The sequence below is a fragment of the Cryptomeria japonica genome, chromosome 9 (genome assembly GCF_030272615.1).
Source record: "Cryptomeria japonica chromosome 9, Sugi_1.0, whole genome shotgun sequence".
Classification (NCBI taxonomy): domain Eukaryota; kingdom Viridiplantae; phylum Streptophyta; class Pinopsida; order Cupressales; family Cupressaceae; genus Cryptomeria; species Cryptomeria japonica.
Genome location: NC_081413.1, coordinates 751,116,422 through 751,260,600, shown reverse-complemented (window position 1 = coordinate 751,260,600; position 144,179 = coordinate 751,116,422). Strand labels below are relative to the sequence as shown.

The 144,179-nt window shown below is 36.1% G+C and overlaps 1 protein-coding gene across 3 annotated transcripts; it reads right to left on the bottom strand.

Moving 5' to 3' along the window:
• Positions 1-57,518: 57,518 nt before the first annotated feature.
• Positions 57,519-142,791, bottom strand: LOC131064643 (uncharacterized). Of its 3 annotated transcripts, none has more exons than XM_057998860.2 (12): positions 142,579-142,791; positions 142,163-142,321; positions 142,008-142,070; positions 135,681-135,815; positions 116,871-116,973; positions 94,001-94,071; positions 93,817-93,921; positions 92,753-92,786; positions 80,287-80,387; positions 58,349-58,408; positions 58,020-58,229; positions 57,519-57,935 (listed from the first exon to the last, which is right to left on the bottom strand). In XM_057998860.2, exons 2-12 carry the CDS (start codon positions 142,295-142,297, stop codon positions 57,846-57,848), a joined length of 1,107 nt encoding a protein of 368 aa, XP_057854843.2. In that variant the 5' UTR covers positions 142,298-142,321; positions 142,579-142,791; the 3' UTR covers positions 57,519-57,845. The 3 variants fall into 3 exon arrangements, with proteins under 3 accessions (XP_057854843.2, XP_057854842.2, XP_057854844.2); XM_057998859.2 differs by having other exon boundaries at positions 142,639-142,791; XM_057998861.2 differs by lacking the exon at positions 135,681-135,815 and having other exon boundaries at positions 142,639-142,791.
• Between the last annotated feature and the right edge of the window lie 1,388 nt (positions 142,792-144,179).

Below are 144,179 nucleotides of genomic sequence, written 5' to 3'. Positions count from 1 at the left end.
CTATAAAGTTCTCAGAGCCTTAGCCTAGACTGACAATATTCCACTTCTAAGAGGCATTTCTATCAATTCACATCCTACTCTTTATGCTCCACCAAAACACAGGAATTAAGGTCGTCCCCTAGAGTAATCATTTTTCTAAGTGGGCCCTCTAAAAATGGAAACAAGATCACCCATTTTTATCACTCAAGGTCGCCACTAAGATGCGAGAGGACAACATACACAAGTAGGTCTTGGGGATTAAAAGATAATTGTTTATTTTAAGTCTAAATCTAAATATAAAAGATTGATTTAATATCGATTTGAAAATGTGAGGAAATCACATCAAACATATTGTCTAATAAAAATATGGATAGAAAAAATGAATGTCTTATGATTTTCTAATAAATTTTTCAAAAAATCACTGAAAAATAATTTCATACAACCAAATTATGTGCATTTAAAGTTTAGAAAGAAAGTATGACTTTAAACATGTGCACCTGAGTTTTGAAGTAGAATCTAGAAAATTCATTTATATATTTTTATGCACACTCATCTTTTTCACTTTTTCTTCTATTATTATCATTTTTATTATCATTATTATTATTATTATTATTTTCTATTTTACTTTTTATTTGTATATGTATGTATATATACACAATATATGCACACATATAAACAATCTCACACACACTCACACAATTATAGACATATATATAGGTGTGTGTGTGTATCATTATTAAGGGTTAATATTGTTTCTCAATTTATTTTAAGTTGTATTTGGTTTTTTAATTATTTTAATTTTTTGTTTTATAGGTCTTTTTTAGTATTTTATTTCCTCTCTCCTTGAACTGTGTGCCCCCCTATCCCTCCTCTCTCCTTTGGTCTTTTTATTTAGTCTTTGTCTACAATCTATCATTTCTTTCTCTCAATTGTTCTTCTCATCCCGATGATGGTTCACAGAGTGTGACCCAAAACGTTGATGCAAAAGTTTTAACACAGTTTAATCCAAAAATCTTGCACAATATCAACATGGACTATGGAAATACAATGAATTTGAGCCAAAAAATCATAAAATCCAAAAACAAAAATCATAAAACTAAAAAAGCAAAAAAAAAAAAAAAAAACTCAAAAAGACAAAAAATAAAATAAAAATCTTTTTTCTTGAACATCAATCATTCCTAAGCCATTTGACCAAATTGCCATCCTAGACATCCTTAAATGTCTATCCCCATCACCCTAAGGTCTATGCCTCCCACCTCCACATCTAAAAATATCCTCTTTCAAGAAGTAATTCGCCAAGACCCCTTGGAAAACCCATTCCAATTTTCCTCCCATGTCCCTCTAGAATCTGATTATGATGAGTCTTCCCTCAAGTAATTTTCCCAAGACCCACAAACTATGGACTTAATACATCGATACCTTTAGAATAACCATGAGAAATACCCCCTCATGCTTACTAATTAGGTGCTAAACTTCCCCATGGATTTGATGTGTCTAAGATCATCAAACCAAGTTCGTCCACACCCCCACCATCTAATCCTCAAAATCCAACACATATAACATCCATCTCTAGTCAATCTTTAAGTCCCAAAACCTCCATAACCACCTCTATTAAAACTATCACCTCCCAAACCACTAATTCTAATCCAACCTCACACTTACATATTAAAATTTCATCCCATATCAACCATATTAACACCTAACCCATTTCATCCCAAATAGCACAAACACAAGTTTTTATCCCCTCACCTCATGTCCCTACTTCCATCCCAGTAATCACCACACATGGTTCTCAAAATTCTATTCCTAAAGCTTCCACCCATCAAAACATTAACACATCCCAACCTCCTAATACCCATTATCAACCACTTACATCTCATAACCCCACAAGTTCATTAACCCAAGATGTCCAAAAAATCAAAGACACCCTTAAGGAATTTCAACTAAGACATTCAAAGAAGACCCATACCTTTCAACTAGGGAACACCTTAGGGAATTTTATATCACATGTCAAGAGGTATCTTATCTTGATGCAGGTATCTTTTGAGAATCTCACTTAGGAGCTTTGGTGGATAAGCTCTTTATTGGTTTACACACCTTCCACATGGGACCATGGGTACCTTTTCCAAACTAGTTGAATGATTTGTCACCCACCTTTTCTACAACATAGAGCATTGAATCACCATGATGGACTTATGTAATACAAATCAAAATAATGGTGAAATCTTTGTCTCTTTCTTGCAAAAGTGGAGACACCTTGCTAGTATATTTCCTTGGCCTATTACGAAAAAAAACTAGTAACCATCCTTGTCCAAATCTAAATCAAGAAATGGGCTTCCACTTACGTATCCACTGTGTCAACTCCTTTGATGAGATTACTAAAAAAAGAGTTGTTATCGAAAAAGGCCTACTCAAAATCTACAAAGAGAACAAACATGAAGACAACAACTACTCTAGTGATATATCTCATTTTAAAATATGAACAAAATTGTTGTTTGTGATGGTGTCATCGATGTAAAACATATCCAAAATCTCACACCATCTTCATACCAAAACAATCAAGTATCCACACAACATATAATTATCCCCAAGGGACAACATAAATGATCATTTAGATGTATATTTACCCCCTTGGGTGAGCCCATCGAAGCAATCTTATCAAACTACTTCATGATGACATTCCTAGACCCCCTTGTTTTTACGAGAATGATTATTGGGACTATAAGAGAACCAAGGGACATAATACCTCCACATCCATGAGACAAAAACATAGTTTAATACCTTATTGATCAAGGACAAATTTCTACTGAAGACCAGAAGTCTCATAATGATGACTTGGGTGTGTATGAGAACCCTTTCCTAAACATAACTATGATGATTCTTTTATATCTTATGCTAGATTTCCATATAACTACAAGAACAACGATTCCTGATCCATTGATTTTATTATATATCATATTGAAGAAAGTTCTAGTTAAGTAGCTACCATAACCGTTAAATCAACTACATGTGTTTTTACTACTCGTAGTGGTCATGTTACTGTCCAAGGAGCCCCATCATCATATAAAACTACAAGTAAATGCAATCTCCTTAACCACTTAGGAAAAACTCCCACACCCATGTCCATTTTGGAGTTACTTCATACCTCTCCCATGCATAAGGACATCTTAGAAAAATCCTTACAAGAATTCCATGTTCTTACTGATATTAATGTAAATCAATTTAAAGTCATCGGGATACTTTGATGATGTTGTAGATCTTAGGAAGAAGACTATTAAAGGGTAAGTGCACCAAGGTGGTGTGCAAGAAAGTGGACACACCCCTTAAAAAAGTTGAAAAAACATATAGCGCGCATGAGCTATTTCAAATTAAAAAAACCCCGTACACAATTAGGCTCATTTTATCGAGCCTAAACGAATCAAAACAGCGTACGGGGTTTATGGTTTTAAAAATCACGTACGCAATTTAGTTTAAAAAATTGCGTACGCGTTTTACTGTCAATAATTTTTTTTTTTACTGCGGTCGCCTAGGTCATTTTCACCCACGGCCGCACAAAAGCATTTTGGAGGGTTTTAAAACAAGCGATACACGAACGAGGTTTTTGATAGCAAACACATCCACAATGAAAGGGCAACCAAGACATATGAGATTGATTTTTTTTCATCTATTTTATCTATTTGATAAATTATATTCAGATTTTGAATGTAAATTCATTGTTTTTTATTATATTTATTTATTTATTGTTATGAATGCATGTCAGATTATGAAAATATTTCTCCTCAACATGACACAACTCCTGATAACTTAGGGGAAAACCCATAGGAGAACCCACAAAAAGACTCTCAAGATAAAAACCCTCCAAACCCTCCAATAGACCATTCACAAGCTACACAGGAGGATTTGATAAACCAATTAACACAAAACATTACCAAAATAACTAGAATGGTGAATAGACTGAAGACATCCGAGCATGAGCATCGTGCATCTCTTGCCACAACCCTAGAATCATTGGCTAGTAGTGCAATAGACCATTCACAAGCTACACAGGAGGATTTGATAAACCAATTAACACAAAACACTGTCAAAATAACTAGATTGGTAAATAGACTGAAGGCATCCGAGCCTGAGCATCATGCATCCCTTGCCACAACCCTAGAATCATTGGATAGTAGTGCCAATGAAGTTTCCAAACAAGTTACATAATAGGGAAGCAATAGGGATCAATGTCATTCTTTTTATGCTAGTGGTATTACAAGCTAGGGTTGTTGTTGCACCAAAAGATTGACCTATCAATGCCCGATACAACCACTAGACTTATAGAATCCATAGGACGATGTTAAACATGTCATGAATCCTTGCAAGGGACATTGGCTCACTGCTAAAAATCCCCCTCCCAGCATCACTCATCGCGACCTACGTGATTCGAACCTATGACCAAGCTCTAATACCACTTGTTAAAAGCTAGGGTTGTCGTTGCACCAAAGATCGACCTATCAATGCCCGATACAACCACTATACTTATAAAATCCACAGGAGGTTGTTAAACCATGTCGCGAATCCTTGAGAGGGACGTTGGCCCACTGCCAACAAGTGGGTTGTCCTATAATGAAGTGAAAATAAAAATGTAAGTAAAGCACAAATATGTGCTCTTTTTACTGATCCCAAAACTGCCGAGACCTTACCTCTTAATTCAAAGAGGTTTGATATACACTAGTGTAACCATTTGTCGATGAAAAATACTTTTTGGAATAGGTGGTGGATGGTCTTTAACCAACCACCTTGTAATAATTTTGAGGTTCCATTATATTTTTTTAGGAAACTATATTGTGAGTTTATCCTCAATGAGCGGCCGAACTATTTTGATATGAGAGAGTTATAGGATAGAGGTGGAGGCTTTTCTCAAGATAGACCCAGAGCACAGAGGATACTAAAACTCAAAATTCACATCCCCCTAGCACCAAAACCTATGGTCCATATCATGGTCCTAGTAGCCTTAAAAGAGTCGATGGAGCTACAGACTCTTCAGGTGGCCACTGCATTGATTGATGCCATCATTCAACATGGCACACATTAAATCACACCCTCTCAGTAGCTAAACCATCTGGACTTGGTGATCCCATTCAACATGAGTATCCCAATTATTCAGGTATATGCTCTGGGATGGATGTTGAGGCTAGTGCAGATGGTTCCACGTTGTTAGATATTGATGCTATTAGGATATGTTGTTGTCATTGATGTCAACATATTCTTGTGTTTTGGTGTTCCAGTGATTGTAGAGAGTTGATCTAGTTGGTTTATTTGTTTTCAACTAGATATACTTGTTTTAGTGTTGGTTTCATGATTCTATGCGGTGATGTGATCGAGTTATGGATTCCGGTATGAGGATTGGTTTTTCAATGTTGCAGTGTTCTGGTGTTTGATCTGTTGTGCTCCGAAATGATTATATCTTGAGTTGCAGTTTTGGGAGAGTGTTTTGGATGTTCATGTGTATCTTCAATTTAGATGGTTCATGATTTGGTGCCCCGCAAGTTATCTTTCTAGTCTTAGTTGATGTTGTTTAAGTGTTCTTGAGTATTAGTGGGTTGATCGATGAAGATTTTTTTAAGTGGTGTTGGTGCAACTATTGCGGATGGCTCTAACATTCTTGTTGGTATTCCCTAATCATGTCCTATTTGTTTATATGGTCCACATTGATCATTGTGCATGTCATTGAGGATCTTATGGGTCTAGTGATGTTCTTCATGTTATGCAACATTTTCGGTGGTGTAGTGTGTTGTGGATGATCTTGGCGAGATTTCTGGTGGCGTTACATGTTCGAGGATTTTTTTTGGGTCCATGCTATGTCATCTTGGCATTGTATTGGTCTGGTAGTTGACTTATGTATCGTGTGATGTAATTTTGTAATTAGGTCTTAAGGTTTGAGCCGAACTTGTGGTCAAGGTTTATGATTTGTATAAATGGGTGTTATATTCATGTAGTTTGGAGATCGGTGGTGGTTAGATGTTGTTTCTACATCATTAGAGAGTGATGTATGTGCAAATAAGTGAATTCATCTTTCGGTGAGAAGTGTTGAGTAGAGAGTTTTGCAGGGCAGACAAATGTGCTTAATCGGAACTGTCATCGGGCATTGGGAGATGCTATTATTCCAATTCATGTAAACCGGATTGTTGTATGAATGTTCTTGTAAGGTAGTGAACCTTCCCTAAGGGTTGTAGCCTTTTGGGTTATCATATTTTGAGCAGTGTGTCTGAATGCATGTGCATTCCCCATTGTAATATTTACACATACTACTACAGAGTATCATCTTATTGTGGGTAGGTTCCCACCGTGGTTTTTCCCTTAACCATATTTTCCACATCAAAATCTTAGTGTTATGTGTGTTGTTGTTATTGTGTTTAGCTTTGTTCTTACTATAGTTGATCAGATCTAAAATTGTGCTTAAATTGATTAATCTAGTGAAAACTGATTCACCCCCCCCCCCAATTTTTCCTTCATTGTTGTTTCCAACAATTGGTATCAGAGCTAGATGCTCCAGAAAAGCCTTGACCGCTTGAGGAGATTCAGGATGGCAATCTATGTTTTCAAGAAAGAGAGTCTAATATTTGATTAATTACATTGTATGGAAGGACCAGATGGAGTTTCAATTGAAGTGTCTTGGTCATGACTATTGGAAGATTACAAAGAATACCTACAATGTTCCTTAGAACGGACTGGTTACTGCAAGTGAGATCAAGGATGTTGAACATAACGTAAGAGCTAAAGAAGCATTGCCGACTACCCTGACCGATTTAGAGATGACTAATGTGATGGGATTGCAAACTGCACATGAGATCTGGGAAAAGTTGGAGATTTTGTATAAAGGAGATAAACATGTCAAAGTTTCTAAATTGCAGAGTTTGAAAGGAAAGTATGAGATGTTGAAGATGGGATAAGATGAGAACATATCATCCTTTATGGCTAAAGTGAATGAACTTGTCATGAACATCAGATGTGTCAGTGGAACTCTTGAAGAAGATGAGATTTTTGCTAAAGTGCTGAGATCTTTGCCTCCTGCTTACAAATCTAAAGTTGCTGGTATTGATGAGATTTGGACTATGACCACTGTGACAAGAGACATGTTGGTTGGTAAACTTGCTGCATTTGAGCTGAGTGAATTTGGAAAAACACATGGTAAATCTGAAACTACATTTAGGGCCTCTATCTCTGGGAAGCAGAAATATGATCCGGGAGAAAGTTCATCTAGGGTTTCCAGATATAAAAGAGAAATGAGAGAGATGGAAGAACAAGAAAGAGACTTGGATGAGCTTGAAGCACTTATTTCTCAGAGATTGCCTAAAGAAGCCAGTAAGCATGATGGAAAGTTACCTCTGAAATGTTTTTCTTGTAATAAGATAGGACATTTTGCTTCTAGGTGTCCTAAAAGGATGTAAAAGTATGATAGGCATGATAAATTTGATAAGCATGATAGATATGAGAAGCAAGATAGATATGATAAGCCCTATAATCCTAACTGGAAGTTCAGATATCAAAAGAAATGTTATTATGCTACTGATGAAGGTGTGACAGACAAAGAGTCTGAGAATGGGAATTTAGAAGATGAATTTGTATTTATTGCTATCAAGGAAGGTAATCTGGTACCAATGAATTCTACAAGCTACATTGTTGAGGAGAAAGCTTTGGCTGCTAAGATTGAAGAGAAAGAAGAATGGGTAATTGACAGTGGTTGTTCACATCATATGACAAGTGATAAAAGAAAATTTGTGAATATGGAGAGGTATTATGGTGGTATAGTAATATTTGGAGATGACAAAGCTTGTGTAATTCATGGTAGAGGTGCTATTTCTCTTGATGGTAAGCATAATAATGATGATGTATTAAATGTTGAAGGTTTGAAGCATAACCTTTTGATTCTTGACCATATGGTTGATAAGGAATATGATTTGCAATTCAAGAATGGTAAATGCAAGATTCTGAATGCCTTCGATATAGAGATTGCATCAAGAACTAAGACTAAAGTTAATATCTTTCATTTGAATGTTGATGAGAAAATTTGTTTGATTGCTTAGATAGATGAAAGCTGGTTATGTCATAGAAGAATGTGTAATGTTAATTTTGACTGTATGATAAGGATAAGTTCTCCTCAAGTTGTTAGAGATTTGCCTAGGATTGTGAAACCTTCTAATCCGGTATGTAAAGAATGTCAATTGGGAAAGCAAATAATAATTTCATTCAAAAGTAAGTTGTATACATCTAATGGAATATTAGATCTAGTGCATACTGATTTGTGTGGTCCTACAAGAGTGAGAAGCATACCGAGTGATAGGTATTTCATGTTGTTGATTGATGATTATTCTAGAATAATGCAGGTTACCTTTCTAAGGGAGAAATCAAAAGCACTGGAGAAATTCAAGATATTCAAAGCTAAGGTGGAGACAAAGATAGGATTGAAGCTGAATTTCATGTTGTTGATTGATGATTATTCTAGAATAATGCGGGTTACCTTTCTAAGGGAGAAATCAAAAGCACTGGAGAAATTCAAGATATTCAAAGCTAAGGTGGAGACAAAGATAGGATTGAAGCTGAAACATTTGAGATCTGACAAAGGAGGAGAATTCACATCTGGTGAGTTTGATTCATTTTCTGATAAGCATGGAATTAGAAGACAGTTAAGTGCTCCTAAAACCCCTCAACAAAATGGAGTTGTTGAAAGGAAGAAAATAACTATTTTGGATGCTGTTAAGATTATGTTGATTGAAGGAAATGTTCCACAAACCTTTTTGAGAGAATTTGTTAGCATCGTTGTATACACATTCAACCAGGTGCATATAAAAGGTAATTTTGGTAAGATTCCTTATGAGCTATGGTTTGGTCATGTTCCTACAGTTAGATATTTCAAAGTTTTTGGAAGCAAATGTTATATCAAAATAGATGAGGATATAGGAAATTTTGATGCAAGATGTGATAAAGGACTCTTCTTGGATTATTCTACTAAGAGCAAGGCCTACTGGTGTTACAATAAGAGGTTGAGAAAGATAGTGGAAAGTACAAATGTGAAGGTTGATAAATGTCATGAGAAGCATATCAGAGTATACGGATATGAGTTTGATGATCAGGATGTTATTTCAAAGCAAGTACATACTGAGAGCCTAAAGCAGAATGATCCGGTAGAGACAGTTAATCTAGATATTGTTGTTGCCAGTGAAGAAGTTCAAGAACCAGAGAATTAGAATAATAAGAAGACTCTGGGGTATGTAAGATTAAATCATTCAGAAAATCATATTATTGGTGACAAAAATAAGGGTGTGATGACTAGGAGAAGGATTACTATTGAAGAGATATGTTTGATTTCCAAGATTGAGCCTAAAGATGCTGTTGAAGCTTGTAAAGATGAGAAGTGGATAAAAGCAATGGAAGAAGAGCTAAATCATATTGAAAATAACAATACATGGGAACTTGTTTCGAGACCTAAAGATAAGAATGTGATTGGTACAAAATGAGTGTTCCAGAATAAATTGAATGAAGTCTGTGAAGTTGTAAGAAACAAAGCAAGATTGGTATCAAGGGATATTCACAGATGGAAGGAATTGGTTATGAGGAAACTTTTGCTCTAGTAGCTATAATTGAAGCTTTTAGGTTATTTCTTGCATATGCTACTTATAAGAATTTCAAGGTATATCAGATGTGTAATACCCTAAAAATGATCATCTAAACCATGGGCCCCTAATCTCGACAACATCACCAAGGTCTTAACCAAAGGCAATTAAATCAATCTTGAGCACATAATTAATTCTCCAATTATTAAATGTCACATGTCAAGTGAATTATTCTATATTATTTATTTATTTAATTAATTAAATCATTCCAAGAATATCATTTTGATCAATTATCCTATTTTAATTTATTAAATATTCTAGCATATTTAATTAATTAATAAATTTGCCATTTAATCATGCAAAAAAGGAATTAATCTATTACAAAAGAGGAATTAATCACATAGCAAGAGTTAAATTGAAAATAAAACAAAAGAATTGAATTGAGAGAGAAATCAAACTTGAGATATTATTTCTTTTTCTAAATTTAGAACTTGAAATCAGAAAAGCAATTAATTGAATTATTGATTATTCTCTAAAATTGGAACTCAAAGCTTTTCAGAAAAAGAAGTTCAGTTGCATTGAAAAGACTCTTTCTTGAATAAATCAAAGAATTATCTATTTTTATCACAAGTGCATGAAATTAATTAATTATTATTTCCAATGCAAATTTGAACTTCTTATTTAAATGCATTTCAATTAAACTATAATTGAAATCTATCTCAAGGTTAATTGAATCTGATTTCTCAATTATTTCAATTAATCCTAATTTGAGCTTTTTCTTCATCTCTCTTGTGAATCATCTATAAATTCAGCCTTCAGCTCTCATTCAAAACACCCTAGAGATTTTTGAGAACATGCTTGGAGATTTATTATTATTATGTTGATTTTGCTCTGGAGTCATTGAATATATTATGCTTTTTTAGATTATTTGCATCCATATTTAGTTTACTCATTACTGCTTGAATCCATATTGCTTGAATTCATTATTGCTTGAATTATTCATCCATCTTGCATCCATTTTATCTTATTATCATGCTCATATAGATTAAATCCTTCGTCTTGGTGTAGTCTAGTCACTGGTATTGCTTATACAAATCTGAGAGCAATCTTATACTCGCATCTTTTAGAAGGCAATTGGTCGATTTGTTATGGTTTTATTATTCATGCTTATATCGGACTAACCATACATGTAATGACTTAATTGAAGTGTTGTGTCTTGCAGATACAGATTCTTATTCCACTTTTCACACACACAAGATGGATGTAAAGTCAACCTTTTTGAATGGTGATTTGGAAGAGGAAATCTATATTGAGCAACAAGATGGGTTTTCATTATCAGATGAAGGAGACATGGTATGCAGATTGAAGAAGGCATTGTATGGACTTAAACAAGGCCCTAGAGCTTGGTATGCTAGATTGGACAAGTATTTCATTAAGTTGGGAATCTGTAAAGGTACCGATGATAGTAATTTATACTTTAAGATTGATAATGATAACATATTGATTGTTGAAGTCTTTGTTGATGACATTATTCTTAGAGGAGATGATGATATGAGTAAGAAGTTTGTCGATGATATACAAAAAGAGTTTGAGATGTCTATGATAGAAGTGATGAAATTCTTCTTAGGATTGCAGATTACATAGATTTTTTTATTTCTCAATCTAAGTATGTGAAGGAATTGTTGAAGAATTTTGGGTTAGCTGATTCCAAACCTGTTGGAACTCCTATGGTGACTAGATGCAAGTTGTCTAAGCACGATGAATCTTAGAAATTTAATTAGATCTTGTATAGATCTATGGTTGGTGGACTAATATACCTAACTCAGACTAGACCAGATATTATGCATGTTGTTTATTTTTGTGCACGATTTCATGCTGATCCTAAAGAAAGTCATGTTGCTATTGTGAAGAGGATTTTTAAATACTTGAAGGGGACAATTGACTGTGGTTTGTGGTATCTAAAGAATGATGATTTCATGTTATATGCTTATATTGATGTTGATTGGACAGGTGATGTTGATGATCAAAAGATCACTACCGGTGGAGCATTCTTCTTGGGAAATAAGTTAGTTTCATGGGCAAGTAAGAAGCAAGATGTTATTTCTCTATCTACTGCAGAAGTTGAATACATTGCTACTGCTAGCAATTGTACTCAATTATTTTCAATGGAGCAGATGTTGAAGGACAATAGAGTCATTTATGATGAGCCTACTATTATATATTGTGATAATTTAAGTGCTATTAATATTTCCAAGAATCTGGTACTGCATTCTAAAACAAAGCATATATCAATTTCAAGTATCATTTCTTGAGGGAGAAAGTCAGAGAGGAAGAAGTCAAATTAGAGTATTTATCCATAAAAGATCAGATTGTAGATATTTTTACTAAGCCTTTGTCTGCATATACATTTGTAGATCTGAGAGATGAGTTAAGGGTCTCTACCCCTCCTAATGAGAACTAGATGCATTGAGATGCATCAATCTAGTGGACCTCATAATCTTATCTTCTTATCTATATTGATCAATGGGTGTTGTTGCTTCGGGGGAGTAGTTAGTAAGTGAGTCAGTTGTTTAGATTTGTGAGTTTATGTTTGGGGGAGAGAATCATAATTTGCGTATTCAAAGGGGGGGAGAATAATGATCTGTATGTGTCTTTGGCATTGTTGTCAAAGGGGGAGAGAAGCATGTGAAAAACAACCTTATCTTGGAAGCCTTGTGTGTGTGATCTTAGGAGGAGATTGTTGGAGATTGTTGGTGTTGATTTCTTTCTTTCCATTGATTTCTTTTCACATTCATATATTGCCATCAATGCCAAAAGGGGAGATTGTTGGATATTGTTGCTGCTAGGATATGTTGTTGTCATTGATGTCAACATATTCCCGTGTTTTGGTGTTTTGGTGATTGTAGAGAGTTGATCTAGTTGGTTTATCTATTTTCAACTAGAGATACTTGTTTTAGTGTTGGTTTCATGATGCTATGTGGTGATTTGATCGAGTTATGGATTCTGGTATGAGGATTGGTTTTCCAGTGTTCAGCGTTGTAGTGTTTTGGTGTTTGATCCATTATTCTTTGGAATGATTATATCTTGAGTTGCGGATTTGGGAGAGTGTTTTGGATGTTCATGTGTATCTTCAATTCATATGGTTCGTGATTTGGTGCTTTGCAAGTTATTTTTCTAGTCCCAGTTGTTGTTGTTGAAGTGTTATTGAGTATTAGCGGGTTGATCGATGAAGATTTTTTTAAGTGGTGTTGGTGTAGCTATTGCGGATGGCTCTAATGTTCTTGTTGGTGTTTCCTAATTGTGTCCTATTTTCTTTTATGGTATGTATTGATCATTGTGCGCATTATTGAGGATCTTATGGGTTCAATGATGATCTTCATGTTATGCGACATTGTTCGATGGTGTAGCATGTTGTGGATGATCTTGGCGAGATTTCAGGTGGCGTTGCGTGTTCAAGGATTTTATTTGGGTCCATTTTATGTCGTCTTGGAATTGTATTGGTTCGGTAGTTAATTTATGTATCATGTGATGTAATTTTGTAATTAGGTCTTAAGGGTTGATCTGACCTTGTAGTAAAGGTTGATGATTTGTATAAATATGTGTTATATTCATGTAATTTGGAGATTGGTGGTGGTTAGGTATTGTGTCTGCATTATCAGAGAGTGTTGTATGTGTGAATAAGAAAATTCATCTTTCGATGAGAAGTGTTGAGCAGAGAGTGTTGCAGGGCAGATAAATGTGCTTAACCAAAACTGCCATCACTCATTGGGAGATGATATTCTTTCAGTTCATGTAAACCGGATTGTTGTCTGAATGTTCTTGTAAGGTAGCGAACCTTCTCTAAGGGTTGTAGCCTTTCAGGTTATCATATTTTGAGAAGTGAGCTCTAGGCAATGTGCCTAAATGCATTTGCATTCCCTATTGTAATATTTACACATACTACTGTAGAGTATCATCTTATTGTGGGTAGGTTTCCACTGTGGTTTTTCCCTTAACCGAGTTTTCCAAGTCAAAATATTGGTGCTATGTGTGTTGTTGTTATTGTGTTTATCTTTGTTCTTACTGTAATTGATCAAATTTGAAACTGTGCTTAAATTGATTAATTCGATGAAAACTGATTCACCCCCCCTCTCAATTTTCCATCATTGTTGTTTCCAACACACGTCCCATTTGTGTACATGTTGCAGGGGTAGATTTCATACTATCACTATAGAGGATGTGACGTTGACTGATGATTTGATGGATATCATGTTAGGTGGTATGATGCAGACACATATGTGTTGATTTGAATTGATAACATTTTATTTATCAATCACTTAATACTTGTAAATGTAAATAATTTTTCATTTATAAATCAATTTAAATTGATACAAACAATATGTATTTCAGGATGTAGTAGTAGTTGTTAATACACCGTCTCATATTTCTCCCGTAGTTATTGCAGTTGCAGCAACAATGCTTAAGGTATAAATTTGTAACACGTTAAAATACAATGGTACCTTGAATTCAATTTTTTTTTATAAGATATAATAACTCTCTTTAATTTATATTTATTTTATGTTTTACAGGTGTTGTCAGGGGATCAAATGTCCTAGATTGATAATGTCACGCTCTTAGCCATTGATTTTAGCCTAGAAAGCTACGCGATATCATATTTTGCACACCTCTTGTTTATGTATTATTTTGATTGAATATGCAACATATTTAATCCTCGAGGACACCTCTTGGGAAAAAGAAATCCTCGAGGATGCCTAAACTTCAAAAGGTAATTGAACACATTTTTAATTGACACAATTGCTTGAGAAGATTGAAATTGGAACTTGTAGATTGATTAGTCCTTTTTGTCTCTTTTATATACAACGACAATTGGACTTTGTAGAATTGATGAATGCACCTAATACGCCAGAGGATCAAGAGAGGGAAGAGGTATGTATCTCTACTTTATTTTCTTGATTTGATGATTATATGCACATGTATATGTGATCTTTAGATAAATTATAATATTATCATTTTTCATATAGGAAATAGCCATAATTGTTTCGCCAATGGCGAGCACTCCTAAGTCAATAGGAGAAGCATCTTAGGCTTCAATACACTTTTGTTCTATATATTGTATATTTTTAGTGTTTTTGATCTACATATTTTATTACGTTGTATTAATTGTATTTAACCTACAATAGGCCCCATTCACGGTTTGGTCATAACATGGATCTTCTCAAGTTCCATTTTAAGAGGACTCCTAAGTCTGACAACACAACGAGAGAAAAGATGATAGATCTCAAATTGATAGATGAGGTAATCTACAATTCAATTGCAAAGAAATTATAGTTGAATGTATAGTTATGTTGATAATTGTTAACTATTTTCTACAAAAGGATTCTAACTTGGCTTTTGAATTGTGGTTGTGCAGCCATCTACAGAGCCACGTACTACATCAAAGAGGCTCGATTTTGATGATCCACCACAACTATAGGATTATATAGTGTTAGTTGTGGTCATTGAAGGACCATTACATCTAGATATATTCTGCATTTTTATTGTATATCAATCTGGACATGGCATATGCAATATTTTTGTAAAAATTTTATTGACTTGGCATATATGTCATTTTTGTATACATACATAATTATTGTGCATATATATATATATATATATATATATATATATATATCTGTGTGTGTGTGTGTGTTGATATTCGATCCAATAAATGTGCATTGTGTTCATTATTGTGCATTTTGATATATATAAATGTTGATTTATAATTGATATAGTTAATTTTTGCTCAAACAAAGACATACAATTCATTATGTGAGCAATATATCCAAAGTGCTCAACGAAATAAGTCTGAATGACAACAAACAAGCTTACAAAATTGTAATAAAAGAGCCTTCAACACACAATCATTAAAATTTGTCTCTACCTAAAATAGTAGTTGCAAGCTAGGTATTGCCAAAACCAATGACTTGCTAATCAATTACTTCAACTAAACAAATGCCTTTTGTTGAATTCTACCCCATATAAAAGAAAACACTTGCCATCAGGGAATGTGAAGCATTGCAACAATGGAATATGATTTGATAAGCTTTCTTAGATATTGAACTAACCCTAGAAAACTCCATGTCTCAATCAAAATGAAAGTCTTGGATCACTTCAAAATAGCTTCCAATTTTACTAAATTCCTAACAATAGCTAGATCTTTGTCTAATAAATTTTGATCTCAGCTACTCCATAGACTTGGCTAATCTTTGATCTTAGACTTAGACAACTCTAAGTGTATTTGGTGACTACCCTCTTATAAAGTTAAATGAATATTTGCCTATGTAATCAAAAATATGAATATAAACAACAAAATCTATTTTCTACAATCATGGGTTAAACTTATTTTTTTCTTTACTCTATACATCTCTATGCTGATTTTTTTTAAATCTTGTACTTTTGGTTTGCTGTTTTTTTTCCCAAATGATTTTTGTTGCTATGATATAAAGCATTGTAATTGTGGAATATGATTATATAAGCGTTCTAAAATATTGAATTAACCCTACAAAACTCCTTGCCTCAATCACAATGAAATTCAATGGTAATGATCACATTTGATTCATGGTAATGATCACTAGATGATTTTAATTCCTTTCCTTTATATCTGTCAATGTGAGTGGTGCGGGAGCACCCTCATGCTCGCAATGGTTAAATTTGGGTTTTTGTCTTGTTTTATGTTGTTTCATCTAAATAAGATCATTTGGGACCATTAATGATCATTTGGAGTCACTTATGAAAGTTTGGGGTCATTTGGATAAAAGATGTAAAAGTTGCTCAGTTGTTGTCAAAGTTGTCAAAGATTGGGGTTGGATGATGAATACCACTTGTGTGGTCATAAATAGGAATCTTCAACATGACCCAAGGGTTGAAACGCTTTGTATTGAAGTTTTGAATAAAGTAGGAATCAATTTGGAGACTATTTCTATGTGTTTTCTTGCAATATTGTTGTTGTTTCAAATTGTGTGGATTGTACGGATCAAATAAATACTTAATACTTGTTAGAAATGTTAGATATGTGAATCTAGTTTGATTTGCAGTTGGTTTCATCAATTTTCACCCAATACTTTAGGAGATATTGTAATTTCTTTAAAAATTGTGCTAAAACCGTCAAATGCATGTCGCAAGATAGGCTAAATTTGATTTTGTTCGTCATGGGCATGAATGAGCAACACGAGCACATTCGGGTGGGCAATTTTACATTAGGCATGCTCCTCTTGTGCCTCCTAGCTCACAGGAATGTCTAGAGCCATACCCTACTGACGTGATCTCTCAAGTGCCCTAAGTCCAAAACATTGTGAATCTTTGACGAACTATTTAACGCAATCCAACATGCATACGATTGATCTGTTTGAACTTATAAGGTCATGTGAGGCCCATCTACAATGGCCTATCTCGATTTTTGAAGACTCAGAGCCACTTTCACATGGTAGCATTTTTTCAATGGGTGCAAAAACCGTCAGATGCATGCAATGCAAGATTGCAAGATAGGCTAAATTTGATTTCATTCGTCGTGGGCACGAATGAGCAACACGAGCACATTTGGGTGAGCGGTTTTATGGTAGGCATGCTCATATTGTTCCTCCCAGCTCGCTGGAACATCTAGAGCCATACCCTACCGACACAATCTCTCAAGTGCCCTAAGTCCAAAAAATTGTCAAACTTTGATGAATTGTTTCTCGCAATCCAAGACACATACGATTGATCTGTTTGAACCTATAGGGTCATGCAAGGCCCGTCTATAATGACCTATCTTAGTTTTTGAAGACTTAAAGTCATTTTTATATGGTATCATTTTTTTAGTTGGTGCGAAAACTGTCAGATGCATGCAATGCAAGGTTGCAAGATAGGCTAAATTTGATTCCGTTCGTCGTGGGCACAAATAAGCAACGCGAGCGCGTCCGGATGGGAAAGTTTACGATAGGCATGCTCCTGATGTGCCTCCCAACTCATTGGAACGTCTAGAGCCATACCCTACCGATGTGATCTCTCAAGTTCCCTAAGTCCAAAAAATTGTCAATAGCCAATGACCATAACCATCATTTGAATTTCATCTAACACTAAACCACCCTTAATGCACTTTTTGCAATAAAATTGCATTGACAACTTTTAATCAACTTGACTCCAAACCCAAAATAGGACCTCTATTGATAGTTCTGATACTAAATGTAAGTACAGATCAATAGCCAACAAGACGAGAGGGGGGGGGGGTGAATCATACAAACTTAATCTTCCATAAAAACATCAGATTCAACCTCGGTAACATATACTTTAGTAATATAACCCAAAACTGTTAAACATGCAAACTCAAAAGCATATAAACATCATAAACCTCATAACACCAGATTTAACGTGGAAACCCAAATAGGGAAAAACCACTGTGGGATTTCGGGCCCACTAAGAAATATACTCTTCTAGAGTATGCTCGGTTAAAAGCAAATCCTGTTAAAGATTACAAACACATTGCTAGATGTGACCCGGTTAAGGGATTTCCCTCAGATTTGTTAGGATCTTCACCTTGTTAGAAGTGACCTTGTTAAAGGATTTCAAACACTCAATCAAAATGTCACCTTGCTAGAGGGTTTTACAAATAAGACTGTTAAGTCCACTTGGTTAAGAGATTTTCTATCACTTTCACAAAATAACAGTAATAAAAATCTATCTGCAAATTCACATCTAAAATGCTAAAGCAGATTCTTATTTGTTCAATACAATCTAGACATAGAACTAATCTTGTCCATCTACTGGGCTTCTATACTCTGTTATTCAAACAGGTCTTCAAGCTTCTGTGCTTGGTAATCACTATGTAGTATCCCTATGCATACACTTGCCCGCCTACATTGTTTATCAACAGTTCCCTATTTATAAACAATTAGCTAACCGCTTAATCTCCTTGATCACATTTCCCATGATCAATCATAGCCATCAGATCTTCAAACTTGTCCAGGTTCAATGCATCTTTCGATCTGAAAACGTTTTACCCTGCCTAAGAACTTGCATATATTTCTTGGAACTTGTGCCAGGGTATTGCGGTTTAATCTGAACTGTAGATCTTTATGCCGACTTTCCTTTGCCATAGATTCATTAACAAACTATATTTACGGCATACCAATCATTTAATCAATTCCAGCTCATCAGCTTCCTTCATTAAATAGTGCATGTAAACATTTAATGCATTCTGTTATAGCTCGGTTACAACTCGGTAAATACTAAACTTCACTCGATATGCATTCCGCCTTCATTAACCGATAGCAATAACCTTAGGGTTTACCGACGAGGTTCCTTAGGGTTTACCGACTAGGTTCTTTGCTTGGTAACACAATATAGTATTAACCTTACAATTTACAACATATGTATGATGTTAAAACAATCTAAACATCATGATCTCATCATTTTCTGACTCGGTAATGGTTGCCCCATTGAATACCTTATTCATCCCCTTATTCATCATATTTTTTCTGTGTCTTTTACCAACATCTTTATATTCTTCAAATCATACTTCTCAAGATATGGCAACATCATACTAAGTTAGAAAATCAGTTTCTTGACATCAATGACAAAATAATAATATCAAGACAGTAAACATCCTTAATCAGTTATATCCATAATCATCAACAACCTTCTCAATATCCTTATTGAAATGTCAACAATCTCCCATTGTCTGTTATAATGCTATATTGCCAACATCTATGACTTTAAAACATTATGAACACATTCAAATAGGCCAAAATACCCTTCATACATGATGAAATACCCCATTTGATGCCTTTGACACACTTCCACCCCATGATGACAATTTTGACAACAATGAGACAATCTTGACTACAAATTGGACTCAAACATTACAAATTGGTCTCAAGGACCTTATTACATGAAGAATGGTCATTCATGACCTTATTACATCTTGACATAATATAAAACTTGAGAAAAACTCATAATGGCCAAAAAGAAGCATATGGCCACCTAGGTGCTCCTGCACCACATACTCATGTATGGTCATGTACAGTAGGCATACACATGTACTCATAAATAGTCATAAATTAGGTCAAGTACTCATAAATAGTCATACAAAATTTCAAGTATAATAAAAAATACAAAATGCATGACAAAATTCCATTTATGCACAAATTTACATATACAAAAATTTGCAATACAAAAATTTACATATATTCAAAATTTTGCCTCTAAATATGGACAAATCAGCTCTTGGCTATTTAAATATATAAAAAAATTATTTACAAATCAGCTCATGGGCATTTACATATAATTTGGCATTTAAATATGCAAAATCCAACTTATGGCCATCTAAATATACAAAATTTGGCATTCAAATATGTACAAATCAGCTCATGACCATTTAAATATACAAAATTTTGCCTCTAAATATGCACAAATTAGCTCATGGGCATTTATATATACAAAAAATGAATATAGAACAATTTGCTGACAATATAGACAAAATTCTCAAAATCATTCTACCCTGAACCGTAGAATCATTGTAATACTCCAACAATTAAACACTTGTAGATGACCCAAAATTAATAAAGTGAGCCTTCTAGATCGGCTCTAACTCGTATTGTGTCAAGTATTGCCTCGTGGTTAGATTCATGAACTTTTCATAAATTTTTGTTATGAGGTCTACCACAATACTTAATCAATTGAATATTTGTTGCAACAACAAGGTTAGAAAAATGAAGAATATGTCTGTGTGTTTCAAAGTCCTCAAACAACCAAACATCAAAATTATTGATAGGGTATCTCCTAAGCCATGTTCTTGTCATGACAATAGATCCTATTGGGTACTCAATACCCTCTCCGTCAATGATTGTGGTTGTCAATTTTCTTTTAGGCTCAATACAACGACACAAATACTAATCTGTTCCTTCTTCATTGTTCTCTTTTGCAACAACTGCGTACACATGACATGCATTTTATAGAATGATTATTAATACCAAAAATAATGTGTGACATAACAAAAAGAGCCAAAAAAATTGCTTGGTTCCACTAGGTCAGATACTTGGTCAAAATCCACTGATGCTTCCATCTAGTTCAATTGCAGTGCTTTGGGAACTTGATATGTATCAATGGTAACCAACGGTCTACAAGACCATTTGTCAACCCACTCTTGTGATTCACATTCTTCCCACAAAAAATACATACATGAAGAGAAAACCCATACAATTTGTCTAGTATAAATTACTAGTGAACTTGCATTTGAACTTCTAAATGAGTGCATGTCACTCGATCTTGCAATTGTACAACAATCTTGATAATTTTCAATGTTAGATTCACTGATCAACCAAAAATATCTATGAACCATTGACCTACCGACATTACCTGGTCCCATTGTAGAGTTACACCATCACATAATTGTTGCTACATCTATCAACTCAGCACCACCTTCGTACTTGAATTATTCTCTAGCTAGGGCTTTATTTATACATGCTCCTGCACCATCGTTCTCTCCCTTTCCATGTCCAGCCTCAATGAAATTCCAAAAATGTTGTACACCACTTGTCACATGCATCCTAGTCAACCAATAGAACATCCCGTCATTCTTGAATTGTGAGGTGCAATTATCTGACCATACTATGTGTTGGTTGTATTGTATGTTTCTTTCCCTTAAATTATCATAAAAAACTTTAAAGCATCCTTGCACAAACTCTGACTTATGAGTACGATAATCACTTATGTAGAAATGATACTCTCTTACAACCTTTCTATCCTACTCTATGCTATCATCTGCATGCATGAATTCTATGTGTACAAAAATAGAAACTTGTATAGAATGGTAATACATAGATTGCATTTCATTTTGAGGTTGTAGTGTATAATTTTCAGCAAAATCAACGATAGAGACAATGGTACTAAGAGGAAATGTGTCCTTACATAACTTGAATTGCTCATCTAACCACCGAGCTCTATGTGTATGCATTATGTACTCATAAAATAGTTTCTCTTGAAACATTTTCATAAATGCAACTACACATATATCATTTTTCACCAACTCACATCTCTTCAATTCTTTTCCATCTTTAACCTCATATGTGACTGTCTTGTATTTTCCAAAAGATACTAGTTTCTTACCAATTTCATGTGTGCTCTCCAAATGTACACATCTGTGTAAATGTTGCAAACCACCACATGTAGCACAAGAACCTTTCAAGCACATCATCTTATAACAAATGCAACCATCATGTCTTTTATATAGAACACTTGAAATAAATTCTCTTCGTGAATTAGGAGGTGCTTGTATATTGCAATCCTGCAAAACATCATTAGTGTGCAAAGTACGTAAAGTTGAACCAATAGCTTGATATGCATCAAATAGATTTCTCACAATAGTTCTTTCACTATTAATTTCAGATAATCTTCGGCCTAGAATTTTCATTGTCTCTCTAAAATTCAAATTTTTAATCATTTCAACAATTAATTAGCATATTGCAGTTTGATTTAAGTTTTCAAAATAGTGTTGACATATTCTTTTAACCATTCTTCTACAAGTTCGTTCGTGTAATTTATCGGGCATTGGCTTCAAAATATTCTCATCGATGTCAATTAGATACTTTGGTTTCCTACGAACAAGTCTAGGAGGTGTTAACATTGGTACATTGCATGCATTAGGTACATTCATCACATCAAATTGAGCAGATGTATGTTTTGTTAGAGTAATGTTAACTCCAACTAAGCACTCAACATTAATGTTTGTTCTAACACAGTCCACTACTTCGTTAAATATGGAAAAATCAAGATTGCATGTTGTGCATTGTTTTCACAGCCTCTTCTCTTCACCATAATTTCATCTCTTATGGTGGTTATCTTTGTTTCCTCTGTATTTTCTTCCTTGAAAGCGGTGGTTACTTAATGTATAAATATGCATTCAACATAATGTAATTTGACACAATGAATCAATATAATTTCATTCTTGCAACTCTGTTTTTATTTTTTGTTTTATGAGAGTTTTGTTTCTTACTTCCTAGCTAGATCTGTATCATGCTATGCAAAAAATTTACATGGTATCAGAGCCTGAGAGCTAGGAGGAAGGATAAATTATTTGCAGGCAGATTTTTGAAGAATGGAAGCTAACGTAAACCTTTGTTTCCAGAGCATGCTCCATGCTTCCTTTGTTCATGCTCTTTCTGCATGGGCCTTGCCTTCATCTTCTCCTTTATGACACATCATTTCAGTGGACCTATCTTGTTTCTCCTTTGTCATATTAGGAGGAAGATTTTCTACTGTTAGTGCTCATGATTCTTGATTTTGTTTCCGAGTTTGATCAGATCTTTGGACTATTGGTACCTGTATTTTTTACTAGTAGTTTCTTCTTGCATGGTTGAGTAGTGTCATTGGGGTCACTCATGCAGATTCATGTGCCACCCACATCTTCGAATGTTAGATGTTTTGCCTTGTTTTCCATCTAATTATTGTTCAAGTAGTGTCATTGGGGTCACTCATGCAGATTCTTGATCCTGATCATCATCTTGGCTTTTGAGGAGGTTCTTCATTCAACACTATGATAGTTATCATTTGACAATTGTCCACACTTTCCTTGTATCTCGAAGGATGTTCTTCTGCACTTCATATAGTCACATCTCTTTAATTTTGAGGGGGGGTTTTGGTTCCCACTGGGTTTTCCATCTTTCCTCTTTCCTCTTTCTTTTCTTTTCCTTTTCTCCTTAGTTGGAATTAAGGGGGGGTGTTAGAGTAATGTTAACTCCAACTAAGCACTCAACAGTAGTGTTTGTTCTAACACAGTTTGCTGCTCTGTTAAATACAAAAAACTCAAGATTGCATGTTGTGCATTGTTTTCACAGCCTCTTCTCTTCACCATAATTTCAACTCTTACGATGGTTATCTTTGTTTCCTCCGTATTTTCTTCCTTGAAAGTGGTGGTTACTTATTGTATAAATATGCATTCAACATAATGTAATTTGACACAATGAATTAATATAATTTCACTCTTGCAACTCTGTTTTTCTTTTCTATTTTTTGGAAGTTTTGTTTCTTACTTCCTAGCTAGATATGTATTCTGCTATGCAAAAAAATTTAAATGTTCATCATTTGATTGATTATTCATTGTGGTCTCTTCTTCAATTGCATTAGGTTTATTCGGTAAGTCAAATGTTGTTGGTGCATCTTCATCGTTTGTTTGATTATTGATTGTGATTTCTTCTTCAATTGCATTAGGTTCATTTGGTACATCTAATTGATATGTTGTAGATGACATACCTTCTTGTCCCATTGTTCTTAGTTCACGTAATTTCTTCATCCACTGCCTTTGTCTTTCCTTTTTAGCCTCTCGTTGTTCGGTTCTTCCTCGCTTGTTCTTTTCAATCGTTAATAACTGTTGTCCTAAATAGAATCATTTTACACATATATGTTACAAAACATTATACAATCAAATGACCATAAAAATGAATATTAACATTATTTTTAATAATCAAAACTATTAAACAATCACAATAACATTGACCAAACTAATTAGAACAACAATTCAATCATTTGAAATCATGCAAAACAAAAATTTTACTTACTTTAACATATAAAATTGTCACTGAATCGCAATATCAGTTGCAGTGGGGCCTTCAACAACTTCAAAAACTCCTTTTGTGGTCATTGAGGCCATTGAGAAAATAAAATTTTATACAAGAAACACATACGAGTTACGCTTAGTAAACACGTACGTGTATTTAGTCCATAAAAATACCCCAACATGCCAACGTTCATAATTCCCATAACCCGTATGTGTTTCTTATGTTAAAAACCCATACGCATTACTTATAGTAAAGAAAGGGTGAAGGAAAAGGGAGAGAGAGAGAGAGAGAGAGAGAGAGAGAGAGAGAGAGAGAGAGAGAGAGAGAGAGAGAGAGAGAGAGAGAGAGTTGGGGAGGGAGGGAGAGGGAGAGGGAGAGGATGGGAAAGGAAGGGAGATAGAGCAGGAGGGAGAGAGAAAGAGAGAGAGGGGAAGAGAGAGAGAGAGAAGGGGGGGATGGGGTATGGAGGAAGTTAGAGAGGGGGAGCATACTGGTTTATTATTTTCATCCTTGAACCTCATGCTTGCTCTCAGGGGATGATATGACCTTATTTTTGTAAGCAGTATTGGCATTGCTTTTTATATTGTAATAATGGTTCATCTTTCCCCTCGGGACACCATATAATCCCTTAGGGATCCATACGACCCCTTAGGACACCATATGACCCCTTAGGACACCATATGATGCCTTTGGACATCGTATGGTCGTAAGGGATTGTATGGTGTGCTAAGAGATCTTATGGTGTTGTTAGAGGTCATGTGGGGTCCTAAGGGGTCGTATGGTGTGCTAGGGGCTCGGGTGATCTGAACTTATTTTTGAGAGCGATATTGGCGTTGCTTTTTATATTGTAATAATGGTTCATCTTTCCCGCTTAGGACACCATATGACCCCTGATGATACCATACAACCCCTTATAACACAATACAACCCCTTAGCACACCATACGACCCCTCAGGATATCATATGGTCCTACTTGGGGTCATATGGTGTCATTAGGGGTCATGTGGGGGCCTAAGGGGTCGTATGGTGTGCTAAGGGTCTCGGTGATCTAAACTTATTTTTGTAAGTAGTATTGGCACTATTTATTTATATTGTAAAAATGGTTCATCTTGCCCCCTTGGGACACCATATGAACACTTAGGACACCATACGACCCCTTAGGGCACCATATGACCCCTTAGGACACCATACAACCCATTAGGATATCATATGGCCCTACTTGGGGTCGTATGGTGTGCTAAGGGGTCATATGGTGTCACTACGGGTGGTGTTGTTAGGGTTCATGTGTGGTCCTAAGGAGTCATATGGTGTGCTAAGGGCCTAGATGAGCTGAACTTATTTTTGTAAGTAGTATTGGCATTTCTTTTTATATTATAATAATGGCTCATCTTGCCCCCTTAGGACACCATATGACCCCTTAGGACACCATATGATTCCTTAGGATATCATATGGTCCTAAGGGGTCATGTGGCATGTTAAGGAGTCATATGGTGTCTTGTGGGGTCCTAATGGGGCCACACATGAGTTAGAACACCATATGACCCCTTAGGACACCATACGACCCCTTTGGACATCGTATGGTCCTAAGGGGTCATGTGGTGTGCTAAGGGGTCTTATGGTGTCATTAAGGGTCATGTGGGGTCCTAATGGGGCCACACATGTGCTACAACACCATATAACTCCTTAGGACACCATATGACCCCTTAGGATATCATATGCTCGTAAGGGGTCAATGGTGTGCTAAGGGGTCACATGATGTCATTAGGGGTCATGTGGGGTCCTAATTGGGCCGAAATTAAATGAGCATGTCAGGTCAAGAGAATAATTACTTCTTGTCATTCCCCTTTTTGCCTCATCCACTGCCACATCATGTACTACTTCCAGGGAACAAATCAAGGGAAGATTTACAAAGTACCGTCATTAATGGCATTCAAGCAATTAAGGACATGAAAAAGGTGGCAACATGCGTTACTACATTTGATGCTGCTATTTTCGCATAAAACATTAAAGTTAGCTAAAAAGAGGAAGTTGTCATGATTTTCTCGTATCAGAATGGTTTTGCCTAATGGTGGTGAGTTGTCATTCCATAACCCAGATTTGAATTGGCCAGAGAAAGAGCAGGAGGATATAGTCTGATAGTCATAGTCTTTTGCATGGAAAGCACAAACCGATTTCAGTGAATATAGGAAGGCCATCACCATATTAGATAAGATTGTAGAGAAATCTGAAAATCATGAACAACGCTTGTAGGACGAGCTCGCAGCAGGAAGGAACCCAGATAATCACATTCAACAAAATGGTGCTCAAGGCTAAGAAAGGTCCCTTAATCTAGATTGATGTAGAACATTTGTAGGATGATGTTCTTCTGGACATGAGTGACTACATTTGAGCAACTATATTTGATGAAGATAAATTTTACAAAGTCCTGGGGTGCTGATTGAAGAAGAAATGAAGGCAGACAGGATTGATTGTCAAATTGCCAGACAAAACCCAGCGCCTGATGAAGAGGAATGAGTATTGATGTTAATAGTTCATGAATAGGGTTTGTCAAATAATTTTTGTTTTCTTTAAGGTATGTTTTAATGGTTGTTTTCAAAACCATTATCTTTAAGAAACCGTTTCTTGAAAATGGAAAAGACAGGGGGTAATAGTTATCAATAACTATATTAGTAGATCTTTAAGCATCTTATGGGCAAACTTTGTTTTTCTCTTAAGAATAAAAACTTCTTTAAGCATATTTTTGTTTACTGTTTTGAATATAAAAATTTTTCTGGTGGCTTCAGATATTCGTAATCTTTGAATTATGGTGTATGATTGCTTTCTATTCTTTTGAATAGTTATCAGTGGATGTATCTATATTTGAAGTGGTGAATGGTTTTTAGTTTTTCTATTGTTGCAAAAATATTGTCTTTGGATGTATTTTGTAGCAATCTAGTTGTTTCAAAAATCTTGAAATCTGTATGTTGTTCATGCCTTTTCAAAGCTTTCTGGTTAAAAACTCTTTCCTTATTTTCTTTTTGGTTAAAAGCGTTTCAGTTAATTTATATTCATTGAATATCATCATAAGGTAGCTACCACCTTGTAAAATAAGCAGAGAATCAGTCAGAAATTATTTTGTTTTAGGCTGGTTCAACTGTGGTTACATTTGTCACCTTTGTGGGCGTGAAAATATAGAGTTAGGTGATAAATCTGTTAACCAACAGAAAGAAAAATAAAAAAGCTGATCTCTTCTAATACTAAAATAATCACGGGTGTTTTTTCTAAAAAATATATGTCAAAAAGCATACTTGTTGATCCTAAGTCTCCCACTTCCACTTCCTTCCACACCCATAAAAAGGAATCCTCCATTCATCCATTCCATTCATCCATCTCCCATGAAGATATATCTCTTTGATGGGCCTTTAATGAAACTTCCTTGAAGTGCTTTCATTCCAAACTTGGCCAAACTTCTTTAGATGACACAAATACAAGCCTACATAGTTCAAACATTAGTAATCCCATTTTAGCTACACATTATTCATTCAATGATCATTTACAAAATGTGACTTTTATGTCAACATCATCCCATGGATATCCTACTTGTTGAAAAATAAACAATAAAATTTTTAAAATCAATAAAAAAAAGAAAAAAAATAGTACAAAGAAATAATCCATCATTTGGTGAAAACCACTTCACTGGCACCTAGGATAAGTACCATGGTGAAAACCTAATTTCAGGCACCATGTGTAGTAGTCTTTCTTCCACTTTCTGTTAGGATTTTATATCTTCTCATCCATCCTTACATATTATAATAAAATCCATCCCATCCATCCATCCAAAATAAACTTACATCCACTTCTCCCATTATCTATAATAAAACTCCTATTATGGTTTGATTTGATCATTACTTAGTTTCATCCATGCTCTTCCTCACCCATCTATCATATCATGCTATTCCTCTTATCCATATTCCACCCCTTATGATGGATATGGAAGCAACACCTAAGTTGTGTTCATGGTAAAGACATTTTCCTTCCTTAGTCTTAAACATAATGGTCTTCAACAATTAACTAAGTCTCATTCACTTTCTACCATCCTTTCACATAATTCCATAATTAAAAAACACATCATCACCCCACACCAAAACCTTTCCATTCCATCCATAAAATAAACTCGTGAGCTCCTCAAACTTGACATTAAACAAAACACATTGCGTACAAACATTGTACCAAGTCACAAAATCAAACCTAAGCCTAGATAGTCCAACTTTGAATAGTCATTGTGTCATTTTCCAACCTTTTGGTTATCCATCAGTCATCCTAACTTTACTAGGGGTTGACTAACCTTTGCAAGCCAATCAACATCCTTATCAACCTTTCTTGGGATTGTGCAACCAATAGCAATCCTATCATTATCTATCATTCTATCTTTGGCAAGAGATATGTTGATTGTTTGAAATATTTTGTCAGTGTCTCTTGTTTTGATTATCTTTTTGACCCATGACTGCACCTACTTGAGGCCACCTTGATCTTTTCATATCTTAGTGTGTTTTGATTGGTGTAACAATATTCATTCATAGCATAACAAGAGAATAACTCAAAAAATTGCAAGAAATAACTTGCCTTCTATTTCTCAAATGAAATGATTTACAAATTCATCAATTATAAAATTTTATCCACTTAGGATTTTCAACTTTGCAAGTTGGAGCTACAAGATACTCTTCTACACCCCTTACCTACTATTCCTCTTTATCTTTGAAGAGGGGAACTCAACTCTGAATGATCCACTCAACTCTGAATGCTTAAACCTTTATCCTAAGTCCCTATTTATAGTTATCTTATGTCTCTTGAAATTCTTGCACCCCGTCTAAGAGAGCAACACATGACAATAAATAAATACAACACATAGCCAATATATGAACTTTCAACTTCCCCAGGAGGGCACCTAAAGAGGTGTCTTTTCAATTTTCCCAAGTGGGTGCCTAAAAATGTGTCTTTTCCCATTTTTATTAACCATGAGCAATAAATATGAGTGCATGACTCTTCCCCTTTGTTCCATGTCCAAAAGAGTATTAGCATTATAAATGATAAAAAAAAAGGTGTCCTTTCTTGAAAAATACAATTGCCTTTACACATAGACCACAAATATTGAATATTTCCAATCCCCAACACCCCCTTGGACACTTTCCTAGGTACATGGAGACCCATGGATGCTTGCATTTATTTTTAACCACCTAACCATAATAGAAAATAAAAATACCAATATTTTTGGGAGATGCAAGATTGTTGTACACCTTGGATGCTCCTACATCATTATGTCATTACAACATCCCATCTTTCCTTTCAAGAGAACGCCTAACCAACTTGTCCTCTCAAAGGGGCATTGTCCTACTAATTTGTCATCCTTCCTTATCTTTCCTATTATTGGAGCATCATGCTTGTAGTCCTTATCCCTTTCCTATCCACTGCATTTTAATCTTCTTTAAAATGATGTTACTTCACAACATCATCTCAAAGAGCAATGAAATGTAGACAACTAAAATTGTCCCTCCTAACTATACATAATTTTAGCCTACCTTAATCTATTAGTTAAATAAATGTTTATTACTTTTTAAATTATTTTACCTTTATCCTCTCCCCTTAATTAAATAAATATTATTTATTTAATTAATTTCACAAATTCCTAATACCCTCAAATGTGTGTGTGTGCGTGTGTGTTAGAGAATTCTATTTAGGGTGCCCCTTCATCCCATTTTAGGGACTGAATCTTATGATATTGTTATTTTGTTCATTTTATCCTCTAATCATCTTGATCATGTTGTCATGCTGCAAAAATCTTGAGCAACCACGTTCATCTATCTACATCAATACTTTATTTGATTTTTTGATGTTTGCATGTATTTCCATATAAGGACTATTATTTGATTCTAAATGGTTCATTTTATAAGGGTTAGTCCTTAAGTACATCACCCTAACCTGTATTTTGAAATAATTTATACATATTTCATTCATGTCATTTCCATGCATACAGATTAAAGTGTAAATTATTTCAAAATATAGCTTAGGGTGATGTATTTAAAGACTAGCCCTTATAAGATGAACCATTTAGAATCAGTCTAGGATTTAGGAGAGCAGTGTTTATTTGGTACATCAAGAATTTTATTTTAAGTGGACAAAATAATTACTTGAGCATTGCATCATCATTCTAGGAGCATACGAAGTGCTTGTTTGTTCTCAACCTTGGTTTTTTGTCATTGGATTAGTCCATCAGTAGGTCTAATTAAAGAGAATTTGTCCCTTGTAATTCACTTGATTCCACAAAATTATTTATAAATATTACATGCCCTCATACAAACTCAAATATAAAAAATTAAGACAAATAAATTTTAGACTGGAGTTACACCAAATCGTATCTATGAGTTTTAGGTTCCTATCCACACATTAGAGTTAGGTCTGCACACATAGAGATCAAATCTATAATTGTTGAATGAACAAACAAAATATATAGTTCAAATTATATGTGAATAATTTACTCTTCTAAAAAACTCTAAAATTATGACAACATGACAAATGAATTCCTAACATCTATAGAGTGACATCGTCATCAAAACTGAAGCTAAGCACCTATTCATATAATCTAAATGTTAGGGGGAAATGGGGTCTTAGCATAGGGATGCAAACTAAAAACTTATCCATTCACCATTTCCAACCTTTGGATCATTTCATTGGGGGAATAACCAATAAGTTTAAACTTTAGTCCTCAAGGAGAGTTGAACACTTTGATTTGATTGGATATGATTATGATATGAATATGCAAGATCTAGGTAAATTGATTGAAAATTGATAAACTTTAAGCATAAATAAAAAGATACAGAACTAGAAACTAACACAAAATTACATATCTAGAATTAAGAGATAGAGAAGAAATTGTGATATCAATCTAGAGCTAAAAGTGTTGGACCATTATGCTAGGCTCCCTAATCTAAAGGTGTCGTTGTCAACAAACAACTTCATATTTGGGCCAAGATGATTTGTAGATTTGTTCCTCCAAAATTCAACCTATAAGTGTTAGGAAAGTGTTTAAATTGACATAGTTTAGGGGTTTTTGTTTGTTTGAAGTCTAGGATTGTTTGTCTCAATCTACTCTGTACAATTATATAACTTTTAGTTGTTGGATATGTACCTACACATACAAAAAGAGGGAAATTGTTGTGCTATATAGGGGATTGCCTAAGTCAAACCCCATGTTGGTATTTCCACCTTTACTATAACAATGTTGGATGAGAGAGAGCTTACCTCTAGTAGGATAGAGGCTAGAAACCTTATTGGAAATTCTTGAAATGATATTAAATGATAGCTTGGATATAAAACCCTTACCTTGAAGTCTCACACAAAGTTTCATGTTGCTTGATGGATGTTAATGCATGCCCTCATCATGCATAGCACATAAAACTTGATCATGATTTTTGGAATTTAAATGCTTCAATCTTTGATTGCATACTTGTCCCCAATGGCCTTGAAGATGATTGACTGAATGCTCAATTAGAATTGATGCTTGACTTGAAGATATAATATATATGTTCAAATGAGAGAGGGAATTTTATCCATATGCAAATTACACCTTTTTGGGTTTAATTTTTGGTTAAGGCTGACATTGGGGAACACTTTCCTACTGCTTGCAAAGGCGACCATTATGATTTTAAATTTGGGGCCAAAATGCTTGAACAAGGGTGTTAGGCATCCTAGTCCCAACATTTCTAGGCTAGAAAAAGGTCGTTGAGTAAGGGACTGCATTGAGCTTTTAGAATTAATCCTGAAACTTAGTGTAGTGTTGTAAATTAAATCCTTATACAATTTTGTCCTCCCTTAGCCCTCGCCTAGGCATTTTGACCTCTAGTGCTCAATGTATCCTTTGATGTTGCTCTTACCATCTTGAAATCTATATTTTCAACTCCCGAGTCAACCACTGTCCCTTTTAAGTCTTGATTGATAGGATTAGGATGCCCTGGGTGCCTTGGTCCTCCTAATCAGGATCTAAAATAGGACCTCGCAATGGTCACTTGATGTGGGCGGGAAACTTGGCTCTATGTTGGCTTGCTCCAAAAATTCAAACATTTGATGCACAATTAGGTATAAAAGGAAGCCTACCCCCCTCATTTGGAAACCTAGAACTTCAATCAAGATCCCAATTACACTATAGCAAAATTAATTCAAGTTTATGTGAGCAACCATTCATCAAGCATTGAAGGAGAAGTTGAATTCAAGATCAAACACTCAAGTTCAATCATCCATGATCAAAATTCTATGAAGACATTCTACACCTTTGCATGAGGATTCAAGCAAACTTCATCAAGGTATTTAGTTCAAGCATTTTCAGATCAGATCTAGCCTTTCCCTCAAAAGGAAAGCATTCCATTTCATTTTTATTTCAATTCCATTTCAAGGTTAATTCCTAAACTGGACTTTACCTAAGGAAAACCCCCATAAAACAAACATATTTCCTTCTTTTTGTGTGCAAGGAATTGTCTCAGGAGCTGTGAGAAAACAATCTAATGTTGTAGACAATGACAATCGGACTCAAATTTTGAAAGAGAGAAAAGTAAATGACTAGGGCGACTGACTCCCCTCAAACTTGAAAATTTTAGATGACCTTTTGACAATGGATTCTATGCGGCATCTTGATCCAAAAAAGATCCAGTCTATTTGCCCCCGATACTCGAAGGACCAGGGTGAATTTGTCCACTCAGTCTTGACAAGTCAACCTGAATCTTTCATCATAGGTTCTCATCCATTTTCCCTCAGTTTTAGATTATAGCTCTGCTTGACATCTCGAAAATTTTGCTACTATTGTTTTATGTCAATTTCTCATTGTTTGTCCTAGATATAGTATTTTAAATCAATCCTAATTACAATTCAATTTCAGCTCTAACAAGGGAATAATTAACTTGATCTAAATTTAGTCCTTTTAAGATTGAATCAGTCAAGTTCAATTACCTTCCCTTAATGTAAGGTGATCCCATGGAAGTTAGTGGCTTTATACATTAAAGTGGTGAAACCCTAATTTTTGCCATCTTACACTTAGCACAATTAGACATGAATTAGGAACATGAGGCATAACCACCAAAGTGAATCCAAAGTGAGTTTGAAATTGTAGAGGTATACAATCTACTGTAGTATAATAATTATTTTAATTTTTTGCATTTAATTTCTATAAATTTGATTATTAGTCCTAAATCATATTTATTTAGGTTAATTGTTTTCTAGTTGATTGCATTTATTCCATTAGCTTAGATAATTTATCTGCAAGTGTGATTTTACCTATACACATATGGTGAACCCATTTTCTCTTACACTACCTTGAGGTTTATTTTTTTGACATTACAGTTTGTTAGTCCCCCCCTGCAACTTTCTGTTTTGAATACTCATACTTGCAGGTTGCAATATTGTGCCTTTATTTATGTCAGTTTTTTGTTCTTCTTCGTACTTGAACCATTGAACTCTGTCTAAAGTAAAGTTCAATACGTTCACAGTTCAAATCACGTTTCAAAAGTCATTAGCGGTTTTTGTCCTCCCAAAAGCAAGCGTTCTAGTGTCATCCGTTTGAACTTTGAACTCGTGAACCAAGTTGGTTCAAGGTTCAAAATGTCTTTTGTAAGCCACGATAATGTGTTATTGTACAAGGAGTGGATGTCTACATGTTTGAAGTGAGTTTCCGTACTTGAACTTTGAACCAATTTTTAAAGCGGATCAAAAAGTTCAAGCGGTCTGCTTTATAAATCTTTGTTGTCGCTCGTTCCCGGTTATGTTGTATGCCACTTGTCCCCTGTTGTACTTCTTTAATGAATTGAATCATTCTTTGTGAAAAGGTTCAAGGCTCAAGAGTTCACTTCTAAGGCTCTTGATGATAATGAAAGTGGTGCGAACATGTTTGTATCGGCCATCGGGAGGACCGCTTTCATGTTACGCTGACGACCCGATGACAAAGCACAACCGGATAACGGAGCATCAGACGAAGGGATTTCTTGTTATCCTAACGCCTGATACGAAAAAGAAAGTTGAAGACATGATTATCGGACTTCAGGAGTGTCGTGTAGATGTTACACCGAAACCCGATAGGAAGCACGGAGCGCGAGAAGTTGCTATCAGCCATTGGGAAAAAACATTTGATATTACCCCGATGGCCCGATAGAAAAAGAGCCAGCAGGGGAACCGATTATCGGGTATCGAAGAAGATTTGTTTCAGTTACTCCGATCATCTGATGGAAGGCGCGAACTTTGCAAGCCGGTTATTGGGCATCGAAAGCCAAGTTCTGGGGCTATGTCGATGACCTGATATGAAAAGTGCAGAATTGTTTTTCGTTTAACTTGTTAGTTGCAAAATTAGTTTTAATGTTGGTTTCTCTGATTTTGCAGGGAGGAAACTGATGGCTTTATGTGTTTCTCGTATAACCATTGGTTAGGTTGTGGCTATAAAATGATGTTTCTGAGACTTTAGAAAGGTCCAAAAAACCTGTGATTTTTTGCCAGTAGTTAATATTCATTTTTTTTTGTTTTATGAATTGTTGTAAACTAGAATGGTTGGAAATCAACAAAAAGTTATGGTGTCATCTTTAAATATGTGTGTTTGAAGATTAGTAATATTTCTTGGGAAGTTTTCTATGAGCATGATAGCATTTTATGATTAGTTATTTATGTGTTTTCTTCAATTCATGTTGTCATTACTTGTTAGCATATCCATTGTGGATTGATTTGTGCTAATCCCCCTTGTCCTGTGAGGCATGAGAGAGAATCGATTAGGCATCATTACTGTTGTGTTTTTGCTATGGTTTGGATTTATACAATGAGCATGTTTGTGAATCAGAGTTTGTGAACTCTCACTAAATGTTCGGAAGATTTTCTCAATTTTCGGTTTGAAGGCATTCATTTGTGTTGATGGATGAATGTTAAAGCCTTTTAATGCTTTCTGCTAAAAAGTGTCAACATATATAATAAATTCAATGCAAATCATATGAGGAGTTGCCCTCTAATGCAGAGGTTGAATTTCAATTAATTCATCCAACTATTGGTAATTTGTTTCTTTTCACAAAAGGACGAATCAAAGTCATATTTTGCTTTTATTGAGATTTCAGAAAAGAGACAAATATGTTTGCTAACACGGTTTAATATATAATTTTTTTAATTCGATAAGTTTCCTTTCAAATTTGAGTATGGATTGAATTCACCCCTTATTTGTACATCATTACATTCTTTCTATTGACGTTTGTACCTTCATCGTGTATCTATGTTCGATCTATATTCACCCACCCATAGATTGCGTATTATTAATAGATTACCTTGATTCATATAAAAAGAATTACAAGGTGCTTTACACTTTATTGATTCCATCATTTGGTCCTTGATGATATAGCATTCTTCTTTCATGCTAATGATGTTTTATGTTCATGAATGAGTTATTTTTATGTATGCCTATTATATCCTCTTTTCATGGTCTTTGCTAGTGTTTTTCCTTCCATTTTGAGAAACTTTACCTCTCTTGTATACTTTATTCATAATGATATATTTTTAATCATTATTATTTTACATCTCATGTAAATTCCATAGATATCCATGATAATATTTCACCAAGGTAAAAAACTATTATATATTGACAACTTTCATTATGCTATTAGTTATCTCATCTCTCATCTAGATGCTATTTATACTTCATTAACTCCTTGCTCATTACATGAAAATATTATTTCTTTTACTATGGAGTTATTACATTATGATTTTGATAGTTCTATTAATGCATCTTCACATGTCATAGAATTTTACTTGCTAAATATGAGTAACTAAATAATGTTACCTTATTAGTTAGTGATTAAAGACTTCATTTTGAACAACAGAGCATCACAATGGTTTGATTCCTCTTGCTTTTTCTATAATTAATGTTTACCTTTGGTACATGCTTTTATTGCTCATTTTCTTGTTCAAATGTGTTCGAGGATAGTATGGATTTAGTTGAATCTTATTGTAATATATCTAATTGATATGTTGAAAATGAGATCCTAGTCTATAGATGCAAACTAAGATCTCAAATTGTAAGGGATGAAATTATATCACAAAATAACAAAATAAACTCAATTTCACATAAATACAAAAAAGAAATGAAATATCATCAAAATATATGAATTACATATTACATCTCACATGTCAAAGTGCATCTTCATGAATATAAAGTACATGAAGTATGAAATAAAAATAATGTGTCTAGGGCTCTCAATCCCATCAAGTTAGCACAATACAAGTAATGACATAAGAATACAAGTAACATGAACACTAGAGTCTTTTGTCACCACCAACCCAATGGTTATTTGCAAATTGAGAGATGAGAACATGGTTCAGGTACTTTTAACCATGAAGCTTATGCTTCCCTAGAATTCATTCTACTAGAAGAATACCCAACCCTGCACGAGAAGTTTAGCAACCTATGAACAATAGGCAAGATGGGATTTGGTGCAACCTGATATATCTACATGCATTTCACAAGTGAACATGCTATGCCCTACTATTAGGATATGATAGAGAAAAAAATGCTAAAATAAAATTCATCTATTTTGATAGTACACATAGCTTTGGACAAAGCATTTAAACTAAAAAATGGTAGGTAGATATGTAAAAGTAGATCTAGTTCCCTCCGTTGGCCCATATTCAACACCCATCCCAGAAGGTAAAGCCAATCACACAAAGAAAGAAAATTACTTTTATTAACAAACATAACTTGCATGTGCTAAATTATGAAAAGAACTCTTATTCTTATGTGCAAAATGATAACTACATGATATTTTATATGTTTCAATTCTACTAAGATTTCATGCAGTATTAATAGTAAATGCATACATCCTTTAATGCAAAAATGATAACTATATGATCTACTTCATGAATTTCAATTTCTACTATGAGTTCCATGCAACATTGAATGTGATGCATATACTAACTAGATTTCATGGTTACTAACTATTTGCATATAATAATAAAAAATGATAACTATTTTGTATGAGTGGTTAGTCATGCCAACAAAGCTAACCAATGCATCAAGCACATTCATGTAGCTCATAAATGAGGTATTGAAAGAATTTTTAAGTAAATTTCTCATTATTTATTTAGATGAAATTTTGATTTTCAATAAGGCTTTAGACGAGCACTTGATGCATATTCATAGAGTTTTTGAGGAACTAAGGGAAGAGAAGTTTTTTATTAGCCTAAAGAAATACAATTTTGTGAAGGGTTTGGTATATCTGGCATTTGTTTTCTCAGCTGATGGTCTTAAGATGGAACTAGAGAAAGTAAAGGCTATCATTGTGTGGCTTACACCAAGGAATACTATAAAGGTAAGATCATTTCATGGAAAGTTTATCAAGATTTTAAGTAGTATTTGTGAACCCCTAATGAAGATAATGAGAGGGATAGGAAGAAGTTTAAATAGACTTTAGGATCAGCTAAGAGTTTTGATTTCTTGAAGAAGAAAGTCACAAAGCAAACTATTTTGGAACTTTCAAATTTCAATAAGGCATTTCAGGTAGATTGTGATGTTAGTGGCATTGCCATAGGAGTTGTTTTGAGTCGGGAAGGTAAGCCCATTGCCTATTTTAGTGAGAAGTTTAATGATGCTAAGGAAAATTATTATGTGTTTTATGCTATAGTTTAGGATTTGAATAAATGGAGGCATTATTTGTTGCCAAAAGAGTTTGTGTGTGTGTAATTGTCAAGGAAAATTGAGTAAAAAGCACTTAAAATGGGTTAGGTTTTTGCATAGTTATACTAAATTTATTTTGTGAAATATACGAGTGGAAGGTCAAACAAAGTTGTTGATGCTTAAATAGAAAGGCAAAATTTGTTGACAAAGATGAAGATAGAGGTTGTTGGGTTCAACAAACTCAAAAGTTTGTATCCTATAGATCTTGACTTGGTAGAGGCTTGGAAAGATTATGTGGAACTTGATACTATGAATAGGATGAGATGGTTGGATTTCATAATCCAAGATGGTATGTTGTTCAAAAGAAGCCAATTGTGCAATCAAATGATTTATATGAGAGAGATCTTGTTTAAGAAAAATCATAGTGGAGGGTTGACTATGCACTTTGGTTAAGATAAGACCATTTTTCTTGTTAGTGAGTATTATTACTAGCGACAATTGCACCAAGATATGAAGAAGTTTGTGCATAGTTGCAAAGTGTGATAGATATCTAAAGGAGTAAGTTGGAATATTGAGCTATATTAGTTATTGCATGAACTAGAGAGACCATGGGAAGATATCAACATGAACTTTATTCTTGGTTTACTAAGGGAACATAGGGGACACAATTCCATATTTATGGTGGTTGATATATTCTCAAAGATGGCACCTTTTATTCATGTCAAAATACTAATGATGTTTTCCATATTAGAGTTTTATTTTTTAGAAAGTGGTTAGACTACATGGTCTACCTAAGAGTATAATTTCAAATCAAGATACTGATTAAGGAAAATTATAGTGGAGGGCTGACTAAGCACTTTGGTTAAGATAAGACCATTGATCTTGGCAGTGAGAATTATTACTAGCCACAATTGCATCAAGATGTAAGAATTTTGTGCAAATTTGAAAAGTATGGTCGATAAAAAAAGGAGTAAGTTAGAATAGTGGGCTATATTAGTTGTACCAGATAGACAATGGGAAGATATCTACATGGACTTTGTTCCCGGTTTACCAAGGAAACATATGGGACATGATTCCACATTTATGGTGGTTGATAGATTCTCAAAGATGACACATTTTATTTCATGTCAAAATGCTAATGATGTTATCCATATTGCAAAGGTATGTTTTAGAGAAGTGGTTAGACTACATGGTCTACCTAAGGGTATAGTTTCAAGTCAAGATACCATTTTTTGGGGGGTATTTTAGGATAACATTATGGGAGAAGCTAAAGAATATTTTGAAGTTCTACACATTATCTATAGACTAATGGGCAGACAAAGGTGGTTAATAGGATTTTTGGCAACCTGCTGAGATTCTTGATAGAGATAAGTCCAAGGGATGGGTTGATCTTACCTAAGTTCGCTTATTAAATCCAATCACATTTTCTGGAGATCATCTTTTTTGCGTCCCTATATCCCACCTTTGGAGTGATAATTCAATAGATATATAATAGATTGCTTCTCTCTTGTAGAAAAGAGGTGCATTTTTTTTTATAGAGGTGGACCTACTTGAGGACTCAATACAAGACTATTTGCTTCAACATTCTCTCTTTTAGGAGGATACTTAGGTAGATTTATTTAATAGTTTATTACTCAATGACTTGCTATATTATTTAGTGCTTTGTAGATTATTTAATGCATTGTTTTTTTCTTTTAATTTTGTGCATTATTTAATCTATTTTTGTATTATTGAATGCTTTGTTGTATCATTAAATAAGGGTAGTTGATTATGAACTTCCTTGTGCTAGTTAGTGGATTTTCGTCCTCATCTGCATCAGTAGTAAATTTTCTCATCACTTAGTTGCACTATATAAATATATAACTCCTTTACATATAGATTTTATATTTGTGCTTACATATTAGTTTTGTACATTGATTGCACATATCTTGCACTTTGTTGCACTATTGTACTCCGACATCCTCATTTATATGGAATAGCCATTTAGTTGATTTTTCAAATTTTTATTGTTACATAAATAATTCAGTAATGTGACTAGTAGTTTACATATAATTTGGGATGACCTCATAGGAATATGTGCAAATATTATAAAGCAAATATAATTTAAAAAGATAGACATGTAATTAAAGATGAGGAACTTTACATCACATGTTGGAATGAATATGACCTCCTAGAGGAGAACCATTCTAATTTTATTATTTCATAAATTCTAGCCTTCTTATGCTTTATTTATATTTATATTATTATTGTGTCTTCATTGTTGCAAGTTTTGTTTATACCCTTTTTATTGTGTTTTTCTTATCTCATTTCACCTTCTATATTATTTATACCATGCTTTTTATGTTTCACATATACTTATTCCACCTTCTATATTATGTTTTAATCTTTGCTTCTCCACTTAGTGGCATCTTCCACATTATTATTACATGCTTCCTTTACTTCACATTCCATATTCTTATCCATGTTTAATATTTATGATGTTTAGCTCCTAGGCTTGCTCGTGTTTCTTATTGGCTCCTTATACCTCTTACTTTCCATGTTCTCTACTTATTCCACATATTACCATGCTTCCTTATAATTATTATTCTTACTTCTTATGAGATACCCTATTCTCCTATTAATTAAATAAATTATTCAATTTATTTAATTTAATTCATTAAACCGTATTCTGACAACTAATTAAATAAATAAAGCATATTTGTTTAATTAACCCCTCTCCACATTTAAATAAATCAACATTTATTTAAATCCCTAAAATATTCTCTCTCACATTTAAACAAATAAATATTTATTTAAAATCCCTAAAACCCTCCCACTTGCTTTCTCCTACAAATGCAAGTTGCATAATTTTAGTTAAAATAAATGAATTTTATTTTAATTAAAATCCCCTTTTATCCTCACCCACTTGCTCATTAACTTCCTTCTAGATTCTTCTAACCCCCTTTCTAGACTCTTCTAACCCCCTTCTAGACTCTTCTAACCCCTTCTAATTAGCCTAATCCACCTCTCTAATCATTTGCACATCCCTTAAGAAAGGTCACTTCTCAAAACAACCCAAAAGTCTTTAATAACCATTAAAGGCTTTGTGTCTCCAACAAGCTAACATCAAAAGTCTTCTAAAATCATTAAAGGCTCTTACACAAATGGTTAACTTAACCTTTGGTTAGAGACTTTCTCTCTCACTCAACCATCCTTTAACTTGTGGGTCTCTTCAAGAATTCATTGCTTTGACTATGGTTATCCCTTTTACTCTTGCACAAGAGTTTATCCATTGGATAATAGATTTATCCAATAACCCAACCCACATGAGGTTACCCTCATGTCTCCTTAGGCATTAAATGCTCCTTCTCTCTCTTCTCAAGCCATCTCATGTTGACACTTTTCATCATGGGATTGGGTTGAAATCCATCACATGGATCCTAAACCCATCAATCTTGACCCTTCACAAGCCCACTCAATCTTAGCCATTCAATCAACATTTTCCCCTATAAAAGGACCTCATTCCTCAAGCAAAAAAATGCAATTAGAGAGCATTAGAGCATTGTTATTATAGTGAAATTCACATAGATATTGGGATATTTCTCATAGTAACCCTTTTATACTTACATAAGCATTTGTTTATCATCTACAACCATCTTGAATCTCCATATGGCATCCATGGATAGTGCTAAAAGCTGAGAGCTACACTCATTTGGGACTTGGAGAGGGGAGAAACAAGGGAGAAGCATCAAAAGGCATCATGGAAGCATCTTAGGGAGACTCTTCTCCTTTCTTTTGTTTTGTTAAAACTTCTTTCATGCTTTTTGAAATCTCTTTTGATATGTTTGGAATGGTTTTCAGTTCTTTGTTTTGGTTTTTTTGGTTGGAACTAACTTATTAACATTGAACTATGTTTTTGCCTTGTCCCCATTTCCACGACATCATCTTGAATATTGTATTTATATTTTTCTATTCTTATCATGCTCTTATACCCTTTATGCTTATGATTTGTATCAATATGATTATATGCATACGGTCCTTGTCATGCTTATGATTTGGTTTTTATGATCCTGTTAACCCTACTTTTTGAGGAGTGAAAATTGTTGGAATTCTTGTGTTAAACAATTTGAGTCGATAACGATATTCAACGAAAAATGAATATATGCAAAGCATGAATATGTGTGATTTCTTTTCATTTGACGAAGTCAAGAGGTTTAACCGATCAATTTTTTTTTAATTTTTTTTTTTTAAATTATTATTAAAAGCCATTTTAGCCTATGTCATGAGTCATAAGAAAAGAATCTTGAAGTTGTTTTAATGTTCATGTCATTCAAGAAATTTAGAAACCCCTTGACGAAACAACCTACTATCAACAATGTCTTGTAAATGTACCAATGACACAAGAAGTGAGTTTGCCTAGGATAGGGATGGTCTTCCTATTCCGTGGTTAACTATTAATTTTTGGCTTTGAAAGAGAGTAAAATGACTCGGGCGGACTTCATTGCCTAATGCACCCTTATCCGTCCTTGTGATATGTAATGTGATAACCGTATTATACAATCGAGTTTGAAATATAGATTGCGGGTTTTCACGGCATGGAGGTAAGACACTTCAAAGAATGGTTTTGAGATTCTTACACTAGAAGCGACTCACTTGGGAAATGTACACCATCGGCGGTTTAAGCCGGCAGTTAACCAAGTGTTAGCGGCAGGTTGGTAGAACAATCAAAGTGCCCATATCCACCAAGTTCAGAAAGTGAGTTGATTGTTATCGCCAAGTTGGTAAATAACATAAGTAACCGAAATGTTTTCACGCAAAGTTTTGACAACTTCTTCATCGGTAAGTTGGTGGAGTCCATATATAAAAAAACAAACTAATTCACTTTATTTCAATATTCCACGGCAACTTGTGGATGGAGATTAAACCACCGATAGATAAATATCCAATTATCATTAATGAAGTGTTGATGGCCAGATTATCGCTAAGTTGAAAGCATCAAATTACCGATACATTCCATTCCTACGCACAACATGGAAAATCTTAAAGTCATGTAACTGTTTCATACACCGGTGAGTTGGCCAACCTTAACAAGATGCCGATACACTTCAATTCCTCCATTCTCATCGGCGATATGAGAGTGTTTTAAAATACAACGCCTTTTCCTTAAACTTCCATATGGCAGGTTGAAAGCATCACGTGGCCCATAATCAATGCAAAGTTAGTTCTGATAACTAACTCTTAAAACGGCTGAAGCTTCTAGATATCTTTAGTTCACGTTGAAATAGAGATATGAAGAGTATCGCATTGTTGTTTGAAAGAATGAAAGCATCGAATATACAGATTGCAGCATGTGCACAAAATAGATTTGTTGAATATGCTCTGAGTATGCTCCAAGAAGGTTTCAAGGAAAGCAACTAGCCATCGCAAAACTTTTTCCTACCATCCCAGCCAACCATTACTTCTTTGCTCGAAGCATCAATGAACCTCCATCAAAGTATAACGAAAGAGAATTTTTAATAAGATGATGTGAGTGGAAATGCTCAAAGAGACATGCATGCGAAGGGCATCAAACCAAAAAGAGTCCTTATCACATGCTACTCATTATCTATTGACATACAGCTGGGAAGCTACCGTATCGAATAAGGGTTCTCTTCTACATTGAGCAACTAGCAATGAGAAAATCATGGGTGTCTGGGTTGAATTGGTATGACTGAATCTGCTGCCTACCTGGCCGAGACATTTGAGCTTGGGTCCCTAATGACATTTGAGAAGCGCCAAACATGATGCAATCCATGGTTGCAAACATGATGCACAGAAAATGCTTGATAAATGTTTTCCAACAGTCTAAGAATGAGTTTAAGAAGTGAGTCCAGATCTAAGCTTAGTTGAAAAGATACAATTCCTTATTCAACGCTAGTGGCATAGACAGAGGTTTTGATAGAAGCAGTTTACGGTAGTAGTGGACCCGGATGTAGAGTCTAGTAGAACCATCAGTAGAAAAGGCAAAGACACTTTCTTAAATAAATGTGATCAAAACACAGAATGAATTAGTTGAAGAAGTCTTAAGAAACTTTCAAGTCTGTAAACATACATCCAAACGTAAAGAATGGATATGTATGATTACTTTCTACACTGGCAGAGTAATGTGTTATAAAAGAGCTTTAAAGACTTCTTTGTGATTAAAGAGGAACTTATGTAAGTTTCAGTTCAAATCGATATCATTCATGCATTGAAGAATACTGGGTCGGTTTACTTCAAAACCTATGCTCGCTATCTCAAGGAACTTTAAATATGTTATAAGTATTCTTTCCAAATACAGATTGAAGGAGGAGTTGTGTTAGATATCATGAAATATGGAGAATGAGAGATATGATTTGTTTAATAAACTATCCCAAAGAAACGTAATGCAATGATTCTAACAGTAGCACGGTGTTGTTTTAAATGATCTTTCAAGCTTTCAACCCTATGGGATAAGAGGGAGTCAAGAGATATTTTTAAACATTGTTTACAAATTTCCAATTTGCTGCAATTGGTAATAAAAAGACACTTTAGAACTTCTTAGTATAAGAATTTGCAAAACACATCATCATGAAATACAAGGCTCAAGAGTATGAGTATGCCCCGATGATCACCACCATGATTCCAGAGGTTAATGATACCAAGATTGGGCACATAAATTTGCAGGAAATCAAAAAGTTCTTCATGGAAGGTGACAGATCAAAATTGTCATGTAGAGTGGCAGGAAGCGTCTTGATTGAAGCAGCATGTTTTCCCATATCAATTCAATGTACAGATTTGGTACTAGAATGCTCAAAAAGATATAATCCAGATGTGAGAGAGATAAGAGCTGCAGACAGATCCTTAATGGCCAAACTTGACGGAATTTCAATAGCGATTATTCTTCGTTTGCCATATAAGGAAAAGTTCACTCACATCGATAAGCAAAAAGCTTACAAATACTTCAACGATAATAGAAGCAAATGCCTCAATAATCTGGCTAAAGAATGGATGGTCGCACCACGAGGAGGACAGTCTCAGCTTCCAAAAACACTCCATCATTCTCTTTTCATCAAAGAAATTTGTTACTTGATTATTTTACTCCATAGAGTGACAGGAAGTCCTGATTCCACTGAGTTTGAAATGTGGATGTACCTCTTCATAACTATCATCTCTGCCGCTAAGCAATTCATTGACTGGGGCCATTTCATCAGCAACTGCATACATGACTAGTTAGTGCACTTCAAAACAAGTCAACACTTCCATATGACCTCTTACTTGATATATGCTATTGCTAATTTGAGGTCATGGCCAGGGTTAAGTACTAATGGTGTCCTGAATCAAGAAACTCAAGTTTACCATTATTACAAGCAATTGCAACTTGAGGAAAGCTTTGTGTATTTTAGGCGGGTGAATGATGCTTTCACAATGTGGGCAATAAGGTTATTACAAGGAGACATGGACACCAGAATATCAAAGGAAGCCGCTAAATTGATAAAGAAATATGGAAGTTTCTTCATCCAGTTCCCGAGATTTACCTATCTTCGAGTAGGAGGATTTGAAGGTTATCCACACAAGTTACCCAGATATGTTGATGATAAGCTCATTTTAGTTGAGCTTTGTCGGCAATTGGTTTCAGTTCAAAAGAAATGTAGAGATAGAAAGAATAAAGGGGTAGACTTTCCTATTTGTCTCGGGCACTATAGATGTGAGTCAAGTTCAAGAGCAAATGAGGTAGAAAAAACTTTATCCAAGGTCAATTTGTATCCATACCAGATGAGTTTCCCTTTGATAGCAAGGATTATGTCAAGAACGGCTTAAAGTTAGGTCCTGCCTATTTTCATTTTCTTAATCTTGAAGACTTTTGGGAGGATTGTGAAGATGAGTTCGAGGTTAGAAAAAGAGATTGGACAAGGTTGACTTTGAAGCAAATGAATGATTTCAAGATGGATTGGACCATAGAAGGCATTGAAGATGATGGATCTGATTTGATTGATCCTATCTATTTTGAGCAAGTCCAGTCCCAGCCACTTCCCAATTTGAATTGGGCAGATCCAGAAATGAGAGATGTTAGAGAAAGAACAAGTTTTGTAATCAAGAATTCTGAAGCCTGGATTAAGAAGAAGATTACTCAAATGACTGATACTAGACCAACAAAGGAAACTCCAAGAAGGAAAGGAAGTCAGCTTGAGAGCTCTACGTCACTGCATTCTTCCCATACTCCAGCTAGGGATACTCCTTCTTACCAGAATACTCAAGGAAGTGATGGAGATGAAGACCCTCCAAGGAGGAACAATCTTTAGAACACATGCGGTGATGAACCCCGACAAAAGAGGAAGAAATCCAGAGCAAAAGACATAGAAGAAAATTCTATTGCAAGTCAAGTAAAGGATCAAGTTCCAGTGGAAATTCTGGATGACACAAGATTTGATGATGGAATGCATTCCATATCTCCCTCAGTTCCTATTGAATCCCTACGACAAGAAGCACAACAAAATACTTTAGTCATGGATTCATCATTTCCAAGAAATCCAAGCGATCAATTTGAAGAAATCAGAGAGGTGACAACAACAATGGTAGCAAGACAAGAAATCATCCAAGAGTCTACAGAAAATTCTTCTTTCCCATGGTTAGAACAAAGTCTATTGAAGAAGAGGAAGGTAGAAAAGCTAGTGGTACCTGAATTTAGTAGCATATCTGATCTCTTTGGAAGAGCTGAAAAACCGAAGAAACTCAAAGTATCCTCAAGAATAAATAACTGATCCAAATTCAAAGAATATGTGCTTAGAGATTGCTCAACCCATATCTGAGAAAGATACAAATGAGGCCTCCTCTGCGGACTTTGTTGTGACAAAGATTGATATGGGACCTCCTTCTCATGAGTCTGATATTCAGAACTTTAATGTGATGGCAGCCAGAATGGTGGAAAGAAGTGAAAAGGATAAGCAATCCAATGATCAATTGAAACAACAAATGCACACTTTGTCTTCTTACTTGAAATATGTAGTTGATACCTCCACTATGCCACTAAGTGTAGATCGCCAGCCAATTATATTGACACCAGAAGGAGAAATTGAAAGGAATGTTATGGATAATCTTCGAAAGTACCAAGCCTATGGAAAGGTAATTGAAGGTTGGGTAGAAAAGGTCAAAACTCTCGCATGTGAATTCCTAGTCCAAGCAAAATATATCCATGATGAGGCCTTAATAAAGAAAAATACTATTGAGAAAGACTTGAAGAATGTCAAGAAAGAGGAGGCAACTTGGAAAGAAATTGTGAATGATTTTAAACAAATGATAGAAATTGGAATGGACACCCTTGCAACCAAGAAAATCTTGCCTAGTAATGAAAAAGATTATCCAGAGATATGGATAGAAAGCATTAACTGGAAACTAGTGATCATAGATCAAGTTTCATCAGAGTTAGAAAAGCTCATGCTTTCATGTGATCAAGTGTGTGTCAAACTCCAAGGACAACTCACTGCTCTTCTCCCAAATGTGACATTGATGGAAGACTTGCAGGTGTTACAGAATAGCTTCCAGACCATGGTAGATCAGCAACTTTTTAATAGGACAAACTTCAATGAAAATACCATGGAAAAATTGATTGATATTTACTCTTCCTTGATAATCTCTATGTCTCGGATACTCAGCATGGTGACAGAACTAAGTGGCATTCATAGAAACTTGAAGACATGGAAAATGAGGATAGCCAACATCCTAATTCCCAAAGGAAAATCTGTCACTTCAGCCTTCAGACTTTTCAGAATCTTCAGAGACAAAGGACCTGGACAACATAATGTGCCTACAGAAGCGACAGCCTCATCGGCAGCACAAGGAGTTGGCTTAGAATAAGTGCAGAGTTGCATTTTGTATAGTCTTCATTTTTGTTGTGTTACTCGCATCATGTTTTTGTCTTTCTTTGTAAATAACTCTCATGATCGAGTTTCCTTTTCTCTCATCTCTATTTCTGTATTGTAGTAAAGGATAATCTTGGCTCTTTTCATATGAGGTAGTTATCCTAAGTTCTCATTTTGGGTAGTTATTCTAAGTAGTTATTTCTCCCAAAGTTGAGGAAGTTATTTCAAGTAGTTGAGGAAGTTATAAAGTAGTTATAAAGGTGGTTAGGGTATTTACCTCAGGTGGTTACCACTTCACCTATATATACCTCATTATTATTCAATGTGAGGGATTCCACTTTTTCACAAGCTTTGTATAAGAGACTTGGACAGTGTTATTCAAGCAATTAAGCAATAGAGATCAATTTGGATGTGTGTTCAACTTATTCTCATGGGTTATTATCAATGTTCTTATGTTTAATTGATGATTACCTAATGCTTTCCCTTTAAAATTGAATGTGAAAAAGTTTATTTCAAGTTGTGGTATCTCAAACTTGATTATATGGAATTTATTTTAATCTAGATTCATACCTTATATGGCGTTCAATCTTTCTTTATTGTTCGTTCTTTAAATTTTTGAAAAATCCAAATACCCCCATTATACGAGGGAGCTGCCCCTCTCAAACGCAGAGAAGAATTACCATTTCTTTGTGATTCTTCAACTGTTGTGAACGTTTTGTTGCTAATTACAGGGCAAAATAGAGTTTTTCAAGAAAATTTCTTAAAGCAACAAATCTGTTTACCAACAGATCCTTATCAGGCTTATGTTTCTATGTATTTGATCCTTGTGATGTCTATGATTCCATGTTTATGATCCTTTTCATACACATATACTTCACATCTTATTTGTGCCTACATGATCTTTATCTAACCTTTAAGGATATCCTTATCACTTGCTTATATTGGGGGCAAAAACATTGAGGGACATCTTTATTTTCCTTTATTACACATACTTTCATGATTATCTTCTACTTATAAACTTAATTCTTATTATATGATGATATTTTTAATATGTTATGTGCTTTATCATTAATAAGTAGGAGATACTTTCTAGAGTGTATCAAATTATGATATTTCTATCAATATTCAATTACTTGGGTTTTGAGTCGCTCATTTACCTATATTTTATCATGTTAAATATCATTCTTACATCTTTCATCCTCTCCTCCGAATCCTTGCATCTTTTGTATGCAACCAATTGGATAGGGGCAAAGACACCCCTAGCATGCTTTTGCGAGTTGTGTGGCATAGTGACAAGGTCATAGTCATTCCCATCCCAACAAGAGCATTTATAGAGAAATATTTCGTCTACATGATTATAATCCTTTAACATTTTTTCCACCTGGTTAGAGTATTTTATGCATATATTTACCACTTTCCTTAACAAGTTTCTATGAAGCACCCATTGGAAGAAAAAGTAAAGAATAATTTATTACTTTACAAAATTTTTTATCTTTTGGGTCATTGAAAAATATTTAATTTCCATGTTGAATACTTGCTTCACTTTGACATGCATGTGTCAAGTAAATCACAAGCACATCAAGACAAGGGTGAAATGTAATGGTGAAGGTTGCATACCCATACCCTTTTCCCTTATATTTTGGCCCCGTTTTGACTGGAGTGTCCTATATGCAATAGATAGCTTACTTGCATGAATTCAACTCACGACATCACATATCTCAATCCATTTTTGTCATTCATTCCTAGAGATTCAACCCTAATCTTTAGGTCCATTCTTTATCATATTAGATCATATATGTTGGTGAGAACTTGGAGAAGTTACTTATTTAGTTATGACTATGAACTCTTAACTTTTAAATTGAAAATTGAAAATAAATCATGTTGACTCCCTCTTGCTATTCATTGTGAGTTAACCTAGCACAGGGTTGTGTTGATTTGTGTGAATGGTTGTCTTTGAAGACATTCATTCACTCATTTGAGGTCACCAAGGAATCTATTAAACACATCTAGAATTAAATTTTCAAAAGGGATAAAAGGAATTCATTAGCTTTATCAAAGAACTATATTGAGCACACCATCTTAGGTCCATTACACACATGAATGTTGTCTTTGACCTTTCACTCAAAGTTGTAAATCTAGTTTGTTAAGGTTTTGAATAAGCAGAACACGATCTAGTAGATTTTAAAAGGTGTTTGTAAACACCACCCATCCTTATGCACATCTAAACATAAAAAATCAAGACAAACAAATTCCAATAATTCACAACAAGTTACAATTCAAGCCAATGGTTCAAATTCACACTTGCATATATGATTTAGAACAAAAAAATCAATTCATAAAAACTGAGATATAACAAGTTCTAATATTTGTCACAACATATTTCTATTTTAAAAATGCAATTAAATATTATATTTAAATTTATTTCACTTGTACATTAAAATAATGATCATTTCCAACTTTAAATCTTAAACTTTTATTATTATTCACTTACATATCCTAATTATTAAATTGTAATAAAGAACACATTAACACCTTGAAAAAAAAAATTGTACATGCAAAACCCTCTAGAGACATTTGTCTTTTCTATTTATTTTTAAAATTGTTGTAAGGTTTATAGAACATTCTAGAAACCCTAAAGAATAGGCCTATACAATTTCATTTGTCAACCAAAATATTATTAAATCTAAAACATTTATAGATTTTGGTCATCCATGAGGCATGCTCTCTTTTTGGGTTTTGTTTTATGAAATAAAATAAGGATTACAAAGAAGCAATTAACGTGCTCTAAATAAGTCATAAATTTGCATCATCATTTTGGAAAACCTCACATTGAGTGGACTTTATAAAACCATTACCTCATTCAATCCTTTTTTTCTTAGGAAAATACTAAAGTTGGATTAAAATAAAAATAAAAAATTTGACAGTAGTGACGATGCATGCTTTCAAATGAAAGTGATTGAAGTGAATAAGTTGAAATAAAGTAATATATTAAATACTAAAGTATTTTTATACTAGTTTGGATTTTTTTTCTTTTTTGAAGGTTAAGAGAAATCCAATGTAGATTAGATGTGAAGAAGATTGTGCATTATGGAGGAGGTGATGTAGGTGTGAGTGAATATATTTGAGGAATGACATATCGATGGCATTTAAAAATAGGAAAAGGATATGCATAATGTTAAAAACCTCATCTTATTTAAGATTGATTTGTTTTTGTAGGTATTGAAGAAGATAAAGTAGGGGACAAGGAAATCCTCATACAAGAGGACAATGTAACATTAGAAAACAAAGTCACAAAAGATATAGCAATCTAAAGGGTAAAATATAATAGTAGTGACATGGAAGTGGTGGTGAATGAAGTTGTGCTAAAGAAGAAGAGTGATGATGAGATAACTAATTAGTCTATTATTACTTTGTTTTTAGAGTGTATAGAGGTAAAGGAAGAGAAAGGGAGTCCTCATGTCAAAGGATAATGAAGAGAAGAAAATTATAGTGGTGATAAAATATCAGGAAGTGTAAGTTGTTGAACCAAATGAATTAAGCATTGTAGCAAAAGGTTCTTTGGAAGAAGCACCAAATTTGAAAGTTGAAATGTGAACTCGTGAGGGTCAAATATTTGATGGAAAATTACATGAATGTGAAGAGAATTTCTTATATGAAAAGGATATGAAGAAGATTGAAGAAACATTCAATTCTCATTATTCTTTGCACATATATTTTGTTGCAACAAAGGAGGGTGATGATGAGAAATAAAAAATGCATTCTTTAAAATTTATCAAATGCAACAAATTGTTATGAGAGTGTAGAAAAGATTTGTCCTTTGAATGACATCAAGATATGGGTCAAAATGGAGAATGAAAACAAGTACCTTGATGAGGTACTAGATGAAGAGAATACAAAGAGTGAAAAGACATACCCTAGGACAAGTTGAGGAGTGGAAGTTGCTAGAGCTAAGGTGGTCACAAAAGGGTTGTGTGAAAGATGTGTTGAGTATACAAGAAGAATATGACGATGACGAAGAAAAGGTTATGGATATATTTTATTTTCATAGTATTAGTTATGTTGATTTTAATTATAGGTGAAGTGGTGATGGGTTTATTGAGGCATGGGGATGATGGAGAATGAGATTGCAAAAGCAAAGGTTACTAAAGAGGAAAAAATAAATAACTGATTCATTCAATTCTATCATAGGATAGTGAGTTGTGAGATTGCTATCATGGTTTGTTCTTTGGAGAGCATAGAGGTGTTAATAGATGTGGTACAAGAAAACATTGATGAGGTTAACGCCATATAGGATGAAAAGGAGTGCAAAGGAGTGAATGATGAAGAATTAAATGAGGAGGTAAAGATGGAAATTTATGATTTGCACAATGTTGTTGATGTATGTGTAGCTAAAGTGGTGAGTCCAAAAGAAGAGTATGAGGTGATAGTAATATATTGTTTATTTATTTTCATAATGTGATTTATGGCCATTTGTTTGTAGGCATTGTAGTGAGAGGAGAATAGAGAAAAATATTTTGGTGGTAGACAATAGATAGTAATAGATTGAATCCCACATAAGGAGAGGAGAGAAGAATATTTTGGTGGAGGTCGAGAGACAATTGTGGGTTAAATCCCACAAGAAAATAAAAGGAGATGTCTATGGAGATTTCTATGTTGGAAAAAGTTGGGCTATTATGGATGAAGGTCCACAAGAGAAATAAAAGCTAATAGCCAAACTTGGTATATAAGGATGGTAATTCTCATTACTAAGTACTAGAAGAGGTGAAGGAACAAACTATTTGATGCACTTGTGAAACTATTGGAGTATGTTGTAGAATGTATGTTTTCTAAAAGGATAGTTATACCACTTGACTCGACTTTGTGAGTCCATAGTCACAAATTCTCTTACCCAACATGTATGATGCGAAGCATTTGGGTCCATTGGCAATTCCACATCACCAAAAATATTAGTAGGTTGTAATTTTAGTTTTCTTCAAATTTGGTGTGTTTATTGCTCGATAGCTCCATGTCAAATTGTTTCTTAGGAGTGTTATGATGAGAAGACTATTAGTTCCCAATGGACTTTAGACTTGTAATTGTGTGACAAGATACCTATAGTTTTCTACAAGATTTCTTCTACTTGCTAGAAGTCAACTTCATATGTTTTTTAACTTTTACCAAAAAGCAACAAGGATTGTGTATTTTCTACTAAAAAACCTATGTATTAGCATTACAAGAGGATTGTGCATGCTACTTCACAATGTTTATGACATGTAAAATATTGTGGCAAGATGATGATGCATAAAAGGTTCCTACACATAGTAATGCTAAGCTATATGTTAGGGTTAGTTGGATAAACCAATTATTAATTATTTATAAAATATAATTGAATATAAAGGAAATGTTTTAGACTCTTTCAATGGATATTTGTCTTTTTTTCTTAAATAGGGAGCCTTTTATTTTTTCTTACCTAATTAAGACTATTATCTTTGTTTTAGCAATCTAATCATAATGCAATGACTTATTGCAACTTCAACAATAGTAAAGTTTAATTTTGGGGGTCAATTTTTCCATTCTATTTTGGGAGACTCGTGATTTCTCACCATTTTTCTTGGCAAGTACTTCTCTAGTGTCTAAATGAAATGATTCTCATTTTGCTTGGATTTTCATTATTTATCATGTTAGCAATGTAGCATGCTAACATTATTTCTCTTAATATGTTCTTGAATCATGGCGGTTGCATGTTGTACTAGTAATCAAATCTGGGATATGGTTTCCTTCTTATGCCTATTTTATTGGTTTTTGCCAATTTGCTTAATCATTACTTTCTTTTTATTGTTGCATCAATTTATAAGGTGTTTTATGGTATTTTAGCTTTGGTTCTAACTTATTTTCCTTTGGTGTGTTGGTGTGAATAACGTGTTTTACCTAACTAGTTCACCTAGTAGGTTCTATTTGCATGTTAAGTTTACTTAGGTCCTATGAATATTTCTAGAAGTCTTAGTTGTCAATGAGATCATATCTTATGTTATTTACTTCTTATGTCCTAGTTCCTTTAATATTTGTTATATTAATAGTCTCATGTCATATGATTAAGACACTTTGTCATGATCTAGTCTAATCCTCGTTCTCTCCTTGCCCATATAAGCAAGGCTCCTCTTGCATTGTAAATCATCTTATCACATAATCATCTTGTTCATATCATATTGATTGGTGGAATAACGTCTTCTATTGTTACTTCTCTCTTGTGCATGGAAGGTTATTTGGTGTTGTAGATTGTGGTTTCTCACTTCAACATGGTATAGCCATATGGTGCAGGAGCACCTTGGTCACATTGATGCCTTATAAAGGATTTTGTAATGTTTTCTTATTTTTTGGTGTTGTGTCAAGATGTAATAAGGTCCCAAGGACCATTTGTAGCCATTTCAAATCAATTTGTAAGGCCTTTGATGCCAATTGAGTCATATAGACCTATAAGGTCCTAATTGGGTCAACGTTGGTCAAACCACTCCAATTGTGTCCAACATCAGTGGAAATAATGTAATTGATGTTATATGGTTATTTTTTCATGTCTTAGGGGTATATGTGAAGTTTTGAGTCAATATGTGGAGTAGGTCAAAATTTGTCAAAAGATGTAAAAGTTGCTTGACAACTTTTACATCTTTTTAATGCAAGTTTTATGTATTTTTGCTTTCCAACGGTCACCCATTTCAAAATAAGTTGGGGGTCATTGGAATGGGGCATAAGGAGTTTAAATATCCTCACTTTGGGTTGAGGCTAGTTGTTGATGATGTGTGTACAGAAGAAATCACTAAAATTTGAAGCTTTGCTCTGCAATTTTCGTACAACAATGTTGCTATAATGTTCATAACTCTCTTGTATGGTCGAATCAGGATGTGATACTGGGTTCATCTGAAATCTTTGTGAATCACCATTCATTTGACACCAATTTTGTATGTTTTCATTAAGTTTTGAGTATTTGGTGAGCATTTTTCCAAAATCTGCCTTGAAACCCTAGTTCCAAGGGTTTGGACAGAGGTATGTAAATATCTCGCCATTCCACTGAGATCATAACACCAAATCTAGTGGAATGGTAGTTTTAAATGTTCTCCAAATGGGTTTTCTTTCATTTTTACAAGTATTGAGTTTTGGGGCATGTTTGAGGCATTGAATGCCTAACATCTTCATGTGTTATGTCGTGGAAGCATTGGTATGGTGAAGTGTTTGGAGTATGGTGTCAAAACTGAGCAAGGTGGTACAAGAACCTATGGAATCCCTCCATGTTTGACTTTTCCTTGCTATTGGAAGTGGTGTTGTGTGTGTATGTGTTGTCTTTGAGACACTTGCTTTGTAAAAGAGGCCTAAAACGGTGACAACCCCAAATTAGATCCAAGTAGTCTAAAACAAGCCCAAGCGAGTTTCATATATGTCACCATAATCCTTAGTGGGTATCTAAAAAGATCTTCATTTTGTGTCTATGACTTGTGGTTTCCAATTTATTGTAAAAAACCCTCTAAATAGGCCTAATAGGGTGTATGAGCCAACATAAGGCAAATCATATAAGGGAGAGTTTTGGGGTTACACCATTGCATTTGAAGATTGGTTTTGATGTCTCTAAACATTCTAGAAGCCCTTCCCTAAGTTCCACAATCCCTTTGTGAAGTTGTGTCAGATTTGGTGCTAACCGAGTTGAGGGTTGAGATGCCTAGTAAGTGGACCAATGAGTTGAGTCAAGAGATATGTCTTGGTAACTTGCAACCTGCTCTTATTTGTTGAATTAGGACATTCTAAACATCCTTGGGTCCTTTGCATCACTATATGATCTATTTGATGATTCTTTGACTACATGGCCTTACACCAATCCATTAATTTGTCTATGTGGCTACATTTTGGCTATATCTTAGCCACTCAACTATACCTTTGACCACATGGATTTTTCCATTCATTATCTTGGTCATTTCAATCATTTTTAAATGTTACGAGTTATATCTTAGGTAGGGTGGTGATAGGGTCAAAGTGTTATATTCACTATGAATTATTTCTTTCATAAGAGGACAAGATGTGTAAGAAACAAAAGTTATCTCATTTTATATTTATGGAGATTGACTTTTGTGGTAGTAACATAGGTGAGGATGGATCTCTATCTAGTAGATAAGTTAGAGAAAAATGACCCTTATTGAAAGAAGGAAATAAAACTATTTAGAAAAGGCTTTAGACCCCAAGAGATCGAATAGGGGATTGCAATAAGAGCAATGTTATGGAAGTCTCATAATAAGAGAAAGGTAGGTGACAAGAAATTATTGCAATTTACTATAACAATATGTTTTTTGTAAATTATATCTTGCTACAAGAAACCAATAAAGTTACTGTAATCTATTGTAAAATTGTGTGTGGACCTGTTGTGCTACACACAGATTGTTAAAATCAATAAAATTTAGAATATGTTTTGATTAAAAAGAAAGCAGCGTTAAAGAGGGCGCTGACCCTTTACAAAGCCAAAAGCTATCAATATTAAAAAGACCAACCAGGGGAGCAAATCCCAAAAAGCAAAGTCGGACAGGCCAAACTGACCTATCAAACCATTCATAATGCAAGATTTATTGAGTTTTTTCAGAATATTTTTAATTTTTTAATTGATGTGTTTTATTCAAATTTACATTAAATTTTTATTTTGAAAACAAATTTTATATTTAAATGACATTCAATTGTGCAAAAGTATACTCTCAAACCTTATATATAGGAGTATTATATTTGAGTCAAACTAAAGATTAATTTTACTACTCTTTGTACAAAATTTTACTATTCAAGTTCTTCATATGAAGGACGAACTCTAATGTGCATGTAATGTCATCTTTAAAGAGTAATTTTACTTATCAAAATAAATAGTGTTTATAAACTTTGTGTTGTGATCATTATTGATTATTTTCATCTATTAATATTTGGATGTTTGATTTGTGAAATCTTGTCTTATGTCATATTATACATCTTTCCAATTATTATTTATATACAATTCTATTAAATGCAAACGTGGCTAGAAATGGTATGCTTATGTTAGATCAAATTTTGCATAATTACCAAAAATATGTATGTGTATTGGTCAAGTCTCGTGTTCATAACTAAATTAAAAATAGATTTAATAAAATAATTTATCTCGTTGAATGTTAAATCCTCCAATACAAACTCTATACATGTAAAATTATAATTTTTCATAATTCAAGTCTGCTTAAAATTCTAGTCAATTTTTTTAATTTTATAAAGCAGTTTTCCTTTCTAGTTGGAAGAATGGTTCAACCTTAAATGTTCCCTTTTGAGTTGTATTTGGTGGTTAGATAAACCAAATAATATTACTAAAACTAGTGATTTACATTATTTACAAATTTGATATAAAAATGAGTTTAGTGATCGAGAGGACTTAACTGCTAGAGTAATTTTCAAACAATTATCTAATTATTTATTAATTAAGTCCTTTAATTACTTTTTCATTTAAGCTAAACTTAGGTGTTTTATTTTATCTAGGTCTTATGCTTTTTTAGCTTCTAGTTGAGCTTAATTTAGCTCCTACTTTGCATTGCTTTAGTTCTTCTAATTTTAAAATTAGGGCATCTCTTGCTTCCTATAAAGCAAGTCATTCATTCATTGTAATTACACCTTCAATATTGAATCTTTTTATTCTCTGGTTGTTATATAACACACAATCTTTGCTTGATCTCTTTTGTGTGATAGGTATTTTTTTTGCAGATGATTATCCACACCTGTGATTTATCATCAACTTCTACACTAACAATTGAATGAAATTAAATAATTTGTGATTATTGAATATTAAAGTATCCATTTTTAAAAAAAATTAAATAAAAAAGTGACTTCACGATTAGCATTTGAATCAAAAGTATTATAAAAAAATAACAAATCGTTGGACCAACATTTCATCTTTATTTAAAATCTCCTTAATCAGGAGAAATAAAAATTACAAGTCTTATTAAAAACAATTGTCTTTTAAAATGTCTCCATATAAACACAGCAAACACGCCAACAGAGGATACCCAACTACTAAGTTCTCTCCTAATAAAAAATATGACAATGATGGGGCCAAAGTATCCATATCCATCACTCTTCAACCAAGTGAATTTCACATTCCTTACTTTTCTTTCCTCTTTTGTCTGCTCTGTAATATGGCATGTTTGCATGGATCAATATGTAAGTTTGACAAAAAATGAGAAATGTGAATCTCATTTTCACTTCAGGCCTCGAATAGCTTTCGACCGCGTAAACCATTCCAAAAATCTCGTGCTCTCATTGGCTTTTTCCCAGGAGGTTGAAGCTCCAATACCTAATGCTCGATAGACATAGGATCAAAAACAAATTACCTAAAAGGGCATGCATTTAAGTATCAGATGGATTAAAAAGGTTTTACCTCGAGTGTAGAGCCTCCCCCACAACAAAATATGAGAGCGTCCCCATCAAGGAGTATAGGATCTTTGCTATTTATATGCTCATCGTGACAGTCTTTGGATCCCACTTTTGTTGTGATAATTTTAACCTCAATAATTTGAGTTTCGTTGGTAGTGTGGTCATGAATCTCTACTTTTGTTCTTGTTCCTGGCCAGCCTGCAAATGCTCGAACCTACAAAACATACACAAAACATAGTTTCATAATTGCTTACTTGTAAAATCTCTACTTGAGGCATTCCAGATATATTTTAAAGGCATTCCAGATATATTTGAACACAAAAGACTATTTACCTTGTTATGTAGGGTCAAAGCTGGTTGATCAAAACAAAGCCATGACTCTCCAGTGCTCACCTACATTAAAAAATACATCTATATCAGGTCCCATTGAAATATCCACGCATTGCAGGAAAAGTTTACACGTAGAAATATCCACGCATTACAGGAAAAGTTTACATGTAGAAATATCCAAGCATTGCAGGAAAAGTTTACATCATCTCTGAATCAGCTCAAACTATTATGGTGTATGTGGGAAGATATAACTATGATCAAGGAATGAGGATCACTGCGAGCTAAACTCCCATCTCTAATACATACAAAAATCAGTTCAGAGATTGTCCAGATTTACGTTTTTATCAAGGATTCTAAGCAGGTCGATACCCACTAGCCACAAGTGGCAAATTAAACATAATTTACATGGTGTCTCCCATGAATGGAAGATATCGTAATAATCTTTCACCTCTAATGTAGAGGAGAGAATAAACTATAACTAAATCTTAAATTAGCTAGACATTTGCAGGGAGATTTGACTGTTAACGAACTAAAATGACAATAAATAGTTCAACTGGCAACCATATAAATGTTAGGTGATCCAACTGGAGCCATTCATATTTCCATGAATTTCCCACGTCTAACTGTTATTGTTCAAACTTTGTAACGATTAAGCATTTAAAGCACCCATAGAGCTCGTCTAAATGTTGAACTAATTATAGACATTTATATTTCCATATATTTCCCCATCTCTAACTTCAGTTGGAACTTCGCAACAATTAAGCACATGAGAACACACAATCAAGATGCACACATAATTATGTGATTAAATGCAATAGTATGTTATTGATATGATCAATATGTATAAAAGAAGCTTTGACTGAGCACGCAAGTAGAAAGTATTAAACATGCATTTGCTTAAATCGGGTTTTCTTATAGAGCTCAAATGATTCCATCTGATTTTTATTTTTTTTGGATAAACAGCTCCCTAACAATTTAAAATTAAAAGCATACATTTAGTTCAATACATTTCACCATACCCATGCCATTTTAAAATTAGTTTTGGGTCAACAATTCATATGACCATGTTGAGAACCACTTGGATGATCCGCAAGAGTAAGGTCTTCCACTTGATGAACAAGGGTTACACATTGGAAGGTTGCCTCATTTGGCATAGATATTGTACTTGATCTTGGCTCCTTATTGAATAATAGTGTATCCTCCAATCTGTCCTTTTCTTCCAAACCTATCCTACCACTCCCATTACCATTGTTGCTACCCCTAACTAAGCTCTTACTTCTTATTTTGTTCATAATCAGATTGCACCCTTTAAAGATTGAAGATTCCTTCTTCAGCAAATTGCATCTCTTTCCATAATACATCACATCTCTACATTAACCAAGATACCACTTGTTGTCTAAATAAATCAGTTCCTTTCAATCTATGAATCATTGTCTTTATGAGAGATCATTGCGTTGATAATTATATCGCCACTATTGTATTGCTCAGAATATTAATTAAATTACTTATGTCTCTTGATGAATCGGCGATTATGACTTCAAACCATTTGTGCCTTCATACTAATTGCCTTGTCTATGTTAGCTACTGTCTTTTGTGTTAAACCAATTGCCACCTTTTATTGTACAACACTTCTATAATTAAAAAATTTGCTAACTTATCATTATCTCCAATAGAATTGCTGAAGTATTATGCTGATAAGATAACAAGGAGATTGCTGAATATAGATGTTAATTACTTCAATACAGATCGCTGTCTCAAGTTGCTGCATTACTGTATCTTAATATGTTTCAAACATATATCATTATTAATGTCTAATCGAACTGATTCTGATCATTGTATTGCTGTGTGTTTAGTATAAACAAATCCTTTTAATTTGTCTTTGCTACATTTAGTTCACTATCATAAGAGTCAGCTTTGTCATAGAACTGCTTCTCATATTAATGCTGATCGCTTCTTTGTTTTTCTTCAAAATGAATTGCCACTCTTTAATTATTAATCTTTCAGCCTAGTCACTGCCAATATTGCTGCATCTTTGTGCTTAATAATTGCTGTGTCTCTTACTGAATAAGTCGACCAGACATAATGAAGTTCGATCTTTATATGTGCTCCTTTTGATCAAGAATTTTCTTCACTATGATATGTCCTCACCTTTAACAATGGTAATTTAGTTGCCTTCTACTTCTGATGTCGACCCTACAAGAACATGTAATCACTTGATTTCACAACACCATAAACTTGACTTCAGTTCTAATCCTTTTGGACGTTTGGCATTTCCTTCAACAATGTGTTCATCAATCTCATTCATTCAAAGATAATGAATATCTTCTTGACAACAATCTCATCCACTCACTTCGACATCAATGACAACCTTCTAATTCCTTTGACATCAATGACAACATTTCCAACAGAGTCACATGGACCAGTAAGAAGCAGCAGGCAATAGCTATTTCTTTGACAGAATAGAGTATCGGAGAACTATCAAAGCAGCATGTGAGGCAGTATGGCTTTAAAGGATGCTTTCTAACATGAAAATGTCTCAAGCAAGGCCTTCACCCTTGTTTTGGGGCAACCAAGGGGTGTTAAAGCTTGCCAAAAATCTAGTCTTCCATGAGCGAACAAAATATGTAGAGCTTCATTGTCACTTCATACGACAACTTGTTGAAGATAGATTAGTGATGTTGAAATATGTTCCAACTGAGGACCAAACTACAAACATTCTATCCAAGTCCTTGAATCTAGACAAACTTGTAAAATTTAGGGGAAAACTTGGTGTAGTTATTAGAATGACCATTAAGGGAGGATATTAAAGTAATATTGTTATATTTAGCTTATAATGGTCATTTAAGTCGTTTAGTTTGCTTTTAGTAACATTATTTTATTTCTTTAGTTCTCGATCAATTCTGTTATGTAAAGATCTTTTGTAATTGCCTATTTAAGGACTCTTCCACTCCTTTGTTTAATATTGATTATCTACATCATTTTTTGTGCTTACCATTTAACTAACATCACCATTCTACTTCGTTTCATACAACCCCGACACTAACCTAGTTCCTACCTCTCCTTTGGATACATTATTACAAGAAGTGGCCAACCTTATGAGACAAGTTAGTGACAATAAGACCAAAAGACCAACTTGCATATTTTACTTCATATGCAAATAAGTCATTTTTAGTACAAAATCCAAGTCTCATTTTTCATCATTCAAGAATACTAAGCATGGAGAATCCGTAAAGATTTTATTAATATTACGAAAAGTAATTGGTAAAAAAAAGTATTATATTAAAATGAATGATCGAAAGATCATTATAAAGAATTTACAAAACGATGTTTCTAAAAAAAAACAATCATAAATAGAAACTAACTAAATATTTACAATATATTACATAATTGACCATTAACAAATAATAAATTATATTATTATAATACCCTCCTTTAATGGTGAATCCATCAACTACACCAAGTTGCCCCCTAAATTTTACAAACTTGTCCAGGCTCAAAGACTTGGTGAGGATATCTATTGTCTGATCCAACATTGGAACATACAGCAACTGAACTGATCCATCCTCAACCAGCTTTTGAATGAAATGACAATGAAGTTCAATATGCTTGGTTCTCTCATGGAAGACCAGATTTTTGGCTAGTTTGAGCACCCCCTGATTATTACAGTAAAGGGGAGTAGGACCTGCTTGAGACATTTGCATGTCTGAAAGCCCATCTGTCGAAGCCAAACTGCCTCACAAGCTGCCTTAACTGTTCCACTACCTGCTGCTTCTTGCTAGTCCATGTGACTGCACCAGATCCCAAACTAAAAACATACCCAGATGTTGATTTTTTGTCATCAACGGAACCTGCCCAATCTGAGTCTGTGTAACCAGAGAGTCTAGGATCATCACTTATGTTGTACAGGAGTCTAAAATCAGAAGTGCCCTTCACATAATGCAACACATGCTTCGCTGCAACCCAATGATCAGCCTTTGGAGCTGTCATGAAGTGTGAAATGTAGCTCACTGCAAAATTGAGATTAGGCCTAGTAGCAGTAAGGTAGATGAGACTCCAACTAGTTGCTTGAATGCTGATTCGTTCACCACAAGTGAGTCCGATTTGGTTGTCAGCTTCAACGCTTTCTCTATAGGTGTGGATGCAAGTTTGCAGTCTTGCATCCTAAACTTGTTCAGCAAACTTTGGGCATACTTAGACTGAGAAATGAAAATACTACCTTCAGTCTGCCAAACTTCAACACCTAAGCAATAGTGCAGAAGTACCAAGTCTATCATGTCAAAAGATTGACACAAGCTCTGTTTGATCTGATCGATCAAAAGTGTCGAACTACCAATGATAATGAGGTCACCAACATAGGCAACAAGAACAAGAATATTATCACCTGTGTTTTTGACATACAGATTCGAATCAGATGGACTCCTCTGAAAGCCATTATCTGTAAGATACTTGTCAATCTTGATGTACCAAGCTCGAGGAGCCTGTTTCAGGCCATAGAGTGCTTTCACCAGTCCACACACCTGGTGTTCTTTTCCAGCAACCTTGAACCGTGGAGGTTGCGTCTTGTAGACCTCTTCCAACAACTCATCATTGAGGAATGCACTCTTAACATTTATCTGATGGCCTTTCCAACCAAACTGAGTTGTTAAAGCCAGGACAAGCCGAATGGTACTCATTCTTGGCTGTAGGAGCAAAAGTCTCCTCATAGTCAATGCCTTCCTTCTGTGAGAAACCCCGAGCAACAAGACGAGATTCGTACTTGTCAAGGGTTATGTCAGCTTTGTATTTAACTTTATACACCCATTTGCAGCTAATGGGCTTCTTCTTTGGTGGAAGAACAAAAAGGACCCAAGTGTTATTCTTTAGAAGACTCTGGTGTTCAGCTTCCATAGCCTTTTCCCACTCAGGAATCACTTTAGCCTCAGAATATGTTTGAGGCTCAAAAACACTATGAATGTTGGCCATGAGAGCATAGTTAATTGTATTTTGTTGCTTGCCCTTATTTCTGGAAGATCTACCCTCAATGAGCTCATCAGGACGAAGATCACTGATGGTCTTAGCCCACCATTTAAGCCCAAGAGTAGAATAGCCAACATTAGATGCAAGAGGAATAACTGAAATTGGAGGTGGAACAGGATCTGAAATAGGTGGAAGATTAGCATCATTAGGAGGAAATTTAGGTAGTGCATCATCAAATCCAAAATTTGCATCATCCCTCCCATCAGGTGAACCAAATGGAAGATGGACAACTAAATCAAAGGCCTTTAAAGATTGATCCTCAGAATTTTGCTCAGACAAGAAAAGTTGAAATGGTCCTCGTTCTTTATCAAAGACAACATCACGACTGAAGAGAAGATGATCAGTGTCTACATCAATCACCGGTAAGCCTTGTGGTTGTCACTGTACCTTGTGAACATAAGCTTTTGACTCTTGGAATCCAACTTGGAGCGCTTGGCATCTGGAATCCAAACATATGCTAAAGAGCCAAAAACTTTCAAATGACTGATCCTGGGTTTATGACCAATCCATGCTTCCTCGGGAGCCTTCCCCTTAATGACATGTGTAGGAGACCGATTAAGAAGATAGATTGCAATAAACACTGCTTCTGCCTAATATTTTTTAGGAACATTCCTATGTTCCAACATTGACCTAGCCATTTTTGTAATGGTGCAGTTACAACCAGACTCTTTTTCTACTAAGGCCTTAAATTTCTAAAATACAGGAAACACATCTGATTTCTATCTAAGAAAGTACATCTACATTTTACGACTGAAATCATCAACAAAAAGCAACAAATACCTGCACCTAGTAACAGAAGGTGTATTCATTGGACCACATACATCAATGTGGACCAACTTGTTGATGTGTTTTTTATGCACATGCGAACACAGAATAAAATACCTAAAGGGTACCTTATCCTCTCTTGAATAAAGTCTCCGAATGCTGAAGATGTCACGAAAAGGATCAATCGGGATGACTTCAAGGTTCTTTGTTGTAGGATCTCTACGTGTGGATAAGCTCTCTGTGGTATGATGTGATTTTGCTAGAATCACAAGGGGACTTACACTTGACGACCTAAACGTCTGTTTTGCTGGAATCACATGATTTCACTGGCTTAGATTTTAAAAAAAGGAAAAAGGACGAGGGCGAGGAAAGGATCTAACTCTGATACTAAGAATGTAGGAGCAATGATTGATCTTTGATGAAATTCTAACTAAGTCTTGTCTTGACATCCCAGGACCATCTCCACAAGGTTAGTGCGATCTTCGAAGGAAAGCTTTATGATGTTCAGATCATCGCTACAGGCATAGACACCATCAGGCTGATGCATATCAATGAAGAAGCGACAATTGAAGTTGAGCTTAAGCTGAATGATTCCAGTTGACTACACAAGGCAAGTCTGCAATCAACAAATTGCTAGTAGTATGGATATACGAATTTCACCATCAATCAAACATATTTCTTCCACTCATCTAATAACACGAAATCAAATTTGAGAAGTATAGAGACCATGCAAATTGTTGAATCGACCCATAGATTTCACCATTTCTTCAATGAAGTTTTACAAGCCTTTTACAACATCTTGGCAACAATCTTGGCCTTCTCTCTCTACTCTACTCTAATTGCTATACTATTAACTGACTATTCACTATTAGCTAACTATTCACCTTCTAACTACTGACTAACTATTGTTGACTCCTATTCACTAACTATTAGCCTTTACAAATGAAGAGCCAAGGCTTATATAGTGCCCACAATACCATTCAATGGCTTGGATCAATTTGAGATCAATGGCCAAGATTTTACAATGAAACCCTAATTAGGGTTTGTTACAACAAACTTAATTCTGACCAATGAAATAATTGCATTATTTGGACACATGTCTTTTCTGAAATATTCGACCAATAGATAGCCAGGGTGGGTACATCGAAGTTTGTGCCACCTTTAATGAGTCAGGTACATTGAATCTGGACATGCTGAGGTGGACCAACCCGACTGGAGGAGTGATGACTGGGATGCCACCTTGTCCAACACTTGGTTGATGCTCAATTTGGTGATGCTGAGAAGCTAGCTTTAATTAATTCATCTGAAACTAGATGCTTCTTCAACGAACCCTTGCTCTAACTTCTTTTGTCTTTGATGTGCAAGATGACGATGTACCTGTTGACGTGTATTTTGTACACCATCATACACAGAATAAAATACCAATAGGCATCTTATCCTCTCTTGAGAAAATAGTCTCTAACTGCTGAAGATTCGCGTAAAGGATCAGTTAGGTAGACTCCAAGGTTCTTTTAGTAGGGTCTCTACGTGTGGACAAGCTTCCAGCGGTATGATGTGATTTGCTGTTTCCTCCAAGGGGCCTTACGTATTCCGAAAGTTCAAGATTTTACTAAACTAAGAAACTATTCAAAAATAACAAAAGAGTAGGGTTTGAAAGAGGTCTAATCTAGTCTAACCCTATGAATGACTTAATATGGACAAGACTTGGCAAGATTCAACCAACTTCAATTCTGCCATAAGATAACAACTCAATTGAAATTAGTGCGATCTTCTAAGGTAATAAAATGATATTCAATGCATCAAAGATCATGGACACTACCACGAAGGTACATATCCAAGGTACAATAATGATTGAAGATTAAGGGATTCAAAGTATTCTCCAGTCGACCACGCAAGGCGTTCCTACAATCAGCAAGAAGCTAGTGGTTTGGATTACGAATCCTACCAAAGATCAAGTCTCACACTATGTCCTTCAAATTAACACACTACTTTGATTGAGCACAATTCAAGTAAAGCAAACAACCATGAAGATAACTCAAGAAATTTGCAACAAAACACCATAACTTCAATATTTCATTGATTTCCAAGTCATCATATACAACCATTGCTTGAATTCCTCTCTTCAAACTCAATCTTGCTACAAAAATAAAATTGCTTCTAACTCTAATCTCTCTTCTCTATTACATCAACTATTGACTATTACACTCTTAACTCCTTTTAAATGAAATGAAAAATGGGGGTATAAATAGCATCCCCAATTACAATGAAAGGTCCAGATCGAAAGTAGATCAACGGTCAAGATCATGACACCTAAACCCTAATTAGGGTTTGTTACAAATGGCCTCCTTTTTACTGAACAATATTAAATGCATAGCCAAATATTAAATTTGGCACAAAAACCTTGAAGACATAAACCAATGACAAATAAGATGCCATGTCATCTATAACAACCTTTCATCTAGAATCTTATTCCCTTTCCAATTCTCTTTCTTAGCATATGCAATGAATCTTGTCACGATTCCTTCGATTTCTGCAATTGGAATCTCGGGAAGATTCTTCATACTCTCTTCCAAGTGGATGACTTGATCAAATGCATCTAGAAGGGCTGCGTCCCATGAAGCTTCAAGTTCCTTCGTCCTTTCAATCAGGAGCATGGTGGCAAACATCTGATCATACTGCTCATCTGTAACATTTGCGTCCTTACAAAAGATGACCTTGATTCTATCCTCTAGTTCCTGCATATCCACATCTGTCTCGACCTCGATCCTTCTGCCAAGAATGGTACGAAGTACCTCAAATACTCTGTCCTGGATCGGATTAATCACCTCCTCAACTTGGCCACATCTAGTACTGATGTCTTCGAAGAAAACATTCTTCATATGGAGTAAGGTTGACCAATGGAACAAATTGTGAGATTCTCCCTCCAAGATCTTCTCCTGCGCTAAAATCTTCCTTGATGTGTGTCTAATAACTTTCAAGACAGGAATGATAACATCCTTGGTATGGGCGAATGCAGCTACTGTTATCATCAAATTGTGGATCATCTCAAGAACCTGGATAGCTTGATGAATAATCTTCATCATCCTTGTTACAAACTCTATAGCCACTGTATGAGATCTATCCATCCAATTACTTGTACGTTGGACCATGTTCCTGAATCTTTCTGTTTCATTGATTGATTGAAGTGGAAGTGCTTGCACTGGTGATCTAGCTGGATCCTGACGTCCCAAAGGTTCATTGATGTGACTGAAATATGTCCTCCATGCACCGACCTCTCTCTCAAGCTTTCTATTCTTCTCCATTTCTTCTCTAAGCTTGTCTTTCAATGCTTCAAATGAATCGGTAGCATCATCTAAAGTCTGCTCTGCTGTGGATGGTCCTAACTCAAAAGTCTGTATATCATATTCTTCGGCTAGGATCTCACCTTCATATTTGTCTGCTGCCGGTGTAGCTATCTGTAATTTCCTGGATCCAGTCTCATCTCGAATCATCTTGGACATCTTGGTAGCCTTTCTCTTTTCTGTTACTTCATGTGAACGTCCAACAAGGCTCTCTAAATCAATTGCATTGTCCTCGTCCTCTACTACGATCACCTTGGTTAATCTTTCCTTCAACCAATCTGGTATAATCGATCTTGTTTCTTGAACTTGAATCTCTTTATGCACTATTTCTTCTTGTCTGGGAGGAGATGTCATTTCATTGTCCTCTTTGTCTTCATCTAACTCATAGTCTTGGAGAGATCCATCTGGTGACCCATGTTGTGCCTGTCCTTCCTCCTGCCTATCGTTCTGTACCATCGACTCCATGGATTCTTCCACTTGAATTGTTCTTTTCTCAGGTCTAGAAGAAGTACCGGATGATCGATCTCTGTTAGCCTCTTGTTTCTTCTTGGAAGATTCTCTCTTTCCAGGTCTTTCTTTCCTCTTCGAACCTCTTGAATGGAGATTGCCCTCACTGGCACATCGAAGGTTACCTTCACCTGAATTTCTAGGATTAGGGTTGCCTTCACTCACACTAGCTCCACCTTCGGCAGGTTTCTCTTCCAAAGTGAAAGTCATGGCTATGCCTTGTTCTCTCAATTTCTGATGCTGAATGTCAACCCATCTGCGAGTACAAGACAAGACTGGTGCCATCAAAGTATCTAAATCCACGACCTCGGGCTCATTCCAATCTAACCTTATTGTTTTGCTTTCTCGATCATAGGAAGACTGGATATGTCTGCCACTGTCCTGAGCTTGGTCGGCCACTCTGTATATCCTGCATTTCCTGATGAAATCCAAAGGCAATCTAGAATGCATTTTTCATTTCACTTCAAGATCATCTAAGAGATTCATCATAAAATCCTCAATCTAATACTCATGTCTAAACTTCCTGCCGACTGTCTCCTCTAAATGTCCATGTGGATCAAAGCTTTCTCTCAAAGCAAAAGATGAAAAAGAATACAAGGCTAACTCCTTCTCTGCGTCATCCATAGCTAAAGCATTAGGACATACCTCAACTGAATTACCCAAAATGATAGGTACTGGAACTCCATTCTGATGTCTGTGTCTGAATGCCTTCACATATGCTGCCAACTGTCTTGTTACTTCAAGTAACACAATTTTGTCTGTCGGATATCTCGGCAACATGTATGGTGGTAAAGGACATCCATGCACTCTAATATAAGTGAACTTGGGAAACTGAATGAACCAAGCACCGTACCTCTTTATGAATTCCTGGGCATCCTGAGATAACCTGTTGTGAATTCCACCTTGCAACGTCCTGGTGATGCTCATCGTGAAAGTATCATTAACTAACTTGTAGTTTTTTCCTGGCGGATGATGCAAGTAGGCATAGGAATCACAAGCTCTAACCTCGTCGGGTCCTCTTCCAATCACTCCTCTGTGAGGTAGTCCTGCGTATTCAACACTCCTGATCAAGGCATAGATGACATATGAACTCATGTGGAAGGACTTAGTAGCCTTGAGTCTCCTCAACTGTACGTCTAAGCAATGGCTAATCATCCTAGCCCAATGTATCGTACCTTTTCCCTGAACGATCACCTGGATGAAGTAAAACATCCACTTCTCAAAATAGAAGGCATGAGGGGCTCCTGTAACTCGATTGAGCATGGTAATCAAATCTCTGTACTCCTCCTGGAAGTCAATCCTGTGCGGTGTGTTCGGGACCTTGCTCAGACGGGGACGGCTCTTAAGTAGCCAGTTCTTATTGATAATGCTTAGACAAGCATCTGGATCATCTTCGTACACTGATCTGGCTCCTTCTATGCTCTTGTATATCATGTCCCTGTGCTCTGGAAGATGGAAAGCTTCACTTATAGCTTCCTCCGAAAGGTACCCCAAAGTGTTTCCCTCTTTGGACACGATCGTCCTAGACTGTGGATCATAGTGACGAGCACACTCGATCATCAACTCATGGCACTGAACAGCTGGAGGAAAGCCGGCCACCTTAATGATGCCACTCTCTATTATTCTCCGGGCGACAGGTGATGGCTTGCCAATGTAAGGGACCTCTCGAAACTTCTTCGTGCTAAAGTTACCCAAGTTTGTATCTCCAATGTTGCTCCACTTCGACACGATCTTGGTCTCCACTTCTTCGGTCTTCTGATCTTCTTTCATGAGAGCTGAGCGACTGGTGGATGCTCCCGCTTTCGGGGTCGCCATACCTACACAACATTTCATAATGAGAACTAGATTTTGCAATAAATAACATAGATTAGAGGATAAATTTTAGGAAACTTCATGATAAGTCTTTGAGTTATCATTTCCTAAAATGAAACGATTGAGCTAGGAATTCAAAATTTCAAAATTCAAAATTTAAAATATGACGATGAATAAATAAAACAATAAAATCAAATCGCCATACCTCAAGAGAGAGCTAACTCTAGAATGCAAAAAGAACAAAATTCGCCTAGGCAAAATTGAGGTATAGATGGTCTTCAACGTGATCTCCTCAAGATAGTAATTTCGCCACCTTTTGTGTCCTTGACGTGATCTTCAAATTCCCCTTTTAACGTGATCTTCAAGTTCGCACAAATAAATCTCCAAGTCTCGCACCACCTTTGGATGATGCTAGCGTCACCTTGGATGATAGTTCGCACCACCTCTCTTGGAATGAAATTCGCACTTCTCCAAACACAATTCGCACTTCCTTGGATATAAATTCGCACTTCTCCCTTTGATCGCATATGAGATGAAAAAATGATAATGTGAAAATAATGATTTTCACCTCTCCCTTTATAGCGCTCACCTCACCATTCACCCCCAAGGCCGACTTTTATAAAAAATATAGCAATTAAAACGATTTTTTAATAAAATAACAAGGCCGACTCTCCAAACCAAGCGATCTTTTTAATTTTTTAATTAATTTAATAATCAATTATTAAATGCCATCGTTTTTAATTAATAAGCTTCGATTTTTTTACAAGGAAAAAAAAATAATTAATTAATACCAAGCGCAATATTTAAATGCCATTTTTAATTAAAATATCGATTTTGCTAGCATTTAAATAAATTCAAAAATGTTTATTTGAGCGCCAAAATATTTTGAAAATGAAGTATACGTACCTCATCGCCCTAGTCCCTTGGAGAGGACAGGAGCGATCCATCATGTTGGTCTTGATTTTTGCATTTTTGACGTTCAACCTCTGCATTTCTACGTTCAAATCATCATTTTTGTCGGGTCCTTCGAGTTTGATTGACTTGCATGTGCGAAGGGATGCCCTTGGATGTAATATCGCCCTGGTCCCTTGGAGAGGGACAGGAGCGATCCTAATGTTTTCACTTGAAATTCTCCATTTTGACATCAACTTTTCCTTGTATGGTGAATAATAACTTTGCTTGTTCATTCCATGCTCGTCCCACTTGCTTTTCACAAGACATTTCGATGTTTAAAGGATCATCGCCCTTGTCCCTTGGAGAGGGACAGGAGCGATCCTTGTCTTTTCTCCATTTTAAGTTCGAGTTGGTAATATTTAACGTCCATTACCCTTTGTATCGCCTTCGAAATGATGTTTAAAACCATGTGCGACTTTATCTCAACGTGATCTTTAAAGGATATCATGTGTTTTGGCAAATATCGCCCTGGTCCCTTGGAGAGGGACAGAGGCGATCTCCATGTCCTGGCTCAAATTCGTAAATATTTGATCTTCGTTCTTCGTTCATTGCCTTCCAAAGGTCGCCTTTTACTTCGCCAATCCTTGTATTGTCTTGATTTTGAAGGAGCATGAATGTTTTTAATGAAATCGCTTTGGTCCTTGTCCAAAGGACAGGAGCGATATAGGCTCTATAGCTTGATTGATAACATTTGGACGTTCCAAACTTTGATATATCACTTTCAAAAGACGCCTTGAACCTTGTATGACCTTGTGAAACCTTGCCTTAACGTGATTTTTGCATGAATTAGTCAATACATTCAATATCACTCTGGTCCCTTCCTGAGGGACAGGAGCGAAGTTCAACATTCTGAGCTTGTCTTTACCTTGTTCAACTTGCAAATGTCTTCATCGTGTAGAATGAAGCCTTTTCAATTCCCTTGGATACTTGGGACGTGATCAACTTTCAAATTTCATGTCCTTATACAAATTTCGCTCTGGTCCCTTCCTGAGGGACAGGAGCGAACTAGGGATTTGAGTGCAAATTCCTTCAACGTGACGACCTTTGTAACTTCGTGCTTGATTGAAATGCCTAGAAATACCCTTGCCACCTTGTTCCTTGTCTTGGAGTGTCTTGAATTTTGAAGGGACGACAATATAACCATTATATCGCCCTGGTCCCTTGGAGAGGGACAGGAGCGATCTTACTCTTGTGGGCTTCACTTCACTTTATCACCTTCAAAGTTTATATTCAACGGATTCGCAATGTTCCATTCCATTCATCCATGCCTTGAGATCGATTCAAAATGGGCAAGAAAATCATCTATAACAAAAATCGCTCTGGTCCCTTGGAGAGGGACAAGAGCGAACTTAAGCATTTAGGGTCCTTGCTGACGTTTCAAAATCTTCAATTTATCTTCAATGAGTTCATTTCACATCCTTCCTTGCCTTCGAACATAAACTTGACTTGATCTTTGCCTGAATCTTGCCTTATGAAGAATATCGCTCTGGTCCCTTGGAGAGGGACGGGAGCTACAATGTACTTTGCCCTGGTCCCTTCCTGAGGGACAGGAGCGATTTTAGCATTCTGGGTCATTCTCCTTCATGTTTTCACTTCAAGTTATATTCATTTGATAAAACATATTCCCTTGGACATCTTCAAATTGTTAGGTCATTAAAATCCTGCAAGGACATAGCAATATTCGATTTGTAGCTCCGGTCCTTCACTGAGGGACAGGAGCGATTTTGCTCCTACAGGCCAAAATATCATGATTTTACAAGTTTAATCAATTCCCGAGGCAAAAACAAACCATTCTCAATATCCGGGATCAAAAATCAAAAAAGTCAAAATTTGGTCAAAATTAGTCAATTGGACAAAAATTCACATTTCACCTTCAACACTTAGACAAATTTAAGCTCTGCATTCAAAATTCCAATTGAAAATAGACCATTGTGACGAAATCATTGCATTCAAAATTTGCATTCTTACAAAAGAAGCTCAAAAGCTCTCAAAACTGACTGGATTCTGGCATGAAAAGACGTTAATTAAAACCCTAAGGCTTGACCCTAAATCCAGACAACTGACTGACTAACAAAATCCTAAAAGCGAAACGAAAAGCAAGCGAAAAACGAGCAAAAAGAGGGGGTCCCCATTTGCATGGGGCGATGTGTGAAATGGTCACAACAGTACCTCGCCTTGGAATGCTAGATTGGAAGAGGTTATTCCTGATGATGCTTGACCGAAGAAGGTCGTCCTTGTCGATGCTAGACGGGAGGAGGTCGCCCTTGTCGATGCCCGATCTTCTTTGTTGAGAGTCTGCTAAGTAATAGATCCTCCGGCTTTGGGTGGTTATTTGAAACCTACACAAAAACTTAAAATTAGTCTTTGAGCATCATACCTTAAAGCATGAAATTTAAGACCTTTCAAGGGTATAACTTAAGATATTAATTTGAAAAAGACATGATAAATTAGGAATTATACATTTTCAAATTAATTATGAATGGAAATTGGATTTTCAAGACTTAGACTTTACAAAATTGCTATGAAATCACAATAAGTCTTGAATAAGAACTTCAAAAACAAAAGATTCTTCATACCTCCTTTGAAAGCTTAACTATGAACCTTGAAAAAATGGAAGAAAGAAGCTCAAAATTTGCTGGAAAAAGATTTAATTTCTGGCCTTCTTTTGGATGAAATATGCCTCAATTAGCCTTTTCGCCTTCCACTAGCCTCCAACCACTCAACAATTTCTGGAAATTAGCCTCCAATCAAAGCAAGAAATTCGCTCCAATCTGCCAGAATTTGCTCTTCCAATCTGCTCTTGAAATTCGCATGAGAGGAATAATGAATGAATGATTTGAAAATGCTACAACACTCCTCTCTTATATAGTGCTCACCCTAATTCTTGTTGAGGCCGACTTGACAAAAAGGAAATAAAATGAAATAAATCCCCCTTTTTGAAGGATGGCCGACTTTAGCAAATAAAGGCAAATAACAAATATTGAGCGCTCAACTTAATTTTTTCATTTTTTAAAATTAATTCCCAGGCTTAAAAGGTGGGTTTTTTCATTTGTTTTAAGGCTTGGAAATTAGTTAATTAAATTATAAAGACCTTAATTCATGCGAACTTGATTTAGCTTCCCAAATGTCTTGAATTTGGCAAATTTAGTGAAAATTGTGGGCTAGCTTAGGAATATTAAGGTTTGATCAAGACTTAATGAAACTTGTTTCCTCCTTAAGCATCAAAAGATGGTTTGAACCCCTTGTCTAGACTTGCTCACTTGATAAAATTGAAATTTTCTCAACCAATATTTGCAAATTTCCATGTTTTTGTATTCTCAATCTTGCAATTCGCCTTAGACTCAATCAACAAGGTTGAATGATAGATTTTTTGATATTTTCGCCCTGGACCCTTTGGAAGGGTCAGGAGCGATTTTTCCAATTAGGTCTTGAATATCTCATTTCTTTCACTCCAAAATCTCCCGGAAGGCGAGCTTATGCTTGTTTTGACCTAATCAAGTCTTGCATTTCAATTTTTTATGAGGAAATTAGGTGAAAATGTGAATTTCGCCCGAGGCCCTCTGGAAGGGTCAGGAGCGATTTTTCTTGCTTGAGCTTACTTCTTCATCATTTTGTCTTGAATCCACCCCTCGAGGCTAGGCAAAGGTCTTCTTCTTTCACTCCATCCAAGCTTGGTTCGTTCTTGCAAGGCAAAATAGGGGATTTTGAGATTTTCGCCCTGGGCCCTCTGGAAGGGTCAGGAGCGATTTTTAGGTTTTAGGCCTATTTTCCAATCCTTTCATCTTCAAATCACTTCCATGGCATAAAACATCTAGCCTTACTCCCCTTCAAGTCATGAAAACCAAAATTTCATCTTGAAATGCAAGGAAAATAGGAGGATTTGGAAATTTCGCCCTAGACCCTCTAGAAGGGTCAGGAGCAAATTTTCCTCTTGGCATCAAAACTTGCATCCTTAGCAATCCAACCCAACTTCAAGGCAATTCAAATGTCATTTTACACCCATGTCTAAGCTTGGCCTTGCTCAACTTTGGAGGAAAAGATAGGTTTTAGGATTTTCGCCCTAGACCCTTTGAAAGGGTCAGGAGCGATTTTTATTTTTGGGCTCAATTCCTTCAATCTTGATAATCATTGGCAATTTGGAGTCATTCCTAAGGCCTTCTTTAATCATGATCCACACTAGATTTGGCATGAAACCAAGGGAAAAGATAGATTTTGCTCAATTTCACCCTGGACCCTCTGGAAGGGTCAGGAGCGATTTTCCCTTTGTAGACCAAAATCATCATTCTTTCAAACCCAATCTTCTTCAAAAGGCAAAAACACACTATTATTCTTCCATTCATGCCTATGCTTTGACCCTTTTCATTGCAACATGAGAGCTATTGGGAATTTCGCCCTGGACCCTCTGGAAGGGTCAAGAGCGAAATTCTTCTTCCAGGCTAGCATCCATCATTTTTTCAAGGTCTTCAAACATTTCCAAAGTCCAAACATGTCCATTTTTCCCTTCAAAATGCCTTGCAAATCAAAATTTGGTCAAATAAGGCAAGAAATGAGTCCTAGGTTGATTTTCGCTCTGGACCCCCTGGAAGGGTCAGGAGTGAAAATCACTTTTTAAGCAAAATCTTGATCTTTGAAATCATCCAACTCCCTCTCAAGGCAAGAACATTCAAAAACACCTCCACACCTGCCTTGGAAACTAGGAACTTGGTCTTGATAAGTGATAAATTGAGGTGTATAAGGATTTTCGCTCTGGACCCTTTGGAAGGGTCAGGAGCGAAATTCCTAATCTTGGCCAAAATCCTGACTTCATTTTCACATTTTTCCATCCAAACAAGTGTTTTGCCCTCAAAGATGCCTGGGAGCGAGTTGGTTCTAAGTTTGGGTCAAACTAGAATGTCTTATGGAGATTTTCGCTCTGGACCCTTTGGAAGGGTCAGGAGCGAAATTCGCTTTGGACCCTCTAGAAGGGTCAGGAGCGAAATTTGACATTTTTAGATTCTCCGTCAGGATAATTTTATGGAATATAACATTTAAGTTATATTCCATATATACTTTCAAGATGTTTGAGAGTGGTTTCAGACCTCCAGGAGTTATATTGCAAAATCTAGTTTTTGGAGGATTCTTCAGTTTTCCAGACTTAGTCAAATTTCCGGATCAGGACATTCCAGACTTAGCCAAATTTCAGGATCAGGACATTCCAGACTTAGCCAAATTTCAGGGTCAGGACTTTCCAGACTTCATCACTCACCAACTTGACCTAACTCAAGCAGAACCTGCTATCCAGGTGATCCCCCTGGCGACACTCGAAAGCTAAAGGCTAACAGACAAAACCCTAAAAGACCTAGAAAACAAACCCTAGAAAGCAAAAAGCAGGGGTCCCCATTTGCAATGGGGCGATGTGTGAATACGTCACAACACAACTGTGGTGCCTTAGAGGCTCGCCATGAGTCACCATCCTTGAATGGTGTCCTGTGCTGCTTCCTAGCCTGACAAGCATCACAAACTCATTGATTTTGAGTTTGAATTTCAGGTAGGCCATGTACTAAATCTTCTCGAACAAGCTGAGAAAGGTAGTGAATGTTCAGGTGACCATATCGCTGATTCCAGAGACTACTGATAGAGGAGGATTTAGCTGCAAAAGAATGCTCATATCCACAAGTCTATATAGACCATGATCCTCGATGCCAACAACTACAGTAGTGCGAGATGCACGATCAACAATTGAACACTTGTGCGAATTGAAGATCACATCAAGATGAGGAGAATGCCGCATGATCTAACTCACTGAGAGAAGGTTGAGTTCCATGCTAGGAATATAGCATACATTGCAGAAAATGAGATTCCTCCCACTAGACTGTATCTGAACGTTGCCCTTGCTGACAATGGTATACTCTTCACCTCCTCCAAATATGACTGAACCTGTAATGTCCCCACTTTGAAACAAAATTTAATAATAAATGATAATAATAAAATTAAAAGATTTAAAATTAAATTAAAATATAAAATAATATAATTAAATATGATTAATTAAAAATTAATTAAGTTAATGAAAAGTCAAAAGACATGAAAGGAAAAGTTGTGACTCCCTCAACAATGAGATATAAAAGGGAGAAGAGAACCTCATATGAGAGGGGGGATAATTTGGAAATGAGAAGTGCAGATCTAATTTAAATAATAAGTGCAGATCTGATTATGAGAGGTTGTGTCCCTTTCAAAGGGCATAAATAATGAAGAGTTGCACTCTATCAAAGGGAATGATGAAAGGGTGTGTCTCTTGCCAAAGAGCATACATGATGAAGAGGTGTGACCTCTCCTTCACATTGAGAGATATAAAGGAAAGGAATCAAAAGCATCTAGTAAGAGCACCATGGATCAGATCAGATCAGAACTGTTATTAAGTTACAGGTAGTAACATCTTTGTTCTTGGTGGTATGCATGGGGATGTGTTTAATAAGTATCCTTAATATATGAAGCCCAATAATGTTCTTATGCAGAATTAATAGTAATACTAATATGGACTCCAATATGTATGATAGTCATACTTAATTTTATATACGTATTCATAATACATAAGAAATATATATACATATAGTCTAAATCATGTTATTACTTTCCGTATTTAAGAAGATGGGATTGAGATGTTCCAAAGAGGGGCAGTCTAAATCCAAGCAATAGGTTAAGTCCCAAGATAGGGTGGGGATCAGCGACCAATAAGCCTTGAGGGTATAGACCCAAGATAGGTAAGGGCTTGGATCTATAAACTTTGAGGGAACCTATTGTAGTTGGTCTCTAAGCGCTTTGGTAACATACGTAAACCCTTCTCCCTTAAAAATGAAGTAGTAGCAAGGTTTGATATCTATATTAAGAACTATGAATAATGAAATTAATCAGCTAATGAGGAAAATAGACAAGCACTTGTTAATAACTTATTGAAGAAAATCTATCAATTTTAATATATTTAAATAGAACAAGTAGGGGACATTACAGAATCGATATACGGAGAGAATTCTATAAACCAATCACACCGATGAGTTAAATGTCGAGATGCACCAGAATCTATATACCAAGCAGAAGACTTCACATGATTTGCAAGTCTTTTAGCCATTAACGCGTAAAAGGCAAACTCTTTCTGCTCTGTGTGCTTAGCGACATTGGCTTTAGGCTGAGACCCTCTCTGCTTCCGTTGTTCGGAAGCCAAACGATTGCGACAATCCTTGATCATGTGGCCATATTTATGACAGTAGTTGCATTGAACCTTATTCTTCTTCGAACCATCCTAATACTGAGTGGAGCCCTTCTGCTGAGATGACTGAGATTTACCTTTATCCTTGTGAAAGGATTTGGCTGCAAAGGCTTGCTCGATGGAGGACGAAGTGGCACTGCTACCAAACTGTTGTTTCCAATGATCCTGCTGCAGAAATTTGGTGCAGAAATTTCAGATCAACATTTGCTGAAGTAATGTTGAGAGTTTCTATGAGGTGATCATAGGATTTTGGCAAACTCTTCAAGGTGATGACTACCATATCCTCTTCCTCCGTTTTCCGACCAATAGCTTCGAGTTGATCTCGAATGTCCTTAATCTTCGTGAGATGCCCCTGTAAGGACATACGTTCATCCATCAGGATGGAGAACAACTGGTTCTTCAGGAAGAACGCTCGGCTCTTGTCAGACGTCTCATGCAATTCCTTTAGGTGTTTCCGGATATCTAATGCTGACTTGCCAGACGGAATCTGAGGCAACTGGTCATCTGTGACGGATAGCTTGAGGAGCATGACGGCTTCCCGATTCCGCTCATCAAACTTGTCCTGGTCCAGTCCAGCTGTGGTACGACAAGTCTCTTTTCCCAAAATGACATCATCAAGGCGGCAATATTCGAAGATGGTCATCATCTGCTGCTTCCATGTGTTGTAATTTTTGCCGTTAAATCGCTAACTGCCCTCCAACATGATGTTGGTTAATGACGCCATTTTGTATGTTTTTCGAAGCACAAAAAACGAGAAATTTTGAAAAGGCATAAAACTGAAGACGAAATCTAGGGCATGGATCCCAATACAAAAACAAAGGCAAAATCAGGTACAAACTTTGAAAAATACAAAGTACGACTGGCACAAATTCTAAGGTAAATGTTTTCGACAGACCCAAAAAATTTCAACAAACCTAGAAAAATGTAGGAAAAACCCACAAGGAATCTACAAGTAAAAATTAATTCTAGCAAAAATCCGAGGGTTTTTTGCAAAACCCTAGCCGGCTGAAACCCTAGATTGTCAAAATTCATGTAGGAAGCTAAAAAAAACAATCCTTGGAAGAAAAACGAATCCCCCAACTACGGAAAATCGTGAAAATAATGCAAATGAAAATCGCGCAAAAAAGCCAACAATATCGTGCCACAAAATAAGAGAAATTTGTCTTAGGAGTGAAAAAAAAATCGCGCGCCAAAATTGAGTAAAAAACCCACGCCACGCGTTGCAAAGGGATCACATTGCAATTTTATTAAAAATCGCGCAGTTAAATGCATGCAGGAAGAAGAAAAACGCGAAAATATGCGAATGAAACAGACACACACAGAGATAGGTCGGAATGAAGAAGACTGGCGCCCACAAACACGACCAAAAACCCTCTTCGAAAATCAAAAAATTCCACCCAAAAAAGAAAACGCGAACACGACCAAGTCAGCAAGAAGTTGTGATTTCTGAAAGAAAGCCTTGTCGCATAGATTGCAAAAGGAAAAGATGGTACGCGGGAGCAAGCACATAGAGGAAATCGCGATATGAAGAAAAAAAAATCGCAGAAATCAAACCCGCAATTCTTCAAAATCCTCGAACACGAAAAATCCACCCAGAAGCAAAGTCAGAACAATTGTTTTCAAATTTCTTTAAAAAATTTCAAAAACGAGTTTTTTAATTCTTCTAGCTCTGATACCATATTACGAAAAGTAATTGTTAAAAAAATTAATTAATATATTAAAATGAATGATCAAAAGAACATTATAAAGAATTTACAAAACAATGTTTCTAAAAAGAAACTATCGTAAATAGAAACTAACTAAATATTTACAATATATTACATAATTGACCATTAGCAAATAATAAAAGATATTATTCTAATAGTTAAGTGGTTTGTCATATTTTATCCTTAGAATTTATTGTCACCTAGTTTTAACAAATAAGTAGTAACTCTCAAATTCATATTTGTAAAACTCATAGAGTACTTGCAATTAAAAAATTGCAGTTACTTGCCAACAATTTTTTCTAAAACTTGCAGTGATTTCTCCAAAAGAGCAAAGAGATTTTAAAGAACAGCCAAGAAAATATTGATAAGCCTATTAAAAGTAAAGCTATATGTCACATTGAACCAAATAAAAGAAAAACACCAAACTTTGAATAATGGTGGATTTGGTCTGTTTAAAATTTAAATAGAATATTGAATGATCAATCTATATCACTAAATTCTATGCTCTTCCAAAAGCACAAAATACACATTTATCCATATTTTCCTTTAATAAAGAATTTCAATAGAAAACTGTCCAGATAATGCTGGTTGAGATAGTACCTTAGGTGCTAACGATGCCATGGACTCATCTTGTTCTAGTGCCTTACTTGCAGCTGATCCATTCAAGATTGATGGAAGCTCACGCAACAAAATGTGTACTCCTAAGACAATTTCAAAACTGTATTTTCATCCACTGAATTTCTTTTATAAAGAAAATTTTTGAAAACACAAATAAGCTACTAAAATAATAATTATTAATAACCCATACACAAATAAATATATTTAATGGCCAAGAAAATTAATAATTGAAATAAGAATGATTACAGTAAATTTAACAAAGGAGTAAGGATGTATGGGTAAAAAACATTTCAGTTCGTCAGTTAGGGATTCAGATGGAAGAGATTTAATGTCTTTCTCACATAGGAGAAGGTTGTCATGCCCCCGATCTGACATATGATATACAGCAAACCAGTCATTGAAATTGTCTTACAATATGTAAAACTTCACAATTTCAATAATCATAATCGTCTGTATCATTCCAACAGGAATGGAAAATATCATATGCATAATGGTTCATTCCTCCTCTCCTAATAACAGCGATCTCCCACAATTGGTAATAAACTATTGGTTAAGTGTAAGAAATGTTGTTAAGAGGCGAATTGAATTATTATTAAGAAACAGTTCATTAAGTTTAAACAAGCAGTCCAAAGTCAGTGATTAGTTAGGGAGAGACGCCACTGTTCAAAGAAGGATGCCTGCATAAAAAGACATGACCTCTCGGCAGTAAGAGAAAGATATAAGAATAGAGGACTTTGATTGTAGAGGAATAAGATCAGATTTTGGCAACTATAAAGATTGAACACACAACAGTTCGTATCTATACTTTGGTTGTGGATATGTGACATAATATAGGGAAGAGCAAGATATTTTCAGAGTACTGAGCATCGATCAGAAAGAGATTGGAAAGTACTTAGCACTCGAGCAGATTAAGATTACCGTTTCAGACTGCAACATACTAAGTCAGCAACCCACGTGTGGGGTATTACATGTGTATATATGTATATGGCCTAATAATATGCATTACTAAATGTTAGATATAATCTTCTTGCTGATTGTATGTAGATATTAATATCTTTGCCGTATCTCTGCCTGTATATATGTAATACATATGACAATTCCCTTAAGGAATTCCTATCCATTGGGCTATCTCATTTTGGAGGGGAGACATGGTACATACGAAGGATTGCAAGCAGCTAGGAAGCCACGCCATTAGAAACACCCCAAGTGGGGCTGGGAGGCGAGAATGGAGGTTGTCATTCCGTGCTCTTGGGCTGGGTGGAACGGCTTGAGGCGCCTTATATGGTCTCCCCAACTGGTGCTCCCTAATGATGATGAGTTGGTTGGATAGAACTTCAAAGGGAATTCCTTATGTACATCTTGGATGTTACAATAGTAAATCTGAATTCTATTTGTTCAATATCGGTTTATATGTTTATTTATCTTGTAATACTAACCTGATTGCAGGCCCTACATCAGGATACTGAGATAACAATTTCCATTTAATTTCCATTTCCAAGCAATATTCAAACCCTAATTGAATAATTTTAGGGCAGATTAGGTTAAGTCCCAGTAGGGGACATTACAAAATAAAAGTATCAAGATTGGAGGTACTTAGTTGAGATAAGATAGGAGGATCCTCTACTAAAGATTCAAACAAAAAGCTCTCTCCAAGGCAAGTCACACCTAACCTTCTATACACTAATCAGTACACTTAAAGTTCAAAGCCATTACTGGAACATGTTAGGAATGCCAATATGGGAAATTAAAAATCAAGGGGATAAGTTTTTCTTGGGTGGTCCTTGGTTTTATGGAACTCCAGACATTTTGTTGTGTGTTAAGTGCCCTTATTCAGTCTGAAAACAAGGTTGGCAGTACTTAGTCAAGATAGGATAGGAGGATCCTCTACTAAAGATTCCAGAAAATAAGTCTCTCCAAGGTAAGTACACCTAACCTTCCATACACTAATCTGTACATTTAAAGTACAAAGCCGTTAATGGACAGTGTTAAGAAGCCAATATGGAACATGGAAAATCAAGGGGATAAGTTTTTCTTGGGTTGTCCTTGGTTTTATGGAGCTCCAAACATTTTGTTGTGTGTTAAGTGCCCCTATTCAATCTAAAAACAAGATTGTTTGCCAACATTCCCTAAAACATGAAAAAGAAAACAAAAACAAAATAAGAAAAAGGTAAAAAAGAATTCAAGAATGAGAAAGAAAAATGACAAGGGAAGAAGATCAGAACAAGATATAAGCAAAGGCAAGGAGAATAGATGTATAATCTTTGACAAGACTAGAGGCACAATCATTGGAAAAGAGGATTTAAGCTTGAAACAAGTAGGGAAAGAAGTGCCAATAAAAGGAGTCTTCTCAGAGAGTACTCTTTAATGTGATTAGATCAAAAGGGCAAAGGAAGTAGAAAATGATTTTTACTATTAAGCTATTTTCTTTATATAAGGCAAAAGCATAGATTAATACATAATTCCATAGAGTTCTGAAAATTGGGGAGGGGGGCAGTAAGGACGTAGAGGCTATGAACCCAAATTTGGAGATAGCAAAGGGGCGCAATGAACACATATAAAGAACTTGCAAATTTTCTTTTAAAAAGATGTACAACAAATAGCAATTGAAATTGTAAATTATTAAACACAATGCATTGAAAATGCTAAATATATATTATTATAATCAAATTTTCAATATAATGACTAAATTGAGATACAAATGGGTTGATGCCTCACTGATCTAAGACTCTAATTATCCTACACAATGTTGTGGTATACTCCTCGTCACTAGAACTATTAGAACCAATCGAACTCAAGCTCCTCCAAATGGACAACAACCAACCATGTTTGTGTCTTATCTTCAGATCTGCATTGATTCCTTAGTTTTTCATCCCATTGTGCCGCTAAGCCCTCCTTGTACATAAGAGTGTTACAGTCATGAAATGTAAGGAACTATGTACAACTACAAGCTTCTCCACTCTCCTAAGGGTAAGCATTTTCCTCATGATATAGTGGATGAAGTATGTAGGCCAATTCCTCTCAACAACAAAAGAACTAAAAACTTGAAACAAAAGGTCAATGAGAGTGTTCTCAATGAATGAGGCCTATGTTGGCAGTTGTCATTGATGTCAACCCTCATTGTAGTGTTGTCATTAGTGTCACATGGTGTAGTTGAGTGCAAAGATATAATGATGGAGATTGTTGGAATTGTTGTCATTGCTGATATGTTGATGTTGCTGGCTTGCATTGTTGATGCTGCTAATGATGGAAGTACATGCTAATGCTGTTGCTGATGTTGTTGGGTTTGTTGTTGATGAAATATGCGTTGCTAACAGCTCTTTGTTGGAAATAGTACTATGACTGTTGGTTGTTATGATTAGTGGATAGTGCAAACTGATATCTCAGGTAATGATATGGTGGATTCAGATGAGTGCGTAGATGGTTGATGGTCTTGTTGTAGATTGTGTAGAGGATTGTTGCAGATTGTGTAGACATTAATGAAAAATGCAGATGAGAGTTGAGCAGATGTTTCATGTTTAATGTCCACCTTTTTGGTGTTGATATCCAGTATACTATGGTGTCATGATTGACAGTATTGCTGTTAATGATGATGAGTTGAGTCAAATGATAATGATGTAATTGATTAAGTCCTAAACTGGATTGCTTGATAATGATGATCAGATATGCTGGTCTTGGTCAGATGTCTACACTTAACATGAGGAAATGGTTGTATACTATGGTGTATAGATGTTCTTGGTTAGTTGTCTATACCTAAGGAGTTGTGGTATAATCTTGAAGGTGTGGAGCAGTGATGATGATAATGATGCATTGAAGAACAGTGATAATAAAGGTGTCTATATGAAGCTCGCCCTTGTATGCTAATGTTTATGGCAGTATTGGTGTTGATGCTCTTGACTGGTTGCAAAGATGGTATAATGATGATCATATCATATTAAGGTGAGGATTAGATGCATTGAGATGAGAAATATTTAGATGAGGATTTGAAGCATGGCAATAAAGTGGATACCATTGTGATAATATTGTGTATCCTATAGAATGATGGTTTATGATGTTTCTAGGACATTTTGGTCTTTGGAAGATTGATGGAATAAGTTATTGCAGGAATGTATGTTGAAGACAGTTTGGAAGAATGCTCTGCATTCATTCACATTTGATGATATGGTCTTGCAGATTTGAACATAATACGTATGCTATGTGGACATTGCACTCCTATCTTTTTAGGTCCTTGGTGTTGCAGCTGATGTGGGTGGTAATTGCAAATTGTTGACAGTCTAGTTGTTTGTCAAGATTGGTCTGGAAAATGTTCCACATTTCTCCGCATTGACTTTTCAGTTGTTGCGGCTTGGGGGGAATGCTTGTAATGTTTTTGTTGTGTCTCAGATCAAGTTTCAGGTGCTGAAGTGTTCTGCAAGAGTTGATAACGATGTTCCATTCATGACTGAGGTTTCTGGTCTTTCAGAATGAAGTGTTCTGCATCTGTTTGTGTTGCGCTAGCATGTTTTTGATGTGACAGTAAGAAAAAAGTATTTGGAAATGTTTTTAGATGTTCAAGGAATGTCCTTATGTGATCTGCATGATTTTGAATGATCTATTTGGTGCTATATAGTGTCTGATGTTAGCTGTTCAAGGTAATTGTTGTGGTTTGGCCAATAGAGTTTGTTATCTTGCTTGTGATGTATCCTTGGGTGTCTCTGCCAGCATTGGAGATTGTGATAAGCTGTATTTGGGTCCTAATTTGGGTTGTGGGGATCAGCTGAAAAGTATTTAATTTTCTTAAACTTTGCCTTCACACTGCACTTATGAGATGGATCCCGTGGGTTCCTACAATAAAAGCGCAATTTTTTCCTCCTAAGATAATTCTACTGATCACTATCCAATCTGTTGTCTCATTTCTTGACTGATTTGATTCTTTGTGAAAGATTTTTTTTATCTTTATCCTTCTTGTGTGGGAATCCTTTTGACTGAAACTTGCTCCTATTAGTGGAGGTCTCCATGTCCCTAGCCTTCTTGATGGCTTCCTATAGAGTAAATAGATTGTGGGCGTCAATCCAACCCTTTAAAGGATTAGATAAACCATCAATGAAGAGAATAAGTCTCCTTTCTGAGATATCAGTCTCTAACACTGACAACCTCTGAAAATTAGCAATGAAAGCATCTATTGAACCCCATTGCTTTAGTTGTGCCAACTCCTTGAAATGCAGTTCTGGAACCTTTTTGTCAAATTTGTCAATAAGTCTCTCAATAAAGTCTGCAAATGAAGTAATCTAGTCATGTCCCATAGTGATCATCCCATGATGCCACCACTCATGAACAAGACCATCCAAGTGAATAGAAGCATATTTGATAGCTTCGTCTTCTGGTATGGGATTAAGCTGAAAATATGTGTCCACTTTCTGCACCCAAACCCTTGTTGAAGTCTTCCTAGATCTATCATAATAAGGAAGGGTTAGTTTCCCAACCTTCCTCTACAAATCGTTATTGTTTGTTCTTCCACCAACACGAGGTCTATGCCTTAATCTAAAGTCCATGTAATCCCTAAGAGATGTTGTAGCCTTAAAATTTGGGCTTCCATCTATCCAATTCTGCATAAATTGATTTTTCAAATCATTTATTAGGGGTTCATTATCAACCTGAGGTTGGACTCTGGGTGGGAAAACTGAAATTAGATTGTCCCATTGACCATTATTACCTCCATTCTTATTGTTATTATTTTTATTGACCCCTAAATGAAGAGTCGTCATCTAAACAAACTAAGTAAGATGCAGCCTAGTGTCCCCTAACCAATGTGTCCAAAAGGCCCATTGCACATTCCCCTTTTGGGTCTCTATCAGCCATATTTTTTGCTCTTTGTTCACCTTCTGCTACTAGGCTTGGGTTGGATCTATTTCTTCTAGTGTTATAATGATGTGTGACAGGTCGATGCTCAAACCTTGACATGTCGTTGTTTAATCATTCTCTAAACCCTTCAAGATGGCAGGATAAATTGTTCTGATACAACTGTAATACACACCCTTAATTTTTTTGAGTTTTTTGAGTTTTTCTCTTTGCTTGAAGATATTTTGGAATGAAAGATAGTGATAATAATATTGCAGCAAAGAAACAACAGAAATATATGCAATAATCTCCAAAATACGATGAACCCACAACTAGAACTATTTTTCGAATTCTTACAATTCTTGGACAGCAATACAGAACCAATTTTTATAATACTCAGAAGTTCAAAATTTTATTAAAATCACATTTCCAACAAACCCATTTGCTGCATTTTACAAATAACTCTGATAAATGTTGGAACCCAAGAAACTTGTTGAGCACACAATTATATTGAGAGGGGAGGGAGGGGGGGAGGTGAATCAGTATAATAATAACTTTTACCAGTTTAAACTTTATCAATCACAATTACAATGATCACATTCATGTAAAGAACACAATAACACGATATTGATCAGCATTTGTATCCCCAATTTAGAGGCACCAACCCCTCATTCGATTCATGAACACTTGTCCACTAGAGGCGCCAACCCCTCATTCAATTTTCCACCTCAATAAGGTTGCTTCTCCAACAAATGATGGATTCACTATAATGCTCTTCTTCAAACTGCCATAAATCTCCTTCTCAAATCCCCTATAATCTGATCATTAGAATCACAAATATCCACAATCTCCTCTCAAAAATCTGTTACAAAGTCCTCATATGATGCTCTCTCTTAATCTGGTGTATTTACTTGATCTATTCACTTCTCATTCACACACACTCCTCAAACTCCATTTCTAATCTCTATTTATATCTTTATTTCTGAAGGACATACCCTTTCAGATTGAAGAGACATGTCCTCTTCTTTATAAATTGCTGCTCTTAAAACCAAAGCTATGAGATTTCCACAATGCATTCAATTATTGTTTGCAGTTTCTGGATTTTATTGTGTGAGAAATTTTTAACCATCACTAATAATTGCTGCTCTTAGTCACAATAATAATTGCATCTTAAAATAACAACTAATGCAAATCGCACCTTTTGAAGAAAACTTTCTTTAACAAAATATTCCTATTTTCCTTTATGAGTCGCACCATTTTGAGAAAGTCAAATCACGCTTTATTGATTTTTTATTACCCAACATAGTCTTCTTAATCACACCTTTTGGAAATGAAAATAGGTCAGCATATGGATTGCATCCTTTTGTCTATATCTATTTTGTGACTTGTCTTATCTAAAAATGTGACTGTCTTATTCATCTGTTGTCTCCTTATTGTCTTTTCGTGCAGGTCTGACTTTGTCTTTTAGTGCAGATCTGACTTTGTCTACTTTCTCTCCACTTTGATATGTCTTCACCAAATAGAATCGATGCACTTTTAAAATACTAACACTGCTCTTATCATAGTTGTCCTCGATTATGACTTCTTATGGATTCGCTGCTTGTTATTAATTAATGCCTTTTCAAGGACTTTATAGTTGTTGATCAATGGGGATACAAATGCTGATAAAAAACTCTGTATATTGAAGTCTGCAATCTTTAACTCGCCCAGGATATGTTGCGCTCTCATTTGAGGATATGTTGAGTATTGATTTTTCATATTGCTTTTGGTTTGGGGAGATTGCTTCTTCTCTTTGGTTTGTGAGGACAAAAACCCTTGCAGGCAACATTCTCCACATCGTTGAGAGATACAATCTAGAGAAAAATCTGGTGATTTCATTTAGAGGTCACATTGAGGCATATTGGAGTCTACAAATTCAGATTTGCAGAGCTTATTGAATATCAGATTTACAAGAACAATTTTGAAGAAGATTGAGAAGGGTATAATTTCTATTTTGCTGGTTGTATCTTCTCCCTTGCTGGCCATACTGAAATATCCCCTGCAGTTGTTAGACTGAATATGCAAGGAATATTGACAAACAGTTGGCTGTCAACCTGCGTGTTATGCAGATTTTACAACTTGCATGTTATGCTGTATGACTGTCTCAGAGTTTTCAGACTTGTTTTGGAGATATCAATCACAAGTTTACTTCGAAGTATGACTTACAAACAACTATTCAATGATAGAATAATCCTCTAGGATGAATGTGCAACTAGTTCTCAAAGTGATTACACCAATTTGGAAACAAAATCACTCTTTTACAGCTAACTGTAATTTAATCAAACAGTTGGTACGAAACCGCAAATAATGAACAATGATATGCAGCCTAATTTACTCCTTTATATAAGAGTCAATTATGCTCTTTACAATAGCCATATCAATGCCCAAAACACTTAGCAAAGTTCAATGATTTACTCAGAAAATCAGAGGACACATTACAGCCATGGATACATGCATATAACTGATTAATACAAGAAAATACTGATGCTAAATGAACCTAACTTGAATCGCCTAGCCTTGAGGATGAAGAAGCAAGCAATATTCTATTCTTTGGAGCCTCCACTAAGCCAAATTGAATTATTTCCCAAAATCGCCCCCGCTGCTGGTCTGCAGATTTCTATCACTTTATTGACAGCAATTCGGTCACCTTTCAATCACTAAACTTTATTGTTGTCCTTACCAAATAATATCGCCCTCCTCCAATGGTGGATTTGCTGTTTGGACAAGGCAATATAAGCAAAATCGTGGGTATGGAGGTCTGGTTTGTACTTGTTCTCAGATCTTATTTGACCTCTGAAACCTTCTTATTACTTCTCCCAAATGCTCCTAAGTGAATCGCCTTATGTCCCCAATGCTAGCGCTGTCCTTCAATGAATGTCTTGATGCTTCAACAAGGAGATAATAACCAAATCGTGGGAGAGAAGGGTATAGCTCGATCTTCTTCAGACTAGTCTATCAACTGCAAACTTCACTCAATCCTCCTTCAAAACTTCTAAGGTGACTCGCCCTTTGTCCTTCATACAAATCGATGCTAGTGAGGGCCAATTGAGCCAAATCGTGGCTTTCCCCAAATCTGATATAAATCTGAAGAATAACTGAGATTAAGAACTCAGTAAATGTAGTGCAATCAGCGCCAAATGGTAGAATTGTTGTAGACACTTTGATGCCAAAAATATCTCCAATATGAAACTACATATAATTGGCCCTTGGCCATCAATGAAGCTCAATTGAGATGACTGAAGTATCACCTCCTCAATGCAACCCCTGGAGAGATCTTTCACTCCCTCAATTATGCTATCAATGGGAGTTTTCGTTCCCAAAGACAATATTTTGCAGAAACCCCTTGGCTCTACAAAAACTCAATCAATATCAAAATCAATTCCCAGGCTGCTTTGAAGCTCAACTAGATCTCCCTTTATACTTTTTTCAGTCCATCTCTAGAAGCTTCTAGAAATGATATTAAAGTAATATTATTTCACTTAAGTGACTTTATCATATAATATTTAATTAAGTCACTTTATTAAATTAATTAAATTTAAAGTCATCTTTTAATTTTAATTTATTTGATAACTTTATAAATAATCAACTTAATACTATTAATTAAAATAATTAATTAAGCTATCCAATAGAAAATAACAATAATTTAGACAACTTAACTAATTAAATTAATTAATTATTCTTACTCCAAAAATGGGGACATTACACATACACTCTTTTGATGGGCATCTAGAATTTTGAGGAGGTTACATTTGCTTTTTTGGAGCGTTTTGGACCCGTGCTTTCTTGCATACCTTCAGCATAACCTTTCAAGCAGATTGTGAGGGTTGGCATTTATTTTGGAGTGATATTTTGGTGATTTTTGTGAGCAGCTCAAGCAAAACCATTGTTGCATTTTCTAGGTATGTTTGATTTAGATATAAAGTGTGTTTGTATGAACTGGATTGTTATTTTTGAGAAAAATGTATTTCCAGATCAGAAATTAAATCTGAAATTTTCAGCTGTGTTATTTTTTAATATTAGTCATTTTCTGAGCTGAAAAAGTGTTGCATTATTATCTCTTATCTGCATTATTATTGTCATTGATTATATTGCAAAAACAGGTAAAAAACGCATTCAAAAAACAAAAAACAACAAAGCACAAATACGGCTGCATATTACAATCTTGCTTTGGGGGATCTACAAAGATGGTTCTACAAAAACGTTTTATCATTGTGTGTTGAGAGCTAGCATAGAGCAACTAGCTGCCAATAGTGGAATGGTTCAGTGGAGCCTTGGGTTGAAGAAATGGAATAACAAACGAGTGATCAAAATTTATCTTGATAAGACAATGTAAGGGAGAACCAGTACCAGTCACCTAATAGGTGTTTGTAAGTGTCATAAGGTAAAGAGTTAATTATTGTAAACCTTGACAGGCTTATTATCAAGCGAAGTTGATATCTTTGTTGGTTGGCCTGTATACTCTTGGTCAAGAATATATCATATACAGAGGAACCTATATTGAAGTCAGGACAAGGCCATCAGACTTGCCTTGAGCTTTGGGAAGATATACAGATTCATGATCCTTGGGAGAACTACTAGAAGCACACTTGAAGATAGCATTGTTTACCGCTCTATCTGATAAAATAATACAAGAATTAATGATAAAAATGACAATGCATACCAAATACAGGAGTAAAATATATCTTTATTGCACATGAAATTACTATAGAAGAAGACTGGAGATGGTCAGCCAGGAAGTTGATCTGATTAGATCATATGACTTTCCTTGACGATACATAATCTATTTAAAGGACTTGACAGTTGCCAAGAGGAACAAAATTGTCAACCAACCAATGCTTCTAACTACCTGATGCCGACAAACACTTAATACGAACAATTAATATATAGTCGGATAACCAATATTGACTATGAGCATAAATTGAGATAGCAGTCGGTGGGTTGGTGAGGGTCCTAATATGATAATTAAAAAAGGCTGCAAATACAAATACTCATGGCATCAGTTTTTTTAAGAAGAAATCCATTCTTTCTCGCCAATAAGTAGTTAAAGTTTTCTCTAAGTTCCATTTGACATCTCATTAGTTTAGGGGCATTGAGGCTTAGCAAAGAGGCATTGTGAGGCCTGAGGGTTAACACAAGAAACAGAGGTGCAGTAAGCATCTTCCAATGCAGCTGAGGTGTTGGGTGCCCATCCAAAGATAAAACAAGTAAACGTTTGTATGGATATCTTAATATTCCAAGTTGGTGTTGGATGCTTAAGGTGGAATAATATATAACAAGTTCAGAGTGAAGGACCTCCAATTAAAGAAAATCCCAATCATATATTACGGTTAGGATGTCAAAATTAACAAGCTTAATAGTAATGGGCATGATTACCTCTGTTTTTTTAGACTAACTTAAGATTTGTTGGATGCATTGAGAGATTTACCTTATCTCTCCATTCTCTGCCCTTATAAATGACAAATTTATGTCTGACCTGGAGAGTTTCCTTCTCAATGAAGCCATTGAAAAACTTACAGTACTCTGCATTTAGCAGCAAATCTCTGTTGTGTATATTACAATACTTTTAGGGCATTCTTTTTAACTCTTTGTAAAAGGAAAATTGTAATGAAAAACCAGGTTTATGCCAGCCTTAGGAGCGGGAAGAGAGAATATAATAGTCATGTAGATTTGGCTAGGAAGATGAAAGCTGCTGAAAGGAGTTTGTGGTAGATATTTTCATTTTACACAAGAAAATGTGGCAATGAATCTGAAATTTGTCAAGGTATAGTGGGGACAGAGAGAAGGGTGGTGGGATAGTGGGAGGGGATATGAAGGCCAGTGTTGGTGCTAGGAAAAACTAAAGTGACAGGTGCAAAAATAAAACGATAAAAAGTAATGATTTTAAAAAGTAGGCGAGGGTGTTAAATGGGACAGTAGAATGGAGGTAATCAAGGGAAGTCACATGGAGGGAGTGGGATAGAGAAAAAATAGGAGGGTTAGGAGGAAAGTGATTAGCAGTAACAAGTAGTTTAAATCATTACTAAGTCCTATTGGAACTTATACCAAGAACTGCTATTGTCCACAAGAAAACTTGAAGTTCAATCTTTCTTTGGCAAGATAAATTTTCTCAAAAGGTTCTTACTTGTGACCTCACGGTGCCCGCAAGGCACATTCCCTGCATGAAGGAAAGCAAGGCCACTTTGAAATGGAATGCTGATGCAAAAAAATGCTATTGAGGAGATTAAAGAAGCATACTTTTTAAGTTGTTCCTACCATACTTCTCTATTCATATAGCTTCCCTTTGTCACCTCAATGCATATGTGATGCTTTGCACTGTCAGAATGTTCTACTGAGGAAGATGGCAGTCTTATTTTGTATTAAATGACAACTACTAGGCAATCCTAGTCATGACAAATAAGTTGATATGTTGATATGGCAAACCAGTTGCACGACCAGCATCACACCCAGACATGTCTGATCAAACTTCAATGTTGCAATATTCTAATTATGTATAAAAATAAAGGCTAGTGATCGTATATCAGATTGATGGGTATTGATATTTTATTCAAGAAAATTTCTCAATAACAACAGCAAATAACAAAGAAGGACAACATACCTCGATCGAAAAGAACAGCAAGTAACTCAGGTGCCTACAAACCAGCTTTCAAGAAACTCAACCAATTAGATCATAGCTAATGCCAGATGTACAAGTGATGATGGAGATTTAAAATAGTATATTTTTCTAATATTCAACTATAAGAATTTTTTTTAGAAATTTAAAATAACAGTTCTATCTAATGTTCAAAGTGATCGAACATGAAGGATTCCTTTGAAATAGAAAACAATTGATAACATACAGCATTCAAACTAAAAGTGCAAGCCATCATAAAAGTCCTAGCACCATATCTTTTGTTAAAAGCTTGTCTTGAAGTAACCAATGTATTGTATGAATTTATGAGATACATGCTATCATTAATGATGCACATATAATAGTTTTCTCGCTAGTTTAATTTTTTTTAAATGTTCTTTCACCTGAGTTTCAGTCAAATTTTCCCAAATCTCACCATGTAAAGTACTGAAATTAACCTAATATATCTTCTACCCTCAATAAATAGGAATGCAATGAAACTAATATGTGAAGTACAACTAAGAAGTAAGGTGATGAATAAAGCCAATAAAAATTGTTAGTGTTTTAATTTGTAACTTTTGTGATAACACAAAATAGAATAGTGTGTATACAAGAACTGTCCTGTAAATTATAAGGAGAAGCTCCCTAAGACCTAACTAAACCTAAAACTAACAAAATTTACACATAAGCATACTAGACAAACTGTACTTTGAGGTTTGAACTAAATGTCAATATCTACTTTGACTATGTTTTTACCTGGATGCAGCGCCTAACTGTCAATGCTCAAAGTCAAAAATACAGTGAAGAGGACTAAAAACCTAAGCACACAGAAACATGGCCTCCTACTAGTTTCACAATGACTAATTACCTAATGCTTTAAAAACATTGAAATTACTATGTTTTTAAGGTCACCTACTCATGATGATTATGTCAAGGAAACAGCGTCATTGAAATCATAAGCATGAAATCATTGAATGAAAGCCTTGTCAAACACCAAAAAACAGATAAAATGATTCTTAGATTGTAACCAAAATGGGAAAACATACTCTTACTTTAACAGAATTGTCAATTTCCAAACTTTCAGATGCAATGATAGGACCTGCATCCAGTGCACGGACTGTAAATGCAACTGATACCCCTGTAACTTGTACCCCATCCTATATGCACAAACGTTAAATATCAGCTATAGCAAGTAACTTTTCATGTATTACAACATACACAGTAATTAATTTAAACCTGCAATGCTCTTTGTACTGGAGCAGCTCCCCTGTATAGTGGCAACAAGCTAGGGTGTATGTTCACTGTACCTGGAAACAAAAGTTAAATGTGTAAGAAGTACAGATAGCATCATAGTGCCAATCAATTTCCTGGAAAATACTAAATAATAAGTTACATCATTAGTTACATAAATTAAGCTCGATGGTCTGTTGTCGACAATATTCATGAATGACAACCAAAGTTTTGTAGATTTAAACAGTAACAGTCTAAATTGAAATAACTGGTGTGTTGTAAAGTTCAATGATGTAGTTATAAAACTTCTTTTACAAGGAATGCATACTTACAAACAAACATACAAAATTAAACCAATTTGTTTACAGAAAATAAAAAAATAATATTATATTTCTGAGGTTTTATTGTTCTGACAGCTCATTGTAATTGTCAGCAAATTTTGTTTATAACCTGCAGGGTTTTCATCATATGGTCTGTCTTTTACGTTATGGTTTGCTTTTTTTTTAAACTTTGTGTCAGTCCGTGCAGTGCATTCTGTAACCGATACATTTGCTTGTTGCATGTGTTTTGAAAAATTGGACAACACCTTCTATCATTGTCCACAGCATTGTACATCACATAGTTGGCGCATTAATCTCCTTTGCAATCACTTTTTGTAGGTCAGCCATCCTAGCTGTTGGTCAATAGGGGTTTTAGTTTGAAAGAGCTTTGGTTTTGACACTTAGTGCCCAACCAAAGCGCCTAAGCGCTTCACATATGCATTAGTGCTAAGTTCTTTACACTCCACCGCCAAGTGCTTAAGTGATCCACCCAAACCATGCACCTCCACCACTCAAAGACACTGCACCACCACAAGTGGCACCGTTCCTTATACCTCTACGCATAGTCACATTCATGTGGGTGACCACCAATTAGACCCTAGGGGGCTTGTTTTTCCCTCAAAGCCCTAAAGCGGGCATTGTTTTTCAAACCGTCATAATTGTCATATACGGAGGTGATTTTTTTGCAAACGAGAAATTGTCAGAAAACTGGCTTTGTCAACTTGACAATGGTGTAGGTTATTTGCAGAGATTTTGTTGTTTTGTGCCATTTTTCTAGGTTGAAGTCAACGCTTGCTTCTCTACCTCCGAGCTCATAACTTTTTGATCTGGACTAATTTTCTTGATTCTTGCAGCATCAGATTGTTCATGCACTCCTTTGCAAATTTTTAACAGAATTTCTTTTTGAAGCTAATTTGGTACTTTGCAATATATTGTTGTAAATTTTTTTTAAAAAAAGTGTCTATTTCTCTTGAACAAAGGGGTTAATTACTTGTATTGTGAGGGGCAATTTGTTGTTCCTCTATTGTATTCTTTAATTTTATCATGGATTTGTCAAAGTTACAACTCCATATAACTATCATGAGAGGAAATCACAAATGGAAGTTTTGTAGTTGAAATTGAAGTTGCAAAGAATCGCATTTGGCACAGATCCAAAACACACAGGAGCTACATAAAGAATAAAATGGATTGATAGAAGGGATGAAGCTCTTGGTACTCTCATTATGTCCATTTCTTATGATCTTGTTACAAGTGTGGTTGGTGTTGCACCAAAAAATCGACTTGTTAATGCCCAATACAACCACTAGACTTATAGAATCCACAGGAGGCGGTTAAGCCATGTCACAAACCCAAGCGTTGCGCTGCGCTGCACAGCACAAGGAGACCAAGGGCGCACACCTTGCAACAATCCCCCCCAGCACAAGCGAGGGGTTTGAACTTGTGACCAAGCTCTGATACCACTTGTTACAAGTGTGGTTGTCGTTGCACCAAAAGATCGACCTGTTAATTCCCGATACTACCACTAGACTTATAGAATCCACATGAGGCGGTTAAGCCATGTCACAAAACCAAGCACTACGCTGCGCTACACAGCACAAGGAGACCAAGCGCGCACACCTTGCAACAGATCTTAGATATCATGTTGCATCTTGTAAACATCCTAATGAAATTTGGACTACCTTAGAGAGTCTCTTTGGTAAGCTAGTTAAGATGAGGAAATTTACATTGGAGAATGAACTAACGAGTCTTAATCCCTCAAATTTTGATAATATCCAAGACTTCTTCACAAAGCTTAATTCTCTCGAATTGCACTTATTTGATTGTGGCGTCACTAAAGAGGATGAACAATTGATTCTCTCTATTCTTGCTAAGCTAGGTTCTAATTATTCAATGTTTGTTTCTGCATTTTATGCTACTATGGATTCTCTAAGCAATGCACACAAAATGCCTTCTCTTGATGGATTTGCAACTCAGCTCACAAGGGAACTAGCCAAGGTCGCCCACATGGGTACATTTAAGTCTTCAAAGGCTCGAGATCTTCTTGCAAAGGATACAAATCGAAAGACTTCAAGTGGAAAAGGTAAGAAGCAAAATAAGGATCCTAAGTCTAATGAGCAAGCTAAGGAATCTCCTTCACAGCATACCCTTGAGTCCTATCCCTCTTCCAAAGAGGAATCATCTAAAAGGAAGAAGCTGAAACGTGCTTATTGTAAAAGGATAAGACATGACAAGCATAGATTTTATGATAAGAAGATTGATGAACTCACACACCTCCTTCAAAAGAACATATGGCTTGTTGATGTGTAGCTAGGTCGGATCCCTTCTAGGGCTGACCTAGTACACCTAAATGCTAATTGGCATGTCGGCCTTAGCATTTTGGCAGCTTACTTTGTATGTTAACTCAAATTGGGGCAGGCCCTATTTAGGCGATTGATTTAACTTGCAACTTGTAAGACTCGTTGATATGTATCTTGTAGATGGGTTCTGACCCATATGTAACTTGTGAATTCAAATTATATCTTGGCGCCAAAATATGCAAGGCCGATCAAGGGATAATGATGAGCATCATATCATATATAAGCAATGTAACCAAGGATCACAAGATATAACACAAGCAAATTATCTATCCTCTCATATACGAACTATCTCTGATTAATAGCAGCATCATCAAGCGAATTATATCTGCATTGGCAAATCCGTCTAAGGCAGCAAATTGGAGTTCTCAAGCTGGGCGATCATCCTCAAGGTTGAGCGAACTTGCATACCAAGTTGGACAAACATTACCTAAGGCTGAGCAAATACCATCCTGGGCTGCTGAGCTTGTTAAAGGGCTTGTGAAGTATGTCAAGGCTGCCGAATTTTGTCTCAGTGACCTGCATATACACTCTGTCTTCCAGATTCAGATAAGTTTTGCTATAGTTGATGTTTGCCCTAAGACGGGTGAAGTTGTAATTTGCCACTGTATTATTGTTCAATCTGATCTGAGACATTTCTTGCTGGGTTTTTCACCTCCAAGAGGGAGGTTTTCCCAAGGTATCACTGTGTTATGTGTGCATTTCATTTTTTATGTTTCTTATTGTCAATCTGATTGCTAAAACTAACATGGTATCAGAGCTGGGTTCGAATTAGGAGTAATCAGATTGATTGTAGTTGTTCCTCCTCTTCCTATTTTCTCTTATCACTTCCTTTGAAATGTTGAACAGTCTCAGGATTGAAGATATATTGGATGGTGCATCCAACTTCACGTCATGGAGATTCTGAATCATGCTTGCATTGAATGGAAGTGATCTTGCAGACTTTGTGGAGAGATCATCCATTGAACCCGAGGAAAAAGAGGAAAAGACTTCATGGAGGAAAAAAGATTTTCAAGCTCAGAGAATGTCAGTTGACTCCGTGAAGGATCATATTGTACCGATCATCTCCAAGCTGAAGACTGCCAACGAAATGTTCAAGACATTGGAAGTACAAAATCAACAACACCAGCCGTGCCCTAGCTTTGAAGCAACAGCTTCATCACATCAAGATGATGAAAGGTGAATCCGTCATAGCATACTTCATGAGGATTTCTGATCTGAGAGATCAGCTCTCATCCATTGGGAAGATTGTTAATGACAGTGAATTGACCATGCTTGCTCTCAATGGTCTTCCAGCATCTTGGGAGTCTTACATTCAAGGAATTAGTGCAAGATCAAAACTTCCCAAGTTCGATCGTTTGAGAGCAGATTGCATACAAGAAGAGACACAGTTGATAGCAAGAGGAATTGAGTGTGATCATTATGATGTAGAAAATCAAGTCCTTGCTTTGCACATGGATAAAGGCAAAGGAAGAAAGTGGGATGGAGACAAAGATTCAGATCCTAACCCTAAATCAAAAAGGAAGGACTTATCTCACATCCAGTGCTTTAAGTGTGACAAGTATGGTCATTTTGCTCGAATTGCAAATTCAAGTCTACTCCTCTTGCTTCTTCTGTAGAAGTTGGCATAGGGACATCTCAGGAGGAGCAAAGGTCAAATGAAGACTTCCTTTTCTAAAAAGAGGAAATGTTAGAGGGAGCTTGACATCTTTAGCTTCAAAGAGAGCTTGTCAGGATCAGAGGGAGCCAGTTTCTTTCAGCTTCAGAGGAAGCCACGTCTTTTGGTTAATGCATTCTTCTCTTGGAGAAGTTTTAGGTGAAAGCCCTCGTTCCACCCTCTACGAGTAGGCATGGTGGTGATGCATTCTTCTCTGGGAGAGGTCTGAGGTTAGAGCCCTCGTTCCATCCTCTGCGAGTAGGCATGGTGGTAATGCACTCTTCTCTGGGAGAAGTTTGAGGTGAAAGCCCTCTTCCACCCTCTGCAAGTAGGCATGGTGGGCCCACCCTCTGCGAGTAGGTATGGTGGGTATCATGGAAGAAATTCCATATTGTGCTTGTTCACCCTCTGGGAGTAGCTACGGTGAACGTCTTATGTGTTACATCCATGGGAGTAGCCATGGTGGTAGTCACTATGTGACTTGTTCAGAAGGAATCCTCCCTAGCTAAGAGGGAGTGTTGATGTGTAACTATGTCGGATCCCTTCTAGGGCCGACCTAGTACACCTAAATGCTAATTGGCTTGTCGGCCTTAGCATTTTGGCAGCTTACTTTGTATGTTAACTCAAATTGGGGCAGACCCTATTTGGGTGATTGATTTAACTTGTAACTTGTAAGACTCATTGATATGTATCTTGTAGATGGGTCTTGACCCATATGTGACTTGTGAATTCAAATTATATCTTGGCACCAAAATATGCAAGGCCGACCAAGGGATAATGATGAGCATCATATCATATATAAACAATGTGACCAAGGATCACAAGACATAACACAAGCAAATTATCTATCCTCTCATATGCGAACTCTTTGTGATTGATAGCAGCATCATCAAGCAAATTATATCTGCATTGGCAAATCCATCTAAGGCAGTGAATTGGAGTTCTCAAGCTGGGCGATCATCCTCAAGGTTGAGCGAACTTGCATACCAAGTTGGGCGAACATTACCTAAGGCTGAGCAAATACCATCCTGGGCTGCCGAACTTGTTCAAGGGCTTGTGAAGTATGTCAAGGCTGCCGAATTCTGTCTCAGATTGACAGTGACCTGCATATACACTATGTCTTCCAGATTCAAATAAGTTTTGCTATAGTTGATGTGTGCCCTAAGACGGGTGAAGTTGTAATCTGCCACTGTGTTATTGTTCAATCTGATCTGAGACACTTCTTGCTGGGTTTTTCACCTCCAAGAGGGAGGTTTTCCCAAGGTATCACTGTGTTATGTGTGCATTTCATGTTTTATGTTTCTTACTGTCAATCTGATTGCTAAAACTAACATGGCTGCCCTCAACAATGTCTTCTTCTTCAACATCACAATCGGCAACATCTTCAACAACATAGTCAGGAACCACAGGAGTTTTGCGTGGGCTTGACAAATGAAAGGTACAGCACTCTTGGCCTCTACAATTCCTGAACATGGGAGATGGCTTCTTGATTCAAGAGCATCTCATTATATGGCACCTTCTAAGGATATGTTCTCTTCATTTGAGCCTTGTAATTCACCTAATATATTGATAGGTAACAACAAATACATGAAGGTTTGTGGGAAAGGTCTATTGACATGGGAGAAGGAACTTTTAATGATGTACTTTGTATTCCCTCAGCATCTAATATATGTTTTGTTTATCAAATTGCTCATAATGGGCAAGGTAAACCAATTGAGTTCACTCTTGATTTTGTTTACATAAGGGGCCTGAGACTAAAGAGATCATTGCTACAGGGATGATTATGTTGGAATGCACTGATATCGGCAATAAACTGAGAGGGGGGGGGGGGGTTGAATCAGTTTACTAACAATAACAACAATTAATTCAATTATAAACCTTATGTCGGAGCACAACCCAATGAAGAATATAACATGAAAGCACAACACATAACACCAATATTTGACGTGGAAAACTCAAAAAGGGAAAAACCACGATGGGAAACCCTACCCACAATCAAATGAATACTCTGCAGTAGTATTGTGAATAATTACAATGGGGTCAGCCTAGAGCGCACTGCTCATCACAAAGGGAAGTCTCACTGACTTACAAAATCATCGGACTACAATCTGGAAAACAATGAACTATGAAAGTAGCATCTACTAATGCCTGATACAGTTCCGGTTAAGCACTGATGTCTGCTCTGCAATACAGAACCTTTCCAACCTTCCCTTGAATGATATGACTTTATTCCGACTTAATCCTTCTCTGATAATGCAGACTTCCCCAACCATCGATATCCAAATTACATGAGCAAGTCACCTATAAATACAGATCATCAACCTTATTGACAAGGTCGGCTAAACCCTAAACCCATAAACCCATAAATACAAAAATTACATCATATGATACTACCGGACCAATATTATGATTTACATTACATAGCATGGACCTAAATCAAGTAACCAAACAATTATATCCGTAGAGGATTCCGCTAAGACCAAAATCCAACTCGCTTCACTTGTCAGTAGAAACCCTCAATGAAAGTTTAACCAGATCCAAATAGGACCACCATAATAGCACACCATCCAAAGCAAAGTCGCCAAATGCTCAAGATATGATCAAGAAGCACCAACAACATGAAAGAAACCGATTCCATAAGATGGACCCAAAATCCACTGACCAAGTCACCAAAACAACATACCGGTAAAGCTAATCGAGAACGCCAAAAGCCGATAAAGCCAAGAACAAGCCGATAACTGGAAATACCAAAAGCGATAATCAAATCATGAAACCACCGAGATATAGCAAGCATATAACCATTAGAAAAGCATCCAAAACCGATTCCAGAGGTCTAATCATACCGGATCAGAATCACAGCCAAAACCGAGATAGTCTCCAACCGGGATACAGTGTTGACATCAATGACAACACTTAACCAAATCCAGCATATTGCCAACCATAGATGACAAACTCGCCGAATACTCGGCGAGTCACAAAAACTCGCCGAGTTTTTGCCCCTGGCGAGTAGTAACGACTTCTACTCGCCAGGAAACTCGCAGAGTTTTTGGCGAGTTTTTGCCAAAAACTCGGCGAGTTTTTGAAAAAAACTCGCCCGTGTTTTGTATACAGCCGAAAACGGCTTAAAACAAATTTGTTTTTTTGTTTTTCAATTGTGTTTTGGGTTGAGAAGGGGGAAACTCATTTGGAAGGCTTGGAAGGTGATTTGGGGTGGTTATTGAGTGATTCCAAGTGGATTTGAAGGGGATTTGAAGGGGATTTGAAGGGAAAATCAGATTCCAAGTAAGTTTTTTAATTTTTTTTTCTATGCTTTTTTAAAACAATTTGTTTATTTTTTGTTGCATTTAGATTGATTACAAATGATTCCTAGGTAGTCTAAATCATTTCTAAGTTATTTACACAAGATTTAACACAATTCTTGTTGAATTTTCACAATTTTTTTGAAGAATCTAGTTTTCAAAAAAAAATTCAAACCCTACTTTTTTTTTAAAAAAACTTCGAATGATGTCTAAATTTATTTAAACTAATGTAGATAGTTTGCTTAGTGCTAAATTGTTTAACTAAAATGTTAATTTTTTTTTGCACTTTGTATGTGTAGGTTAAGCAAGCATTAATCATGGCAAGGGAGCAATGGCCACTAGATCCATGCCCATCTGGATTTATAGGCACCCGTCCTAGAGGTGCTAGAGATGGGGCATGGAGGTATGCCTATGAGGGACCCGATCCTGGGTCAATTATATGCATACAATGTGAGAGAATACTTCATGGAGGCATCAACCGCCTCAAATACCACCTTGTAGGAATAGATAGGCATGATGCTAGAGCATGCCCTGGGACCAATGAAGAAATAAAAAGACAAATGAATGCCCTACTTGCAGCTGGGGAAGAGAAGAAACTGCAAAGGGAGAGGGCAAAACTAGCCATGAGATCAGCCATAGCTGAATCTCAAGGTGTTTCTATTGACCTTGAAGAGGAAGAAGAAGCACTTGAGGGCATAGTGGGCTCTCGGCGTGGCCCACGTATCCGCAAACCGACCATCAGCTCACCCATTGCTTCTGCTTCCTCTAGTAGAGTACCTAGCCGGGGCCCTGTTCCACTTCCATCACAACGATCAGGTTCGATAGGTGATTATTTTGTGCCCAGAAACACACCTGGAGGACAACCATCATTAGAGGCTAGTGGATGGAATAAGGAGGTACATGAGAAAACTGACATTGCAGTTGCTGATTTTTGGTACTTCAACAACATTGCATTCAATGTGGCGGAGAATGCTTATTGGTTGAATTTGGTGACTGCTATGAGAGTTTCAAGAAAGGGGTACAAGGCCCCTTCTCGCAGGGATTTGAGTGGGAGGTTAGTAAATTACTACATAGTCCACTTGATTTCATTTTTAATTATTTTTTAGATTTCTTGTTTATTAAATCAAAATTGTGTACTAATACCTAATTTCACTTTGCATTTACAGGTTGCTCACAAACGCAGTTGCTAGGGCAAGAGAAGTGATGGAGGATCAAAAAATTGATTGGGCAAATTATGGCTGCACCATTCTTTCTGATGGGTGGACAGATGGCAAGAACCGCACCATCATCAATTTTTTGGTCGCTTGCAAGGACAATGTAGTGTTCTTGAAATCTGTCGATGCCTCCAACAAGGTGAAAAATGCAGAAACATTGGCTGGAATGTTGGAGCGTGTCATCATGGAGGTGGGGGTAGAGAATGTGGTGCAAATCATCACAGATAATGCAGCAGCATATGTGTCAGCAGGTAGAATCCTTTTGAATTATCACCTTTAGGCATTAGCAATATTCTCATTTGTTGTGGGCTTTGTTTTACTTGGTTGCATATTTCTTAAGAATAAATTCTTCTTTTGCAGGAAGAATCCTCCAAGAGAGGCACCCCACTCTTTTTTGGACACCTTGTGCAGCACATGTCCTTGACCTTCTTTTGGAGGACATAGGAAAACTTGAGTGGGTGACTCCAGTTGTGGAAGATGCAAGGAGGATCACTAAATATATCTACAATCACCCTTGGGTCCTAAATTTGATGAGACAACACACGCAAGGGAAAGATTTGGTGAGAGCTGGTGTCACAAGGTTTGCAACGATTTTCTTGACGTTGCAAAGCATTCTTGCTGCATTGACTTCTTTGAAACAAATGTTTGTGAGTGGAAAATGGCTTAACTCACCTTATTCAAAGAAGCCTGAAGGAGAGGCTGTCGCATGCATAGTCTTCGACAACCAATTTGCACAAAGGGCTGCAGAGATTGTGAAGGTTGTTACTTCAAAACTTTAATTTTTAAATTTTAGTTATTTTTGATTCAAGTCTCTCATTACTAATTTGTAACTTCATTATTTAAATTTTGATCTTTTTGTAATTTGTATTTTTCAATTGTAGGTGTCAGAGCCCTTGGTTCGAGTTCTTCGCTTGGTGGATGGGGATAAAACCCCAATGGGATATCTTTATGAGGCCATGGATAGGGCCAAAGAGTCTATCAAAAATTACTACAAGGGGGATAGGCTCAAATTTGATCCCATTTGGGAAATTGTTGATAGGAGGTGGAACAATCAGCTCCACCAACCCATTCATGCAGCAGGGTACTTCCTCAACCCTCGTTTTAGGTTCGGGGGTTCTTACTCAGATTCGAATGGAGAAGTCATGGAGGGCCTCAGTACATGCATTGAGAGGATGGTACCTGATGTTGAGGAGAGAGACCTCATTGTGAGTGAGCTCCAAAATTATGAGGGAGGAAGGGGTAAGCTATTCTCTTCAGAGTTGGCTAGGAGAGGAAGAACCACTCAAACCCCAGGTATAACATTTGCCATTTGGATTTTGGGATCTAAAGACTAAAATGATTGATAAATTATGTTTTCTCTTTTCTCTTTGCTTTCTAACTTTTCCATTTTATTTATTTTGCAGATGCTTGGTGGCAAAATTGGGGTGGAAACACCCCACATCTCAAAAAATTTGCCCTCAGAGTCTTATGTCAGCCTTGCAGTTCATCCAATTGTGAGCGCAATTGGAGCTTGTTTGAAGCAATCCACACGAAGAAGAGGAGCAAGTTAGCGCAGAAACGGCTCAATGACCTTGTCTACGTGCAATATAATCTTCGATTGCGCGTAAAGAAGGTAGAGGAACTAGAAGGTGGTCCAATTGACTTGGATGATATAGATCCTTACAGTGATTGGACATCACAGGAGCAGCCTCCATTGTTTTCCGACACTGACATCACTGATTTGGAGAGGCAGGCTATGGAGGAGGGGGGTGGATTTGGTTTCAGGCTGGATGACATTAAGGAGGATGAGGATGAGGATGAGGATGAGGATTCATTGCCAGTGCCAGAGGCAGGTGGAGACATAGCTTCATCCAGGATGGAGAATGAGTCTCAATCAACCATACCGAGCGAGGAGGCACAGTCACGCCCAGTCCCACAGCAGACTTATACGACTAGACAGTCTAGACCCTCTAGTTCTACCTCTCCCCATGTTTTTGCTAGAGCTGGGAAGAGGAAGTTGTAATTGTAATTTGTGATGATGTATTTACTTTTGGTTTTACAAAAACTATTTAGTAATTTACTATTTTGCTTCAGGCTTCCAGCCATCAGCATTCCTCATGAGGATGCGATTTTGTAGACACTTTGCATTTAAATATATCTAGAATCAGCTTGTTTCTTTTGTGTTATCATTTATTGACTCTTTGGATGCATCTTCTCATTAAAAATTGCAAAAAAAATGCATTTTTTACTAAGTTTAAGCGTGTTTTTAAGTTGCCGAGTTTTTCGCCGAGTTTTTCCGAGTTTTTCCCGAGTTTTCGCCGAGTTTTTTTCCCAGGGGCTTGGCGAGTCGAGCCGAGTCGCGAGTAGTTCAACTATGTTGCCAACAATCTCCCCCTTTGGCATTGATGGCAACACTGAATGTGAAAAACATCCAAGTGCCAAGGAATGCCAACAAACTCCAAAACCATCAAAAGATCTAGCAGTTTTCACATGAATACCTTCTCCCCCTTTGACATCAATGACAAAGGACGGATACAGAACCAAGAATACTGAACCAAATAGCTGACTACTCCCCTTGAGTAGTAGCACCATCTTCATCAACCCGGATCAAAAAAGTATGTCTGATAAGCTCACCGGATTGATGCATCTCTGCATCACTAAGTCTCTTTCGGAGGGTTGGTAACCCCCAACTGATCTCTGAGATATTCAAAAGTGTCTTTAGGCAATGGCTTCATTAGAATATCTGCAATCTCTTCCTTAGTAGGCACATAAACCAATCTGACTTCCTTTGCTTCAACCTTTTCCTTCAAGAAATTATACCTTATAGGAATGTGTTTTGATTTGGAATGAAATACCAGATTCTTTGACATATCAATAGTAGCAGTATTATCACAATGAATAACAATAGGCTCATCATAACTTACCCTTATATCCTTTAACATATGTTTCATCCATAAGATCTGAGTGCAGTTGGTAGCAGCTGCAACATAATCTGCTTCAGCTGTAAACAATGAAGTGCATGATTGTTTCTTACTAAGCCATGAAACCAACTTCTTCCCAAGAAAGAATGCACCGCCAGTAGTGCTCTTTCGGTCATCCACATCTCCTGCCCAAACAAAATATGTATATGCACATAATGTGAAGTCATCATTATTTGGATACCATAACCCAAAGTCTGTTGTACCTGTCAAATATCTGAATATCCTCTTGATAGCAATATCATGAGTTTCTCTAAGATCTGACTGAAATCTAGAAGCAATACAAACAGCATTCATTATATCAGGTATAGTCTGAGTTAGGTACGGCAAACCTCCAATCATTGATTTGAATGTGCTCGGGTTTACCTTAGGTGATTCATCATCCTTGACAATTTGCAACCGGTTATCATAGGAGTACTGACAAGTTTAGAATTCTCAAGTCCAAATTTCTTAAATAGCTCCTTCACATACTTAGTTTGACAAATGAAAATACATTTATCAGTCTGAGTAATTTGCAAACCTAAGAAAAATTTCATCTCACCAATCATAGACATTTCAAATTCATTCTTCATATCATTAGCAAATTTCATGCATAGACTTTCTTCTCCTCCAAATATGATATCATCCACAAAGACTTCAATAATCAATGTCATCATGCTCAATCTTGTAATATAAGTTACTATCAGCATTACCTTTACTCAAACCAAGCTTTGAAAGATACTTATCCAATCTAGCATACCATGCTCTAAGGGCCTGTTTTGATCCATATAAAGCTTTCTTCAACCTGCAAACCTTGTCCTTGTCTTCTGATAAAGCAAATCCATCAGGTTGTTCAATGTAAACTTCCTCTTTAAGATCTTCATTCAGAAAAGCACATTTGACATCCATCTGATATACTTTGTAGTTCTTATGTGTAGCATAAGCAAGAAAAAGTCTTACCGCTTCAATTCTAGCAACCGGGGCATAAGTTTCCCCATAATCAATTCCTTCTTCCTGTGAATAACCTTTGCAAACCAATCTAGCCTTGTTCCTCACCACTTAACCTTCCTCATTAAATTTGTTCCTGAAAACCCACTTAGTGATGCAAGTATTGTCATTGATGTCAAATTAATTGAAAGCAAGAAGCATCTAAAATAACATCACAGAAAGAATGAAAGTATCTAAAATATATCCTAGAGTCGGGTGTTGGTTTGGAAGTTTCCTGGCAAATCAGCACGATGAAGCAGAAGATTACAGTGAGCATGGTTCGTATCTATATCATTATCTGAAGGCAAAAATAGAAATCAAATGAAAACCATTAATGGAAAGACTTTATAAATAATCCGATATATTTATTACCCGATATATAATATGGAAAGACTTTATAATTATCGGCAAATATATTAATATAGCAGCAAGTTTATTAAAGCGAAAAAATGTTTTGATGGCGGATGTATTAACCAAGTATTTTTTACGGCACCTCATGAGCGTTAATATATTGAACAATATTATCGGCGGCACACTTTAAATTAATTAAAGCAGAGATAGATATGGAGCCGCAAAATTAAAAGTGAAAAATAAATCTCCACAGCAAAAATTATTAAACTTTGTGTTTTGCGGAACTTACTTAATACCGGCTGGGAGAAAATAATATCATAAATAAATTACATACCTTATTTTTACAATACATATCATCGGGTTTCATTAAGTTCGGTGGTTTGTTTATTATGAAAAGTATTGTCTAAGGTATAGTGGCATAAGAGTTTATTAATATAAACAAAAGTGTTTGGCAAACAAATACTCCCGTAAAAAGTTTATTAATAGAATTTAACAAAAAGAAGTTATTGAAATATTGAAGGATATGACTTTTCAAACTAAAAGTCATGTTGGTTTGCAACCGGTGGAACTAGCACATATATATATGAATTTTTAAAAATGCTTTGAGAAGGATGTTGATATGCTGGATATATATACTTTGTATAAAACTGTGGTTTTTTGAAAGTATACCTCACGTAGGTGAAGTAAGAGGTGTGCAAAGAGAAACATGAACAATCAGTCCTAAAAGAGCATAAGTTTAGAATATAATAGCAGATATATAAACTTAGCACATGCAGATTTGAAATGAAGAGTAAAGCAGATTTATGATCAGCTTACAGCAGATTTAAGAAAGAAATTGTGACATATTTGTATGAAGATGTGTATGCAGATTTAAAGAGTGTTACCATTGTCCATCATCCATTGTTACAGCAACATGTTCAAGATGGAAAATTAGATTTGTGAAGAGTGAGTTGGTGCTCACAATTTCAGCAAACAGAGTTCGGGGGTTGGTGCTTCCAGTGGGTTGGTGCTCACAAAACAAAGTTCGGGGGTTGGTGCTTCCAGTGGGTTGGTGCTCATAAAACAGAGTTAGGGAGTTGGTGCTTCCAGTGGGTTGGTCCTCACAAAATTGTAAAAGAACATAAATATATAGCATTCATTTTCAGTGGTTTTCTCCCGCATTGGGTTTCCACTTAAATCTTTGTGTTATTGTGTTCGTATGCAAAATTATTTTTAGTGATTGATTCTATCATATAAAATATTGAATTGAAAAGTTTCATTATACTAATTCACCCCCCCTCTCAGTATAACTGTGTGCTCTTCACTTAGTTCCAATAATGTTCTTGCCTTTAGGTCTAGGTACAAGTTCCCATGTCTTATTCTTTTCAATCTGATCTATTTCCTCTTCCATTGCTTTTAACCAATTTTCATCCTTACTGCTTCAATGAAAGATTCCAGTTCAATTTGAGAAATTAAACATACCTTCAGCAGCTAACCTTCTCCTAGTCATCACACCTTTCCTTTTATCTCCAATTATCTGATTTTCGGAATGATTTAGCTTTACATACCTGGGAGTCTTTGAATTTTCTTGATTTGCTGACTCATTTTGCTGTTCCTCTATCACTACTGAATTTTCTGATGCTATCGATGTCCCAGGTTCACTATTCTGAACTGATTCTTGCATTATCGGTTCAGGTCTAATAAAATCATCTTCCAGTCCATAATCATATGCTCTGATCTGATTACTGCCATGCTCATCCACCGTGACATTTATGCTTTCCAATATCCTATTCAATCTTTTGTTATAACATCTATATGTTTTGCTCTTAGTAGAATAACCCAAAAATATTCCTTCATCACTTCTAGGATCAAACTTTCCTAATGCATCATCTCTTCTAATGTAACATTTACTTCCAAAAATTCTGAAATATTTGACAGTAAGAGTATGACCAAACCATAATTCATAAGGAGTTTTATCGGTATCGCCTTTAATGTGTACTCTGTTGAAAGTGTATACAGCGGTATTGACAACCTCTCTCCAATAGATATCAAGTATTTTAGCTTCAGTCATCATAGTCCTTGCAGCATCCAAAATTGTTTTGTTCTTTCTTTCCACCAATCCGTTCTGTTGTGGGGTTCTAGGTGCAGAAAGTTGTCTCCTAATACCATTCCTTTCACAAAAGTTGTTTAACTCACCGGATGTAAACTCACCACCATGATTTGATCTTAAGCATTTTATCTTCAATCCTGTCTCAATCTCAACCATAACCTTAAAGATTTTGAATTTCTCAAAAGCTTCAGATTTCTCTTTCAAAAATGCCACCCACATCATTCTAGAATAGTCCTCAATAAGTAACATAAAATATCTATCACCTTGAAAACTTTTAGTCCTTGTCGGTCCACACAAATCAATATGATTAAGATCAAGAATTTCATGAGATTTATCATGTACACTTCTGAAAGAAGTTCTAACTTGCTTACCCATTTGACATTCTCTACATATAGGATTATGAGGTTTAACAATCTTGGGCAAATCTTTGACAGTCGGAATTGAACTGATCTTTACTATGCAATCAAAATTAACATGACACATCCTCTTATGCCATAACCAACTCTTATCAATCTGAGCAATCAAGCAAGCCTTCTCACCGGAGTTCAAATGAAGGATATTTCCATTAGTCTGAGTTCCAAAAGCAATCTCCAATCCAGATTTATTAATGATCTTACATTTTTCATCCTTGAATTGCAAATGAAACCCTCTATCCACCATCTGACCTACACTTAAAAGATTATGCTTTAAGCCTTCAACATAATAAACATTATCAGTATTAGTCTTACCATCCAATGATATTGTTCCTTTGCCTTTGATCCTACTTGCCTTGTTGTCTCCAAATCTGACCAATCCACCATCAAATTCTTGCAATGATAAGAACTTTCTTTTGTCACCAGTCATGTGATGTGAGCAACCACTGTCTATAACCCATTCATCCTTCTCTTCAATTTTAGCAGCCAAGGCCTTTTCCTCAGTATGTGTTGGTTCAATGACAAATTCCAGAAAATCATCCTTGATAGCAATAAAGACCCAATCTTTGCCGAATGAAGCACCATTACCGGATCCACTCACAGGTTCATCATCATCATCATCAGAAATACCATCATCATCAACAGCATAATAACATGATTTATCTTTATTCCTTCTAAATCTAGGTCTTCTCTGATATTCAGGATTAGGCTTATAATTTCTCATAAATCTTTCATGATTCCTAGCAGCTCTCCCAAGACATCTAGATGCAAAATGATCAATCTTATTGCATGAAAAACATTTAAAAGGGACTTTTCCTTCATACTTACTTCCAGCTGGTCCTTTAGGAATTCTTCTAGCAATCAGGGCTTCCAGCTCTTCAAGCTCTCTTTCTTCTTTCTCAATTTCCTCCATATCCTTACCATACATCTCTTTCCAATCTATCTTTTGTTTACTGGATGCAGAAGCTCTATATGCAGTCTCAGTTTTAGCAGCACTTTGATCTCCAGGTTCTTCAAGTTCAAAAGCAGTCAATTTCCCAAGTAGTGTATCTCTGGTCACAGGGGTACTTGACATTGTCCGGAGTTCATTGATAGCAGTAGCCTTCATCTTGTAAGTCGGAAGTAGAACTCTTAGAACTTTTGACACTATCTCATCCTCACTAACAGATCCACCACAACACTTGATACCCATGACAATCTCATTGACTCTATCCTTAAAAGAACTTATCTTCTCATCTTCTTCCATCTTCAAAGTTTCATATCTTACCCAAAAACCTTCAAGTTTAGCAATCTTCACAATCTAGTCACCTTCATAAAGAGTTTCAAGCTTTGTCCAGATCAACTTAGCATTCTCCAACTCTATGACATTCAATAAATTTTCATCAAATAGGGCGCTCAACAATGCTTCTTTTGCTCTTACATCATTTTCAGCTCTCTTTTGTTCATCAGCAGGTGTCGGTGTTCCAGAATCAGGATCATGAGGTATATACCCTTTCTCCACTATCTCCCAAACTTCAGCTCCAAGACATCTGAGATGAATCTTCATTCACTACTTCCATATCTTGTAATTTGTACCATCAAATCTGGGACTCTCCTTCCGGTAAGGATTGAATGTAGAACTAGATGCAGTTGCCATCGTATCTCCTCAAGCGGTTAAGCTTCTACAGAGAGGACCTTGCTCTGATACCAATTGTTGGAATGCACTGGTACTGGCAGTTAACTGAGAGGGGGGGGTGAATCAGTTTACTAACAATAACAGCAATTAATTCAATTATACACCTTATACTGGAGCACAACCCAATGAAGAATATAACATGAAAGCACAACACACAACACCAATATTTGACGTGGAAAACCCAGAAAGGGAAAAACCACGGTGGGAAACCCTACCCACAATCAAATGAATACTCTACAGTAGTATTGTGAATAATTACAATGGGGTCTGCACATGCAGAAAGGCCAACAGCCTAGAGCGCACTGCTCATCACAAAGTGAAGTCTCGCTGACTTACAAAATCATCGGACTACAATCCGGAAAACAATGAACTGTGAAAGTAGCATCTACTAATGCCTGATACAGTTCCGGTTAAGCACTAATGTCTGCTCTGCAATACAGAACCTTTCCAACCTTCACCTGAATGATATGACTTTATTTGCACTTAATCCTTCTACAATAATGCAGACTTCCCCAACCATCGATATCCAAATTACATGAGCAAGTCACCTATAAATACAGATCATCAACCTTATTGACAAGGTTGGCTACACCCTAAACCTATAAACCCATAAATACAAAATTTACATCATATGATACCACCAGACCAATATTATGATTTACATTACATAGCATGGACCTAAATCAAGTAGCCAAACAATTATATCCGTCGAGGAGTCCGCTAAGACCAAAATCCAACACGCTTCACTTGCGAGTAGAAACCCTCATTGAAAGTTTAACTGGATCCAAATAGGACCACCATAATAGCACACCATCCAAAGCAAAGTCGCCAAATGCTCGGGATATGATCAAGAAGCACCAACAGAATGAAAGAAACCGATTCCATAAGCCGGACCCAAAATCCACTTACCAAGTCACCAAAACAACATATCGGTAAAGCTAACCGAGAACGCCAAAAGCCAGTAAAGGCAAAAGCTAGCTGGTAAAGCCAAGAACAAGCCGGTAACTGGAAATACCAAAAGCGATAACCAAATTATGAAACCACCAAAATATAGCAAGCATATAACCATCAAAATAAGCATCCAAAACCGATTCCAGAGGTCTGATCATACCAGATCAAAATCACAGCCAAAACCAAAATGATTGCCAAGACTAACCGAGATAGATCCAACCGGGATACAGTGTTGACATCAATGACAACATTTAACCAAATCCAGCATATTGCCAATAGATTGATATTCCTTTTGTCATTTTGCTCTTAATGATTATAATGTTCCTTTGATTGATGTGCACATCATTTCATCAAGGGTGTGTATCATGTTTGTGAGCAGAAGTTTGATCACTTGAATCTTGGAATTCTAGAGACTAGTTTTGAGCTCCCAACTCCTCCACCACCTGTTCTTCAGCTTTAAGTGCTTCTCTTCCATAGGATGATCATAGTGTTTCAGATCTTACTTTGTGGGATGAATATTTGACAGGGATGTTAGACTTGTTTGTGGAGTCTCATACAGCAGATTTGCGAGACACACTAGAGGGGCTTTCTCTCTTCCTTGATGGTAGTTTTAGCACAACTATTATCCCATATTCATTGTCTTTAGAGATTGGAATTCATGAGTTTCCTCCTCTTGATTTGTCATGTTTCTTGGTTAAGTTTGATCAATGATTATGTTCTTGCTTATTCAAGCTTGGAGACTCCTACTTGGCTTTTAGAGACACGTTTGGAGACTAACTTCCTCTTAGTTGGACATGGAGTGGCTTCTTCATCATCCTATGGACTTGTTCCTTCCTAAGGGAAGATGTGTTACGGTAATTAGGTTTTCTATACTCTATTACACTTAAGCTAAACTTAGGAGTGCTTTTCCTAATCTTAAGTTATGCTTTTTAAGCTTTTTGTTCCTTTAAAAGACACATTGTATCATTATTTTCTCATTCAATTATTGCATAATCAATATCATTCATGTTTCTGGATCAATCGCCTTTTGGCCTCCACAGCTCTTTGCTTTTATCTCGTTTTGTGATAGGTGTTCGATTGCAAGTGATCTTTGGGAGTTGTGGAGTTGAGTGATCAACTCCAACATGGTAATAGAGCTCCAAATATGCAATTTCCTGTCCGTTTTCTGAAAGATCCAAACTTCAAGAGAAAAATCGGCTCATCTTGGAGAAAAACATTTTTTGCATTTTCTTCAAAGCCACAAAAAACCATCTAGGTATCCCATCAATTTGCCAATATTCATCAAATTTTGTGAGAAAAATAAAAAATAAGTTTTCTTTATTTTGAAAAAATTAAATTCAAGGTTTTGTTTGCAGCCCCAAGAAACCATCTAGGTATCTGTTAGATTTTCATGCAGTGAGCGAATTTGGTAGAAATCAGATCAAAAGGGTGTGTCTGATAGTTATTGGTTGGCTAAATTTAGCTTGTTTTTTCTTTTGGCCATAACTTTTTCTCAATGAACTTTTCAAGAAAAAAGATTTATGGGTTTTGTTCACAAGCCATGAAAAACTGTAAGGGTATTAGTTAAATTTTGCATGCAGAGAGTAAATTTGGCAAAAATTAGATCAGAAGGGTTGTTTTTGCTGGTTATCGACTGCTAAATTTAGCTCGTTTTGCATACGGTGTTGATATTGGGCAAACAAGCTATCGTCAAACAACTGATTTTGGGCTCTTTCCAGTGGTGTAGATGGTTTTCTCCTAATTTGCTGCTGGTACAATTTATCGCTTGTTGAAGTAAAATATGCTATTTTTTCTCCTGAGCTGGTATCTTTTTGCCACTTCCTCCGTTTTTGCAATTCTTGCAGCTTTGGAAAGGTCTCTTGCAGCTCTTCATAGCTATCCATGTATTTTTTTCCAAGTTTTGCTCTGTATACTTTTTATTCAGTCTTTTGTGTTCACATTTTGGATGATTACTTGGTCCTTTTGGCTCCTGGAAACTTTTTGTTTGTGTTCGATGACTTCATTCAAGCTATTCTACATGTATTTCTAGCATTTTGTCCTATTTGGACACTTTGAGCATCTTTTCCATGCACTTCTCTATTTGTAGACACTAAGATAAAGTGCCACCTTTGTTCATGTTTTGGGGGATTTTGCACATCTTGTTGTTCCTTCTTGTACTTGCACTATATTATAAAGTGCCATGGGAGGGTTGTGTAGTGCCTTTACATACCAATGTTAAACCATCATATTTCATCAAAGTTTATCAACCAAACTTTAATGAAGTTTAATGATAATCAGGAACCTAATTTTAACTTTCCTATTTATAATTTTAAGTGGTTCAAGTTCAATCAATTCAAATTCCTTGCATACAATAATAGGTCAAGAACTTATGCGTTGCTAATCTCAAATAATGTTGAAGATTCTTAACTTATTGATCATGAATAAAATTGGATCGCAATTAAGGAGGAGCCATCATTTCATGGATAAGGCTTGGCCATCTTGAATGGGGTTGTGATAATAGCAATTGAGGTCATAAAGAAGAGAACAAGGATACAAGGGTATCAACTTCCACTTCACATTATGTTGTCTAGAAGACTTGATGGATAATTGTGTTTTCAACTTTTGTTTTATACTCTTAGACTCAAGATGTTGTGGGCACATATTACTTGAATGAGAATTTGCAGGTAACTACCAACATTGAAGCTTTATCTATGTCTTATATTTGAAGTTTGAACTTTGTATCTCTTTCTACACACTATATTTGGCATGAAATAACAATACCAATTTTTTCCATGTTTCTATGAGTATTTTATTGTTTTTTAATTCGTTAAATTTTTCCCATTTTAAGCCCATTTATTGAATTACATTTACACTCTTAGTTTGACGTGTCAATGTTGTGTAGATGGAATGATACTAAGCTCTTGACTCTTTTCCTTTTATGATTCACCAATCTACTTTATCTCATCATCCAAGTTCCTACGGTGTGAACTCTTGTACTATATTAGGTGTAAACGTATGCGTTGGAAGCCCTATTTATCCTAGGTCATGATCCCCATCTGTAACCTTTGTACATAGAGAATATCATTGTCACCTTAGGTGCAAGAAACGTGACTTTCTTGCATTGAGGTAACTTGAGCTCAATAATGCCCTCTATTATCCACCAAAAAGCTTCTATTGTACCATTTTTTGGAGGAAAAGACAACTTCAAATATTGACCCTAGGGTAACTTATGTACTTCGAATTGGCTCAAGACTAGATTTTTTTCTCCTCCCTCATCATTTAATTTCCATATCAAAAGAGCTCTCCAAAATGTTTGCACTAGTAAAGTAGCAAATTGGTTTGAAGTCTAATTCTGGAAATATGGTGTACTTTCACTCGCCTTCCCTATAGCATAGTTATCTAATGAGTTTGTTCACTCAAGTCTTCCCCCAACTTGGTTAGAGCATACCATTTGCCCCACTCACAAACCAGGAGGCATCTCAAACCGAAATAACTACAAAGACTATTATGATTTGTACACATTTGCCACACTTTATGCGATTGTCCTAGACATGACACTTTGAGTACTTGGATAGATGTAATCATAGAACAAGGGACAGGCTTGCATTTTTAGGGACTTCAAAACTTTTGACCACATTCTCATACTTCAAGAGGCTCTATTATTGAGGCCCACCAACAATCTTTTCTTTTATATTGACATAAAATGTTTAGAAATGTATATGCTCAAAAAGAGACTCAAATAAAAGACCAATATCACGTAATATTAATATAGCTCCCAAGAGCACCACGAGATCCAACATCAGAATAAACCAGCACTAATGTAAAAGTCAACAGCTTCCAAATGGTAGCTGATTACAAAAAAGCAACTGTAGCATATTTATAAATATAAAGCATAATGACAAAAAGACCACAAAGTCAAGTGTCATGCAACACACAAAGGACACTAGGATCCTCAATGATGCTATATCAGGCTGATCCCTGACCTTCAGCATTCAAGTGACCAATGGTGGCTTGATACTGGGACATCAAACTCTTAGCATACTTCTCAATGGGGTTTTCTGCCAACCCTGAATACACTCCACCATAGCCAGAGGAAGGAAAGGGAATTCCATCAAGAGAAAAGTCAAAATACATTAAACGAAGCTTTTGATCATAACTGGCAGCAATTTGACCTAGAGGATTTTGAACCACATCTTTCCTACTAGTAAGTCTGCTGGCAAAACCTTATAAGTCCTCAATAGCCCTATAAGGCCCTGCATATCCTTCACAGCAGAAACAATATGATCAGTTTCTCAGTTATGGGGTGTGTGCAAAATTCCCCATACTCATGATCTAAGACCTAGTTGTGAATGACAACACTACAAGCCTTCATATCAGTCTGCCATGTTTATGTGTGTGTGATGTGTACATATACAAATGTGTGAGGTAAATGTATGCATGTAATATTATTATATTGAGCATAAATGTATGCATCACAATAACTAAACTTCTAAAATGTTCAATGGAAAAACAGCCAGTACCTCCAAACAAATTCCATCAGACACAATGTATCTCTCTCAATATGCTAATGCACTCAAAATTCAAGAGGAATGCCAAATCCTTCTTGTGACTAAGAAAAATAAGTCGAGGACATGATCAGAAAACAAGTTACCATGCTTTGGAATTTCTAGAAATCTGTTGGGTAAAATGTTTCCATAAGCTGCTGTCACACAGAGATCTGGTTTCAATTCTCTCATATTTGCGAGAAATGTTTCCTGCATGCAATCAAAATTAGTTTTCATTATCATCTCCCCTACAAAAACAGTGAGGAAATTCATAATATTGTGATGTGGTTGCTGTGGAATTGATGACTCATATATGAAGGGCTCTGAAAACATGTTTTATCCATTCAGGTTGAAACATACTTGTATGAAATATCAGACAGTTGTAAGATAAGATTTTGATGGAAGACCTTCATAAGGCAATAAACATAAGGCAAAAGAATCACAATACAATTTATCTCCAATCATGTAGGGATTTAGGATTAGGCTGTTAAAACTTGGAAGAATAACATACTTTGTCCAAAATTAGCTACCTTCAATGTGATTAACAACTGGGAACAATATCTCTAAACTTTATTTCAAAATTAGAGAACATAAACCCAAACAAATATATTGGAGACACTTAAATTTAAAGGTTTAAAAATACTACAAATTGAACAGTTGTATTATATATGGTTAGCCACACATGCATTTAATCTTTCTGAAATTATCGTACAGTTAATAATATGCCTCGCGTGCTCTCAATGACTATTCAACGTCAGGACAACATAACCAAAAAATAATATATTCAAGAAGCCAGAATTTCAATGGTCTACAAGTGCTATAAAGTTCTGGCACAGATGGCTAAGCAGAAATAAATATAATGCTCCTATACACTTAACAATATCTTGCAATGTCAAAAATTACATACCCAGCAATTTTTATAATACAAATTGTGCTCATTTTAGGTTCCATTCCATGGTATGTTTTAGGAATCATTTTAGCCCATTCTATAGCCTCTTTTCCTAGTTCAAGAACCAAAGTTTTATGTGTATGTGCATACTTGTTTTATGTGTTGTTTTCTAATGTTTTTTGTGTTCATTTTGTAATTTGTCATTTGTCATAACTTTGTGTTTTGTTTGTTCTTGGACAGAAGCACAATTACTCTGACATCTATGCAATCACAATACTGTCCCGAGACCATACAAGTTTTTTCACAGCCAAAACAATGCCATTCTGAATTCCATTCGTTTGTAATCATCACTCACTCAGGTCTATTGAGACTCCAACAATGTTTTTGTGATTCCTTGGCCAACAATAGCATTTACATGATTCTTGTATATGGTGAAAATGGATGATGAAAATAATAATATTGAAAGACTAACAAAGATCCAACCACAAAACCCTAGTCCAACAATGAAAAGCATCCACCATACACAAATGAAGATACCTAAGATCATGCAAATAAACAATAACAAAACAAGATATACCATTCACATGTCTGGTAGGGTTTGATCTCCATTTCTTCCTATCTCCATTGATCTTATTTGATATATTTGCTCTCAGATTTTATGTGTGCACAAGAGCTCAACAAAGAACGGAAATGTGGTTGATAGCTTGATCGTGAAAAGGCTTGATTGCATAAGATTGATTAGACACACTGATTAGCTAGGTAGATTGATTAGACGCATTGATTAGACACACTGATTAGGGTTGAAAAAGAAGAGGGCTTCCTCTTATATAGGGAACACTGTAAGAAATGGAGGGATAAGATTAAGAAATGTAAAGATAAATGGTCTGCTAGGATTAAAGGGTAAGTAGAGGAAATAATTAAATGATAAAGGGGGTAGGTAAAAGAAGAATTGAGAGATGAATGACATGTGTCATGGGTAGAAAAGGATAATGAATTAATTAAATAAATAAAGATTTATTTAATTAATAGAGTAAGTGGGATTAATTAAATTAATAAAATATTTATTTAACTTAGGAAAAAGGACAATTTAAATAAATAAAAGTATTTATTTAAATGAGGGAAGACTTAGAAGAGGATTAATGAATTAATTAAATAAATAAATATTTATTTAATTAATAGAAGACTTAGGATAAAATAATTAAATAAATAAATAAAATTATTTAATTAGACAAGACAATTTTAGGTGTCTACAATTCCCATTTTGAATTTGGTTTCTTTCTTCCTTCTCATGCTATTGAGACTAGTTTCTTGTTGGTTATTCTACAATCTCAAATCTTATCCCAAATTTCTGCAGCACTCAAATACTCTACAGCAGCTCTACAATTCTTTGGATACTTGGAATTGTTATTGTGAAGCTTTCCACAGGCCATTGGACTTCACTCCCTTGAGATGGTTTGCCGTGCTCTCCTTTTTGTATCACTATTTTTGTATTGTATTGTTTCTTTGGTATCTCTAAATTCTACATCTCCTAACATACACATAGCGTTAATATTAGATACACTTATTATTTTTCCTTTATCATTTACTTATATTTCCCTGGTTCTAGATATACACTGAAGAAATCTCAGTCCCATCATCTTGCTTATCCTGAAAAAAGGTAAATAAAATGCCTAGTCTTTTGAATAAACTTAATAGCTGGGTTGAAACTTACCCTGGCAACTTTTTCTTTGCTATGGTGTCACTTAATGATATATTTGACTCCGTTCTTGACTCAGTAGTACTTGTTAGCTCTTCTCACGAGTATAGGATCCCTAACATACAAATATGAACTTCCAAGAACAATATCAAATGCATCAAACACAACCACATTAATCTTCACTTCATCAGCATACTGTGGGCTTATGTCAAACTGAAATTTGCACAATTTGTAACTTAAATCTTAACACCCTTTTTTGCCCAATCCAATGGCTACAGGATGATCATATGTTTTTTAACCAAGCTTCTTAAATATATCAGCTCAAATAAAAAAGCATTGGGAATCAAGATCTACAATTGCATTTACTCTTGTTATCTATACTTAGAATTTGAGAATGTATATGGTTCATTGCTTCAAGTTCTATATCTCAAATCGATCCATAGTTGTGCCAGCTATGCTGCACTCTAGTACATCACTTATGTATTCTAAAATGAAAAGCTCACAAACTACCTCTATATGTATCTAACCGCCTATAATGGTTGTTATGGCATATACCTTAAAAGATTAAACCTATATTACACCAAGTTTTCTAGGATGGAGATAGCAGGAAACAAGGGGAAGCATTACCAATACAGCAAGGGATGGGAGGCTGTGATGCCCCCATCTTTAACCTAATAGTTAACAAACAACAAACAATCATGTGTCCAAGGGTGGCAGCCTTGAACACCTCCGATCAGTTTAGGAATCACAATTCGTACATAATAGTTCAGTAGGTAGTAGTATATTATACCAAGAGAAGATTGTAGCATGAAGAAACATTATGGAAAATCGTCTTATTCCATAAGACTTCATGATTTTCCTATTCGAGCACCCCCCATAAAGCATAGGGAATAAGTTGTAGTAATGAAGATGAGGTTTAATCTGCTATCCACCCAATTCTCATAATAACCCACGTGATGTCAACTCATCATACTCATCAAGGGAACATGAAGGAACGATTGCATATATTGATGCTACACCAAAACATACACTTGTAACATCTACCCATGGAGAACTCTTATGCATCGATCATCTATGAATGCAATTTCTTCATACCCAACAATGCATTATCCTCACGGTGGACTGAAGGGGCAGCCAATCTATGATTACCTTACTCATTAAGCAATTCTGATCATAAAACATCTATTCATTATTATCGCTGTCATAAGACATCCGATCTACCATTCATAATATCATGACATACATTCTTCATTATCGCTGTGGTAAGAACAGAGAGAATATCAATGACCCTGAATACGATCGGTGCCAAAGTTACCAAGAACAATGCATGCTGTCAAAGAAGACCATGCCGCTGTCAATACCAGTAAAATACAGTCAGCCAGCCCACTGGAATTATCAACACTAGTATCAATTGAAGAGAGACATCAAACAATACCAATTAAGACTCATCAAACCCATTGGTCAGTTAATCAAGTAAATGCTTATATTAATCAAGTAACAACCAATTACAAAGGGTGTGATTAATCATCTAAATAATTGTTTGACAATCAAAAGGCACGATTTGTATAGAGGTGCGATCAAGAAAGGGGTATGTCTATCACTGTAATATCCCGGATAAAAAAAACATTGTTTTTAAGAGCAATAAGAATTACCAACCAACACATAACCCGTTAAGGTTAAAAAACATAAACTCAAAGCTTGCTGAAAATGCAACCCTTCCACTTTTTGATCACCAAGTGCCCAATGTGGGAAGGTGAGAGCATACGGTGATAAGGGGTTCGTTAGCTCACAAAACTGCTCGAAATGATAAAGCAAATACAATACCCGCTTATCCAGCGGGAAAGCAAGAAACTTGGTGGTGAACCAGCCAAGAGAACCATACAACAGACACAAATCACTCTACTGCAATATTTCAACGAGAGGACTGAATTACAAATTACTCAACTCAACCGCTTATGCAGCGGGAGGACCATTACAACCAACATCACTCGACCATTTGTGCAGCGGGAGGACTGAATTACAATTTATCAAATGTAGGCGGCAAGCCAACCTCTTCCACTTTTCAGCAGGATAAGAGATTACAATCCAGAATGGGTTAGCAGTACTACTACTTAACCTTACAATAAAAGGGAAAGTGAGAGTAGAAGAATAATGCTGAACATAAAAGATAATGATCATGAAACTCTTCCAACATCAAAAACAGTAGGCTGAAAATGCATAACAAGCAATATATAAACCCACAAAATTACTCATATCTCTCTCAATACTCACTCAATTCACCCCAAATCACTCCCAAACCAACACTAGACCAGCAACGACTAAGACAAACCAGAACTAAGCTACCAAAACACCCCAAATTACTTGGCACACATCCCAATGCACCCTCTAAAACCCACGCTTAGCTAGGTAGTTTCGATTTGCATTATTAAATTCAATACTCAATGAAAAGTGCCATAAACTTACAATATGAATCGCTAGCAGCAAGAAGGATGATTGAACCAGTACCCAGAATGACCAGACACTCAGGCAAAGAGGTGTGATAAAAAGCGTGCTTCAGCCACAGGGAAACCAGCAACTCTAGAATTCACTCCAAACTCCAAAAACACTAAAATATGCAATGAAAGTACCATAGATTACAGCAAGCAGCTAGGTACTATATCTCAAGTACGAAACTGGAAAGCACTAGGGAGCCGCACTCCGAAGCTTCAAAGTTCTGACGCCAATCCGGCAGCATAACAATGCAAATTTTCAAGATAGCCTAAATGAGAGCCCAAGGCTCATATTTATAACTTCATGCCTTCCCAAATGCAAATGCAAATGCAAATGGCACCAAACTCCATTCAAATTCACTTTCATTTCGCCTTATGTCTCCCCACTAACATGGCACCCACTTACCTTTCCTAGGCAAGTTCGAACTTTCCTTATGGTGGCGTCTTTTTGTAATATTAAACATTAAACCAAAGATGTTTAATCCTCCTAAATGGCCACCAACAATTTCGCCCTTTGACTTAGGAAATAATCATATGATTATTAATTAATTATTTTTCCCTAAGTCAGCCTCAACAATTAATCAGTAACTGCAAATATTTAAATATTAAACCTTTGACAAGGAAGTAATATTTAATCAAATTACTTATGACTCCCATACTGATCATTAACAGAAACCAGGATGAAGCAGAGTAAAGAAGACCAAAAAACTGCTGCAAGACTAGGACCCTGTTCACTGCCAAAAATAGAAATACTCCATACTGCCACTTACTAAAAATAGCAAGTCATGAATTACTGCTCCAAAAAGCATGATCTTCGCACCTAGTGATAGAGCATGGAAAGCTCAGTAGGACAGCATCATCCAAACAGCCAACCCCTAACTTACTAAAAATAGTAAGTTCTCGCCTCACCAACGTTTGAAACCCTAATTCTTCATTCCACATAGCCTACAGGTCTCAGGAATAGGCCAATGGACCACTGAAAGTACATCATCGAGAAGGGGACATTACAGTCCGCCCTCCCCAAAATTGCTTGTCCTCAAGCAACTGTAAGGCTGGATGTAGTAAAATCTCCTCATTTTCCCATGTAGCATCCTCTGCTGGCAAATTTTTCCATTTTATCAAGTATTCCTTGATCACCCTTCTCAAAGAACGTTCCCTGAAATCAAGGAGCTTGAGGAACCAAAACTAGCACTCCCTCCTCATCAAGCGGGGTTAACTCAACTGAAGCAACAACATTGTGTCCTAGAGCCTTCTTGAGGCGAGACACATGAAATACATTATGAATCCTGCTGCTTGCCGGTAATTCCAGCTCATACGCCACTTCTCCAATTCTCTTGTTGACACTGAAAGGCCCATAGAATCGTGGCTTCAATTTCTCAACTCCACTCTTCTTGAGAGTAGACTGTCTGTAGGCTTGGAGCCTCAAGTAAACCATGTCGCCCACCTCAAAGGTGAGCTCTATTCGTTGTTGATCAGCATACAACTTCTGTTGATTCTGTGCATGTTGGAGATTGTCTCTCAGAATCCTCAGAATATCTTGACTCTGTTGCATCATATCCTTCGCCTGAGGGGTTTTGCTTTCACCAAATCCTAAGTCAGCGAAGCTAGGAGCTTCATAACCATATAGTGCCATGAATGGCATCTGAATGGACATGTGATAGGAGGAATTGTAGCAATACTCTTCTAGGTGAAGCCATCTCACCCATGCATTCTGCTGCTCCGAGACATAGTTTCTAAGATATCCTTCCAACCACTTATTCACTATCTCGGTCTGCCCATCAATTTGTGGGTGATAACTTGTGCTTGGAGTGAGCACAGTACCACATAATCTGAAAATCTCCTGCCAAAAAGCACTTAGGAACTTGTTGTCCCTATCACTCACAATGTTCTTCGGTAACCCATATAATCTAAACACCTCCCGAAAGAACACTTCAGCAACCTGAGCTGCTGTAAAAGAGATGGTGATGGCGAAAAAATAAGCAAACTTAGTTAGTTTGTCCACCACCACATCAATACTATCCTTCCCTTGAGCCTGTGGCAACCCAGTGATGAAGTCCATGGATATACTTTTCCATTTTTGACCGGGAATGGGCAAGGGTTGTAACAAACCAGCTGGCAGAGTGTGCTCATCTTTGTTTCTCTGGCATGTGTGACACTCCTTGATGTACTTCAAGACATCATTTTTAAGTCCCTTCCAAGAAAATCTTTCTCGGATCTGTCTGTATGTTTTGAAGTAACCTTGGTGACCAGCAAGGGGAATATCATGGAAAGTCTTTAAATCTTCTCCTTCAGCTTAGATTCGGCCACAATGAAAATCCTCCCTTTGTATAGAATCAACCCCTCCACCAATTTGTAGCTTTCAACATGAAAAGTACCTTCTATAATGCTGGTTGCAAACTGATTTTTGGCATAATCAGCAAGCAACAACTCCCTCCAATCAGCAGTAAGCTCGCACAATGAGCTCAAATGGGGCCTTCTGGACAAGGCATCAACCACAATGTTGTTCTTTCCCTTAACATACTCAATATCGAAGTCGTAAGCCTGTAGCTTACTCACCTACTTCTACTGCCTTTCATTCAAATCCTTCTGATGCATGATGTGTTTAAGACTATTATGATCAGTCTTAACAATGAACTTACTCCCCACAAGGTACTGCCTAAACTTTGCAAGGGCATGCATTATGGCAAGCATTTCCTTGTCATATATCGAATACAGCCTTTCAGGTCGTCTCAGCTTCCTACTCTCGAAGACTATAGGATGCTTATCCTACATAAGGACTACACCAACACCTTCTCCAGATGCATCACACTGCAGTTCAAAAGGTTTAGTGAAATCAGGTAAAGCCAAAAAGGGGCAGGAACTCATGATCCCCTTAAACTGATCAAAAATTGTCTGTGCCTTTTCGGACCATTCAAAAACTCCTTTCCTTGTAAGATCTGTGAGGGGGGCAGCCAACTGAGAGTATCCCTTCACAAACCTCCGATAAAAACCACACAAACCCAAGAATCCCTTCAAGTGTGTTATGTTTTCAGGAGGAGGCCAATCAATGATGGCTCTAATCTTTTTAGACTCTACCTTCACACCACCTGCACTGATAATGTGACCAAGGTAGAGCAATTCTTCCATTCCAAATTCACATTTGGACTCCTTGGCAAACAGGGATTCGGATTCCAGTATGCTTAGCACTTCATCCAAGTGTTGTAAATGCTCCTTCCAAGATTTGCTGAATATGAGTATGTCATCAAAGAATATCAGTACAAACTTCCTCAACTGTTTCTGGAAGATTTTGTTCATGCATGACTGAAATGTGGCAGGTGCATTCGTCAAGCCGAAGGGCATGACTAGGAGCTCAAAATGTCCAAAGTGGCATCTGAAAGCGGTATTCTCCACATCTGAAGCTCTCATCCTAATCTGATGATACCCTGACCTGAGGTCAATCTTAGAGAAGAACACTGCACCATGTAGCTCATCAATGAGCTCATCAATCCTCGGGATAGGATACCAATTCTTAATAGTTTTCTGATTCAGGGCCCGGTAATCCACACACATGCGCATGGTCCCATCCTTCTTTCTCACCAAAACAACAGCCGAATCAAAGGGGCTTTTGCTTGGCTGTATGTAACCCATGTCAAACAATTCCTGGATTGCTTTCTCAATCTCGTCCTTCTGCTTCTTAGGATACTGATAAGGAGTAGTCATAACCGGCTTAGCTCTTTCTTCAAGCTCAATGATGTGTTTTGTACCTCTCTCAAGGGGTCTACCAGGAGGTGGGTTCTCAAAAACCTTACTTCTCTTGGTTATCAAGGCCTGAATATCTTTAGGATAGCTCCGATTTTCTTTTAGTGGTTTTGAGGGCATAACCACAACCTTACTTCTGTCCGTGATCAATGCTTGAATGCCTGCAGAATAGCTGCCCTTGTCTATCAATGGATTTGATGGCATTATCAAACACTCCGCTGCCCATTCCACCTGGTTATGGCAGATCAGCCTCTCCATCCTTTTCAAAGATACAACTCTAAGTCCACCATGTGACATTCCTCTCAATACTACCTTCTTCCCTTCAGACATGAATTTCAACTCCATGGTTTGCAAGTTTAATGTAATCTCACCAAGAGATCTCAGCCATTGAATCCCGAGGACTGCATCATTAGTCCCACCAATGCTAACCACAAAGAAATAATCTTTGATTTCATGATTTCCCAACTTCAGAGACATGTTGGAAATCATCCAGTTGCAGGATATAGTGGAGCCATTTGCTACCATGACTTTGAAGCCTTCTACTTCCTCTGCCACTAGCCCCCTCTTTGCAACAATCCTCTCATCAATGAAATTATGAGTCGCTCCTGTGTCAATGAGAGCAATGACATAATTCTCTCCAATCACACCCCAAACTCTAAAGGACTCATTCTTGTGAATGCTCGAGAGTTGAGCAACCACTCCTCTGTCTTCTAACCCAATTCCAGGCCCTTCTGGAGCCTCTTCATACTCGTTGTCCTCAATTTCAATTTGCTGTTCTGAGATTTCAGAATCTAACCCATCTGCAGAATAGCACTCCATTTGATGCAAATTGCCCTTTCCATGACACTTATGTCCTGGGGCCCAAGGTTCTTTGCAAGAATAACAAAGATTCTTCCTTCGAAGCTCTTGACGGAGCTCATCATCCATTCGTGAAGGAAATCTCTTGGTCTGATTTGTAAATTTTTTCTTATCCTTTCGGAAAGGAAAAGGCTTGGACTGAATTTTGGTCCTTGGGGTAGCCAACTCCATGCTTCAAAATTTCTTAATAGCTTCTGCCAAGGTGGGTGGATCAAATGCTTTAACCCAACCTTTCAAAGGTTCCTCAAGTCCTTCAGTGAAAATGACAACTAACCGCTTCTCAGAGATGCTACTTACCATAACTGATAGATTTTGGAATTCAGTTACGTAAGTGTCCAACGAACCTTGCTGTTTGAGTTGAGCAAGTTCTCTAAATTTCACCTCAAGATCCTTGGTGTCAAATCTCTCAATCAGCTTGTTGGTGAAATCAGCATAGGTGGTGATCAAGTTATGACCAAGGGTGACCAACCCATGGTACCACCATTCGTGGGCCACTCCATCCAAGTGCAAGGTAGCGAACTTGATGGCGTCTTCTTTTGGCATAGGCCTCAAGGACAAGTAATTGTCCAACTTCTGCACCCATGCTCTAGTTGTGCTCTTAGTGCTCCCATCAAAATGTGTCAAAGTCACTCTTCCAAAAGCTTGTTGATAATCTCTTGGGGCAGCAAATTTGTTGTCATTCCTCCTTCCTTGCTTCATTTTTTTATTCATAAATTGATCCAAAGTGAGGATATCTCGGATCTCTCCAGGGAAAGAAGCATACTCCATATAGTTGTTCATTATTTCATCAGCTGTAGGTATCTCCATTTCAGCTTGTTGTGCTTCTCTTGGCAGGAATACAGGTTGTAGAGGTCTTGGGGCTAAACCTCCACTGTTGCTCCCGTTGTTACTCCCATTTCCATTTACTATAGGAGCATTAGAAGTGTTGGCTTTCGGTCCATTGTTGGGTTGGTTAGGGGTCCCAACAATATTCTGCTTAAGTTTGGCCAGCAATAGAGACATCATGTCCATCATGGCATTGAATTGTCTCTCAGCCTTCTTATCAGGGGCCTCATTCTGTTCTGTAGCCTTGTCTGCCATTGAATCCACTGAATCTGCAGAATCCAAATCCCTCCCTCTGTTTCTCAATACCTTTGAAAATGTATCCTCTTCCAGCACTATCGGAATCTGAAACTGTTGTCTCTTTTGTTCTCTATTGTAGTATCGGACGTCTCTGTCACTCATGGAGAATTTTGACTCCTCTAAAACTCACAGGTTGGCAGGAAAACCAGCTCTGATACTACTGTAATATCCCAGATAAAAAAATAAATTGTTTTTAAGAGCAGTAAGAATTACCAACCAACACATAACCCGTTAAGGTTAGAAAACATAAACTCAAAGCTTGCTGAGAATGCAACCCTTCCACTTTCTGATCACCAAGTGCCCAATGTGGGAAGGTGAGAGCATACGGTGATAAGGGGTTCGTCAGCTCACAAAACTGTTGGAAATGATAAAGCGAATACAATACTAGGCAGCAAGCTTAGTTGTGATCCACATCTGATTTTGCTGATTTCATGTCTGATTTGTTATGTTTCAGGTCTGAGACATGCCTGATTTGCATAGGTTTCAGGTCTGAGACCTGCTACTACTCATGGATCTGGAAGTAACCTTTCAAGAAGTTTGGGCCTTTTGAAACCCGCTGACAATCAACATGAGCAGGTCGGACTTTCCATAGGGTACTGACAATGGCTAGGCTTTTGGAGCCTCACTGACATTGTTTGTGAACTGATAGAACCTTTTGAGTGCTACTGGCAGCTGATGTGAAGGCAGGTCCAGGAATAGGAGGCCAACTGGAAGTCCTACATAACTGATCAGGCTTTTTATCATGAAATAGAAGTAACAATTTTTGTCTTTTCATCATCTTTGATAACGTATTTGATCAACCTTGAAATTGCCCTTAGTTCTGCACTCTAGGCCAGACTTTTCAAGACCAAGTGGAAATCATCTAAGCATGGCCGGGGTTTTGATAGGGCATTGGAGGTGCACATGAGATGGTCGGGGATTTCAGCTCCAAGTGGAAGTGTAGGTCGGAGATCTTGAGGGCTAAGTGGAAGTGCTGATCCCTAATAATCCTTAATCACCCTCTTGATCCCCTCATCAAATCAACTTTAAAAATTGCTTTCTCTCACACATATTTGGTCAGACTTCTCGAGGCAAACTGGAAGTGATATCAGCTTGGTCGGAGATTTTGGACCCCACTGATAGTTCGGACCTTAGAACCACACTAACAGTTAGGACTTTTAGGGCCCTCACTGACAGTTCGGACTTTTGGACCCTCACTGACAGTGACATCAAGAAGTTCATGTATCTAAGGGTCTACTGGCAGTAACTCAAGGATATCAATTTTGCTTGTTCCATTAACTGGCTTAAAGCATTTCAAGTCTTTGCAAGAAGGTTTCACCCATGTCAATCATCATTATCTCTCCAAACATCAAGCTTTTACCTCAAGAAATCTTCATCTCACCAAGTAAGAAGACTTCCTCACCCTGGTTGGGTTTTTAGTGGGTCACAAGAAATGGTTGCAAGCTGGTCGGAGATTAAGGCACTCAATAGAAGTGAAAGCGAAGGCAGGTCGAGGTTTTGACCCCTCACTGACAGTAAGTGAAGGCAGGCCAGTTTTTGAGGGGTCACAGGAAGTGACCTCCCTTGTTCAATTTCATGGGTTGTGGCACTTACTCATTCTAAGGGTCCTTCATCATCAACAAAACCTCCTCATGATTGGCATTCATCAAACATCTCAATTCTCATGACTGACCTCCACACTTACACTTGTCATTTCTTCCATCTCTGATGATGATGGTCAAATGAAATGATCATCATATATCATTCATTTCTAAGGTGTTGAAAACTAACTGACTCACTTCATCCTAAAGAGAAAGACATAACCTGCTCATTTCCTAGCAACCTGGGGCACTGCACCTCCTCAACTAAAAGGTTAATAGCTAGAGACACCACTAGACTACTAAATTAAGACAACTAACCTAGAAAGTGGAAAAAAGTAGGGGGTCCCCATTTGCAATGGGGCAATCTATGAAATGGTCACAACAAGACTCAATGATGGTAAACCGTGCTATCAATTCTCGTAAAACTACGAGATGGAAAATCTCAAAGTTGATTGAGCAAGCATACATGTACCTTGATCAACTAGGTGAATTTTCCCTGAGCACATCTATCGAGAAGCTAACAAGGCAACAAACTTCTTGTCTAGTTAAGGAATCACGCAACACATTGAAGAGAAAATTTCCAATGACTTTCCAACTCAGGAAGGTCTACACAATATCCTTCTCCATTATATGGTTCTACCTAAGGTTGTTCAACATGTGAGGTACGGATCAAAGATACATTTCTTGATTTCCTCGATTATTAGTCAAACCTTTGGAGATGGGTTGAAACACAATAAAGGGTGATTCGTTGAGAGAAGTTGCACAATATGAGTTCAACAATGGCAAAAAGGTTGCATTTTCCAAATTGTGTGTGCGATTGTGCACAAAGCATGGAAGACCAATTGTGAAGGGTCTTCACAATACAATCTAAGGTGATAGAAGGAGTGATCCAAGCTATCATTGGGGAGAAACACCTGCTTCACACTCATGTCCATAATGCCACACTAATGGAGCTCTTCTTTTACAATACCATTAGAATTTCCGACTACTTTGGATGGAGTGCAGAAACCACGAACAAGTTCATTGTCCCCAAGTTCCAAGCTGAAGCTTTAAACACCATTACCACTCTAAGTAGCGATCCAAAAGTTGAAATGGTGGGTGATGCCATTGCATTGCAACGGCAAGGAAAAATAACACATGAAGCCAGCAATCACAATATGGAGACCCACGCTTTTTTCGTGAATACCTTTTTACTCCAACACAAATTGAGCATTTGCAAGAAATAATTGAAGGACTATGAGCACATATTCCATTGTCAAGCCTAACAATATGCAGTATTTGAAAGAAACAATCTACTACTTTTTGTTTTAACTATAATATAAAGGGAGTTGCCCCCTTGGCAGCAATTTGCAAAAAAAAAATGTGCATTGTATCTCATTTTGAATATGCAATGAATAGATGAGTGGTGAAGCTTTCATTGAATATTTTTCATAGTTGTCCATATCCCTTTAACTTGTCAATCTTTTCTTGATTGCATTCTCAAGCTTAACATGTCTTAGATGGAAAACAAGGTACAAAGAGTTATTACAACAATGCAGTTGTTCCTTGCTCACTATCAAGCTTCCTTCGTTACAAAAACTAAGTTCTCACTATCCAAAATTCTTACAATCAAATTCACCATCTTTCAGTCCCTGAAAAAATCTTTCCCCTACCCATAAGTAATGTCTTGGAAAATTTTGTCGTGCACTAGAAGTGTCAATGTGTGATATGGAACATCAAAATTCATGACTATAAGGAATTGGTGTTGGGAAAAAGTTGAAAATATAGTGGTACAATAATAAAAGATGGCATGAGCCATGAAAGTCCATGTGATCTCAAATGCATTATTTTGGTCTTGCTGGTGCTGCCCCTAGACCCCCCAAGGGTGCTACCCCTCAACGTCATTGGGGGTGCTGCCTCCAAACACTTATGAGGGGCATTGTTCCTAGACACCTACTTGCCACATCCTCGTCAAGTCCCTGATATCCATGCCCTTAGAACCCTCATCCCAAGACTCTATGGAACTATGTAATTTACTGATTTGAGGGTCATATGACATTTCTAATATTTGAATAATGACAAATTGATGATTAGAATAGACTTAAGTGTTCTCTAAATGCTTAGTTTCTATTATTTTTTGTGTAATTATGCTCTCCTCTTTCGTGAAGATTTTGTCAAAGTCCGAAGTCTGGGTCAAAATTTTGGGCTGCCAAGTCCAAGTTTTCCAACTATGGTTATAAGCACTTGGTGGGTTATATAAATGCAAATTAGTAACAAGCGATCACTTAGAGGAAGTCTACTTCTAGATATCTGTTTCAACTTAGATCCTAGCCTAAAACTATTTACCACTCAGATATAGAAGCAAAGATTAGAGCAGTGTATGCGACACAAGAGATGTTGTGGATTCACAAGGTGTGACAAGAGCTTACTCTTATGTAGGAGCAACAAACTATCATTTTCAAACATAATCAATGTGTTTATCAGATTGCTCACAATCCAATTGTTATTGCCAAGACAAAGCATACCCAGGGCCATCAACAGTAACACCACATCAAGCATGCATTCAAGAGGGGCTGTTGGATTTCAAATTGGTACAGACACGTGACCAGACTGTGACCAGATTGCGGGCATTCACAAAGCCCCTTGTCTAGGCAAAGATTCTAAGTTAAAGGAATGGCATGGCCTCCTTCCCTAAAGGTTTAGTTTGTTGATAATAGCTTTCTTTGTCCCTCCAAAACATGGCTTAGAAGAAATGTTAGAGAGTTAAAACCAACTTGTTAGATCCACTAAGTTACTAATGTCATGGTATACCTTGAATATTTCTAGCAAAAAGAAATTATATTGCCAAAATAGTCTACAAAATATTAAAGATTTGTTAAGGACCACCATTGTTCAGCCAAAATTAAAACAAAAGAAAATGTAACTAAATGTCCTTATCAAAACCCTAGTTTCAAGCTCTATACAAGCCAAATGCCAGTTGTTTTGTATATCCCACTCCTTGGGGGTCGAACTATATTTATATCCCTCTATTGCCTAACGAGTCAGGTCTTTTCTTGTTGGTAATGGTATGTCTCTTGCAATCGTGCCCCTTGCCCCTTCATCTACCAAACCTTTTGAGATTACATTTCCTTAACTAATCTATTACGATCTCTTGGCCCTCGATTACTCCACATTAATTGCACCCTTCAGAGAATAAATTAATCTGCCCGACACTTGCTGCTCTCATTCAATCAATTTGTTTGCTGGTGTAGAATCATAAGTTTGCACCCAGGGAATGGTAAAATTGTGAGGTCTTATTCTAAGACAATTTTCCAAGAGTGTGTTAGTGTGGGGTCGTGACAAATCATCAACTTCTACATGGTATCAAAGATTTTTTGGCAAGTCCTTGTTTAGGAAGCAAGATGCATTGAGGGGTTTCTAGTTGAAGAATGAACTTATTGGTTTGAATCCTAATGATTTTGACAGCATCTAGGACTTCTTTACCAAACTCAAGTCTCTCAGATTACAGTTGAAGGAGTGCAAAATTGAGGACTCTTAGTTGATTCTCTCTATCCTTTCCAAGCTTGCTCCAGATTATTCAGTTTTTGTTTCTACATTTTATGCCACCAGAGATGCTCTTGGTACTCGTTACACCATGCCTTCACTAGATGAGTTTGCATCTCAACTCACACAAGAGCAAACCAAGTTAGTTTAGATGGGGAGAATGAAGTCTTCCAAATCATAGGCTCTTGTTGCTTCCCAGAGTTCCACAGATCAGAAGGCTTCACATGGCAAATGCAAGAAACAGAAATACAAGGATTCCAGGTCACATGAGCAACCCAAGGACACACAATCACAGGATTCTTTAGATTCTTCTTCCTCTTCCAAGAGGTCATCATCGAAGAAGGATAAGCCGAAGTGTGCATATTGCACTAAGCCAGGACATGATGAGCATTTGTGCCATTCAAAGAAGATTGATGAGCTAACACGTCTTCTACAGAAGCACAATATTCAACCACCTTCATCTAGTACATCTTCTACCACTTCAAGATCTGAACATTCTAGGTCTTCTTCATTAGCACGTGGTGAAGACAAGATGAAGGGACATGCTCTCTTTGCATCCACACATCAATCCTCCAAGTGGCTTCTTGATTCAGGAGTTTCACATCATATGGCATCATTAGAGGGTATGTTCTCTTCTTTTGAGCATCTTTCTTTTCCACATATTTTGATGGGTAATAGCACTTACATGAATGGCACATTCAATAATGCTCTTTGTGTCCCTGCATTATCTTCCAATCTCTTTTCCATTTACCAAATTACTCATAGTGGGATAGGAAAGATAGTTGAGTTCACCCTTGATTTAGTGCTCATCAGAGATCTTCATAGTAGAAAGCTTGTTGCAATTGGTACTGTTGATCATGCATCATGATTATATGAGTTCTCTCATTTTGCTCCCATTGAGCATGCATCTAGTCCTATCTCTCATGCATCAAGAGTAGATCAAAAATCTAAGGAGAGGTTTGGTCACTTGAACCTATGTGTGCTTCAAACATCCACAGTGGCTCCTGAGACGTGTTTATTCTCCTCCACATCCTACTTCTTCAGAGAGATCAGTTCAGTTCAGCCAGTTGATTCTTCCCTTCCGGTTTCAGTAGTGTGGGATGAGTACTTGCCAGATATTGCAACATTGTTTGATACATCACACACTCCAAACATCGGGGACATGATTGAGGATATTCCATTCCTCCTTGATGGCCATTTGAGCATTCTTGTCATCCCATCTTCAGTACCTACAAAGTTTGCTCATCACGTATCTTCACAGTTGTTCAGATTTGCCTCAATTGATCTAGCACATCATAATTCAAATAGTTGGACAATTGCACTATCTTCCATGGCACACATCATGAGACTATTCCTTCCATCTCCTTTCATGGAGTTGCTTTTGCCTTGGCTAGTAAATCATGTTCTATCTTCAAGCGTTCATCATTGGCAGAAGAGCTACTTCTTCATTGGGGGGATTCTTATCCTCATTTTCTCTCTCTTATAGGGGGATATTCATTGTACTTTTGTGACCGATTTTGTACTTGGGGGCACTTGGAGTCCTTCATCTTAGTCACATGTAGTACCTTTTTCATTTTCATTGCATCTCTCATTTTTGGAGACGAGTTTTTTCCCATGTGGTTTTTCTCCTTTTCTCCATTTATAGAGACCTCATTGGTGTGAGTTGCATTGCTTTGCATTGGTTTGTACATGAATATCTAATTAGGCCTAGTTGTCGGGACTCATGGATGCATGCATTTTGCATTCATCATTAGCTCTATAGATTATCCCTAAGTTAATCTTAAGGGGTGGTGTTGGAGTAATTATAGGACAATTATCTAATTATTTATTAGAATCACTTACCTAATTATTTTAGGACAATTATTTAAGAATATATATTATTAGAATCATAACAAAAAGAGATCAACAAGATGAAGAGCTTTCCAATCAAGCTGGCCTATAGAGACCCCAATGCATATGTTATATTTGACCAATACTTTCCCAAGGTTCAAAACCTTTGAAGGATCTTACAAACCACTTCACTATTAAAGGAATACCTTGCAATTAAAGATTTCTCCATCCCGTACCTCTAAAGTTCTTGGGCTTTTTACAGAAATCCAAGGAAAAAATAGGTCACCTTTCTTACCCCTTCCATCAGACCAAACGAAATCTTGAATCATTTTATGCAACTTGTCAACATGTGAATAACTAAAGAGCCAACAAAAGGCATGGTCAATATTATATGATGATAGAAACTTCTAAAAAACTTGGAACCTATAATGTAAAGACACTGAATTTGTCAAAAAAATATACTACCACATCTCTTTGAACAATAGGTTGAAGGCAAAGGGAATACCAAAATATATGACCAGCTTGTTTGGACTCTTCCATTCCCACCCTCTCTTAGTAACCCCACTGAGGGGGTTTTATATCCCAAACCAATAGCACAGATTTACATATGGAAATCTTGGATTCTAAAGCTTTACACTACACTTCCAAAGTCCAATAAGTACTCACACTCCTTTTGACCAGTACCTTTGGCCCAATGCATTCCCGGCTGGTGATCAAATTATCCAAGACACATCAACCTTCCACAAAGCCTCTTGGGTGTCAGAAAGAATTTTCCGGAACTATTTGTTCATTCTCTTTAGAGTTTAGACTAAACCTTAACTAAAATTTTATATGATAAACTTAGTAAAGTGGTAGGTCTTCAGCTCTTGACTTGGCATATGCATAGGTAACATGTTGCATTAAGGATCTGTAAGATCCTCGATAAAGACAATTTATTATCAATACAAGACATTCTAGTTTCTACAACTATCTAAAGGTAGTAGCGCTTAGCAAAATATAGTGTCAAGGTGAAAAGAGAATAAACGGAAAATGGAAACCATCAATTTTTTACGATCCTTACCAGCTATTGTGATATGCAGTGCTCAAAAACGTATGCTGAGAACTATACTCTTTAGTTGTAGTCAATCACTTACTGAAATCATGCCCAGATGTCAGTAAGCACATTAGAATTAAGCAAATGCAATAGGAATTACCTCCCCAGCCTTTTCTGGCGTAAAAATACAATCAGATGGAAAACTCCTATCTAATGCCCGCTGTGCAACGGGAGAAGGAATGTTTTTTTTCCCTCGAACTCTGCCAGATGCTGGCTGTGTAACAATTGCTGAGACCTGTACTTGAAGCAAATGCAACATAATCATTTCCATTTAAATGATATTGATTCTGAGATCTTTAAAATATTTTTATAAACATCTACATTACAGATTCAAGCAATGATTTCATTTCATAAAAACTAAACAAAAGTAATGGACAGACAGCCAACAACTATCAACAGATGACTAGACCTTCAAAAATTTATATACATGGTCAAAATGCTTTTACACAGGGCTACAAAATTCTATTGATGGTTAAACATAATTCTCTAAGATTAATTATGTTAGATCAAAGACATTAACAGGAAGATATATTGCCGTCTTTCTTGAAGCATAAATTATCTTATTTTTCCCCTGATAACCTCACCCCTAGATTTTATATCTTACCACACTTCTGGTCCATAAGGTATGGAGATGTTATGTTTCAAGTACCAAAGCTTATATTTATTCTACTTGCTTTGCAAAAAATACAGTGCATATATTACTTTGGTCGAATACAGTTTCTCAAAGGAACAAGAATTAGCTACAACTATAAATGTCATTTATAAGGTCATTGTCATATCGTAGCATTACTTGGTCACATGTTTGATTTGTGGCACCATATTTCCATGCGTGCACCTACTTCAGATGAAATATCTAAGAGGCATCATTCATATCTATGTTGAGAAATACCTTATATATGAATCCTAAATATATACATGTATGCGCATTTATGAATCTTAAGTATATATGTGCATGTGTATATGCATGTGCACATTGATATGCATGTATGTATGCATGCATGCATATACCTGCAACTACAAATATAAATCGTGCATTCATATGTATTTATGTCTGTACCTACATGTGTGCATGCACACACATAAATGTTAACACAAATAGACAGACATGTATATGCACATACATACAGGGGAGTGTATATAAAGTTATAAACGCACACAGAGATATTTGTGCAAAGATATTGGTTTGCATGAATTCTGTACCTCAAGTCTTAAAATCAGATACTTAGATAATAGAATAATAACCTTTTGAACATTTGGGCCTAAAATGGATTTGCTCCATGGTAGAAAAATTTAACGAGTAAAGAAAGAAAATACTTTAATTAAAGTCCCACAGTTTCTAATCAGACTCAAAGTTACCACAGATGCAACACTAAAGTAAAACAAATAAGGAAGATTCTGAAAGGAAATACAAACAAAAAGTAACTAAAAGGTGTGCAAAGAAAATAAGTAAATAAAATGAATGCCTCATAGCTCTAAGCAACCAAGCCACCTACCCATGCATTAGAAAATTCAGCACTAGTCTCTGATGAATGATATGTGGTCTCAAATGTACCATGATAGGTGACTGCTCTAGAGTCAATGGGATGTTGTCTGGATTCGGTTTCAAGGGAATTATTTCAAACATAGTAGTTCCAAAAAGGTAATTAGACAAATTTTCATAGATAGATTTAAAAGTTTAACATTCAAAATGAAGAGTAATTTGCATATATCTTGGAAAATGTCAGTTTAAAGCATCAAGTAGTTATCATGCTGTCGTGTTTATTTGATATTTCATTACATAGGTATGATCCTTCCCCTCACCATTTGCTGATGCATGACACTATCATACTGAATTATTTCTTTGGATTTTCAACAATGTCAACCCTCACCTCTACCTAATAATAGGAATATTGACTGAAATCTAACAATGGGAATGAGTACATTACAAAAGACATTCTCAATCCCTTCTGTGAAAGAGATTTTATTTTGATATTCCACAGAAGGATCAAACCAATAAATGAGCCTGTTAGTTACATTGTGTATAGTTTCATAACGTCTCTGCCAGAGCTGAATGATCTGTTTTCAGGCATTGACAATGGGCAGAATTCTACTTGAGAAATCTGACATTAACCAGATGAACAAAATTGAATAAACATTTGGTGTTTTAATTTCTTTCATAAAATGGCACCGACTCACTGTATATCCTATGATTATAAGTTATCATAACATGCTATCATGTTAAGTGCATCAAGTGTTATGATTTTATCTTCAGATTGTTAATGATAGGATGGACATCATATTGCAGCTACCAGGTAATTCTCAAATACATAAATTTGCATATTCTTAATGGGGATAAAATTGACATTAGCACAATGCTATAATGTAATATCCCCTTCTCAAGCATAATTAGTTTTAGAGACAATTACCTATTTTGTGAGTTTTCCCAAAGACTAGTAGGTGATGTGAGGGAGAACTCCAAAGTTCTTAGAGATCACAGGTTCAGATAGAATTGTTATTCATGGCAACAAGTTCGATTGGTGGTGAGGAGCCACTTGATGCTTTTAGAGTTGATTTCCGGCTTTTTGGCAGCTCTCCAAACTTCTTGGAGAAGTTTGCTATTTTTAGAAAGTCAACCAATTGCCTCTGATCATTGTCCCAAGTCTTCAGTATCATGTTAACATGATCAAAATTTGATTTCTATGTCATTTCAATGCTTTTCACAACTTGGGTAAATTAAATTAAATTATTCACTTAAGTTGTCTAATGTTCTCTCTAGTCTTGGTGTAATAATTCATTAAAAAGGTTTTTAAGTGACCTTCAAAGTTGTACACCTAGGGAAAGAAGCCTTTTATACATGATAAATTATTATTATCTTTCAAAAGGTCTTTGTGGAGAAAAAGGAAATATTAATTTTAAATTATGGTTATTTCCCTCCAAGAAGTTATAAAAGGAGGATGATAGCTCATTTGCAAGGTTAGCCATGAAATGTTATTTGCTTTTGCTGTTGGAGAGAACCAAAGTTCTTCCAAAATTTCTTGAGGATGAAAACCCTCTTGGTGTTGCTAGTTTGAGGATGAAAATCCCCCTAGCTGATCTTACTAATTCCATTCAAGGATTACAATGGTACTTAGTTAAGTTTATTTTGTTGCTGATAAAAAATGGAGGAATTTGATGTGTTTTGAAAAGGTTGTTGCAGCTAACCATTTTGGGCGATTGTAAGCTTATGTTTCCAATATTTTTTATTTCATTTTATGAGTTTGTGACCAAGCTGTACCATTCTGAAGCTACAAAAATTGATAAGTGTTGAACAATTTTATGTGTCCTTGCTAGCCGTACAAGCCTGTTTGCTGGCCATACCACTGAGTTGGAGATTTTTTCTGAGTATCAAAGGGTTGTAATCCCCATTCTTCGTCATACCATGCCATAAGGGAGGCATGATGTCTTGCTAGGCAGAGCACTTCGGATTTTAGCTTGATTTCTTCCTCTTGGGTGGCACTGAGATCTTTCAAACCCTATCCACAACTCTTGGCACTGAACTTTGGTGATTTTGGAGATGTTTGGATTATTTATGGCATTGTACCTGTTGTACCAGTGCCGTGAGTACAGATCTGATCTCAATTACCAGACTATTATACTCTACTTCTTGAGTGTTTGGATGAAGTTTGTATGTACTATGAGGTACCCTTTCAGCTCATGATCATTTGGTAGTGTGTTTGGCACATGTTGGTGAGTTTCCTAGATGATTGTCTTGCTATCCAAACCTGTTGCAGCATGTTACAAAGTGCTATCAGACCTGTGCTAGCTTTCTTCATCACTCAGTCAAGGTATATCATTGTCATTTCATAGTTGAGTTGGGTTGTTCATGATATCTAGCTCTATTTGGGGGTTTTACAGCAGTTATGTGATTATCAGCCTTTCATATCAGCAGTTATTCCTCTTATACAGTGTTTATAATACATATAAACTAACCTTGTAATACTCCAGCTAGTTATACGACCAAAGAGTTGTCATTTCTATGCATTTTATATTGTAAAGACTAAATGGCAGTACTGCCAGTGGGTTTGTTCTATGCTCATTGATGTATCTACTTACCCCACTGAACATGTGGATACATTTGTATTTTGCTTTCCCACTGAATAAGTGGAAGTGCCCTCATTCCTTTCCCAATAAATAAGTGGAAGTGCCCTTTGCTTTCACATTAAAGAAGTGGATGTTTCATAATCACACCCCGCTGAATAAGCACATAAATTTCTTTCTTTCATTATTACATAGGCACTCCACTGAATAAGTGAGAATGGTCATTTCAGCTTGCTGCCTAGTGCATCTCCCTTTCAATTGCAGCATTCTAGTTAACCAGATAATCCTGAACACTGTATGCTCTCACCTTGCCTATCTCAGGAGCTAGCTGATCAAAAAGTGGAAAGGGCATTGTATTGCATCTTATTGGAAGTTATTTTCTAAAAAGAAAAACTAGGGGTGCTTATTACATATAATGAGCATGATTTCCTAATAAAACTGCACCGAGACTTGCAGACTTGAAATTTGTGTGAATGCGTGCTCTATCTTCTTGTAAGAAACAGATTTTCTAGAGATTCATCAAATTTATTTGGGTTGTTGTTTTCCTCTATAGGAAGATCTGTGAACAAAATTTCTTCTAATTTCTAATTCTTTTAACTTCTCAATTCTGTCACACAACCTTCAGAGGATTCAATCACAAGAAATTCTGCCCACTATTAGGACAAACTACAAAGAACTAACAGATAATCAAAATAAGTCTCAGAGGCTATGCAACTGGTTACTGGGAATCCTACAATTGTGCATCCTGTGAACCTATGCAATTCATTGCCCAAACTGTTGAAGAAATTGAGGTATCCTCCAGATCTGATGCAAACATATTCTCAAATGTAAAAACAGATTGAAGAAGATTATCTTGAAGAGACATTTACCCCGACAATAAAGATGATAACCTTTCAATTGGTTATCTCAATTGCTACTCAATTTGGATGGAAAGCATATGGAAGGATGTTAATAGCATACTTTGAAGACTCGCCAAGTACTCTGCAAACTCACAGGTGTTTTAACTTTTTCATGGCCACATTGTCAAACAAGCTCATGAGCCAAGTCTTACTGAGTTTGGCTGAGTCTTGGGCCTGGAATCTCCGAGTCTTAGGCTTGGGCTCTTGAGTCCTAAGCTCGGATCATAAATTGCGCCAAACCACCCAGCTGCAATTTTCAAGTGAAAAACCATCATTTTTCTAACATCTTTTGCTCTTATTTGCCAATTTCACCCTGGGAAACATCAACCTAGCAAGAAGACAATTTGATAACAAAATTTGCTCAAGGGGAAAGAGGAAGTTGTAGATTGTCTTTGGTTGTTTTTTCATTAAGGCATATTTAATATGTAGACAGTTAAAAATTTATAATGTTGTTATACATTTGAAAATATGAAATTTCAATGAGTTTCAAAATCATATGACCTGTGTAATGTTTGAATTGTGACAATTTGATAGTCAAATTAGACTAATATGTTCTCTAAATGCATTAATTTCTCTTTTTTGTGTAATTATAAGGTTTTTTTGGCGAGTCCATGCCAAGTCCCAAATCCAAGTCAAAATTTTGGGCTGTCAAGACCGAATCTTCAAACTATCGTTAATAGTGCCTTCTTGAATGCAGAATTGAAGGAAGAGCTCTACATGACTCAGCCACAAGGATTCCAAGCTCTAGGCAAAAAAAGTTTGGTTTCGAAGTTGGTAAAGTCCTTGTATATACTTATGCAAGCTCGTTGAGCCTATTATTTTTTAAATCGATCAATATTTTTGAAATTTTAGTTTCAAAAAAAGCTATTCTAGACCCCCTCTCTAATTCAAAATCAATGATGGTGACATGGTGATCCTAATTGTCTATGTTGGTGATCTTACCATCACCAGAAGTAATGCTACTATAATTGAGTAAGTAAAAAATTATATGTGTTTTGTTTTAGAAATGACAAATATTGTTTAAATGTAGAATTTTGGCAAACTACTAACAAAATCTGTGCATCATAAACTAAGTATGCCAAATCTCTTTTAGAAAAAAATTGAATGACTAAATGTAATACTTCATCTACACCTATGAAAGTTGGAACTTAGGATCCAACTCTTAACTAACATTGTTCTATTTCACGCTACAACATATGTCGTTCTGTAAAATTGGGACATTACAAGAAGTTTAACAAACGGATGGTAGATGGACAACAACAAAATTTAGGGTTGTTATTACAGGTGTGGAACATTCGGCTAGAAGTCAGAGCGAGATTAAAAAAACATTGTTGCAGAGTTTAAATTAAGAAAGATTATCTTCGATTAAACTCCACCCTAATTACTATTTTCTTGTTTCCTTCAAATTGTTTTAAAAAAGGGACATTTATCTGCCTAAGCTCAATGCCTGTAAATGTGAGAAGCCGTCTTACATCGAAGATAGAACTCTCTGAATGAGATGCATCAAGCAGCTTGTCCAGCGCATTGGCAGCCACCTGCATTGAATTGGAGACAATGCTTCTTTATCATACTAAACATATTGAACTACATACATACATTGCACATGTTTTACTCCATGCACACATACAGTAGGCGAACCCATGAAGACCACTTGTTTTTTTCTGTTGAGCTCTACACCTGCACAGCAATGACACATGCCCTTCCATCTCCGCCTCCATACCATACTGGAAGTCGTAAAATGACATCTATAAACCAAATCCATTTGCTCTTCTATTCATCCCAATTCCTGGCCAGTTTAAATGAATGAATCATTTCCCATGGCAATCCACATAAATCCTTTCAAAATCTTCCCGCCTAAAAAGGTCTTAAGATAATAGAAAGTACTTAAAAATATAAAAGGTTACTCCTAGAAGTTACAGCATTAGGAATAAATTTTAGGAGATTTATATTGAATGTAGCATTGTGCCAAACAGAATACAATTAATGTGATTCTAGCTTCAAATTTAAATATAACCCCATAGGTGCAGCTGCTACGAAAATTACTTTTATAAATATTGCCAACAAAAATGCCTGTTTATCTTTTTTCTAAAAAACCCTACATACCAGAGCTTCACTCGGATAAAATGGCAGCCAAATTATATGACATTACGCTTGAAAAATTGCTCCCCAACCGGCGTCAGCGCCGTTGCCGAAGCTGTGGAGCCGATTTACCAGCATCCAATCAAAGGTTTTGCGGGTTTAAGTTAAGGTTTATGATTTTGCTATCTTAGGCGTAATGAACGTTATTTATTTATTTATTTTTCTTTGAATATTAATTTGAAATTAGTGTTATTTTTATTAAATTGATTTAGTTCCGTATTTTGTTTGGAAAGGACAATTTAAACCTTCAAAACGTTGCCTATAAACTTATTATTTTAGATTCATATAGATTAAAGTTAGTTTAATATTTTTTTGGGAGATAGTGTAAACTAAGATAGTATAATTATGTAATGGTGAAAATTGTATTTTTTTATTAGTCAATTTGATTAGTTTATCTTATATGGAATAAAAAGTATATTAATGATGTGATTTTAACGATAGTTGACATATAAATAAAGTTTTATTTGTCTTTATCTACAATTACTTCAATCAACTAGTCTTGATATCCAAGTCAAATTTGTGATTAATACAACTTACCAAAGTCAAATGCACAATTTGTTAAAAAATCCTCTAAACTTTAAAATCTTGATTTTAATTTGGAGTCAACCTTACCCTTTCCATATGATTGTTGAAAGTTGAACCACTGCATTTGTGATCCTTAGAGTTGTAGTTGAAAGGGTAGCCTTAGTTCATTCCAAGGAATCTACTAGAATCAGAAATCTTGCATCTTGCTTTCATTTTAGTAATTGCACTTAGAAGAGCATTATCAAAGTACCTACATTGCATCATACTACACTATCTCCTACACACTTATTGTCTACATTTTTTTTCAAAGTTGTTAGCCCAACACCCTTGCAAGATTTGACTCAAGGGAGACATATTCCTAGCAATTAGAAGAATCTTAACTGAACCAAATAATTGAAGTGGATTGAAGGAGAACTCTCATAATTTTATAGAGATCATATAGGAAGGAAGGTTAACATCTTCAATTGCAAGATCGTGTCTACAATTCCAAAAATCACTTCCATAATTACAAAAGTGATGTACTATAATAGAAATTGGATATAAATTAATAATGAAATTATGTTGAAAACTTAAAGAATATAAGTTCATCAACCATAATAAAAAATGTAAATGAAATGACAATAAAAGAGATGCAAACCATAACACAAGATATTCATAGGGAAACTCTTGCAAGAAAAAACTCAAGACCTAAAGACATATAGAACGTATATTGTTTTTTTAAATAAGTTACAACAATACAACTTCACTCTCTAAATTCATGCAACACTTCTTTACTAGTGCAACCTACAAAATGATTTTCTCAACCTCCTAAACCCAACTTGAATTTATAAAAGAATTATAAGATGAAACCATGGAATGGTCTTGGAAACCATGGAATGGCTTTGGAAACCATTTACAAACCTAAGAAATTCGTGTCACCTGGACTCAAATCCCAACACTTCCCTTGGTCCAAGATGCTCCTAGTTATTGATAACATGTTC

Excerpts from the sequence above, each read along its gene's own strand:
- LOC131064643 (XM_057998860.2), bottom strand. The coding sequence starts at position 142,297 with ATGGATTTGGTTTATAGATGTCATTTTACGACTTCCAGTATGGTATGG. Across the intron at positions 93,922-94,000 it reads CAGTACAAAGAGCATTGCAG|GATGGGGTACAAGTTACAGG; the intron begins GTTTAAATTAAT and ends TTGTGCATATAG. Across the intron at positions 58,230-58,348 it reads CTTTGACCCTACATAACAAG|GTTCGAGCATTTGCAGGCTG; the intron begins GTAAATAGTCTT and ends TATGTTTTGTAG.